The sequence below is a fragment of the Ochotona curzoniae genome, unplaced genomic scaffold (genome assembly GCF_017591425.1).
Source record: "Ochotona curzoniae isolate NIBS_2020 unplaced genomic scaffold, NIBS_Ocur_1.0 contig_832, whole genome shotgun sequence".
In the NCBI taxonomy this organism is placed as follows: Eukaryota; Metazoa; Chordata; class Mammalia; order Lagomorpha; family Ochotonidae; genus Ochotona; species Ochotona curzoniae.
The window spans coordinates 4,315,775-4,459,953 of NW_024466580.1; the positions used below are offsets into that span (position 1 = coordinate 4,315,775).

Sequence of the window (144,179 nt, forward strand, 5' to 3'; positions counted from 1 at the left end):
CTCTCCCTTGGTGCTGTACTCACAGCACACGACCAACCAGTACTGCTGAGTGCACAGGATGGGCCGAGCACCAACCTCAGCACTGATAGACAACAGTGAGCAAAAATAACACTACTACCTCCTAATCAACAAATCCTGAACTTGTTTCCCACTGCCTTCTATTATCTCAAGGTCATTTTCCTAGGCTCAAACCCTGAGTTGCCCTTTGACCTGCAACCATCCGCCTCAGACCAACCTCGCATAGCTAATGAGCTCTGAATTTGGTTAGGGCTGGCTTTCAAGTGCAATCACATATTTTCATCATCCTTTGCCTCATTCTGTGTCAAATGCCGACAGGTCTGCTGTGTCCTGTCCACTACACACTGCCAGCAGGCTGATCTTTGGAAGCCAAGGTTGCTTTGAAACCAAAGCCGAACCCTTGAGCAGACCTGCCATGCTCTGATCTGCCCTCCTGGCCCGCCATGCCGCCCACATTTCCCACTTGGACTTCCCTTCAGCCACTTTTCCAGCTTTGCACCACCCCTGTCCACTGAGAAGGCTGTCTCCTGCACGCTCGCCTCTGTGACCCGGGACAAATTCACCACTTAGAGTTGTCAGTTTGCTCCCCAAGACTAGGGTTGTGTGCCTGCCTCCCCGCAGAGTTAGCTGTGGTCAGCTTTGACCAAATCAGGGGATTCATGTCACTTTCACATAGGAAGTACATGATTCACATGCCCTTTTCTAGGATGAGACTTCTGTCCCTCTGTGACCCTGGCCGACAGAGACCTCTGCCAGTGTGCGCTGTCAGATAGCATGTGTGAGCAGTCAGTGTGTGGCTGAGAGCAGAGAGAGTTGGAAGCCATCCACTACTGCAGCCAGCCCAGGGCATCCCGGCACCCTCTGCCAGGAGATCTTCCTCTCCTCCACGCCAGCACCTGATTTGTTTGTGCCTCCTTCATGGAACTGCCAACTTGTCCTTGCTATCTCTGTGCCTTACCCTGATGTCTCTGAGCCTGCCACAAAGCATTGTCAATCTAGTAAGTACTGAGCCTAGCACAATACATTGTCACTCTAATAAATATTGATAAGAAAATAAAATCCATCACCATGTATGGTACAAAGCATTCCAGAGCTAAAGAGAAGATTAAAAAAACAATTCTCCAGGATAGTGGTGTGGCACAGTGGGCCAAACTGCTACTTAGGATGCCAAAATCCCATATTGGAATTATAGGTTCAAATTGTGGTTGGCCCACGTCTGACCCCAACTCTGCTGATGTGCCTGGAAAGGCGAGGGATGATGGCCCAAATACCCGGGCTCTTGTCACTCAGGGGAGGCCAGGGGGCAGTTCCTGTATCCTGGCCTTAGACTGCCCCAGACCTGGCTTTGCAGTCATATGGGAAGTGAACCAGTAGATGGAAGGTGTGTGTATGTGTGTGTGTGTGTGTGTGTGAGAGAGAGAGAGAGAGAGAGAGAGAGAGAGAGAGAGACATGCTTCCTTTCTAATTCATTCATTCATTCATAACTTTCAAGAAATTAAATTTCCCACTTCAGCTTGCTAATGGCAGTACATCCTTCCATTAGTGTGAATACTTGTAAGTAAGGAAGGGAGGAAGAGAGGGAAGAAGGAATGAAGGGAGGGAAGAAGGAAGGGAGGATGGGAGGAAGGAAGGAAGAAAGGAAGGGAGGGAGGGAGGGAAAAAGAGGGAAGAAGGAAGGAAGGGAGGATGGGAGGAAGGAAGGATGAAGGAAGGGAGTTAGGGAGGGAGGGAGGCAAAAGAGAGAGAAAGAACTTCCTAGAGGCCCTTTTTTCATCTTAGAGAACTAAGTGAATTCTGGCCAGCAGAAGGTACGCATGCCATCATCAGAATGCCACATACATGAAATGCATCGACGGTACACACAGATGAAAAGAGAGAGATGCTGGCTGACACACTCCCCCTCAGCCCACCAGGTCATGCCGACCTTTTCAGTGCATGCTGTGTGTGTGACAGAGGAAGACCTGCAGCCATGTGTGACCATGCCAAACCCATTTAGTTTAAACGCAAAATGATAGTATGTCAGGCAAGTTAATGTTAGGATTGCTACGCTAAGTGGGAAACCCAGAGGATACAGCCAGCTTCTCACACTCACAGGGGCCAATCTCACTGAAACCGGATCTCAACCCCAGGCCTGGTCATTTCTCTGCTGGAGGAGTGACTCACCACCAACTGGCCCAGCCTCTTCACCTGAACTGCCACGCCCCTTCCCCAGTCCATGACACAGATCCCAAAACTGTCACCACTCCTCAAAGTCCTCCTCCTCCTGCAGACCTGGGATCCTGCTGCATACATGTCTTTAGGATCCCATATAAGGGCCTCTCCAGCTGTCCCCATGTCATGGGGGTATACAAGCATGGACCTGAGCACAAACTAAACAACACTGGCCTTAGCTGGTGGCAATGTGGGAGGCAGCAGGGCTGTGTTAGTGGACCCAGTGCAAAGTCAATACTACTGGGCTCTGTTACCACAAAGACAGTGAGAGCAGGGGACAAACCCAGCCAGACCAGGCCTGCAGGCAAACTGGCATTCCTTCAATGAGAGGAAGAATGTGAAAACAGCAAGAGGTAGGGGAGGGGACAGGCTCAGACTAAGCAGAAAAAGGCAGAACGAATCAGGTGCAAAGCCAGCATCCTCCATAAATGTATTTAAATCTGCTGGATCAGGGCTAAGCCTCCTCCTGTGGTGCTGGCCTCCCTTATGGGTCCCAGTGAGAGTCGCAGCTGCTCCACTTCTGATCCAGCTCCCTGCTAAGGACTCGAAAAAGCAGCCTTGAGTCCCCATGGGGGAGATCCGGAAGAAGCTCTAGGCTCCTATGTTCAGACTGGCATAGCCTCTGGCGTTGTGGCCATCTGGGGAGTAAACCAGCCAATGAAAGATATCTATCTCTCTGTGTGTTTCTATCCTTTTCTCTCTGTAACTATGTCTCTCAAACTAAATTTTAAAAATTCCCTGGGACAGCAAGGGTCATCTATCCACACCCTGCAGAAAGGGGCTCTGTGGTGCATGGCTCCGCCTCGCTCCTGCACAGCCCCCACCTTGGCCTGCCGCTCCGTTGGCCCACAGCCCTTTGTCATTTCACCCTAACCACCCGCTCCTTCTCTTGGTGGGATCTAGTCAGCTTAGGTATCACCTCTGTGAAACTTTTCCAAGGCATAATTAGTGTCCACTTTCTTGATTCTCCCAGAAGCCACTGCTTAACGCTGTGGGAGCTAAGACAACAGTGTCCTTTGATTTCCTACTGGATTAGAGCTTTCCAAGTGCTCTTGCAAGAATGAATGAGTGAGTGAGGAGAGACCATGAAATGGGTTTCCTCCCCTATAGCTTAGGAACAAAAGCACTTCCTCACTTAATTCTAACCCTATGAGAGGATTGAACCACATGGGTTTGGCGCCATCACCAGTGGCCACACATTTTCCCCTGTCACATACAGTGTACTAGGCAACCACCCAAGGAGGGCCTTCCCTGCAAACATTTCTAAGATCTATTTATTTATTTGAAAGTCTGAGTTGCAAAGAGAGACTTGCTCTCTCCCTCAATTGCTATAATAGAATGGGCTCAATCAGGCCAAAGCCACACGCTTCATTGGGGTCTCCTATCTAGGTGCAGAGGCCCAAGTATTTGACCATCTTCTACTGCTTTCCTAAGCCATTAGTGAGGAGCTGGTTCAAAAAGTGGAGCAGGGCCCGGCGCGGTGGCGCAAGTGGTTAAAGGTTCTCGCCTTGCACGCCCGGGGTTCCCATATGGGCGCCGGTTCTAATCCCGGCAGCCCCTCTTCCCTTCCAGCTCCCCCGGGAAGGCAGTCGAGGACGGCCCAAAGCTTTGGGAATCTGCACCCGCATGGGAGACCCGGAAGAGGCTCCTGGCTTTGGGTCGGCATAGTACCGGCCCGTTGCGCTCACTTGGGGAGTGAATCATCGGACGGAAGATCTTCCTCTCTGTCTCTCCTCTCTGTATATCCGCCTTTCCAATGAAAAAATAATAAAAATAAATCTTTAAAAAAAAAAAAAAAGTGGAGCAGTTGGGCCCGGCGCGATGGCACAGTGGTTAAGGTCCTGCCTGGCCTTGCACGCCCGGGATCCCATATGGGCTCCGGTTCTATCCCGACAGCCCCCGCTTCCCTTCCAGCTCCCTGCCTGTGGCCCGGGAAAGCAGTTGAGGACGGCCCATTTGGGACCCTGCACCCGAGTGGGAGACCCGGAAGAGGCTCCTGGCTTCGGACTGGCATAGTATCGGCCATCGGACGGAAGATCTTCCTCTCTGTCTCTCCTCTCTGTATATTCACCTTTCCAATAAAAAAATAATAAAAATAAAAATCTAAAAAAAAAAAGTGGAGCAGTTGGCACACACACTGGCACCCAAATGGTATGTCAGTATCACGGGCTTTACCCACCATGCCACAATACCAGCCCCCAAAACTGTTTTAAAGATTGCTTTGCTTGTTTGAAAAAGTGACAGAGGGACACACACACATACACACACACACATACACACTCACACACACACACGATATTGTCCAGCTGTTGATTCACTCCCTACAGACCCACCACAGATGCCCTGGGCAAGGCTAAAACCCAGAGCAAGGAACTCCACCCAGGTCTCTCACGTGTCAGCAACCCATGTACTTTGGCCAGTGTCTGCTGCCTCCCCGCTGTATTATTAGGTAGCTGGACTGCAAACTGAGGAGCTGGCACACAGTTCAGCACTCTACTCTGGAATATGGGCAGCCCAAGTGGTGGTCCGATCTATCAATCCATGATACCAAGCCACAGAAGCCTTTACTTGTGGCTCTTTCTCTTTATCTGGACTTGCAGTAAATGCCTTGCATTGTGTGTTGCATTACAATGGTTGTATGAGAGCTTTCTGGGGGTCAAACAGATCCATGGAAGATGAGATGACATGAAAGACCCACAGAAGATGGGATGAAAGATGACATACCAGAGGTGGGTGATGGGAGCAGGGTGAAGATGTGACATAAGATGCTGAAGTCTCACTTCAATCCCTAGCTCAGGCATCTGCCTCCAGCTTCCTGCTAGTAGGTGCCCAGAGGAGCAGCTGAACATGACCAGTACCTGGGTCTCTGCCACTTACGTGGGAAACCCAGATGGAGTTCCAGGCTCCTAATGGCATCCCAGTCTAGTTATGCTTGTTGCTGGCATTTGGGGAGTTAAAATAAAGCAGTTGGAAGCTCTCTCTCCTTTCTCTGCTTCTCAAATTAATCATTCTTTTTACTTACTTATTTGAAAGGCAAAGTGACAGAAAAAGAGAGAGAGAAAGAAAGAAAGAGAGAAAGAAAGAGAGAAAGAAAGAGAGAGAGAAAGAGAGAGAAAGAGAGAGAGAATCTTCCATCTGCTGGTTCACTTCCACAAAAGACTGCAAAGGCCAGTGTTAGGCCAAGGCCCTGGGGCCCTAGGGCCAGTAACTTCATCCAGGTTTCCCAGCTGAGTGGAGGGGCCCAGTCACTTACCTCGTCTCCACTGACTCTGCAGGTGCACTAGCGGAGGCTGGATGGAAAGTGCAGCAGCTGAGATCTGAACTGGCACTTCAACTGTCATTCCAAGCTTGTGGTTAACTGCTGCACCAAAACACCAGTTCCTGATAAAAACTTTAAAAGAATGACACTTTGCAGTGTGGGAGATAAATGAGTCACTCCTTTTACAAACAAGTGTGAGAATGACCCACAAGTGCCACCCCATTTGTATCACTTTGGACCAGGCCGTTTCAGTAAATGACCTTCCTTTTCCTTATCCTCCTTACTCACCAGCAACCAACACAGACAAGTCACCCACACACCAGGGCTACTCCAAAACACGTTTGGAATCTAGCTACTTTTCTCTTTTCCTATTGCCATCTGTCATTCCAAGCCTCCAGTTTCGGGCTTGTTTGTTTGTTTGTTTTTTCCATTCACTCACTCTGCCCTGGCTAATTTACTGTGATTCCCACAAAAGACAAAGTACCTGATGTCTCTGTTTCCTGCGATGCAGAGCTCTGATGGCCAGGAGCGGTAGCTGTTAGCTTCCCCAGCACACATGCAGCGATTCTGTTAACAGTGACAGAAATCCAAATGCATAAATGAAGAAGCTATGTAATTCCTCTCTATTACCACTTTACAAAGACAGAAAAAAAAAAAATCCCACAAATACTGCACGTGGCTTACAGCAGTACTGCAAGGCAACTCCTCCTCTGCAGCAACAAGAAGAGACCTCAGAATGCTGTCCGTCCCACCCACCCTGGCCTGCCATCCTTCTGCCTGCCTGGCGCCCGCCCCACACACTCCAACAATCCCTGCTCTCCAACCAATAGTGTCCCTTGACATTGACAGTGAGTTTCCTTGCTGCTCTTGTGTTTTATCATCCAGGACTGAATCTGTACATGCTAGGTCCACCTGGTTGTGTGAAATGTGGGATTTTATTTTGCTTTATCAAGAGACAGAGAGACACAGATAGATCATTCCTCCTTCTATCCACTTCCCGAATGCCGAAGCCAGGAGCTGAGAGGCCGCTTAAAGTCTCCCACGTGGGCAACAGAGACTCAGCCACTTAGTTATCACCTGTTGCCTCTCAGAGCGCATTGCAGCAGAAAGCTGGGATCAAAGCCATTGCAGGAACTTAACTTGGGCACTGATAAGGATGTAACCCTTTCCAAGTGCATCTCAACTACTGCACCAAATGTCCACCCCAGCTTGGTATCGGTTTTTTTCTTGCTTTTATTTTTTATTTTTATTTGAAAGACAGAGGTGGAGACAGATATAGGGAGAGGTATCTTTCATCTTTGGGTTAATGCTCCAAATATCTGCAACATGTGGGTCATGTGGGTGGCAGTTGTAACCTGCTGCTATCCTGTGTGTGAGCAGGAAGCCGGACTGGAAGCAGGGAAGCCAGGGTATGAATCAGGTACCCGACATGGGATGTGTCACCAAATGCCCACCCCTGTGTTGCATTAAATGTCTTAACCAGCAGATCCCCACTGCATCTTTCTTGGCTGCCTTTATAACTAGTTGACTGAAGAAATCAGGCCATTTGTTCTGTGACCTTTCTATAATCAGGACTTTCTTGATTGCACTGCTGGAGTGGACTATTCAGATGGCTTCCTGGCTCGTGCTCTGTGGTTCCTGCAAACTGGTAAACCTAGAGGAATAATTGAACGGGAAAGGTTTGCTCTGTTTGGCAAGGGAGGATTGGTTTGGAACAGCTGGTGTGCCCTTCAACACAAAACAAATATGTGATTGATTTTGTCTTATGTTCCAGGCTCCGTGCTTCAATTCCAAATTCGTTGGGGCTAATATGTGGATTATTTCTGAAGTTTCATGGAAAATGCATGTCATGTGTGATGTCAAAATTTTTTTCCAGCAAAACAAGCTTGCATATACCTTGTTATAACATATGCTAACAGAATCTAATCAGAGACAGTAAGGTTAAGGCCTCGGTTTGGAAACAACCGCAAATACAGCAGCAAGAACACTGCTAAAACTGAAGCAAGAAGAAGCATCAAACTGACAGTGAAGTTTGGGTGGGAGAATGGGAAAACCACTGATTCTTCATTAAGCTCATGGGGATAGCACCCCAAAGAAACGAACAGTTTACAAATGAGAAGATGAAGCCTGCAGAGTGAGGGGTCACCCATATTTGTGAGGAAAAAGGGTTCTTGTCTGTGTGCCCATGGAAGAAGGCTGTTGATTAACAGAGGAAACCAGAGCCGACCCCACAGACATCCCGACCACCTCAGGGGACAGCAGTCTGACTCAAAGACTTCACTGAGCAAACCCTGAGCTTGGTGGACACGGAAACTGCTGCAACCAGCTCAGCAGCAGCCTGAACAGAGCTTTCAAAGAGATGTTTGAACCAGGAAGAACAAAGTCCTACAGCATGCTCTCAAAGGACTGTAATGGCAGACGATCCACGGTTTCCTCAGCGTGATCATGCAGAAAAATACAATCAAAGCAATGGCCACCAAGGGGGACAGAGCTGGTCGAGCAGAAGCAGGCAGGAGCAGAGCAAAGGGCATGGGAACAGCGTTTGGCGAGAGTCAGAGTATTTTGTTGCGGATTTTCTGAAGCAACAGAGAACAACTGCGTCCTTTTTTTTTTTTTTTTAATTTATGTTTACTTTTATTGGAAAGGCAGATATACAGAGAGGAGGAGAGACAGAGAGGAAGGTCTTCCATTCAATGCTTCACTCCCCAAGCGGCCGCAACGACCGGGGCTGAGCCAATCTGAAGCCAAGAGGCAGGAGCTTCTTCCAGGTCTCCCACACAGGTGCAGGGTCCCAAGGTTTTGGGCCATCCTCAACTGCTTTCTCAGGCCACAAGCAGGGAGCTGGATGGGAAGTGGAGCTGCTGGGATTAGAACCGGCACCCATATGGGATCCTGGCGCATGTAAGGCGAGGAGGACTTTAACCACTACGCTATCACGCCAGGCCCAATTGCATCCGTTTGTTAGAAGAAAGTTACTCAAGGGATTGGCATCTTATATGGCTGCTCCGTTTTTGGCTTAGCTCCCTGCTGAAGCACTTGGAACAGCATTGGAGGATGGTCCAGGTCCTCAGGCAGGGCCCTGCATCCACATGGGCAATCTCTGTCTCTCCCTCTCTTTCTGTAACTCTGCCTTTCAAAATAAATAAATACATCTTTTAAAAAGGAAAAGGAAAAGTTAACCAAAGCTTTAGCAGAAAATCACCTGGGAAAGTTTTTCCAGAAAGTCCCTTTGCATCATGACAATTTCCCCTTCATTTCTCTCCTCAAACAGAGTAGGTTTCCATGGAAAATCATAAGGCATTCATCTTTCAGTACTAAATTTGGTCCCTTCTGACTTCATTCTGTTTCCTAATTTAAAAAAAATTTTTTTTTCACTCTAGAGAAGAGTACCGGGGTGCTTGGTTCAAGCCCTGGCTTCACTCCCAGTCCAGTTTCCTGGAAAGGCAGAAGGTAATGGCACAAGTACAAGAGCCCAGCCACCCACAAGCAAGTTCCTGGTTCCTGGCTTCAACCTGGCCAAACACTGGCTATTGTGAAGTGTGCACCAGCGATTACAAGATCTCGTTCTCTCTCTTCCTCAAACAAAATGAAAATAATAATTTGAATATTTAATATAACTGCAATATAACCCCCAGTTTCACAAAAGGCTGAGATTGGCATGCTGCGCCACTGGGCCCTGCCATGTAGCTGTGACATGGGAGCTGTGGATTCCTCAGGGAAGCAGGTTTGCGGATGTGTGCCAGGTGTGTGGGTTGGCTTAGAAGGCAGACTGGGCAAGGCTGAGCCAAGTTATAACACACACTGGCACACATGGGAGCCAGGACAGGCTGCAGACCATGCTGGATTAGGCTGCCACACCCATTGGCTTGCCTGAGAACTGGGAATGAGAGCAGGCTGAGCAGGGTAGGTTGCAGCGTCCACCAGCAAGAGTTGGAACTGGGGGCAGGTTGAGCCAAGGCAGGCTGCAGCATCCAATGGCAAAGGCCAGAGTGGGGAGTGGGCCATGCCAGGCTGGGTTGAAGCTATCACCAGCATGCAGCTCTATGGCTGGGAGTGGGCCTGGCCAGGAAGCTAAGGGGACCCCTGGACATCAATTCCCACTGTTGAACATAAAAACCAGAATGGGGGGGGGCAGTGGATGGAGGACTGGGCTGGACATGACTGTGGAATTCTTTAGCATGTGTGTGGGCTAGGTGTGGGTGTGTGCTGGATCGGGTTAGGCTGCAGTACCCACCTGTACTCACTAGAGCCAGAGTGGGTGTGGGACATGTTGGGCTAGATCACGGCACCTGGTAAACCACATGAGGGTCAGGTGTGGGGGTGGGCCAGGTGGGGCTGGCCTATAGCACTCACCAGTAAGAGCTAGAATGGGTATGGACTGGTCAGGCAAGGTCATTGTACATGCCAATGAGTACCATGACAGGGCATGGGCCAAATCAGGCTGGGCCAATCACTTGCCAGTATGTGCAAGATCTGTAACTGGAAGTTGGCTTGATAGAGTAGCTTGGGGAACTGCTCTGTCAGGACACAGTCCCCAATAGTGAGCATGAGAGCAAGACTGGGAACATCCCAGATCAGGCCAGGCTACAATACCCACCAGCATATCTGTGGATAAATTTTGGTGGTAGGCCAGGCTGGGCCAGTTCATAGGACACACTGGCAGGTATGAGAGTCAGGATGGGGTGCAGGACAGGCCGGGTTGAGCTACAATGCCGGCCTGTTTACGTTAAGGCCAGGACTGGGGGATAGTTCAGCTGGGTTAGGCTGTAGCACCTGCCAGCATGAGCTAGAACAAGGGGCAGGCTGAGTAGGCTGGGCAGAACTAGTCTGCAGCACCTGCCAGTAAAAGATGAGGCAAGGTGGGTTATGCCAGACTGGGATACAGCATCCACTAGCCCACACAAGACCCTGTGTGGGGGCAGGCCTGGTAGAGGGGTTGTAGGGCTTCCCTGCTGAACCACTGCTCTTGTTGATGAGTGTGAGGGCTGGGACTGGTGGCAGATCAGACTGGGCAGAGTTACAAAACCCACTGGCCTGCATGTGGCCAGCCGGGGTAAGGCCACCACATCCTCTGACACATGCATGGCAGCCAGAATAACTGTGAGCCAACCAGGATTTGCTGCAGCATCCTTTGGCAAATGCCAGGACTGTGGACAAGTCATGTCAGACTGGACCACAATACCACCTGGGAAGTACAAGATCTGGGGCTGGGAGTCTAGTAGGGAAACTGTGGGTGCTCTTCTGCTGGATTGCATCTCCTACTGGTGATGAGCATGAGAACCAGGGCTGCAGGCAGGCCTGGCTGGACAAGGTGGCAGCACTTGCTGGCACATGTGTGGGCTGGATAGTGGGGTCGGTCAGGCTGAGCTGGGCTGCAGTACCAATAGGCGTGTATGAGAGGCAGATGGAATGCAGGACAGACTAGACCAGACCTGACCAAGCTGCTGCACATATTAGCATGTGCAGGAACAAGGGCTGAGGGTGGACCTAGGGAGGGTTATTGGGGGTCACCTTGACTAGGCTACAGTGCCTGCTGGTGTGCGTGAGGGCCAAGTGTGCAGTGGGCAGAGTTAGACTGAGCTGTAGCATCTGTTGCTTTGTCTATATCATGGGGCTGGAGGGTCTGGCACTGTGGCCTAGCAGCTAAAGTCCTTGCCTTGAGCATGCCAGAATCCCATATGGGCACCGGTTCTAATCCCAGCAGCTCCACTTCCCATCCAGCTCCCCGCTTGTGGCCCGGGAAAGCAGTTGAGGATAGCCCAAAGCTTTGGGACCCTGAACCCATGTGGGAGACCCAGAAGGAGGCTCCAGGATCCTGACTTCGGATTGGCATAGCACTGGTCGTTGTGGTCACTCGGGGAGTGACTCATCAGACAGAAGATCTTCCTCTCTGTACATCTGACTTTGCAATAAAATAAATACATCTTAAAGATGCGGCTGGGGACAGAACTGACTGGGTGATTTCAACTACCAGTTTTTGTGTGTAGTCTGATGTGGGTGATGCACTGAGCCGGAACCTGCATTGACTGACTGGCACACACAGGAGTCAGGCTGGGGTCACCTCAGTCAAGGTTTCTTGGGGGACTCCCCCTCCCCCCTACCAGCTGGACCGCTGGACTCAAAATTCATACCAAAGGGAAAATCACAGGATCTGTAGTCTGACCTTGGAATGTATGTATCAGGACTGGGCCTCCTTGGTTGCTGTGACTATGCAGTGGACAGCATGCCCAGATGCACATGGGGGACATGACAGCCAGCTCACTGGCATGCAGAGGATGTTGAATATCACATCAGAAGATGCAGAGGATGGGGATTAGAACAGATTGGACAACTCTCCTGGCCAAGCTTTGATAGCAAGTATCTGGGTTAGTAAGATACACTAAGGTGGACTGTGTCAGCCAATGGACCTTGGAAAGATTTGCTCAAGCTGGGAGCAATGAAACCTACAGTGTCTCAGAACTATCAAAATCACTTAAGCAGTACCCTCAGAACATTCTTCTCCACATCAGGGATCCAAGAATGACCTTTAGTGACCGCCCCCATCCCCAGGTACTGATGTGGTTTGGTTGCTGGGAGCGCTCCCCCACCTTCTCCCCCTGCCCCCCACACCGCTCCCTGGATACAGGAAGAAAAAAAAAAAAAGGAAAGCATTTTTCTCACTCACTTTCCCCACGCCTCCACCCTTCTGAACTATGTAAACAACATAAAAAATAAAACAATTAAACAAAAAAATGGGGCCCGGCGCGGTGGCGCAAGTGGTGAAGTCCTCGCCTTGCACGCCCAGGATCCCATATGGGCGCCGGTTCTAATCCCGGCAGCCCTGCTTCCCTTCCAGCTCCCTGCCTGTGGCCTGGGAAAGCAGTCGAGGACGGCCCAAAGCTTTGGGACCCTGCACCCGCGTGGGAGACCCGGAAGAGGCTCCTGGCTTCGGACTGGCATAGTATCGGCCGTTGCGGCTCACCGGACGGAAGATCTTCCTCTCTGTCTCTCCTCTCTGTATATCTGCCTTTCCAATAAAAAATAATAAAAATAAATCTTAAAAAAAAAAAGAACAAAAAAATGTACAACAAGCTGTACTGACACAGGGACAATTCTGTCATCTTGTATCTTAGTTTGTCACTCCTTGTTTATTGAAATATTTCTATGAAGTGAACATTTCTTTTTTTCTTAAGATTTATTTGAAAGGGAGAGAGAGAGAAGCTTTATTCACTGGTTTGCTTCACAAATGGCCACAACAGCCAGGTTCAGACAAGTCCAAGTCAGGAGCCATGAACTCCATCCTTGTCTCCCACCTGAGGGACAGGGAACCAAGCACTTGCGCCATCTCCTAGCGTTTTCCCACATATACTAGCTGGAAGATGGATCTAAAGAGAAGAACAGGAATACAAAGCTGAAATCAATACAAAACGCCAGCATGGCAGGAGGCTACATAACTTGCCGTGAGGGTTCCATGAAGTGAAATTTCTCAACAACTGTTTGGTTGTCTAGTAACACTTGTACAAAAAAGAAAAGGCAGGGATTATCTCTTCTTTCATTTATTCCATTCAAATAATTAAGTTTTGCTTGCTTTTAAAAATATTTATTTATTTGAAAAGCATAGTTACAAAGAGAGGGACACACACGCACACAAACAGTCTTCCATGTCGGGGCAGGGGAGCAAAGACTTGGACCATCTTCCACTGCTTTCCCAAGTACTTTGGCAGGGAGCTGGATTGGAAGGAGAGCAGCCTAGACTTGAACTGGTGCCCGTATGGGATGTCAGTGCCACAGGCAGTAACTTAATCTTCTGCAGCACAGTATGAACCCTTGTGTTTGCTTATTTTGCTTTAATATTTATTACAAAGGTGAAAGGGTTTCAGACCCATGTAGACCTCCAATTGTAGTCCTCTGCTCCATGTAGACTTCCCATGTAGACCTCTGCCCAGCTCTGGCCCTTGTGTGCACAGGTGATGATGCAGCCTAGCAGGGGTATCTCCAGGGACCCCTTACTAGGGCCTTCTTTTAGCCCCATTCATGTGTGCTGGCTGGGTGGGGTAGTCCAGCCTAGTGTGGACTACCCTAAGCCCTGTTCTGTGGTCTGAACTAGCTTGGCCTGCTCCCAGTCCTGGATTTTGGGAATGCCAGAGGGTAGTCAGGGTGACCCCAAAGGACTCTGAACAGAGATGCCCCGCAAACACAGCTCTCAAGAGCACCAGCATGTGCTCCTTCCTAGCCGGCCCCAGTCTGGCCTCAGTCCCAGCTCTTGGTGCTGGTGGGTACAGGTGGGTGCTTTGGCCTGACCCAGGGAGGCCTTCTGGAGTCCTCCTTTTGATTCACCCTGTCTCAGCTCCCTCAATTACTTGTAAGTGCAGTGGCCTGGTCTGTGGAATGCCCCAGAAATCATTTTTGTGAATGTTAAACAAGCCCTCAGCGGTCCCCATTCCCACTTGTTCCCAGTTTCCTGGTCCCTAGCAATGTACAACCAAGCTCCCTACCCCTACCCTACCTCTCACACACACACTCATGGTGGCAGTGATGATGATGAGGTGGTTCCAATCAGCTTGCACCAATGGTGGCATGGCAGGTGCTCTGCCCCTGTACTCCAGATCTTTCTTTCTTTCTTTTTTAAAAGATGTATTTATTTTTATTGGAAATGCAGATCAGATTTATGTAGAGAAGGAGAAACAGAGAGAGAAAAATCTTCAATCTGCTGGTTCACTCCCCAAGTGGCTGCAATAGTCAGAGCTGAGCTGATCTGAAGCCAGGAGCCAGGAGCTGCTTCTGGGTATCCCACAAAGGTGCAGGGTCCTGAGGCTTTTGGCTGTCCTCTACTGCTTTCCCAGGCCACAAGCAGGGAGCTGGATGGAAAGTGAAGCAGACAGGACATGAATTGACACTCATATGAGATCCCAGCGTTTGCAGGGTGAGAATTTAGCTGTTGAGCCATCACTCTAGGTCTGTCCCCCAAGATCTTAAAAAAAAAAAAAGTAGAGAAACATGCTGGAATACTGGAATAATTAGCACAGAATTGACATTAACCAGGCCCAGAATGCTAGCCAGCTATCGGCTGCTTTTCTCCCAGCAGGATTACACTGGTCTAGGGCCAGGCAACCTAGGCAGTTGCCTACAGCTGGGGTTGTTTGCACTTGTACTATTATGAATTCTTGGATGTAAATGGATTGGATAGGCTTGGGTTCGCTGAGCTGTTCTCCTTGCTCAAGTCCCCTTCTTTGGCCAGTGAGAGCCTTTTCATTTCCACTATCAGTCTTTTCAGCTCAATATCAGCATTTCAGTCAGCTTTCTTTTTTCTTTCTGGTATAACATTGCATATTGTATTATTTTGTGCTTTTCCTGCCCACACAAGCAACTCACTGTTTCTTCAAGATAGCCTCATGTCTCTTAGTAAAAAGCAATATTTCAAGCAGTACTTGGGCTCATTAGTACCAACTGGGTGATTGATTCTGGACTTCTGGTGAGCAAAATTAAGAATTCTTGAAAGAGATAAAAAACTGATGCTATTCCTATCGATACTCCCAATTCTAATTTAGCACTACAGGGCATTAACTTATCCTGTCTTACACCACCTGGAGTTTCCTTTGTGCACACTGGGAGTCATCAGGCACAACCTTCCCATCACATTCAGGGAGTTTGTCCTTAATGGAGTTGTTGCTTACAAACACCAGCACGTTCTGCCACTTGGAAGCTCCCCGACCCTGTCCCACTCCATTCCCCCCCGCCCCCAGGAGGCTCATGGAGAATCTGGGTGGGCAAGAGAGGCAAGAAGAGGGGAAAGAGGCCCGAGCAAGGCCCCAGACCCTGCTGCCCACCCAAGGAGACCCAGCTGGCAGCTCTCTTCATGGGGAGTGCCTCCAGCAGGCCGGCCCAAAGGTCCTGCCTCACTACAAACTGGATGCATTTCGCTTACTCTGCCAGAAAGTGGACTCCCTGGGCAGTGCCTGGGCCTCTCTTGAATAGGCTCCTTGTGATCCCTCTCCTGAGGTCCTGGTTAGGTGCCTGAGCCTTACTCTGCAAGCTGAGATTCTGTTCCAGTTGATGTGGCCTTGGGCGACAGGAGTCCTGGCATTAGGAGGGCACTCAGAAGGTCCTGGGTGACCATCAGCTGGATGGGGGCAGCAGCCCTGAGATGCTGCTTTAGGAGCATGTCCTGGAGCCTTCCTGCAAGAGCATGGCCCCCCCCCCCCCCCCCAGGGATTTGCCAAGTTTTCTCTCTCTGGCCCTCGCTCTCACCCTTTCTCTTCCTCCTAACCCCAGCCCCATCCTGTCTACATTATCAACACACTAGACTTCACCCAGCCTTCCACCTGACACTTCCCAGCACCCGCTCAGCCTCCTGCCTAACCTGTGCTGTTTCCCTGGCTCTGTGTGGATTTCATCAAGTTCAAATGCTTTGGCTCATTTGCTGTGAACCACAATAACTTGGTAAGAAGCTGGCAGACAAACATACCAATAAAGAAATAAACCAAAACAAAAACTAAAAAAAGTTTGAATGCTCAAGACCACGAATTTACATGCACAATCAGCTTAAGTGTGCAGAGGGACCTCAAGATGCTGGTTGAAAAAATTAAAAGATAAGCTTATTTGGGTCCAAAGCAGTTCTGAAGTGTAAATATCTTGGAGAGGTGTTCAAAACATCATGAAAAAATACTGGGAATGGATTACAATTGTTCTTTTGTTTGTAAGCTCACTTTTATAGTCATTCATTCTGTTCTCCCATGATCCTTATGAAGCATGCTACATCTTGAGGTATTATCTTGCGCAATGCCCGTGTGATGAACAAGGGTAGAAAATCAAGTCTCCAGCACATGAAGTCAAGATAATTTCTTCAATGCTTAAAGTCATGCAAAAGGCTTCACTTGGTAATTTGCAAACTTTAAGGAATGATGAATGTGTAGCTTGAGGTTTCTTAATTAAAAGTCAAAGACAAAAAGTCATAAGCCATTGTGGACTCACTTGTCCTTGTGGACTCACTTGTCCCTGCCACAGGGTGAAGGGGGACTGGCTGAAATAATACAGAGAAATGACATGGCAGCACTGTAACCCATTCTCTCAGCCAGCCAGACTGCCGGAGAACGCAGTGGAAGAAACAAGGTCGGGTGTGAGAGGTTTGCATGAGAGCACCCACGTCCTATCACAGCTCAGTTCATGCCATACCTGCATCAGAAAACAGCCTTGCCACTGTTTCAGTGAGCCCCATGCACTGGAGGCTACACCCGGGTCGGGGAAAGGCTCATTCCCTGAGCACTTACTCCAGGCTAGGGACCAGGCCAGGGTGGCAACTCACCCCTTTCCCTTAGAGTATCATTAGCCCCATTTTTAAGATGGAGAAACTAAGACACAGAACACCTAGGTATCTCAAAGTCCTCCAACCACGATGAGGCCAAATTGGAAAGAGAATGAGCACACTGGCTTCCAAATTACAGCTGCTATTGCTTCCTGGCACTGTGGCCTAGCGGCTAAAGTCCTCGCCTTGAACGCACCAGGATCCCTTATGGGCGCCAGTTCTAATCCCAGCAGCTCCACTTCCCATCCAGCTCCCTGCTTGTGGCCTGGGAAAGCAGTTGAGGATGGCCCAAAGCCTTGGGACCCTGCACCTGTGTGGGATACCCAGAAGAAGTACCAGTGTGGGAGACCTGGAGGAAGTTCCTGGCTTCAGATTGGTGCAGCACCGGTTGTTGTGGTCACTTGGGGAGCAAATCAACGGACGAAAGATCTTCCTCTCTGTCTCTCCTCCTCTCTTGCATATCTGACTTTCCAATACAAATAAACAAATCTTGAAAAAAAATTATAGCTGTTATTATTACTGCCTCTTACATTTCACTTGTACTTTATGGAAAAGACGTCCAGAGAACTTCAGAAAGTTCCCAGGAAAGTGTAATTTAGAAGTATGAGCTTTGGGGTGAACAACTTCCACAGTAGGAGGACAATGCATGTTATGAAAAGATAATGCATGGGCCCAGCGGCGTGGCCTAGCAGCTAAAGTCCTCGCCTTGAACGCACCGGGATCCCATATGGGCACCGGTTCTAATCCCATCAGCTCCACTTCCCATCCAGCTCCCTGCCTGTGGCCCGGGAAAGCAGTCGAGGACGGCCCAAAGCTTTGGGACCCTGCACCTGTGTGGGAGACCCGCAAGAGGCTCCTGGCGTCCTGGCTTTGAATTGGCTCAGCTCTGGCCATTGCAGCCACTTGGGGAGTGAATCACCAGAAGGAAGATCTTCCTCTCTGTCTCTCCTCCTCTCTGTATATCTGACTTTCCAATAAATAAATAAATCTTTTAGAAAAAGAAAAAGATAATGCATGGGCTGCAAACTTCTTTTGCTCCACAATAACCTTAATTTTTAGGGGGTGTGTTGGGCACAGCATCTAAGAGGCTCCCTGAGATGCCAGCATCCCCTGAGCGCCAGCTGTGCTCCTCACTCCAGCCCCGTGCCAGGCAGGCCTGGGGAGGCAGTAAGTGATGACTTACTTGTATCCCTGCCACCCACAAGGGAGACCCAAGATTAAGTTCCCCGCTCCTGCTCTGACCAGGCCCAGCCCTACTACTGTGGGCATCAGGAGGGAACGAGAAGGGGAACTTCACTGGCACACAAGTGAATAAAAATGTAAACTTACCTTTTATTTAACTCCTTTTTTTCCCCCAGAAATCACTATGTACTCCCCGATCTCCAGGAGAGGGCCTGGTGCTAGCCCACACAGGAACCCTGGGCAGACAATGAGCTACAAAATGGCTCCAGTGCAGTTATTTTGATAAGAAGTTAGAACTTTAAAAAATTTAAGAGGTAACCAAGAGGACATTGTTTTCTATGCAAAAGATTCATTTTGTGGCACAGTATAGAGCTCTTGAACTTGAAAGATCTTACACCACTCCTAACTCCATTGTCACTACTTTTACCTACTGGTCTCTTCCCATGTCTAGTATTGACCCACTGAGAGGGTAAAAGCAGGTGAGAGCAAGGGGATTTTTTTTTTAAGATTTATTTTTAATGCAAACTCAGATATACAGAGAGGAGAGACAGGAAGATCTTCCTTCTGGTGATTCACTCCCCAAGTGGCTGCAATGGCCAGAGCTGAGCCAATTCAAAGCCAGGACGCCAGGAGCCTCTTGCGGGTCTCCCACACAGGTGCAGGGTTCCAAGGCTTTGGGTCATCCTTGACTGCTTTCCGAGGTCACAAGCAGAGAGCTGGATGGGAAGCGGAGCTGCTGGGATTAGAACTGGTGCCTATATGGGATCCTTGTGCGTTCAAGGCAAGGACTTTAGCCGCCAAGCTACTGCGCCGGGCGAGCAAGGGGATTTTTATTGAGTAGTTTTATTGAGGTATAACTGATGTACAATAAACTGCATACATTGAAAGTGTCCAAACTGACCAGTTTGGCATAGGCACTTGCCAAATCTTCGCAGCAAGAACTTTCGGTTTCAAGGCACTAAACACAGTATTGTACCAATGTGACCGTAGAGCCAGGCTTTTTAATTGCTCCAGTCCAAAGTGTTAAATAATTAAAAAATGAAGACACAGGAAGCACAGTTCCACGTCACCTGCCATGACAGAGCCTAAACAACTAACAGCTATCAGCGAATGCAGTGTCCTGGGCCAGAAAAAGAACATAGGCAAGAACCTAGGACATTACAATGAACTACGGGTTTTAGACAAGGACAAGATCAAGTTAAAGCAATCACTTTGCTAGCACTAAAACTGGAATTCACCTTACTACACTCAAAAGGCTGTTGTATCTTTACTATTTGGAAAAGTTAATTCAACTAATTTAAGGTGTCCAAATGTTTTATGATAGGCATGGTTTTTTAAATAAATTCTATAGTTAGAACAGTATATACACCTACCATAGATGACATATAATTGTGCATATGCCACATAGTTATGACTTTTTTTATGACTTATTTGAAAGGCAGAGTTGGGCCCGGCGCGGTGGCGCAAGTGGTTAAGTCCTCGCCTAGCACGCCCGGGATCCCATATGGGCACCGGTTCTAATCCCGGCAGCCCCGCTTCCCTTCCAGCTCCCTGCCTGTGGCCTGGGAAAAGCAGTCGAGGACGGCCCAAAGCTTTGGGACCCTGCACCCACGTGGGAGACCCGGAAGAGGCTCCTGGCTTCGGATCGGCATAGTATCGGCCCGTTGCGCTCACTTGGGGAGTGAATCATCGGATGGAAGATCTTCCTCTCTGTCTCTCCTCTCTGTATATCCGCCTTTCCAATGAAAAATAATAAAAATAAATCTTTAAAAAAAAAAAAAAAAAAAAAAAAAAGAAAGGCAGAGTTACAGAGGGAGACACAGAGATCTTCTGTCTGTGGGTTCACTCCCCAGTAGCCACAACAGCCAGAGCCATGCCAGACGGAAGCTCAGGAACCAGCAGTGTCTCAGGATCTCGTGTGGGTGTGAGGAACATTCTCCACTACTTTCCCTGGCACATTAGCAGGCAGCTGGGTTGGAAGCGGAGCAGCTGGGACTTGAATCAGTCCCAGCATTGCAGATGGCTTGACCCAACAGGCCACAGCAGCAGCCCCAATGGGATGTCTTCTTGAGGCGGGCACAGTGGGTCAGTCTGCGGTTGCAATCCAACCCCTTGCTCATGCACCCCAGGAAGCAGCAGATGTGGCCGAAGCAGACTTGAATCCCTGCCACCCATGCGGGACACCCAGAGGAGTACAGCTGGGTCCAGTGTTGACTGCTGTAGGCATAGGGCAGTGAATGGATGAAAGGATGGATGCCTGATTTCCCTCTCTGTCAACTTTGCCTCTCAAATCAGGAAAAAAAAGTATTAAAAAATGTGTTGTGAGCGGATGCCACTGCTCCGGCATTGACTGCAGTTTAGGTTTAGCTGAACATGACTTGCCTTTGTCGCAAAGCTGTGTGAGCCTCGTTCATTTCCCAAGTTTGAAAGCACCTGGGACTAGTCCCATTCCCTGGACAACCAGGTGGCTCCGCACAGGGCCACACTCACCAAGCCTGTGATTGTGAGGGTTTGTGAAACTAAGTACCACCAGCGGACCAGACACCGCCTAAGTCGTGGGAAGGAATAGGGCTACACACCCCTCCCCATGTTCTAGGACCAGGGACCCAGACTTCAGCCCTGTTGCTGAACAATGGCCTGTGACTCACACCTGTGTTCCAAGTGTGAAATGAAGGAGTGAGTCATTAGGTCCCTGCTAGTTCCTTCTTTCCAGTTTGTTCAGGCTGGTCACTTCTCCGCAGACAGTCACCCTTCTGAGAAAAGATCCCAGCCCGCTCAAACCTTCGGGGCTCCTTGACCACCATCAGCATCTCCTAAAGTGGGGCTATCAGGGGTCACAGCACCTGAAACCAGGGCATACCCCCAGGGTCCCAAGATCGGTGCAGATCTCAGAGGCCAGGCTCTGATCTGCACCTGTGAACACACAAGCAGGCAGGAAGACCTTCGCCCCAAGTTGGGGCTGTCGGCAGAGTAAGCCTGAGGCTGACTGATGGTGGTGCAGGCAGGGCTGCATTCCCCAGAGGTCAAGGCTGAGTCACTGGGCAGAAACCAGGAGGTAAGCTTCTCCCAGGACCCAGGAGGAGGATGTGCCACTAGGGAGCCGAGTGGAGCCGGTCTAGGGAGAGGCTGAGGGGCAGTTCCGACCCGTGGGTGTTTCCTTACCAAATTCAAACACTTGATGTTTATGTGGCTTCCTGCAAGACCAGAACACCCATGCTGTTTCCCGTAGTGGCTAAGATGATCAGGTGAGGAACTGCACGTTAAGGAGTGACCAGAAGGCAGGTCTGCTAACTTGGACTTGGATCATGAAGGTGTGACTCACTACTCACAGCTAACAGGTTGGCGGGGGGGGGGGGGGGGGGGGTACGGGAACACCACTTTACAGCAGTCTGATAGGAAATGGCTTCAGAAACTTCCTTCATTTCTTCTTTCTGGCAACTTCTCTGGCAGCAATTTGAGGTGCCAATGTAGGCAGAGGAGGCACGCTGGCCAGCAGGCTCACCCCAAGTTGCTTCCTGGCTGGGGACCAAAAAAGCACTCAGTAGGCTAGAGCGGACACATGACCTTATCTACTCCACCTACTTAAACTGTGTCAGACACACACTAGGGTAGGTGACCTGAGCCCCAACTTTACTCTCCCATGCATTAAAGAGATCATAGGTGGCCTCCACACCCACCTAGCAAGGCTCTGCGCCAGCACCCTCCCCTGCCAATGTGGAGACCCAGAAATGGGGGCTGCAAACAGTTCTCTCAAAATCCAGCTGTAAGGCTGGGATCTCGTTTCCAGCATCAGTAAGAAAGGATGCACATGCATTACTATCGGAAGCCTCAATTTGCCAGGTCAGTGTTCTGGCACACTTCTAATTTTATACTTTTGAAATAAAGAACGGTGTTCAAGTGCAAGAGTCAAGACTTGAGCAGGCTGATGTCCTTGGCCAGCTGGGAAGGCCCTGCTAGGAGGAAGATGCCTGCTCCCAAACGGTGGGTGGTGCGCAACCATCGGCACGGGCCAAAAGGTCAATCAGAGGCGGAGCTCAGTGGCAGTTAAAGTCTTTATTGATGTGTTTAAACTGTACATTCTCCACAGATCATATTCGGGAGTTTGTAGGTGAAATTTAATCTGTGCATAGTGGGAACAGACATGATGGGATCAAAAGGAAAAAAAAGTCACAGGGAAACCAAAAAATACACCACGGGTTACCAGAACCTTCAGATTAAAAAGAGTTGTGAACATCAACATCAACTATACAAGCTGCACAAAGACTCGTGTGAAGGAAACAAAAACCCCTGGGGCTTTCTGCAGCGTCTGGAACACACCCCTCCCACGGCACACAGCCTCCCCACACCGTCTCCAGCTGTCCGCCCCCTGCTCCCAGTGGACAGCAGGGAGGCCAGTGACAGTGGAGGGCCAGGGCAGGTGCTCTTGGTGGGAAACATCCAAAGGTGAGAGAACACACGTTTGGACAGACGGGCGGGGAGGGGAGAGTGAGAAGCTCCAGGCAGTGGAATACACACTTGTGTTTGCTTCTGTGGAAGAACGGGATTTGGAAGGAAAGCTGTGGTGGGTCCCTGCTGTCTGTGGCCTTCAGCCTCTGTGGCCCCACGGCGGTTCAGCTGGTCCTTGAACCCACTCTGGGCAGCCATAATGGTCTGTTTCAGGGACGGTCACAGGTCCCTGCCACACGCGGCTTTCAGACAGTTCATTCTGAAAAGCAGGCACTGCCTTCTTTTTGTTTTCTTTCCCCAGTCACAACAGGGACAGTGAAAGAGCCTAGCACGGTGGATTTATACAATGTAACTGGAACAAACAGTCTGCATATACAGTCTACAAACAAAAATCAACAGTTTCCATTTATATAGAGTGCGGGTGTAAGACGATACAACAGAAGTGGGGTTGCTTCTGATTAATTTAAAAAGAAAACTGCATCAGTCAAATATCTGCAATAGATAGATCTTTTCATTTCACGTAAGGTTTATATATCATATATTGTTATATTAACATTTGTCACTCCGTTAAAAGAATGGAATTGCAGTTCTACAGTAGTACACTTCCTGGTCTCAGTGACGCAGGGGATCAGGGTATCAGCTGACCCCACTGGCAGCAGCTGCTGGTCCTCTTCTGCTCACCTGCACCCCCATCCGACCAGGGGGTGACATGCCTCCCGTCACTTAAATCTGCATCTGCTCCAGGTACTTGTAGGTTGGGTTTTCATAACCATGATTTTGCATCTTGTTCAGGTGACGCTCTTCTGGGGTCAGCATGGGGTCCACCTGGGAGGACAAAGACCAGGGCTTACTGCAGCGGAGTAGCCGACACCCGCACAGCACAGGCCCGCCCGAGCTGCTGGGTTCCAGACAAGAAACAGCCCAGCAGCCCACTCCTGGTGGTGTCTACAGGAGGAGAAGAAAGAAGGCGATCCCAGGGAGTACAAGTCTGAAGTTGGAGTCCTGAGGACTCCGACTGCATAGGGGAAGAAGATAACGCACTGGCCTTCCTGGCGCCCAAGGAGAAGCATGTCAGTCTCTGATCTGCTCAGAAGCAAGCCGCCTGCTCAGTTCTCCACTATGATGCAGGGACGGCTGCTGGGTGGTCTAGGGTCTTTTCCAGCTCTGAAATTCTACACTAGGCCAGTTGCCAGCAGGAGAATAAAATCAAGTAAACTATGATACTTATCCGAAATGATTTCCATGAACATATTATAATCTTTATCTTAAGTCAGGAGACCGAACGTTCCCACCAACTAAAAACTGAGTGGCGGCCGAGTTCAACAGATGCACAGACTAAGGGACAGAGACGCTTGCTGGCATCTTTCTAAATTGCGTAAGTTTGCTGAGAAAGTGTCAGATAGGGAGTTAGGCTGCCCCTTGGGTATCTGTGTCAGGGCAATGGTTTGAGTCCTGGCTGTTTGCTTCTGAACCACCTTTCTGCCAATGCATCTAGGAAGGCAGTGGACACTCCTAATTTTGGCCTGATCTGGCCCAGCTTTTGTGGGCATTTATGTGGGACGTGAACCAAGATCTGGCTCCTCCTCTGCCTTTCAAATAAGTGTATCTTACCACCCCTGCCCCCCACCAAAAAAAAAAAAAGGCAGAGCTGGGGTGGATGGGGTGGAGCATGTGGCAGAGCAGTTAAGATGCTGCTCGGGATGCCTGCATCCATTTGCTCTGAGCCTCAGCCGTGCTCCCAAGCCTGGCCCCCTGCTGCTGTCCACCCTGGCTGTGGTGGGTATACAGCAGGTGACAGCACAGGCATCTGGGTCCCTGCCATCTTGGAGCCCCGCACTGTACTCCGGCCTGCCAGGTTCGGCTGCTGCAGACACTTGGTGTGTGAACCAACAGATGGGAGATCTCCAGGTAAGAGGAAAATGAATATACGAAACGGATCAATCAATAAAGGCAACTGTCCCCTGGGGAAATAAAAGCAACAGTAACAGCAGGCCTGGATTCTCACATATCTAAGATGCCTAAAGGAAAGGAGACACCCAGGAAAACAATCTGAGACCAAGAAATGCCCTCTGGACCAGAAAATGTTCCAAGCACTTTCACATTCTCTGTCAAGGCCCAAATTAACATTGAAGGTTGGCAGCAGCCCCACTGTAATGGGATCAACCTAATTTAGTTGTGGCTGACTTCCAAAACGTGGCCTTAATAATCCAGTGAGAAATTACATTGATGAGAGCAGCATGTCCATTACTCGGGCAGTTAAGACACTTGTATTTTATACACTTTCCACCGTCACCACCACCCCTGGGGCCAGTCCAGTAACAAGGTGCAAAGCCTCACTAGCTCAGGATTAAGCCAATAAGAAAGCTCAGTTGCTCACCTCCACAATCCCGTGGCTGATGGTGCCATACTGTCTCTTTCGTAGCATCACCAGGCTAATGACGATGACCGTGGCAATGGCCACTGCAATGACCAGCAGCCCAATGAGAGCACTGCTGCTCAGACTGAAGTCCTCCCGCAGAGGTCCCGTGGACTCCTACAGTAACAGAGCAGACATGGAATGGAGTCCTGGCGGACGCATGGCAACCATGACACGGTAACTCAAGGAGGGCCACGTGCTCTGACACTGGGTCTCTGAAACCCAAGGCAGCACTGAAATGCTACCTTGCTGGTGGGTATGACCCACGGGGGAACCCTCATTTTTCCCAATCTCCATGTTGATTTTTACCTTTAGCTTTCCTGGACAGGAAGCATATAATAGCAGGCACCTTGCCTACCTTTTACAAGAATTGAAAATAAAGTGAACCAGTTCAGGGGGAAAAAAAAAGTTGGTCTTATATTCTTAAGATTATGAAACTAAACACATACCGGCTCTTCCTCCAGGCCTCCAACCCTCTCAGCATTGAAAATCATTTCCTTAACATCGAGAGTCTCATCGATGACCTGAAACAGCCACCACAAAAACAGCAGTAACCAGCGAGCAGGTCAGGGGGGAAATTCAGCATCCGCAGCACTGCTTCCTTCCTGTTCCTCCCACCGACTAGGGGAGGAAAGCAGACACCCGTTGGATGTCCACTAACCAACTGAATCTTCCAAATCCCACCCAACAAACCTCTAAATGAGGGGCAAGTGCAGAGGCAAAAATCACTGAAAAGCAGTTGATCCTACAGAATTTCCACCTGTGTTTTCTTGTGGGTAACTTGTGGAGAAACATTTTAGGACGAATTACCAAGAAAGCACAATTAAATACCGAATTCAATTTAAAAATAGAAAATGCTAGGAGAACAAATGGGAGAATAACCTGAAATCAATTAAAAATCTACTTTAAATTTCTTAAATTTTTACTCCATTGAAAACAGCCTCTAATGCTTTATGCATATCTCCCTAAACATATTTTCCTTGTTAAGCCACTGATGAAACAAGAGATCACGATTTCTCCCACCCACTGGCTTAACAAGGCAATGAATCTTCCCTCTGTCTTCACCAAACGGAAGTGACACAAGGACACTCACTCTAGTGACTCTCAGAAGTAAAATGGACTCACCATATGTTCCTCCACTTTATTCTTACTGTTAATCACTTTCTCTTCTGCACCAATCAGTGCCCCGTCCTTCTCTCCCACTCCAGAGCCTGTGTGGAGAAAAAGTTCAGCTCAGTGTCCAAGGATGGCTGACACGCCACCTTCACAGAAGCAGCAAACTCCCCCCAGCTCCAGGTGTCCCCAGGTGGAGGATGCACTGCGCCTCTCTAAGGATGAATGACAAGCGCTGTCAGACAACTGATGGGGAGAATGGAGGAGACAGTGCTTACCTGCCTCCAGCTGGAAAGAATGGAATGCAAGGCCTTAGTGACAATGTTTATTGCAGGCTACACAGCAGAGGAGGCCACGGGCATTCCAGCACGTCTGGCTCTTGCCCGTGTCAGCACTGAGCACCTACAACCCCACACCTGTTCCACCAGCAGCATCTGGTTCCTCCTGCGTGGAAGAACCCTCCACAGCAGTAATTGGCACATCTGCCTCAAGCTTGATAGTTTATCCCACAGGCAATTCTCTGCCTCAAATTTCCTTCCCCATTTCAATCACTTCATGTTGTCCTGAGGCGTAGCTCCTTGTGCGAGCTGCCTGCCTTCTGTCTGTCCTGGTAGGCTGCAGCCCCCTCGGTGCCTGGTCACACAGTAAACAGTTATGAAAGAATGCACAGGCAGACGTGTTCATCAGCAGGGACAACGCTAACACCACGGTGGAGGGCACCTTTCTCTGAGTAAAACAACAACAGCAAGTCTCCGCTTGCCAAGGTCAGATGTGACCTGAGCCAACGTCACCAGTGCGTGGCACTCAAATGATGGATCCAAATACGCACGATGACTGGGCCCAACAGAGATGGAGAAAGGAGGACTATGAGGGAACAGCTGTCTGTATTTTTAGCTTCAATGCATGTGATTCCTAATACCATAGTTTTTTTTTTTAATTTATTAATAGAAAAAAGACAGTTTTATATACAAGTCTATAATCTCCATCCTTTATTTAGGGGCCAACCCGATCCCATGCTGGGTAATTACATATGAGTTAAAGACCAATGCTGGTACACACCAAGCCCAGCTGCCACTGGGCTTATCAGGCACACATTGGCACTGGGTTGTTCCACAGCCAACAACTCCAGCTCCATGTAGGCTTGTTCATAACATGGAATATTTAGTAACAGGTACTAGCGTTGCTGAACATCAAACTAGCTAATGCATAAATTTACTCTAATGTGGCCAAAAATGATGCAAGTTCTTTCCAAGTCTTCACTGAAAATGCCAATGAAACAGCAATATTGTACTCCAACTACGTGTACACAGGAAACTGGAAGGGGCTGCCTCAATTAGAAGACCAATCTATCCTAATTTTGAACTTCCTCCTTTCTCTTTCAAAAAAATTTTAAAGGTCACAGAGGCAGAATTTTACCTGAAAATTAACATAGCACCGAAATAACTAATTTAAAGACCTATGACCTGTCCAGACTGTTCTAATACTTTTTTTTTAAAGTTGTATAGTCTACATATATTAACACTGAACAAAATCACTCTGGGTTTACAGAGTGTATAATGCTGCAGTGAGCATTTGGCCTGACCCCAAGGTTCAGGGCCAGCTCCAACTCCTGTTTCCAGCTATTTGCCAGCACGGACACTGAGATGCAAGTAAGTGATAACCCAAGAAAATCGGGTTCCTGTCACACACGCGGGGGACCCAGGATTGTATTCTGACTCCTGACTCTTGCTCAACCAGACACCTGGTGAGAAAACCAGCAGACAGGAGCCCTCCATGTCAAATAAATAAATAATCATAAATAAAATAAACAAGCAAGTGTCTTCAAGAATACAAGTTAATGGCTAAACTATCCCAACTTAGAAGGCAAAAATCCAGCTCAACTCTGCAACTGCTCTTTATCTGTAACATCTAGATGTGCTAAGAGGAACGTGAGCACAGCCAACTCCAAGGAGACACCTAAGTAAAACACAATGAACCACTGACACAGAAGTGATTCTGCAGGACATTCAAATCACAGAATTGTATTCTGGCAACAAGCTGTGGCGGAATAATCCAGAAAACCAAATTCTTGCCCAGGAAACAGTGACTGGTCTATCCACCAGTAGTCTGGTAAAGCCACAGGGGTGGGTTATAAAATACAGTCAGAACACAAAGTAACTGAACTGAAGACCACTGTAGCAGCTGGACTGCCCAAATACCTGAGGCATTTGCAGCCAATACCACAGAAATCGCTGGGAGACACAACTGGGCTCTAAACCTTGTTCCTCTACCTCTTAAACTCATGATCTAGACTAAGCCGGGTGCTCTCAGAGATGATGCAGGCACAGCATTTGGCCTCCTGCCTTCACCAATGGCACCTGCTTTTGGAATCCTGGAGACTCCCTGCATCCACTCATCTCATTCACCACCTTCTACTGTTCTGGGGAACGTTACAACTCAAGGGACAAGAGACAACTGGAACAGACAGAGGGCAAAGGGAGCCAAATGGAAAGGGAGAAGCTATTAAGTAGGAACACCACAAGAAAAGGAAAAGGCTAAAGACTGACTCCACATGACTGTAAATTAAACATATTTCTATCTATGCCAGCAATGTATAATCAGGTTGTTTCAAGTGGATATACTTTAGAAACCTGCTCAGCTTACAGCAGTGTATGACAGCATCTATTTTAGTAACTGTGCATTCTCTGGGCATCTCAGAAGGAAAGTTTAGGATAGCCACAGAGTGAGCAATGGCACTGCAACTGGACTGATTGCTGGGCAGTCAAGTCAGCATGTCAGCAACACGGAGGGAGGGCGACTCTGGCTCTACTCACAGCCACGGCTAAAGAGATGAGGCAGACAAAATAAGGTGAGGCATGAAACAAAAAATGAAACTTCCAACACACTGGGGAAGTGAAAAGCAATGAAGGTCTTACAGGGAACATCTGTGACAAACCAACCTTTCTTCACTGGGTGGTACAACTCCGGCTGAGGGTCTAGCAGAAAGAAAAACAATAAAGAAAACAAAACAGTACAAAAGGAGATTAAGAAAGAAAATGGTTTCTTTCAAAATCCCTATCTATATTATGTGAATGCTTTTTTGTCCTTAAAAAAGACATGCCTGAAATATCCCACAGACAAGCCAGCAGTAAGATCCACAGCCAATCACTGGAAGGTATCTTTGGTAAGAAATGAAAAAGGAGTACGTCTGTCTCAGACCTTTTCAGGGAAATTTTGGAAGATGTCCAGTGTTTTTAGTTTAGCCCACAAAACTACTCCTCTTAGAAAATAGCAGAAACTTGTAGTTCATATTGATTGCGGCTCGCTGTAAAAGGCATAAGGCCCTCTTAGAGATGAGCTCTGTTTGAGATGCCCTGATCTCAAACACACATGGAATTGTCCAACCTTGGCCATCCTGCAGTCTCGTGGAAGTCTGGAATTGGGAAGGGCAAGTAGTTGGGTGTCAGCCGCTTTCTCTGGTCTTCTTCCTGAAGTGCACGGGGTATAGACTCTGAGAAAGCAAGTCTACAAGACAGAAACTCTGTGGGCTTTGTAGGCTTAGAGGATATGTACTGTGCTTCCCCTGCTCCCTGCCCCACTCCTCCAAAGCTAGCACCTTCCTCAGCTCTGTTTCAGGGCTGCATGCAGTCAGACGTAGGCGATGAGTCCTATAATGACTGCAGGACGGCACCATCTGAGTTCAAACCTACAAGCAACACGGCCCAGGGAAGTAACTCCACGTCTCTAAACCTCAGGATCCCCACAATCAGATGCTTCAAGTGCCTATCTTAAAGGGTTATCTGAGCATCTGTGAGCTCATCCACGTACAAGGCTCAGCTAGAGCTGGCTATGCCAAGGACTCTGGAGGTGAGCTACTCTGACCACTGCTGTGATCAGCAGCACCCGCAGCCTAGGAGACCTGATAATCCACACAGGTCTCAGCAGTCTGTTTCCGGTGCAGATTCACAGCTTTTGGAGGTAAGTTCAGAAGCCGAGAAGCAGCAAGGGAACAGAGGAAGGCAGTCCTGACAGAGACTCAGGACACACACCTTCTCACGCCACCGTATGTCAGAGATATGACCCTGAGCCAGTCATGTCACCTGCTCCGTGTTCCCACCACCTACTTCCCAAGACCATTAGAGCAAGGGCTATACCACGAGGGTACTATTCAAACTGCAAAGTGATCAGCATGCAAAGGGTATCACACAACTGAAGAACAGTGGGCTTAAAGCAACTGTCCACAAAGAGGGACAATAAATCCTAACTTCCTGGTGACACCAACTACCTCCTAGCAGGTGCTGGATGCTTCTACACAACTGGTGTCTGATGGACCCCACCTCCCTTCCCTCAGCTCGCACCTGGACACACTCAACTCCAGCAGGTGTCATAAGGGGGAATTGCACGTTTTCATTTCATGTTCTCCCATCGCACTGACAAGAACAAGACGGGCAGTCATACACACCTTCGTTCTCAGGCAAGGCTGGGAAGGGATGGAAAGGGTAGAATGGTGGAACCTCCTCGCTCTCCTCCGAGCTCACCCGGACGTCCACGGGGCTCTCTGAGATGGAGGCAGTGAACTGGTCCATGTGCGCTCGCTGTTCCTGAAGGAGCTCATCTGACAAAAGACAGCAGGGGATTGCCACGGCAGCTTTCAGAAAGATGCGCATGCCTCAAAAGGGGTCAGTACTCATCATCTGGGGGTGTGAGCTCTGGTGAGAGGGTGGCCCGAAACCACCAAACTCTCTGACTCCCCAAACTTCACAACTATCCCACACCTCAAGGGCCTCTTTCAATGCTAGTTATTTTTTCTATATATATTTAAGGAGCACAATGTAATGTCATGATATCAGCATCTATTGTGAAATGATTATTAAGGTCATGCAGATGAATACAACCATTACCTTCCACGCTTTTTCCTATTGACTGGAGCACCTAAAATCCAGCCCTAGCAAGCTGTCAGTATCCAAATTCAACAGCACCAACTGTTCCCCCTGCTGTAGATCCTGCCTCCAGATTACTCCTCCAACAAAACTGCAACTCTATGTCCTGTCTCCCTGATCCCACCCTGGCTCCACCGGGGTCCTGTGCCTACTGCCTGCCTTCTGCATCAGTCTCCAGTCAGACTACCCTAGACTTCCATTTTATGCCCAAAAACAGTGAGTGTTGTTTCTGCACACAGAAAAGGAAATTTTGATTCTGTTTCCCATCTCAGGATATGCTGGTACCACCAACTTCACCACCACCTCAGCTGCTCCCAACGCAACCCTGAATGCACCCTGGATACTACATGCCCCTTCAAGCCCCCTACAATGTGCTTTAGCAGACATGGCTCCCAGCTCCATTGTAATCCTCGCTGTGCACACCCATCATCATCACTCTCCTGGATTGTTTACACTGCTTTCTGTCTGGTTACGATGTTAGTCAAAACACAGATGCTAAGTGACTTAAAATTTTTTTTTCAGTTCATGTTCTTCTTAAAAGAATGTTCTTGGCACTAACAAGAATACTGCAGCAAGCAAAAGCTTCTACCTGCAGTGACAACACTCCATACGGGCACCAGTTTGAATCCCAGCTGCTTCACTTCCAATCTGGCTCTCTGCTAACACTCCTGGGAGAGCAAAAGAGGATGGCCCAAGTGCTTGGGCCCCTGCACCTACATCAGAGACCTGGAAAAAGTTCCTGGATTTAAATCAGCTCAGCTCTGGTCATTGCAACAGTCTGGGATGGGTAGTGAATGGGGATGGAAGGCCCATTTCTCCCTGTCTCTGTAATACTGACTTTCAAATATATGAGATCTTTTTAAAAAGTTCTAGACCTAATCACTCCCCAACTTAGAGCCCTTTAGCAGCCTCGCGTTACTCCAGAATGAACTTCAAGCTCCCCAATTTCATGGCCCCTTCACCATATTCTCGCCACATCAACCGGCTCAAATGTGTCACTTGTTTTCACTCTAGGTCTTCTGAACAGCAGTTTCCATCCAGCTAGGTGTGTGCTTCCCTGGATGTGTAAGTGGCTCCCACTTAGCATTCAGAACCAGGTTGTCACCTCCCAGGGGCAGACCCCTCTCTGAATGTACCAGGGACTGCAGCAGATCCTGTGTGCAGGTACATCATTTTACTCTGTGACTCTGAGGTGCACAGCAGACATGGTAGTATTCAGTGAATAAATCAGAAAGATCAAGACTGGGAGAGGAGCTAGGAATTTGTGTAAACAGGATGTCTTGAAATACACCAGCAATTGGAGGGATGGGGTGTTAACAGGAAACTTCCCCACCCCTTGCAATTTCACACTCTAAATTTTCCCCTGGCTAATAGAGTGAATGAAGGTCAATGAAACTCAAGGCTCTGTGGCTCATGGCCAGTACACCTGTCCTTCCTTATTCTTGACCTTGTCAAGCTCCTGTGGTGTGCTAATGCCCAACTTCACCAGTTTGACCTCCAATTCTGCCTGGTCATCACCCTTGGCCTATGCAAGAAGACCCACCTGACCCAGTCAGTACCCACCAATTTCCTCTTGAATTTCTTGGGCCACGTAAGGGACTTTGTAGAGAAGAGAGAGGCTCTGGTTCCTCCTTTCTTCAATAACATGGAGATGGGTCATCACCTGGAAGCAGAGTTAGGGCACAGAGGTCCTGTCACCAGAAATGGCCAGGCCAGAGGAATTTGCAGACTTGTTTGGAAAGACTAATTCAAAAGGAATATTCCGTACAGCATTCAGCAAGGCAGCTGCCTGGAGGAAGTGTCTCATTTCCCAAGTCACATTCACTGACTACCTAAGTGTACAGGCATGTCCTAAGTGAACACAGGAGCACCAAGCAGAGAATTCAGGTCCACTAGCCTGTTATAGAACATTTATTGTAATGAAATAGAAAGAACTCTTAATTTGTACAAAGCTGGACAATAAAAGAAGGCTTTGCTCAGCGGAGGAGTTAATTTTTGCCACTTGTGAGATTAAAGGGGTAAGAAGACAAGTCTCTGGCTAAGAGATAGACTTGGGGTGAAAGAGGACCGCAGTGAAGCAAGTGCTTAAAATCAGGCTAGATTCAAGAACAGGACTAATTTATTCCTGCTGGTAAACTGGTCTCTGGAAAGTTCGGCATACGAAAATATTCAATCTGAAGGGGTCACTGTTCATATCAAGATTACCTTTTTCAACATGAACGCTCCAAGGCTGCTCACCACTACCACAACCAAGAAAGCCAGTGAAAGGCAGCTCTTTATTTTTTAGAGACTTTCAGAGTAGCAGCAAAAGGAGATCTGGGTTAATATCACATTTATGACATAGCAAGGCAACTGTGTTGCTCATATACATACACAGTAAAGCTGCAGTTACTGAGCGTTTCCTAAAGAGGGTGCTCTAAGCCAGTGGATTAATTATGTGAGCCTGAAGCCATTTAACATGAAGGATCAAAATGGAAAAAAAAAAAAGTTAAATGGAAAGATGCTTTTATTACAGATTGATGTCTTTCTGACCTTTAAAAGCCAGGATGAAAGCAATTTAATTTTATATTTGCCATTCTGTCAATCAAGCAAATTGATGGGAAAATGCAAGAATGAGGGCCTTGGAGGGGGAAAAAAAAAAAAAAAAAAAAAAAACCACGCAAATGGAACTGCAATGCACCACTCACAGTCCCAGCACGTGTTGATACTGTTATATTTCCCCGGATGAATTAAAGGGCCATTTGAGAAAGGATGGTTCGTGTAGCCACAGGGGGACAAGAACCACAGGATACAATATTAGCAATTAGGATAGTGAACATCCAAGCTATCCCAAGCCATCCTGAGGGGTAAAAGCACCTTATTACTGGTATCCAGGCAACCGCACATGGCACAAATTAAAGGCTGAACACGCTCAGGATTTTCTCATGTTTAAATAACAGAATAGAGAACAGGCAAAAAGCTACTGTACTTCAGCAGCCAAGCTTCGGCAGAGCTGGGCTTCCCTTCCGGTCCCAGCACACACCACACATGCATGCTGGCAGGGAGAATGGCAGCCACTGGTGCTGCCAGGGGACACTGCCACAGTGGCTCCTTGCAGTCAGCATAGCACTCTCTCCTTGAAAAATCGAATGAGTATCTGACTTTACATCACAAAGCCTTCTAGGAAAACAAGTAGGCTGAGTTTAAAAGGAAGCCAACAGCCCGGTAGGCATGTTAATTTTCTATGAGCAGAATAAAGTAAAACTCAAAATATGGACAACTCTAAAACGAGAAAGAAAAACTCCAGAGATGATTGTGCATTCAAGCTGGACTCAACATGGAAAAAAAAAACATTCAGAAATATAGGAGAGGTATCTAAACAAAAATCATAAGGCATCAAACTAGGAGACCAATTTTTAAGATCATATACATTTACCTATAAGAGGATTTCAAATAGTAACTCTGACCATTCCTTAATTAAAAATAAACTGACATAAAAACCAATTTAGAATTAGATTTCTTCAATATAATCAATCATTTTAGGAAACTTAAGTACATAATTACTTAATATAAAAAAGCATGGAGGGGCCAGCACTGTGGTATAGGCTAAGGTATAGTGTGCGATTCCTTTGGCTTCCCACACTGGTGTGCTGGTTTGAGTACCTGCTGTTCCACCCTAATGCAGCTCCCTGCTATTGCACGTGGACCCCTGCCACTCAGGTGGGATACCCAGAGTTCCTGGCTTAGCCTCGGCTCTTGTGACCACTTTGGAAGTAGAGGATGGAAGATCTACATTTCCCTCTGACACACTGCCTTTCAAATAAATAATTAAATCTTTAAAAATAAGTATGGAAGGATCCAGTGTGATGACTCAATTGGCTAATCCTCCCCTTACAAGCACCGGGACCCCCATATGGATTTCAGTTTGTGTCCTGGCTGCTCCACTTCTCTTTCAGCTCCCTGCTTGTGGCCTAAGAAAGCAGTAGAGAATGGCCCAAAGCCTTGGGACCCTGCACCTGCATGGGAGAGCCAGAACAAGCTCCTGACTCCTGGCTTGAGATCAGCTCAGCTCTGGTCATTGCAGCCACTTGGGGAGTGCACTAAAGGATGGATTTCTTTCTGTCTTTTCTTTTTTCTGTGAATTTGCCCCTCCAATAAAAATAAATAAACCTAAAAAAATATGGAAAAGACATTTGCAAAGTAAGCACCTCTGCAATAATCAATTCATATACCAAACACTTTTGGAAATCAAATCTCATCTTCTAAGGATGAATAGTAAGCATCAGTAGCCATTCTGCTCCACTGCAGCCATGGCAGTAACTCTCTGGGAATACACTGTGTAGGATACCTGTGATTTCATCTGGGCAGCCTTTTCTGGGTCAACAGCCAACACATGCTGGTAATGACGGATGGTGTGTAGCCGATCTTTGTTCTCAGCACGGACATATCGCCGCAAGGCGTGGAGAATGCGATATGGCTGCAGGACAAAACAGACGTCTTAGTCTCCAGACAATAGAAAATTGAAAACAGGCAGGAAAAGCAAAGCTGCAGCAGGTCACGGTGTGGGCATCTGGCAGAGGAGTTCAGGCCCTGCTTGGCATTCTGGTATCCTGTATTAGATGGCTGGATTTATGCTCCCCATTTGCAGCTTTCTGGAAGGTATCAGCAGATGTCACTGCCAGCCCCATCAGGACCAGGACTGAATGCCTGCATCTGGGGAGTGAACCAGCACATGGGAAACATGTGTCTGGCTTTCTTTGTCTTTCAAATAAATTCTTAAAAAAAAAGAAAAAAGAAAAAGAAAAAGAAGAAATAACCTAAAGCTTAAACACAAGAATGAAGGACGGAGCCTTAAACTTTTTTTTAGATTATCAAGTAACGAGAAACTAGTTTTCCAAGTAAAGTAACAACATCTATGTTCCAGTTACACTGACTACTTGATGCTTCCTGGCCTATAGCCCACTGATCAGTCCTGCTTCCCAGCTCAGGGCTCTGACACCCCCGTTCCAAGCCAGGCAGTCCCCTGCATCACCCAAAGAAGGCACTGGATACAGTCCTCTTTCCAGTGTCTCCCAATGGCAGGTTACAGCTCAGGCACAGAAAAGCTTGCAAACACACAAAAGGTTCAACGTAAGTTACTTTAATGCTTTTATTTATAATCTTACTTCAGAATGTAACTGGTTCAAAAGCCTCCACTCATAGAACGTACAGATCATTCTTTGAATGGCTACCACTGAAAAGCCAATAATTGGATGATTACTAAACAATACACTGTGATTATGTTTTTCTAGCATGAAAGACTTTGATCTCACAAATGGTCTAGGAAGGCAGAAAGCAATACGCTGCTAGGCTCGGAGATGTGGCTACCAGAAATAATACCTTCTTCCTTTAACTTTAGCTTTGCCAGAACTTGTCATAAGGTCACACATTGTTCCACACGTGGGCCATGCGATGACTCACCCGCGGGGGGTCGGACTGCAGGGCAGCCAGGTAATTCTCCAGAGCCATCCGCCGCCGATCATTCAGCATGGCTTCCACTCGCGCCAGGTGCGTTTCTACCAGCTGCTGCTTCTCACTCGCTGCTTCCTTCTCCAAAGCTTTAACCATGGCTTGGAAGTGCTAGGCAAGGCAGGGAGAGCAATATAACTACCTGTGGCACCAGGAAGAATTTAAAGAAGCAACCCTAGGCCTGAAGCTTCTCCTTGGCCCAGCGTTTCTAAGTCAGCAAGACTCAGAGAAGCGCCACGAGGCCACAATCACAGAATACATTCCTTCCCATCGGGACAACTGCTCCCTAACCTACAGCAAGCAAGCTCAGCTGCGGCAGTAGAAAGACTCCTTAGTAGTTCTGTAACCGAAGGTATGCAGCAAGCCCGAAACCTGGCCTCTCCACATGGGTTACAAGAAAAAGAACACTGCCCATTTCCCACGTGGCAAGCGGCTGATTTTAGGAGCCACGTTTTGAACCTCACCAGGAATATGGTGGGCGATGCTGAATCACTAATTTCAAAGTCACGAAGGACAAGCTATCTGTGAAGTGCCTGCCCAGCTTCACGGCAAGGGTGTAATCAGGCTGCTGAACTAAGTTTCTTTGCTTCAGCCTCACTAGTTTATATAGGCAATAAAACCCAATTTTCTTTGAGTAAAAAAAACCACAACCTTCCATTTACAAGTGTCAGCATCCTAAGAAAAACTGCAGTTGTGATTTAAAATGGAAAACCAAGTGCATTTTTCGTATTATCATCCCTATCTTTAACAACACTGTCCTGTAGGAAGGGAAATGCTGTTCATCATTCTGACAAACTGAGAAATGAACTTGCATCAGAGATCTCTTCTGTTTTCTGTTTTTTGGACTTGCTAGCCTACAAAGACAAAATGATTCAGTCCTGTTGTAAGTCACAGCTTAAGAATGAGGACAAGAGACGACTTGAGTCAAGTAAGCAGAATTAACAGACAGCAGCTGAGCTAAGGTCCTTCCAGGTCAATGGGGTGTGTTAGTAACTTGGTTTCATCTTCCACAGGTGAGTGACAGCAGAGATGACAAAGACAACAGGCCAGTGACAGTCCCATTGTTCCAAGGCCCTCACTTCCTGGAGCCGGGCTCTGGCCACTGAGCTGACCGTGCTGCCCCTGGAGCAGGCTCTTACCTGAATCAGAGTCTGCCTCTCTGCTTTGGGAAGGTTCTTGGCTTGAAGCTCTGCCTCCTCCCATTCTTTCTTCACCTAGAACAAAGTTCAGAAACCATTAGGGAACCATCTTGAGCTATTCCCTCCATTTTCTAACAACACTGCCAGACACTGAATCTAACCCCAGAACCTGCGCAAAGGAAGATCATTGTATAACCTCAATGAACTACTCAAGGTTAATACTGTCTCAAAAGGTTCTAGGCCTCACCAAGCCTCTCAACTCCATGGTCTTCCTGCCTGCTTGTTTCAAACTCTGTGCCTTAGTCTCCTTCAAAAAAAAAAAAAAAAGAAAAGAAAAAAGAAAAAGAAAAAGAGCTTTGTAGCGTAAAGTACAGCTGCTATCTATGATCCCAGAATTCCATATGAGCTGCTCCATTTTTGATCCAGCCCCTTACTAATCGCCTGGGAAAAGCAAGGGAAGATGGTCCAGGTGTGTGGGACCCTGCTATCCACATGAAATATCCAGATGAAGACCCAGCTTTGGCCTGCTCAGAGCCGGATCCTGTGGCCAGATGGAGAGTGAAGTAGTGGATAGAAAATCTCTAAGCTCTACTGCTCTTTCTGGAAATCTTTTAATATAAACATTTAGAAGACTGACTTGGACAAAATAACAAGCATCTCCCAAAAGATAAGCCTGATGCTGGTGGCAGCTAGGGCCCCAACACTAGAAATTTTCCTTCAAACCCAAATCTAGGAGACACACACACTGTAACGCGCAGGCTACTCTTTACGGAAAGGCAACAGAATCTGGCTACAATGGATTAATAGATGTTTCCTCTAATATATTTTTATTGTTAACTTTTTATGGCAAATGATATTTTATAAGTCTATTTGTGGCAATGATGTGAAGTTTACTTCTTTAAAATCATAAAAAAGTACAGAAAAATTGGGGACAAGATGATGGCAAAGAACAGTAACCAGTGTGTAACCAAGTGCCCCAAGCTCTTGAGAGCCACTGCATTCGCACAAAACGCGGGGAGGGCATGACACTTCAGGGAGATGGTGTCACTTCTTCAGCTGTCAAAGCCATGCTGCCCAACGCCAGCTACCATAAAGACAAGGGAAATGCCAAGGCTTACCCTGTCCATTCGATTGCGGTGCCGAATTTCCAGCTGTTCCTTAGCCTTCTGGAAGCGAGCATGCTCGTTATCATCTGCAGAGGTCTCGAAATACACATCCACATCATTGGTTGGCAGAGGAGTTGGGGGAACTGAAACGAATTGCACAGGGAGACGTTGCTGAGGGCTGGGCACACTGTTAAAGCTATACTGTGCCACAGGAAGAAAACCATGCTTGGGATCTGCAGATGGGTTCAGTTTATCTTGCAGGACTATGAAAGTGCTGCCATCTGCCAAGACTTCACTTGCTTAGATCACAGTGGCCATCTTCCTGACCTAATATCCATCTGGCATGTCATCATGCTAACATAATGATTTACTGACAGCTCCAGCATCAGCAGCATCTGAAAGCATTCCACTTACGCAGAAAAAGCTATTGCCTGTTTTATATCTTCTCTTTGGTGTTTAAAACCTGAAAACTTCAAGAAATAGCTAACTTATTGCTTAGTACAGACACTGTATGAACAGGCACCAGGGCCAAAGTCAGGCATTGCAGAAGTGTTTCCACAAGCACTCTAATAAAGCTCCATTCCGGTCCTCCTTTCCAGTTTATCTTGAGATCTGATTCACTTTGGGAAACAGGTTTAACTAAATGTCCTTTGTATACGGCTGACTGGTGAAAGTCAAAATCCCTTTAGCTATGTCTCTGAGTTTTAGCACCAGTATCAGCAAACAGGGCCAACTAACTAACTAACTGACAAAGCACCTTCTGCTGAAGGGAGGACACCTTTCATCAACTTTCCCAGTTGTCCCCCACAGCACAAGGGCATCAGAAGAGGCACCCTGCCCTGCAGATCTAGAGGACAGAGCTCAGTGTCCCAAGGGAAAGCGCCAAGGTGAGTGGCTTACCCCATCAACCTCTTAAGATAGCCACAGAAACACAGTCGACTCCCTGGAGAGGAAGAACGTGTAACTTGCTTAGTGCATCAGAACACACGTTTGGAAGCTAAATTCAAAAATTCAACTAATTTTAAATTCAGAAACAAACTTAATTCCAAGACTGCAGAATATTCATAATTAAAACAGCCGTATAACTGACAACTGAAGCTGCAAATTTTCTAGTTACAGGTTTTCTGCCAGAAGCATATTTTCTTTGGCTCTGGTATTTAATTAATCTCTGAAGTTCGGGAAGGGAGAACCCCAGGCCCTGAAGTCCAATTGCCTCAGCGGACACCATTGAGGACACAGGCCACAGGTGTGAACTCACAAACACTGCAGACAGAGCTGCTTTGGGCCATCGCCTGGCCATCCAAACACATCAGAACACACACTGCGTCTATTCTCCTGGCAACAAAGTGCATGTGTGGGGGCTGTGGGGAAAACATACTCCTTCAGACTGGTTTGGAAGACAGGAGGGCACAGGCCAGACCACACACTTCTGTCTGCTGGAAACGACAGGCCCACAAAGCCAGCACTGACCAGCTGCTGACCTCAAAGAGGGAAATCAGTGTGACCACCACAACACCTGATGCTTCCAGATCCCTAGAGTCCTGCAGCCAGCGAGCCCCACAGCTCAGGAACACACTGCTTCTCCAGGGGCAAACCTCGCGCAGCCTGCAAGAAAAGGGAGCTGTGTACACCTCCCACAGCACCACCTATCTGACCTTTTGGCTCGGGCTGCCACCTCCATGCTCACAGGATCTCTGAACTCAAACAAGGATTTCTTGATGCTTACTTTGAGTCATTTCACACAGTAACAAATACCACAGTAGTTTCCCTCTGAGTCCTGAATGAACAAAATCCATTTACTAAATTCCCTAAGGGCTTACTTCATGTTACTCCTTTAATTGTGTGAAACAGAACTAGCCTTTCCACTGCACAGCATCGGGAGTGGATACACTCACAGTGTACCATATTAAGATAAAAAAAAAAAAATCCTTTGGAAGACGGGAGAATGGCAATACAGACATTCAGCAAAAATCAAACACACATCAAAAGCCAAAAACCTTCACCGTATATACAAGGAACGGGCAAAAACTCATTATTCTGATGAATTTCAAGTTAGGATCCAAGGAAAACCATATGACTGTGGATTTTCCCCAACACAGGGGCTAGGTATGAAGGGTGAAAGAGGCAAGGAAGGGGTCCTTCAAAGGTACAAAGGAGAAGTTCTTCTTCAGTCGATTTCTAATGTAAACCTGATGGAGCTGAGGGAGTTTGAGACCAAACAACATGCAAACTCAGTCCTGCACTTCCTGCGTGTCTGCGTGACCTGGCATCACCAAGACATTGCAGGAAAGGAGGCTGCTGCTCCCAGGCCCCAGAGCTGTCTCCCTGGAGTGCGCAAGGCAGACTATCTGAATAGTCTAGATTACAACAGGCTACTGCTTTCGCTACTTTTGATAGCAGGACTCCTGTTGGGAGACACGCACCAGAGGAGTCGGCGATAAGACAGTTCAAAGGCAAGAACGAGAGGCAAAGCCAGGACCCAAGCGAGTACAGAACTTGCAGCTATTTCGCTTATCCGCTGAGGCCTTTCAACTAGAGCCTGCCTTTCTTACGGACACGGATGCACCCTGGAGGCTTGCAGACTCCAAGCGCAGATGACAAAGAACAAGCCCCCAGCTATGCTGCCCCATACCAACAAGGCAGCACAGCACCACCACCAGGACGCACGGTGAGCACGGGACACGGGGGACTGAGCTGACAACCGCCGACAGGAAAGCAGAACCTAGATCTAGGAAGCACAAAGATGAGGGGAGAAATGACCAACAGCGAACACCTGAGTCGGTGGGAACACGACACAGATGTGGTCACGAGGACGGCCAGGACAGACAGAACGCTGGACAGGACAGCGCTGCTGCGCAGGGCCAGTGCAAGGCGGGACTTACTCATCGCTTTACACACAGCCATACAATAATCCTCAGACTCAAAATTGTTCCTGTTGCCGCCGCAGCCGCCATATATAAAGCGCACGCACTTTCCCTTGGAGAGGTCGAAGTACCAACGAGGCATCACGGCCCGGCAGGGCCCCGTCATGGCCTCCTGGGAGCAGACAGCTGTGTGAAAACGGTCAGAGTGTCAGCAGGACAGAGGCAGTCGCTTCAAATGCTTCACAGTGCTTGGGCCAGCTGGGGGCAGGACTGGCCCGGCCTACTCAGCTCACCAGTACGTCAGGCATTCAGAGCACACAGCCTACTTTCCAGGTAAGGCACACATTTAGGAACGGAGACATTCTGCACTGCGCGGAGTCGAAATCACTACACACGATGACCTAGAGGAATGCCTTGTCTCACACACAGCTGTGTAAGGTTCATGTGTTTCTCTGTGTAGGGGGAGATATTGCCTATTTTGGTGGTTTCAAGGAGCTGAGGAGACAATGTGGATGGCAGGCCACTGGAAGTGGCAGGTGACATTATGCTAAACACTGAAGCATAGGCAAAGCGAGTGTGCTTTATTTTGTTTTTCAAAGTGGATTAGAAACTGCTAGAGCCTAAGTAATTTCTCACATTTAATTGGTCTGAAATAGACACAAACAGCAGGCTGTGTTTAAATGGCTCTGGACTACCGCAAGTTCTTGTTTTTTAAATCAGATAGATGAAAAATCTGGTATTCACCAATATACTGCTGGTAGGTCAGAAGACACCTTAGTGATAAATTGGGACCACCAGGGCAGTCTACAGATTGGTACACAAAGGCAAAGCGGGCAGGTTACTTCCACTGCAGGAGCCAGGACGTGGACAGCAGTGAGGAGGAGAGCGCTTAGAGAATGTTAGGCTTGCAAGGTGAAAGACCCGTGCTGAGAGGGACGCTGGGCCGGCCTCTGCACTCCAGCCCCTGGTTCCTTCCCTAAATGCAGACTTCTGCCCAGCTGATTCTGGCTGTGCCCTATCTTGCCTTCTCCAAGGGTGGTGTCACCGCTGCACTGGAGTCACATCCTTCAGTGCAGAGATGCCACTTGCCTTCTGTGACTTACCTGTAGGGAATGCAATCCAAACATCTAGGAAAATAAAAACTACATGGTTACCTTTAACGTCATGAGTGATCTCCTTTTCAGAAATGGGGCCTTCACTGCCGGGCTCAGTTGGGGTGTCCTCATTGTAGTCATCTCCCTTAAAGTTGTCATAATAGTAATCCCGGTCCTCCACCACTTCCTCTCCTTCCTCATCATCATCCTCATCCTCATCCTCCTCTTCCACAGCAGCTTCTGTGAAGTCTTCTAAATCTGCTTCAGTAGGAAATTCACTAAAGGTCACAATAAAAACAAGGAAGGTTAACATCAATTCCCAGGCACAAAGCACAACATACTTCCCTTCCCTCTTCTGAAACACAAAGACAGACAGGAAATACGCTCAGTTCACATTAACTGTGTGCTGGAGGCCAGCCCAGCTTCATCAGCAAAGGGGAGAGTTAATGACCACAGATTGCGTGAATCTGCAATCACCCGGCCCAGAATGACAGGCAGGCCAAAGTCACAAGTCCTCCTGGGATTCACTGGGGCCAGGGTGAAGCATCAGCCAAACCATCTGCAGCCTAGCGAGGGGATGCCCACTTGATCCAGCTAACAGAACATTTCAGAGCTCAGGACAAAAGTTCACCTTTTATAGATTTCATAGTCTTCCTCCTCCTCTTCCTCTTCCTCCTCCTCCTCTTCCTCCTTTTCTTTTGTTGGAGGGCAGCACACATATTCAGTGCCGTGGAACTGGTCCACCCCACAGGGAAGCAGCATGCCATAGCTATATAAGGTCATTCCCTGAGTCAGACACGCCTGCAAGGAACCCAGACACCGTCTCAGCACACAGTCCACAGTGAATCCAGCACTCCCCATACCGGGCTTCAGCCCAAAGCAACCCTCCTTACATCACTGGCGAACAGTTCCTCACACAGACAAATTTTCTGTCAGACAGAAAGTGGTGAGGCTATTTTAAGAGTTACATATCTTAGTTAGCTTACAATGGGAAAAATTATCTGAATCAGAAAATTTCAAAAGCTTAAACTGGGGAGAAGATGAAGAAAAGGGGAACTTGTAGTAATTATCAACCCCAGTTGAAGGTGGCCAACACTAGTTCATATTCATCACTGGTACAGACATTAACCTAGAATTTAACCAGACCAAGACTACTGCCCAGAAACCCAACCAGCCTTATACAGCAATGACAACAAAGGGTCTTCTTCACCACCACAATCATGAGGTGTCACCACTCCTCTCTGAGTGCAAGCCCAGATCTTTCTGCAGGCAGCTACTTCTCTGTTTTCAATCTTTAAAGTCTTAAGAACTTATTTGAAAGACAAAGTGACAATCTATTGGTTCACTCCCAAAATGGCCACAATCACAAGAGCTGGGCCAGGCCAAAGCCAGAATCCAGAAGCTCCACCTGGTTCTCCCATACGGGTGGCAGAGACCCAAGAACACAAGCTACCACCTGTGACTCTCCCAGGGAGCTGATCTGCAAGTGAAGCAGCCATTTAGATACAGCAGCAGCTTAACTGCGTGTGTCATGAGGCCAGCTTACTGCTCTGGCTACTTCTGCATGGTCCTTGGAGCTCGAGCTGCTTCCAGTATGCAATGTCCTTGCCACAGCCTTAATTCCAGGTGCTGGACTGCCACATACTCAGGATCCCTACAAAAAACACTTCCCAAGTATTTTTCACACAGAAAAGTGACTGTAAATTTTTAAGACAGAGAGGAAACACACAAATTAAAAACGCATGTTGATTCTGATGACAAGTGTTGCCCTTTCTCTTCAACAGACGCGACACTTGACATTCTCCCACTGTTTCCTTACCTCCTTGACCACGGAGTGCCAGTGCTGATGGTTCTCGCATACCTCCAGTCGCTCTTTGTGGAAAAACTGGCACTTTTCTGGAACTAGCAGAACGTCACTTACAAATTCACCCACTGGGGAGGAAAAACAAACCACTCCGTCAGAAGCAAATCTGACCACGATTCAAGGTGACAATGACCCTCACTGTAGACTATCATGACCAGTTGAGCAGTTGTAAGAACTCAACATCCCTTCAGAGTTAAGATGCCAGGAAATGGCCTGTTTCCCTGACCACGACCCCTCACATTCTCATTTCAGAACTACAGCAACACATGACAGGAATACAACCAGAACCCCCACTCATGACCACCTCAAATTTCCCACAACCTCACATGGACACCACAGCTGGCCCTTTTCTTCCCCATCTCTCCCTGCACGTGTTTTGACAACAAAATACCTAGGTATTCGTAAATCTTTCTTTAGATAAGGCACCATCATAAATAACTGATGCAGGTAGGAATCATCAATTACAAAACTGTCTTTCATTTGGGAAACTCTGGCAAAAACTACTACCTTAATCAAGCGATCAACCTAACATCATCAATAATGGACAAACTAGCACATATGTTATCACCTGCATGGTATTTCTGTCTAAAATAAATCCAAATTCAGGCATATTCTGTCAAACAGATAATGTGGACTATTAAAACAATATCATTGTCTTCGATTATATTGTTATTATATAGGGGAATGCCCCTAATCTCAGGAAATACAAGCTGAAGTTTAGAATTGAAGTTAAGTCCCAACTGACTTGCCAATAGTTTAGAGACCACAGACTATCTTCCCGTCCTCTCACCCTTCCCTGAGACAAACCCGGCAAGACTAGAGAATCTAGGGAAAGAAGGTAAAAGCAAACATTCTCAAAAATAAAAAGGTGGGATCAAACTACACATTGCTATTATTCACAAGGGAAAAAAATGTATCTGATCTGCTTCCAAGTAATCAGGGGTTAGGGTGAGTGGGAGTTGAGCCAGAGATAAAAGAAAGGCTTTTAAGTTAGTGATTGTTATACACCCAGGCAACAGCTACACGACAACTATTAGCACCTTGAGAGGCTTGTAATGTTTCATAATAAAGTTTAAAATGTGGGTCTACACTGGACTGTCACCCACACTCTGATTCAGCAGAATCCAGTAAGACTTGACAGTTGACTGAACACACGTCCCAAGGGAATCTTGATGCACAGTCAAATGCCACATGAGGTCTCAGAGTAAGAATACAGGCAAAGTGTGCCTAGCTCAGAGACATGTGCAGTGATAAGGGAAACAGAAGCATACAGGATACTTCTAAAGCTTTTTTTTTTTTTGCCTCTTAAAGATTTGTTTGAAAGGTAGAGTGACGCAGAGAGACACCAGTCTTCAGTCCACTTGTTCACTCTGCAAATGTACAGCCAGGACTGAGCCAGCCAAAACCAGAAGACAGGAGCCCAGAGCTCCACTCAGCTATACAGGTCTCCCACATGGGACACCTGCTGCTGCTTTTCCAGGAACAACAGCAGGGAGATGGATCAAAAGCGGAGCAGCTGGGACTCCCAACTTGCACTTGCATAGAATCCTGCCACACTACACCAAAATGCTTCCTTCTCTTGAGAATTTTTTACAAGAAGGAAAAGTACAGGGCAGTAACGTGACCTGAACAAGGTCCGAGGACTCAGCCAGTTCTCCACAGAAGTCAGTCCCAATCACCAAGTGGCAGGAGGAAGCTGCTCAGCAGGGAGATGTGTTCCTCACTTGAGCCCAACACAGCAATGGAAAGGTAGCTTAGACACAGTTCTGCCCCTGAGGATCCAAAGGGTTCTATTCAAACCTTTCCAACAACCTGGACTTACAGTCAATGTTTAAAATCAACAAAAGCTGCCTGGTAAACTAGCATCTGCCACAACTGGGAAAAGCAACTCTGACAACTTAATCATCCACTCATTCTTTAGTGTCATTATTACCCATGAAGTAGGCAATTTTTACATTTGTTAATTGATGATAAAAAGCATACATTTAGGGCACAACATATATACAACTAACACACCAGGGTTCAATCTTAGCACTATCCTTCATGAATCAGGCAGGATCCTCAGTCATATTCTATACCTTGGGTTCCTTATCTGGCTGTATTTAATGATCTACTGAATATGACATATGAGAAGCTAGGGACAGAAATGCATAAATGTGTATTACCTCTTTACTGTTCATGTTAATAGCTCATTAGTCTTCAGTAACTAGTTTTACAAACTGTATAACCACGATTACAAATCAATCTATAATGAACAACACCCAATGAACTTTAATTTGTAAAATTTCATATTTTGTACAATTCTAACATAGTAAAGAATTTAAATAGCAATTTCACTAATGGGGTATGTATTCTGTAAGGATATTAAAATTAAAAAAAAACAGAATATCACGGAACAGGTTAAAATTAATTATTTAAATGTATGTATAAAATACACCTTTTAAAAATTCTAGAATGCTATAAAGTGGAAAGGCCAGGTACAGAGCCCCATTCAAGTGCCTAAAGACAGAAGTAAATCATTCACAGACAACATTTGCAAGTGGCCAAAGCACAGAAACACACTTGAGAATGACACAGGAACAATGGGATGGTGTTTACCTCCAAGGCAAACATTTTACCCTCATTAAACAGAAGTTGAAGCACTGAAAAATTTAAAATCTGGATGGTGAGTTCATAAGTGCCCATCATATTACATTTCAACTTTTTAAGATGCCTGAAACATTTTAGGACTCAAATAAAATTTAAAATCAAAACATCTTTTGTAAATGCCAGAAATGATAAATGAAATGATTCATTACTATTATCATGCTAAAACATAATGCCACCAATTCACTCCCTGATTGAATCAATCTGACCTCTGCAGAAACAGAAAGGATTAACACCATTAAAGGTGGAAATAAATCAAGATCTCGAAAACTAAAAAACTTTGATTCAACAATTCTTAACCTAAAAATATGCCCTAAGGAAATTAACAAAATCTATCTATTAACAGTTATTATTAACACCAAAAAACAGGAATGAACCAAAAGGCTAGCCCCATGGCTTAGCATGCTAAGCCTTTGCCCAATGAACCAGCATCTCACATGGGTACTGGCTCTCAAGTTCCAGCTGCTCCACTGCTGAGCCAGCTCCCTGCTAAGCAATGCTCCTGGGAAAGCAGCAGACCATGGCTCAAGTGCTTAGGCACCTGCACCTTGAGAGAGACCTGAAAGAAGCTGCTGGCCCTTGGTTCATTCAACTCTGGTCACTGCAACCATTTGGGGAGTGAATCAGAGGATAGAAGATGCTCTCTTTCTCCTCTCTGTTTAACTCTCCCTTTCAAATAAAAAAAAATCTTTTTAAAAAAGCATCTAATTCCATTTAGGTAAAAAAAATTTTTTTAAGTACACACATTTCCATGTGTCCAAAGATAAAGTCTATTCTCTATGCACACTAATGTTAATCACGACTGACTAAGTGCAGAAGCTGGGAAATGATTGTTTTTGCTCTCTATTCCCACTGCAAACTTCTTTCTAAAAAGTAAACTGAAAGAGGAAACACATTACAATCCCAGCATCCGTTCTATCATTTCACTACTACCTTTGGCCCTTGCTACAACTGTTTATCAGAAGCTCCTACAGGGAAAAAATTAGTCCAGGCAAAAGACTATCACTCTCACAGAACAATGAAAATGGCTTGGTCTCATTTTAATCACACACAAAAACCAAGTGTTGCACTGATCAAGGCACAGGGCAACAGAGTGAAATCTAACCTACAAGATTTCATTTCCGCTAAGTTATTTTCTCCAGCTTCTGTTCACTTCCTGTGTGTTTAAAAAGTATGGTTACATAACCAAGAGATTCGCCGATAAAACATTAAACCACATATTTTACAATCACACCATCTCTTCCAGGTTTTCAGAATTGCTGAAATTCCTTTCAGGATAACAAAGGCTGTTACATACTCGGGGCAGCCCTGCCACCAACACCCGTATGTATAAATAAACCTGCTCCTAAAGCATTTGCCAGCTGCAAAAGGGAAAACACTGCAGTCAGAGGATCTGGGAGCTGTTACCAGGTGAGAACTGCTGTCTGCCCCCGGCATCTGTGAGGTCAAGAAGGCTCTGAGAAGATGTGGAACAGAAACATCCACCTGCACGGGCTCCATTCTGGAAACCAGGATGAACTGTGGCTGAGCTACTGTGAATTCAGAGACCAGGAGACCTGAAGGGTGTAGTAGCAGTGCAAGTTGCTCTAACATATGGAGATACAATTGTTGGAGACGTTTCCAAAGTCCCTGAGACTAACTTCTGCTTTAAAGTAAATACTAGAGGGCCCAGGGCAATAGCATAGCAGTTAAAGTCATCGCCTTAAACGTGCCGGGATCCCTCCCATATGGGCGCAAGTTCTAATCCCAGCGGCCCTGCTTCCCATCCAGCTCCCTGCTTGTGGCCTGGGAAGGTAGTCCCAAAGCTTTGAGACCTTGCACCCACATGGGAGACTGGGAAGAAGCTCCTGGCTCCTGATCGGCTCAGCTCCAGCCGTTGCGGTCGCTTGGGGAGTGAACCATTGGACAGAAGATCTTCCTCTCTGTCCATCTCCTCCTCTTTCCAATAAAATAATATTGGAAATTATATTATCCAATATATTTGTAAAAATAAATATATCTTTTTTTAAAGTAGATACTAGAATAGTTTTCTGGATAGTTTTCACATCTATCTGAATCTCCAATGAAAATAAACCAGCCACAGGTTCACTAAGTCATTGTCTTTTAGTACTACTAGAACCACTTCTACCACTTCTACATAATCTCAGAGATGATTAAAATCTTCCCCCTTTCTCAAACAACTGCAATCTTGATGCTCCACCCACTTCTCTGTCCTAACTTGAGTCACTATCTAACTATATAAAACTTTTATAACTAATCAAGAGGCAATCAGTGTAGTAATAAGCTGTAATGGCTTATCTTGAGGAGGGGAGAAAATGAACTGCTGCATCTCATCCAATAAACTAAAACTAGTTTAAAAAGAATCACAGTTCTAAAACTTAAAAAAATGTGACCGTGATGGGCAATGAAGCATGCATCAGAATAGGCAGAGCTGAGCAATGTGGGGAACACAGACATACACAAACTACAACAGCAGACTCGATGCAAACACTGTGCATCCTATCGTGCAACTCTCAAGTTACCTGCAAGAATGGGAGCAGGACTTCACTCCTGCCCTCAAGCTAACAGCCACACAGAAACCGTACCTGACGACACAGCTAAGATCCATGGGACAGCCACGCACGCCAACTGACAGGAGAGACAGCCCATCAACAACATCTGGCCTGTCCTCTGGGTTTAACAGCAAGAGCCCACGGAGTCCCACAGCTGAAGCCAGCCACATTACAACAGCTCTTTAACATATGCCATTCATCCTAAAGTACATGAGGGGGACTTCTGGTCGATCCAGTGCATAGGGCTCTCACTTTTTACTATCAATTTTTATTACAGTCAATATGCTTCAAGTGTTGTGTATGGTTACATAGCTAAGGGAATAAACTATAAAACATTAAACTGTACACACTCAAAGGACTAAATTATACAGTACATAAACTGTATCTCAACAACTTTTAAGAAGTAGAGACTGATTTATTTACAAGGGACATGGAGCAAGTAAATATATAGATGGATGAAAGCAGGACTGGAGTTGCCATCATCAGGTCCCTGTTTTTAATGCCTACACACAGACTGAAAACTGAGTATGTCATGTTACAGAAACATCCTGGTGGCATTCAGCACACCTAGTGCCACATCTTGGTCATCTGGGGAGTGAACCAGTGGATGGAAAATCTTTGTTTCTTCTTTTTTTAATGATTTATTTATTTTTACTGGAAAGCCAGATATACAGAGAGGAAGAGAAACAAAAAAACATCTTCCATCTACGATTCACTCACAAGTGACTGCAATGGATAAAGCTGAGCCAATCCGAAAGCAGGAGCAAGGAACTTCTGGGTCTCTCACACAGGGTGCAGGATCCCAAGGCTTTGGGCCGTCTTGACTGCTTTCCCACACCACAAGCAGAGAGCTGGGAGGAAGTGGAGCAGCCGAGACTTGAACCAGCACACATCTGGGATTCTGGTGCTTGCAAGGCGTGCACTTTAGCCACTAGGCTACTGTACTGCGCCAGGCTCTATATTTTCTTCTCTCTGTAAATCTGCCTTTCCAATAAAAATAAACACTCCAATAAAAAGGATGAATATAGGGTCAGGCATGGTGGCCTAGCAGTTAAAAATCCTCTCCTTGAATGCACCAGGATCCCATATGGGCACCAGTTCTAATCCTGGTAGCCCCACTTTGCATCCAGCTCCAGGCCTGTGGCCTGCGAAAGCAATTGAGGATGGCCCAAAGCCTTGGGACCCTGCACCTGTGTGGGAGACCAGAGGAGGCTCTTGGCTCCTGGCTTTGGATTGGCACAGCTACAGCCATTGTGATCACTTGGGGAGTGACTCATCAAACAAAAGATCTTCCTCTCTGTCTCTCCTCCTTTCTGTATATCTGACTTTTCAATTAAAAAATAATAAAATAAATTTTTTTTTAAAAAGCAAGCACTTTCTTCCCTTAAACAAAAAATGAAGTTATCACCACTAATGAAACTGACATCATATAATTCCCAGTACGATGTAATGAGAACATTTCTGCGAAAGTTCCCTCTCAACTCTGTAAACCAAAAGAACACTGAACAACTCATATGTAAGGCATTCTACAAAGCAACTAGCTTCTCCATTAAAAGTGTCAAGGTCATGAAAGACAAGGAAACACTAAATTCAACATGTGATCTTCTATTAGAAGCTGGATGCTACTAATACAACAGGTATCATTTGAACAAGGTCTGTAGACTAGGTATTATGTAAGTTAGTGACTTTGGCAATTGTACTATGGTTATATAGTAGCTTAAAAATACTGTAATATTAAGGCATTAACATATCATGTCTGCAACATATTATCAAATGATTGAGAATACAACCAAAAATCCAGTAGGGACAGTTAGGGGAATGAGAAATAAGATCCTCTTTGTAGTATTTTTATAAATTGCACCATTTTGTAATTTCAAGTTATCCTTCATGAAACAGTTACCACATTTCTAAAAGGGTTACTAACATGCTTTCCAAGGAGTCTAAAAAAAGAGAATGATGCTGTTTATTAACCAATGTCAGTGCTACCTGAAGGAATGCCAATGACAAAGCAGTGGAGATGTTAATGTCTTCTTAAATGATAAGGGAGAACTAGCAGTGTGTTGTGCCTACTTTCTCTTTGAAACTCCAGGCACCCAGTCCCTCACCATTCTAAGTTCAGGCAACTGTATTTATTTAAAAGTTTCAATGGACAGATCCGCATGGATGATGATGTAACCAGGCTACCTGTCTGAATTAAGTAACACTAAAGACTGCTCAATGTTTTTAAGATTCTACAGTGCAGGGCCTTGCGGCATGGCCTAGTGGCCTTGAATGCACTGGGATCCCAAATGGGCGCCGGTTCTAATCCCGGCAGCTCCACTTCCCATCCAGCTCCCTGCTTGTGGCCTGGGAAAGCAGTCGAGGACAGCCCAAGACTTTGGGATCCTGCGCCCGTGTGGGAGAGCCAGAAGCAGCTCCTGGCTCCTGGCTTCGGATCGGCACAACACCGGCAGTTGAGCTTACTTGGGAAGTGAATCATCGGACAAAAGATCTTTCTCTCTATCTCTCCTCCTCCCAGTATATCTGACTTTGTAATAAAAATAAAATAAATCTTAAAAAAAAAAAAAGATTCTACAGTACAAAGAAGGTACTGACCGATTTATGATCAAACTGTCTTTTGACATGTAGTTAATGAGAATTACAACTCCACTGCTTGGAGTCGTTTGGAGCCATTTGAAACAATAAAGCAATAAAATAAATGCCCCGTTGAAGGTCAATTGTAAATAGAAAATACTATTTTTATTTTCTATATTCTAGGTGGTAAGAGGATAAATAAAACTAAAACAGTGTGCCTGATTTCAAGGTATTTACAATGTAGATGGTGAAGCAGCCATCAACAGATAGTCTTGCTACAGTAAAACCACTGTGATGCCATGAGCAAGGAGTATTATGGACACCTGAGTGTCTGGACCAGAGAAAAGACTGCTTTTAAGGCAAGCATTCCACAAAGTGAGTCTTAAGAGAAAAAGCTCCCAAGAAAAGTAGGTGGAAGAATACTTTCACGATGCAGTTAACTGCTACATGATTCAGATGTTAATTCTTCCTATTATTTGGCTGTTGTTCCTTGCTATGCATTCCATCTTGCCACTGTCAACAACTTAGGGAGGATTTTAGTGAAGGCAGGGAGGAGGATGAATTAACTGATCAACTCAGATACAGAACTGCTGAAGATATTTACATTCATCCTGTCACAGAAACATGAGCTGTTTTGCCCTTTCCAGCATCAGTAGCCTTTCTGCTCCCAATTCACCAGCCCACAGATATGTGACTATCATCCAGAAACCTATGTCAGTAAATGGTTCTGACTCATACATTCAATAGGCAGCTGAAACAACAACTTGCATCAGGGTAATAATTAGCTGTGCTTAGGTTGGCTTCAAATGTTGACACCAGCAACAGGTGTAAAGGCCTCTTTGCCAGCCCCAAATCCTTCAGAAGGGGCAGGTCCCACAGTGCCTGTCCCTGGAACCCCAGACTGCCAAAAGGGTATCCTAAGTTGCGTCTCCTTCACCAGTGGTGCAGATGCATACAGGAAGACTCTTCTTTCATGACACTTCACTGTCATCCCTGTAATGTGCTCAGCTCAGATGGTGACCAGCAGGGTGGAGCGCCCTTGCCAGGGGAGACAGAAGCACAATGGAAGAGGCACAGATAGTAATCACTGAAAGGAAGTTGGCCAGTAAATATCCAGAAGACAAATCCCCAATAAACCCATGTAGCACTCAGGTTTCTAACAGATGAAGATGATTCACTATCAGCTCAGAGATAATCAAATTCACAAATGGAGGCCAGGGAGGCCTACTTCATGCCAAGTGACCAGGAGCACTCACCCAGACACTTGAATGGTATAACAATGTGAGTCTTGCATGGCTTCTTGTCCTTTCGGCACCAATTGTCAATACTGACCGGCTGGTTTGCTTCCATCACATTTGTGATCTGCAGCTCTGGATACATCTATTAGGGAACAGAACACACAAAATAAACTACCCTGCAAACGGACATTCTCTTGCAAGTAAAGGTTAAATACTCAAATTCACTTAGTCTCCACTTCATCCTACCAAATCTCAAGCTCTGCCCCACTCTGTCTGCTACAACTGAAGTCATCTAGTATAAAGATGATGTAACTACCAGGTTTGATTAAATATTCTTTTTTTTTTTTAAAAGAACTTATATTTAAGATTTAAGGCAAACAAAACCAGCAAGCCTTCAGGCTCTTCCCGCCCAATCCATTAGACGTCAAGCGCATGTATAGATTCACATTAGTTGCCAACTGAAACATTTACAAACAAGTCAACGGGAATGTCAATGAAATCACACAACAAGGCCTCACCTCTGGCCCTACATGCTAGTCTTAGTCAGGCGTTAAGACATCTTATATCCTCTTCTATTTCATCTAAAAGGTAAAATGAATCAGACCTAAGAGGAAAACCGGCAGCTCTGCATCCCTGGCTTCAACCAACCACAGGGTGAACATATTCGGGAAAGGAAAACATTCTTGAATATATACACATTTGTTTTTTCTTGGCATTATTCCTAACAACTAAACATTATTCCAGTGACAACTATTTGCATAGCATTTACATGGCATTAGGTATTGTAAGTAAGCCAGGGTATATTCAAGTATACATGAGGATGTGCATAGGTTATATATAAATTCTACATTATTTAGATAAGGACTTCAAGCACTCAGATTTTGGTACCCATTGGGAATCCTGGACTCAATCCCAAATGCATACTGACAACCACATTCCTTACTAAAAGTGAGAGAGCTCACAGAACATGCAAGCAAAGCCTTTCAGAAGCTTAGTCACAACACACATTCAGAAACAAAGGCCTGTGCCCCAGAAACCAGCATCCTGGTCTTAAGCCAAAAGAGAAAGACGACAGAGCATCTATTACCAGCATATTTAACTCTGACCCAGGTTCTCACTTCCTCTCAACCTCTTACCTCTTGACAGTACTGAAGAACTTCTTCTTTTCTTCCTAAGCAGCTCTTGGTGCCTGTTGGATCAGGCTCCCACTTCCCAGTCTGAATGTTCACATGCATGTTTAACTTCCCACAAAACATCGCAATTTGAGGCTCGGCAACAGCAAATCCAGTTCCAGCATTGGCTGCCAGAGCCTGCAGAGAAAAGAGAAATTCCAAATTTATTTCCAAAAAAAGAAAAAAAAGCTGGCAGAAAGGCAAATATGCAGTGGTTTGTGACAATATTAAATCTTTCAAAGATCTTCATTATTTACGGATTTTAGCTTCATAAACCAATCCTTCTCACAGGAGCTGGGTCAGAATAAAAAAATCAGCTTCAGATATACAAGACCAAAGTGAACAGTCATGAGAAACCACAATTTCCCAGGTTGGATACCTAAAATCTTGTGAACCTATAGCCTGAATGCAGCCTGCTCGTCTATAAGCAAATTTCTTTTCACTTCTTCACAAACCAAGTAATGGAAGAACAGCTAAAAATTACAATGACCTCACTTTAATTTGTTTGCACAACAAGAACTTATCAAGGATGAGTAAAGTGCTGACCCCTGGAATTCACAGACTAATGGAGGAGTCACCACACACACACACACACGCATCACATTCCCAGCCAGCCTGGTGCTTGGCATAGTGGCTTGATTGGTTATGGGATATATGAGTGCCAATTTGCATCTCGGCTGCTCTATTTCCCATCCAGTTCCCTGACTTGTACCCTGGAAATTCAGTAGGGGATAGGCCAAAGCCTTGAAACCCTGCACAGACGTGAGATCTGGAAGAAGTTCCTGGCTCTAGATCAACTCAGCTCTGGCTATTGTGGCCACTGGGGGAGTGAACCCGTGGATGGAAAATATTTCTCTATCTCTCCTTCTCTCTCTAAATCTGATCTACCTTTCCAATCAAAATAAATCTCTAAAAAACAAGAAATATTGTCTGGCCCAGGATTCAGTCAAGAAGCCACCAGGAAAGTTTCCTGGCAAGTGACATGGGGTAGAACTTTGAGAGCACAGGGTCATCAGAGAGGCAGCAGGGAGGCATGTAGTCACATCTCTAGGGAGTCTCATGAAGAGTGGGGCTGTATCTTCATTCGTGCAAGCATGGGGAAATCTTTAGCATCACGCTGTTATTTTCAAAATGCAGCTCTGAGGCCTTTTCTGACTGTAGAGAGAAAAAAAGATGGAAAGGAACCAAGCACGTAGGCAAGTAAAGAGCTCAGGAAGCTGGCTGCACAGCCCAGGACATGCGTGGTGGGAGCTTGGCCTAACCTGCTGAGGTGGAGCTTCAGAGATCGCAGTCCAACGGGCAAGGCTCGGGGACACGTCAGACGGGGAGAACGAGGAGGACAACAAGCAGGGACCATTCACACACAGAACACTAAAAAGGCTTTCGTGGATAATCTTGGCTCATGCCATGAAAGATAATCAGCTGCACCATACTATCCAGTCTTTTTAATGAGCAGTATCCTCTCTTCTCATCCTCCCACCCCCCCTTTTCCCTCTCTGGCAAACACATCTTGACAGTGATTTTTGACAGGGATTTTGGGTGGGAAACAGCGGTCAGGCAAAACACTAAAGTTACTGCAAAGTACAGCATACCAGAACACACTGGCACACCTGTATCTAGCACTATGCCTCTGTTAACAGCTGCAATTCCATGTTGGGACACACTGGAATTTCATAGTCTTCCCTAGTGGGAAAGTTCTTCCACACTTAAGAAAAACTTTTAAACATTTATTATTAGGGCCAACGTAGTGGCATAGCAAACTAACGCTCCACCTGTAGTGCCCGCATCCCAAAAGAGCATTGATTTGCGTCTTGACTGCTCCACTTCTGATCCAGTCCTCCCTGCTAATGGCCTGGGAAAGCAGCAGAGAGTGGTCTAAGTCCTTGAGCCTCTGCACCCAAGTGGGAGATCCAGTAGAAGCTCCTGGGTTTCAGACCAGCTCAGCTCTGGTTTGTGGTGGCCATTTAGGCAGTGAAACAGCAGACAGAAGATCTGCCACTCCCTCTCTTGGTAATTTTTTCAAGTAAAATAAATCATAGATTTATTTATTTGAAATAATTGCAAAGGAAGGAGGAGATTTTCTGTTTGGTTCATTCCCCAGGCAAGTATAGGGACAGGCTAAAACCTGGAGTTTCATCTGAGTTTCCCGCCCAGGAGTAGGAGCCCACACACCTGGGATACCTTCCTCTTTCCTCTGCTTTTACCTGATGCACTAGCACGGAACTGGATCAGAAGAGGGACAGCCAGAACACAAACTGGGATCCCACACACAATTCTGGAATGGTAGGTAGCACCCACTATGCCACATGCTGACCTGAATCCACAATAAATACTTAAAACAGCTTTTAAAAACATGTGGGTGAGGGTCAGATTATATTCTCGGTAACATTTTTAATATGCTAACAAGGAAAGGTAGTTCTGAGTTTCATAATATATGCACAATGTGTGCTAGTCTGGGCAACTTTCATTTGTGCTGATGAACTAAACAAACACATGTACAGCTCCTGATCAGAAACTTCATTTGATTTTGAGATACATTATTACCTTTTTCCAGGACAAATTTATCAGCATACATATGCTTTGCTTAGTAGTGTATTAAAATTAAATTATTTTCTAGTAGTACAAAAAGAAGGACAAACATTTGTTTGATAGCTGGGAGAAATTCAATTTGGAAACAAAATGTTGCCAAGAGCTACCACCGTTGGAGGTTGGCACTGTGGTGCAGTAAGTTAAACCTTGGCACTGGCACCTCATACAAGTATCAGTTCAAGTCCTGGCTGCTCCACTTCTGACCCAGCTCCATGCAAAGGGCCTGTGAAAAGCAACAAAATATGGACAGGAGCCAGGGCCGATGCCAATCACGTGTGAGACCTAGAAGCAGCTCCCGACACCAGCTCGACTCGGTGTTTGCTGTTGGAGCCATCCAATAGTCCTGGGCCATCCAACAGCAAGGACTGCGGAATGAACCATCAGAGTCAAGATCTCTTTCTCTCCCTCCTCCTCTACCCCGATCTCTGCCAGCAATTTGGCATAACAGCTTAAGCCACTGCCTGTAATGTTGGCATTCCATACGAGCCTTGGCTACTTCACTTCCCATCCAGCTCCCTGTGAGGATAACTAAAGACAGTCCAATTGCTTGGACCCCAACACCCACGTGGGAGACTGGAAGGAGCTCTGAGGTCTTGGCACCTCCTAGCACAGTCCCGGCTATTGTGACCGTCTGAGCAGTAAACCAGGGGATGGAAGATTTCTTTCTCTCACTCCCTCTCTGTGTACCTCTATCTTGTGAATAAATAGATCTTAATTTTGTTTGTAACTTTCAACTAAATAAATCTTTGAAAAACAAGACGACAACAACAAAAAGTGCCTTCTACTTCAAGAGTCCAGATAGAGATACATGAAGAAAATTCAGGAAGATGTGTAAATAAGCGGGTAACTTACAAGGCTCCTGCTTCCTAAATCTAGAGCAAATAAATCACCGCAGAAAAGTCAGCAGGATTCCTGAACAATGTTTCTCAAGTTCTCTTATGGCCTTGCATATTTTAACATTACAGCAGCTATTAAACAGGACCTGAGGTGTGCGCTTCTAATCTTTCTATATGGCATTTATCCCCTTAAGTTCCAAAAATGCAAACAACCAAGAGAATGTCAGCTGGTTATGTGAGCTCATCCAAGCCACAGCCCGGGGCATTCAATTTGAGTGCAGGCAGCCCTTTCTCGGCACCAAAGACTGCGTTCCACACATTACGCGGCAGGGGTGTTGACGCAAAGACCGCAGGAGTTCCAAGTGTTTGCATGTTCAGTTTACAGGTCAACCACCAAGGTCGATGCACCCGTGGTAAGTGCATTTGATTTCTGAGCCGAGATGGTCACCATTCCCTTCCCTAAAGAGATTCTCAAATACCATAGGTTAAAGCAACAGGAAGAGGCTGCACAGCAGCAACAGATACATCAGTTGCCACACAGAAAAAGTGGAGCAACTGGAACCAATCCAGACAGCTAATATGCTGCAGCGATTCACTTCTGAGTTCAGAAAGATTAATCCTTGTGGTCATAGGAGACTCTCAAGAAGATATCATCTGAAACATAAAAAGCCTCCGCGGACCATGTCTAGGAACCAACTAATCAAACATGCCCAACCCTACCTGGAGCACTAGGTCATTTTTTCTATAATGTTTCCACTTCTCTGCTTTGAAAATGCTCTTATTTAATGTGCTCTCCATTTTCTTAAGCATGGACTGTGCCTTGATCCATCACATCAACATATCAATCAATCTTTCCTAATCTAACATGTTACAAATGGGATTTCGCTGCCAAGTCAGCACTTCTGGTATCCTGTGGACCTGGAATCCTCCAGGAAAATTTATGCCCCATGTGTTGGCACTTAAGCCAGTCCTCGTGATCTATGCATACTGCAGCGCTTTTAAGGCTTTGAAAACAAATTGCATCAATTGCTTTCCTACCCGAGTGCTTCCACTTTACTTAATAATTCATCCTTAATAAGAAATTCCATTTTATTAATTTGGCTTGGGGGAAAAGAGTTTAGCTATCCAAGGACAGAAATTCAACTTGGTAAAAAGTGCTTCTAGTAACCTGGTTGAAAACTTAAAATAGCTTAGAGTATGAACATGTAAAATATAAGTAAATTTAAATGAGAGCCTATTTTGACAAATCAGGACATTCAATCATCACCACAAGAGATGCAATTCATGAGGCCATCTAAGCCCCTCCCTCTCCCACAGCACCAAGGCATTCCCCACTGGCAAAGCAGATATGGAAGCCTCTTCTTTCCTCCACAGTTACTGCCTGAAAATACAAGCTGGCCCCAGGGTGTGTGGGAGCACCTGCAATAGAAGGGACATCCTCTCGAGAGCAGGGTCATACCCTACTGCTGAGAAATCACACTTCCTCAGATGGGAAGGCAAGGCTTCACACACACACACACACACACACACACACACACACACACACACACACACACACACACACACACACACACACACACACACACACACACACACACACACACACACACACACACACGGCAAGGCTTCTCTCTCTCTTACCACACACCAGGCAAGGCTTCTCGCGCGCGCGCACACACACACACTCACTTACTCTCTCCCCCTCCCTCCCTTCCTCCCTCTCTCTCTCTCTCCCTCTCACACACACACACACACTCACTCTCTCTCTCTCTCAAGCTTCACCTGGGAAAGGTGAGTTCACATACCCCAGTTCTAATCACTGACTGACCCGGCAAACCTTTGGTAACATCTGGTAACGTGCATGCTAGTGACTCTTACTCAATGACCTTTTTTCAGAAAGTCAGCAAAATGGTACTCCTTCAAACGATTCAAAAAGCCTACATACTACTTTTATCCCTGTTCAAGGGCTGAATGGTACTTCATGACTCAAAGTGATTTAAGTCTGAACAAACCATCACCAAAGATTAACTAAATAAAGCAGAAAAAATTCTATTCTTAGCATTCTCCAGGTTATCTCCACTATGAGCTACTCCTCATCAGACAGGTTGACCTCACAGCCACTGGACACTGAAGAACACTAATGAGCAAGGAGTGAGAGCTGCACATTCAGACTAAGCAATAATGACAGGGGAATGCAGTGTGGGCAGCAGGGTACAGGAGCAGAAAAGGCCACCAGTGGGAAAACCACACCTTATTTGAACAAGGTCTGTAAGCAGTACCAAGCCCATGCAAGTCTCCTAACTCTGGTAACAATGTTATCGGTTATAGAAAACGTGAACAATAAAGGAAGTGGGGGTAAAGACAGAGAGAAAATCTCTATAGTATTTTAACATTTTTAAGATTAAGTCTAAAATTAGTTTTTTTTTTTAAATTCTATTTTCACATATTTAATCATCTGAAAGTCAGAGGCACACAGAGATCTCCCATCCACTGGATTACTCCCAGACTGCCTTCAACAGCCAGGGCTGGGCCGGGCCAAAGTCCAGCGCTCAATCCCACGCACGTGGCAGGGACCCAACCACTGCAGCATTACTAGCTGCCTCCCAACCTGAGCATTAACCAAAAGCCGGAAATCAGAGCAGAACTGGGACTGAATCCCAGCACTCAGATGGGAAGCAGCGTTTTATCTGCTTTACCAAAATACACCCAAAGTGTCCTTGTTTTTAGTCCTGTTCATTACCTGCCTGCATTTTACCTGGAGAGCATGGTTTCAATTTTAAGAGAATAATCAGTTTTTTTTTTAAATAGAAGAAAAGCACTTTCAGATAGGATACTAACTATAACCACAGCAAACTCAATATCTAGAAAGCATATTATTTATTTCAAATATTTGCACGCACACCCTAATGTGGTAAGGCTGCAAGTATGTTCATGTGTTAGCTTATCCCTGTGGACTGCAGCCTATTACGATTCTGACTCAGTATATCACAGAAAGAATCCCCTTCATTACTGTCAGAGTGGCTATCACCTGGAACCTGTATTTTTTTTTCAGCAGTACAGAAGTAAAGATTTGAATTTTTAAAAATCCATGATTCATATTTCAATCCACTATTACATAAAATAGCAGAATTCCTGTTAACCATCTTTTGGTTTTAGCAGAATGAGACAACCTGTTCTTAAAAGTGATAATCTGCATTACAGTAATTAAAAATTCTTGGCCTCTTTTTTACATTTGAACTTAATTCTAATTAAAATCTAGTGAAACTAGATGGAGGAAAAACCTCCAAGTGTGAAGGGCCATCATTCTTACATTGACATATACCAGCTGTTAGGCACTATTTTCATAGGCAGTAATTTATACAAATAACCCTTGCTTTTATTACAGCTTTAAATATTAAAGTGAGGTACTGCTTCCAAGATTGAAAGTGGTTGAGACTGTCTCAAGGATTTTTATAGTAACATGGCAATTTGTCCATCTGGATTATAATAAGGATCCAAGTAGCATGATTTACAAAGGCCTTTCAGTAAAGTTTTTCTGAGAGCTGAAAGACTTTATAAAGGAAATTACTGAATACACAAATTCATACAACATTCTTATGCAAAAACAAAAGCTGTACAAGTTTAGGAATGTAAACCTCTCAAGTGGCCAGGTTCTTCACTGTTCCCCGTGTTTCTCTCCTGTTGGCCACTATGAAATAAACTCCTGGGCTACTCATGGTCACTCCTTGGGGGAAGTGTGAGAGGTGGGAACCAAGAGGAGAGCTCAAAGACAAAAAGTTTTCACAAAGCATGCATAGATTCCAGCCCCATCACTCACCAACTGTGCCACCTAACCTCCCTAGGCCTGTCTCCTATAACATATAAAAACAAGGGCTGCCACTGTGGCACAAAAGGTTAAGCTGCTCCTTGCACCCCATATCAGGGTACCAGTCTGAGCCCTGGCTACCCCACTTCCTCCCAGCTCTCTGCAAATCCACATGGAAATGCAGCACAGGATGGTCCCTGTCTCCCATGTGGGAGATCAGGATGGAGTTTCTGGGTTCTGATACTGGCCAGGTTCACACCAGCTCGTGCAGCCATGTAGGGAGTGAATCAGCAGATGGAAGACATCACTCTCATCTCAATGATGAACTCTGTCACTCCATCTTTTCTTTTTATTAAATTGGAAAGGCAGACATACAGAGATGAAGATCTTCTGTCTGATGATTCTCTGTCCAAGCGGCCACAATGGCCGAAGCTGCGCTGATCCAAAGCTGCACTGATCCAAAGCCAGGAGCCTCTTCCAGGTCTCCCATGTGGGTGCAGGGTCCCAAGGCTTCGGGCAGCCTGCAACTGCTTTCCCAGGCCACAAGGAGGGAGCTGCATGGGAAGCTGGGCCACCGAGATTAGAACCTGTGCTTATGTGGGATCTTGGCACATGCAAGACGAGGACTTTAGTCGCTAGGCTACTGCACCAGGCCCCACCCTTTTAAAAAATATAAATTTCTTGTATTTGTTTTTGATGATGTTTACACTGTTGATCAGAGTAGGAAGGATCAAGGGTTAGGAAAAAGCGGGTGTGGTCACTGCAAATTTTCATCATTCCACCTTTTTAATACATAAATTCTTTCAAAAACTTTTAGTTTTGATAATGTTTACACAGTTGATCAGGGTGGGAAGGATTGAGGATTGGGGAAAGTGAGTTGAATTAGACTATTGTTTCCATATTTTCGTTCTTCTTCCTGTATCTGGGGGAAGGAGGGAGATGGGGGAACCACACCCAGCCTCCCAGCAGCGTCACTGCCCCAGGATGGGGAACGGCCACCAGATGTCATCACGGTCCCTGATGTAGAGCATGCTCTGAGGGTTCTGCGCAAGTGGTTTTGATAATTCTGAAATGCTGTCGATCATCCATCCAAGGATGAGAAAATCCCTCCAAGGACCGCTGGTTGACATAGTCCACATCAGAGTCTGCATCTGCCTAGAAACTTGCTGTCAACCCTTGGCTGGGGCAGTTGACCATTTTGTTCTGTGTTCCTTCCTGTTACGGTACCAGACGTCCTATGCAGGCACCAATGACTACCATATCCTCCGTGTGCATCTGAGCTTGCTGTCCACTGCTCTAAGCCACAGAGGAGACCTAGGTCTGACACATGCACCCCATGGCCAGACCAAAGATGCTGAGATTCTCCCCATGGCTGGAGTTCTGAGTCCGGTGGTTCATTTGGGGGACTCCCAGACCTGGTTTTTGTGTGTGCTTGCCAGCATGCAGTCTGGCTCAGTGTGTCACCCACATCAGCCTACACACACACGCTGGTAGTTACAACTGCTGGCTCAGTAGTGTCTCCAGCCCTATCTCTTAATAACCCAATGGATGCTGTGACCCAGCGCAACCCTGCTGACTACAGACTCTGCCCTTATTTACACCGGTAAGAACTACAGCTTAGTTGAAATGACCCACAATAATCCCCACCAGGCCCTCCCCCAGCCCTGTCTCCCGTGCTTGCCAGCAACGTTCAGCAGACTGGTCTAGTTGGTCCCACATCCCATTCAGCTCTCATACACATCAATGGGCGCTGGAGCCTAGTTCAACCCAAGCGACCCTACAATCCAGCCCACACTCATGCTAGCAGGTGACCGTCTAGCCATGTCCGCCTGTCTAGCCAGGCCCTCCCCTCGCCTTGGTTCTCACTTGCCAACATACATTAGTTTTTTTAAAAAAAGCTGATAAACACAGAGTGCCATTTTGAGATTTTAAATGAGTTAATACATGAAGTGTTTGTAACAGTGCCTGTCACAAAGAAGGAATCTGTCAAGCAATAGTATCTACTATCAGGCTTTAAATTCCTTTTATAATAAACAGGGCTGGTACCAGACCAACCCCTCTCAGGCCTGTTGTGGGGATTAGATTAAGATAACATGCAAGAGCACTGCACACAATGCCTGCTGCAGAGCAAGCACTCAGATGTTAGCATTATTGCCATCAGACTGGCTCCTGAAGATTTAATTCTCTCCAACTGCAATTATACAGGGCTGGGACTTAAAACCATGGGGACACAAGGGAAGAGCACATTAAATCCCCACGTGACTTGCCATCGCTGGCAAATCCAAGCTGGCATGAAACAAGTTTAAAAGACTGTGCAGTCCTTCCTGCACAGTCCTGGGTATGCAAAAGGCAAGCTGCATTAATACTCCATATTTTGCTTTATAGTAATTCAGTCACCAAATGTTCACACAAACAATACAGCCATTATTTAAAAGAAAGAGAAGGCTGAGCATTGCAGTTTAACAAGTTAGGCTGACACTTAGCATGCAAGTCATCCCTGGCTGTTTTGGCTCCAATGGAGTTTCCCACTAGCAGATAAGGGTTCAAATACTTGGGGCACAGCTGGAACTTCTGGGCTGCTGGCTTTGGCCTCAACCAACCTAACCTTGGTTCCTGCAAGGATTTGGGGAGGAGTGAACCAAAAGGATGGAAGATTTTCTTTCCCAATATGATGAAAAATGATAAGAATTAAAGTTGTTGGGACTTCTTGCTTCTTGGCTCTGGCCCAGACTTAGCGTTTGCTCAGAAGTGAGATCAAGATGGAACTGTAGGCCTGGCATCCTAAATGGAGCAGTCGCAAGTGGCCCTACCTCTGTCCAGCTCCCTATGAATGCACATGGGAAAGCAGTGGAAGATGATTCAAGTGACTGGGCCCCTGCACCCACACGGCAGACCCAGAAGAAGCTGCAGATTCCTGGCTACTGGCTTCCGTCTGGCTCAGCTCCAAGGCATTGCAGCCATTTGAAGAATGAATCTGCAAGGGGAAGGTATCTTTCTCTGTCTCTCCCTCTTGCTGTCTATAACTCCGCATTTCAAAAAAGATACATCTTTCTGTGATAGACAAGGCAAGGTCTCAAACCCCTACTGAGCCGTGTGTGAGCCATACGTAGGTATGGACAAACCATGGCTGGGCTGGAACATCCAACAGCAACAACCAGATTGGGTGGAAGGCCAGTCAGGAAAAGCCACAGTTCCTGCTATGACAGGAGGTGGACTGAGTAGGGTTGGCTCATGGACCCACTGGTAAGCGTGTAACCTGGCATTGGGAGAGGTTCTGATGGAGGAGCCTGGGCAACTCCTCTGACAGGACACAGACCCGACAGGTCAGCGCAAGAAACATGATAGGAAACAGCCCAGAAAAAGCCATGGAAAGCTACCCACTGGCATACACTTGGCAGACGTGGGGGCAAGACCAGGCTGAATCTGTCCACGTCATCCACTGGCAAATCCAGGCACCAGTGTGGGTTGACCCAGGTTCGGTCGCAACAAAGACTAGTGCACAATATGGAATGCCGAGGTGAGGTTGCCTGTACCGGAGGGGACCGCAGCGTCCAACCAGCCTGAGAACAAGAAAGGAAGTAGGCAGAGCCAGCAGGGGAATAAGGGAGGGTTCCTTTGCAGGATAGCTACTTCCGCAGGAGAGCATGGGCTGGGATGGGGGCAGACCCGACTAGGCAGAGCTACCACACCTGTGTGCCTCATGTGGACTAGATCAGGGAAAAGCCGGGCTCGGCGGATTATTCCTACTGGTGCAAACAGAATTAAAGTGGGCGAGGTTTGGTTGGGCAGCATCAACTGGAATCTGGGAGTGGGAGAGGCCTGGGAGGGAAATAGTGGGCTCATCCCTCTTGGGTTACCACTTCCACGGGAGGACATAAAACTAAACAGTGGCTGGGGTGGAATGGGGTGTGGGACAGACTGGATTACTGCTACACTTACTGGCAAACCAGGGTAGGGGGTGGGCCTGGTTGGGGTTATTGTGGGTCGCTCCAACCTAGGCTACAGCTCCCACTGGCTTAGGTGAGGGCCAAATATGTGCGGGGCAGAACCAGGCTGGACCGCAACACCCATTGGTTCCAGTGGAAGTCGGGAGTGAAAACAGAACCAACCCAGCAATTACAACCACCAGCTGATTGGAGCGATGGACGGTGCCTGGCCCTGTACTTGTTAGCACATACAAGAAGTTTCTTTGGAGATCTTCCTAATCTAAATGCTGGACTCAGAACCCTAACGAAGAAAAGAGAGAAGACAGAACAGGTCAACCAACCATCTCAGCTATGATGGACTATGTCAATCAGTGGATTTTTCAAAGACCTCATAGTGCTTGGAGTGGCAAGATTGACAGCGATTCATAACTGTTGCAATATCAAAACCACTCGAGCAAGAACCTCAGAGCATGCCCTACACCCTGGACTTGGGGAGGGTGGGAAATTGGGTGGGCCTTCTCCCTTAATACCCCCCTTTTAAACATGAAGGTAACAATATGGAAAACATACTAGTATTATCCACTTTCCTGTAGCCCTTGAACCTTCTTACTCTAACTAAGTATGTAAAGAATGTCAAAATAAATTTTATTAAAAAAAAAAAAGATACATCTTTCAAGAAAAAACAAAGGTGAAATTAGTTACTAGGAAGGTATTTATGCAACCAAGAGAGTACTATGTGGAATATCTTTCTAATTTGTTTTCTTGATGAATATTACTTCTATTTGTTACATAAACTCACAGGAATTTCTGACCTTTGTTTTCATTTCTGTACAAATCCGGTGTTATCCAAAGTTTAGTTACAATAAATGAAGACACTCAGAATATTAACTGGTTCCTACTACAACGGTAAGTCTACTTTCCTAGAGTTCCTAGGGCCTCAGAGAGCCTGGAAACAAAGCTTTCTCACAGAATTAGAACTCATTACAACTCTAAAGCAAGGCAGTCGTATTTCACATCCTGTAATACATGGCAGCTGCGGAAGTCAGCAAGCCTGGCGGTTTGAGTAATATAAGGTGATGTTCATGGTGTGAACCTGGGCTTATCCCTTGAACTTACCTGCCCATATTACTCAGGAAGTTACTTATTAAGAGTGTGCTAAACAGAACATGCAGACACGGGGGAACGTATAAGAGATGTGTTTCCCAAACCTTAAATGGGTGAAATGATTTCAAGTAATAAACACCTAGAAGCACTTCTGATTAAATATTAATAATGAAATAGGCTCATTCTAAACCCATCTTATTGATCCACAGATGACGGAAACAATACAAATGATGGAAATATTCAAGCTCAAACCTGGCAGCACACTCAAAAAACATAAGCATCTTTCTGGATGATGTGATCCTCCGAGATATTTGATTTGTATATGTACTAAGTCATACTCAATATAAATCAGGTAATTTTAAGCATACTGAATGCTTCATATATTTGTCATAAGCTACATTTCTTTAAAAAATATGTTTTAAGATGGGAGCCCAGCATAGTAGCCTAATGGCTAAAGCCCTCACCTTAGACATGCTGGGATCCCATGTAGGTACCATACCAGTTCTAACCCCAGCAACCCCACTTCCCTTCCAGCTTCTTGCCTGTGGCCTGGGAAAGCAGTCGAGGATGGCCCAAAGACGTGGGACCCTGCACCTGCATGGGAGACCTGGAAGAGGTGCCTGGCTCCTGGCTTCAAATCAGCATTGCTCTGGCCATTTCGGTCACTTGGGCAGAGAATCAGTGGATAGAGGATCTTCTCCTGTCCCTCTTCCTCTCTGTATATCTCACTTTCCAACAAAAATAATTAAATATTTAAAAAAAAAAAGACTTATAGAGAGAAAGAGGGAGAGACAGAGAAAGAAAGATCCCTCATTTGTTGGTTCACTCCCCAAATGGCCACAACCGCCAGTGCTGAGTTAATCTGAAACCAGGAGCTTCTGGGTTTCCCATGTGTGTAAAGGGGGCCCAAGTACTTGGGTCATCCTCTACTGCTTTTCCAGGCCATACTAGGGAGCTAGAATGTCTAGAATGTAAGTGGAACAGCTGATACCCTGATGAGATGTTGGTCCCTCAGGCAGAGGATTAGCCAGCTATGCCACCATGCCAGCCTCTGTCTCTCCTCCTCTCTGTTTATCTGACTTTGCTATAAAAGCCAGATGCCAAACTTAATGCAATATTATTTTACTTTTAATGTCTATTACTACTGCAACAGCTGGCACAGGTACTATGGCACCTGCAATCCACATGAGAGGGTCGGTTTGAGTTCTAACTACTCCACTTTCGATCCAGCTTCTTGCTAACACTCCTGGGAGGCGGCTGATAGTGGCTCAAGTGTTTGGGCCTGTCACCCACGTGAAAGACCCAGATGGGGTTCTGGGCTCCTGACTGTCCTGGTAGTTTGGGGAAGTTAGCCAGCCAGTAAGACTTCTTTTTCTGCTTTTCAAAAATAAAATAAATCTTAAACTAAAAACAACAAGCAAACAAAAAGAAAATGGTGGGAGCTGGCATTGTGCTGCAGTAGCTTGGGCCACTATCTCAAAACGTCAGCATCCCATATCATGTCCCAGCTGCTCCACTTCCAATCGAGCTCCCTGCCAAGTACGCCCGGGAAAGCAGCAACAGATCGCCCCTGCCACTCATGGGGGAGGTCTAAGTGCAGTTTCAGTCCCTGGCTTCAATGTGGCCCAGCCCTGACCTTTGTGGTCATTTGCGGAAGAACTGTCTCCTTTCCTAGCATACTGAGAAATGAAGATATGTTGTAGTATGCATCTCTAATCTTGAATAAGATGGACTCCCAATGAAACTGTTAAGTGTATCTTGACACTAGGATGCTGGACTTTCTACCGTTGTCCATACTTACAATGTCACAATACACTTCAATAGCAGAATGGTTTTCTTGTGACTGCTGCTGAAGGACTATGCTATCGTAATAATATGGAGGAAAAACAGTGGTCAGGAAGGGGGATAGGGAGCATGGAAGCGAAAGCCCCTGAGCCTAGGAAAATAAAAATCGAAAAGATTAAAACAGAACTCTCTGTCTCAGTCTGTCAAATAAAATGATAAAAACTGTGAAAGTAACAGAAACACAGAAGTACTCCACTCCCTCCAAGTTCAAAGCAAGCCTAAAGACATCATTTCCTATGATTTATGCAGCTTTTAAATTAAAAGTAAATAGGGACTGTGTTATCAGCTCCCACCAGATCTACTTATAGACAATAATTCTTCCCATCTTGGATGCATGCCCACCTACATTACTGTAATTATCAGCAATTTCTAAAATAAAATAAAGCGCTAGCATGAACCACTGGCCAGAATGTTTACTGCTTGCTGCAGTAGCCATTAGTTTGCTCAGGTTCAAACCAACTAACTAGTAAATAAATGCATGGGAGACAGCTGGAAAGCAACACGCCAATAAAAAAGGTGAATGAGGGGTCCAGCCCAATAAAAAAGGATGAATAAGCGACCCGGCGCAGTAGCCTAGTGGCTAAAGTCCTTGCCTTGCATGAGCTGGGATCCCACACAGGTGCTGGTTCTAGTCCCAGCAGCCCTATTTCCCTTCCAGCTCCCTACTTGTGGCCTGGGACAGCAGTTGAGGACAGCCCAAAGCCTTGGAACCCTGCACCAGTGTGGGAGACCCAGAAGATGCTCTGGGCTCCTGGCTTTGGATCAGCGCAGCTCCAGCCACTGAGGACACTCGGGGAGTCAATCAATGGAGAGAAGAACTTCCTCTCTGTACATCTTACCTTCCAATAAAAATAATTTTTTTCCTAAAAGAAAAGGGATGACTAGGAAGGATGTAAACTTGCATACAAACACACATGAACACAACCCCGGAAGAATGCCTGCCCTCCAGGAGCCAGGCTCCAGCCCAAGTCTGAACACACCAATTGGGGAGACAGACTCACCCAACCGGTTAAGACACCCAGGTCTCCGAAAAAGGAAAACAAGCACAATGGCAAGTTTTTCTTACTTTTCAAAATGTTTTATCTTTAATCAATACACAACCACTTGTACTCATGAGGTGCGGCATAACATTCCAGTACGTGGTTTTAAAAATTGTGCTAAGTGACTCCACACACAGTTTGAAAAGCCACAAAACACGAGGGTACAACCATATATGAGCTCTTCACACAACCTCGGCAGTTCCTGACAGAGATCTCAGACCTTGCACCTGCTAGAGCCTCCACATTCCTAAACAGCCCTTCTATTCAGTACAAAGACTCCTCGATGACCACACCTTACTCCCCGACTCATCAATCTGCCCCCTCGACTTACACTATCACAACACAAACATGCCCGTGACTACAGTTCCTTTCTTGGACCCCACTTTGCCCTCAGAGTGAACAACTCAACGTTTTCCTGCGCTCTGACTGTGAAGATCATCATGCTCCCTTCCATGCGGTTAGTGCTCTAGGTGATGCACCTGTTTCTTTCCCGTCTTGCAGATGCCCCTCTTCTGGCCCTCCACTGGATCTGGACCAATTATGCTTCTGGCCTGAGCACAGCTGTCATCTGTCCTGAAAATTCCTTCCAGCGTTCTCAGATTTCCTTCCTCATGACTTACTTCCTGTTTTAGGGAGCCATGGTTCCCCGTTGCTTCCTGAGAAAGGATGTACAAATCGTAAACTTCAAACATGACAAACCTCTAAAAATGCTTTAAAACGTACGCTTCGTATGGATAACCTGTGCAGGAATAAACTAGGCTAGACAAAATTTACCCTCAAAATTTCAAGTCTTCTGTTTCTAGCACCATTGCTGGCACTTTTAAAGCCAATTTATGTCTAACCCTTTCTGTGGATGTGATTTTTTTTTATATATACAAAAATAAACTCTTAAAATCTTTCCAATTTCTGGCGTTTGGGGATTTCCAACAAAATGAGCTGTGCTGGGGCAGCGGGGGGAAGAGAGGGTCAGCTGTCAGCATTCACTAGTCTAAGTGCTCAGCAGGCCACATCAGCCTGGACACAGCCCAGTGTTCCCATTGTTCAGAGATTCTCACATGAATCGCACGTGGATCTCCTAAATTGATCCTCTATATCTTTCTTTCCTCCCTTGTAGTTTCTTCTTGGTCTCTCCTGTAGGATTTCTAATGGATTCTATTACCACTTCTCTAACTTCCAAGAGTTCTTGTTCTCTGAATGTCTCTTGGATTTCAAAATGTTATTTCATAGATGCCATGCCCTCTCTTGCTCAAGGTAAACATTAAGAATTCATCTGAGGTTGTCTATCCCCTGCACTGTTTCAAACCTGCTTCTCTGTTTTTGTTCTCCATCCCATCCGAGGCTTTCCTGGGTGATCCTAAGCTATCTGATTCCTATTTAAGATAGGAAGACTACAAGACTGCCTAGACATTTTCTGTTCGAGGGAAGGACTTGTCAAGCATGGAAGGGTATTTGGAGGTTAACTGCTCACGCACAGTTTCAACAATGCCTCTGTTTCTGTTACCCTTTTTTGCCTTCCAATCCCTCCTCTTAGTTCTGCTCTACAAGTCAGTTTGATTTTAGTTGGCTCCTAGTTAAACCTCCCCTTGCAAATGCCAGCATCCCATTTGGGTGACCATGTCTATGCTCTACTTCCCATCCACCTTGTAGCCTGTGAAAGCAGTGGAGAATGGCCCAAAGACTTGGGCACCTATATCCACACGGGAGACCCAGAGACAGATCCTGGCTTTGGATCGGCTCAGCTCTGGCCATGTGGCCATCTGAGGAGTGAACCAGTGAATGAGAGGATCTTCATCTCTCTGTGAAACAAAAACAAAAATGAACTGTTGCTCCAATGGAAACAAACTTTAGGAAGGAAGGGAGGGAGGGAGGGAGGGAGGGAGGGAAAGAAAGAATGGAGAAACAGAAGAACAGAAGACTAGGTATTCTCTCCACTGGTTCATACTCCCCCAAAATCCTCCAACAACTAGGGTTGCAAAAAGTTAAGAGTCAGGAGTTAGAAACTCAAACCTAGTCTCCCAAATGAGTATCTGAGACTCAAATACTGGAGCTGCCCAAGATGCACATTAGCAGGAAGTTGCAGTCAGAAGTGGAGCTACTATAAACTCAGGCACTACACTGGAAGCTTAGTGTCCCAAACCAGGAGCATGGATGGAGTTTTTTTCCTTCCTTCCTTTTTTTTTTTTTTAATTTTCCATCCAGTCATTCCAAAAGTCAGAGTTAAACAGAGAGAGAGAAACAGAGCAATGTTTTAATCTGATTTTAATCTGTCCTGAATACCATCCTATTGTTTAGAAAACAACACTAGCAAACATTTTCAATGACTTGTATCAATTCACAAGATTAAATTCTAAAATCATAGCCCAGCAGGGTATTTTGTTAATGTAAAAGCTAATCAAGCCTCAATCATTTTCCTAATAGATGGTAGGGGTTTGGGTAGGGAAGAGATGCTACAAAGGGCAAAATATTAGCATAGTAACTGTTGCAAGAGAGATCATGCTGGACCCAAGTGTTAGGAGTGTTTATTTCCCAAGCTTGGTCACAGCAGCTCCCCTATGCTGGGAGAGCCACTGCCTTGAGCAGGGAAAAGTCAGGGTTTTTAAGTTCTCATCCTCCAATCAGATTGAGAGCCAAGCAGTACAAAGTTTCCAATTGCAGGAGGCAGAGAGGGTTACCAGAGCCCAGAGTTTTCCTGTAGTTAATTAACCTAATCTAGTACAATAGGAGGCAGGATGGGCCACGTGCACAGGGCTTCTAGAGTAATTTCTGAGGTGTCAGTAGTTCTCAATGGTGCGGAAGGCAGGAGGGGCAGGTGTGCTTTTCCGCCTTCAACGAACTTGAATGGCTCAGAGGAGGTAGGAAGGGTAGGGTGCAACCTCCATTTCTGTGCCCAGTCCACTGTCAATTAACTTGACAAGCACTGTGACCCATCAATGGCTGCACCCTGTCACAGCAACCAGCAGAAACTCTCTTCAAATAAAGGTGCGACACGACAGAATCTAACCAATGAAACAAGTCTGTTATGAAATACGAATTTTTAGTCTACCTGGGTAATAAAAATCTACTTCAAGAGATCAGATCAACTTTCCCTTTTCCTTTATCATTAAAGGCGAAAACTTAACTTCATACCCGTAACAGGGAACAGAAGCACATGGAAGGATCAGACAGAAACAGCAACACACACTTTCACTGACATAGCAGTGTTTCACCAACTAGAAGGGGTCTTTGTTGCCTCAGCTCTACTTATTCCAAACCTGGAGAGGAATTTTTACACTGAAACTCCTAATATTTTGTAAATAGATTTGTTAACTTTGCCACTTAAAATACTACAAAGTTCAGCATGGAAGGACCAACTAAAACACAACAAAAGGCCACATTCTATGGGCAGACTGTAGGTTTCCAATCTCAATAGGTCATGTATGTACTGATAACCCCGTAAAGGAGGCTGGTAGTTATTCTGAAAGACTAAATTCACCAAATATCTACTACCCAAAAGTCAGAGTACTAACAAAATAACTGTATTTTGTTGCAATAAGTAGACTTCTGGCGCAGTTCAACGACCAGCTCCAATGACCAGCTCCAATGCCGGAGTCCACACTCCTGGAGGCAGTGTGGGGCTCCAGTATTTGGCTTCTGGCCACTCACAAGGGAAACCTGAATTGAGTGTCTGACCCCGGCTTTCCCCTCATGGCAGACATCCAGGGAGTGAAACCAGCAGATGGGAGCAAGCAAGCACACTCCATCTGGCAAATAAACAAACTGAAATATTAACTATGAGCAGGTCAGGACTTAACCACTGCTTCTAACATTCACATTCCCGTGTAGAAGTGTTCATACTGCAGATATAGCCTCTGCTATTGTGCCTGGCACTTAAGACCCTGCCACCCAATACGGAGACCTGCAGGTAGTGCCAGGCTCCTAGTTTCAGGCTGGCCATAGCTGCCTACTGTGGGCATTTGGGGAATGAACCAGCTGATGGAAGATATCGCTCTGTCACTTTTTCAAATAAATATATAGACCTTAAAAAAAAAAATCAAGATGCTCACTCCTGTGTCAGTGTATCCAGGCTCCACGCCCTCTTACTGATGCAGATCCTAGAAGCTAGAAGCAGCGTTGATGATTCAAATGGCTGGGTTCCTGACACGCATGCAGATCTAGATTGAGTTTTCAGCTCCCAGTATCAGGGCCACCCAGTCCCAACTCTCAAGGGACTGAACCAATGGACTGTGGGTTTACTATCGGTCTCTTGCTATTTCTTTGTCCTTTTCTGTCTCTCAAATAAGTAAATAAATATTTAAATGTTGTTAAGATCTCAAAATGCAAAAGTTCTAACTGAAAAGATAAGGATAAGATAAGATTATTAGGCAATGATTTTTCAAGGTATCAAACAAGCAAACTGTACTGCATCAAATTAAAGAAAGTTTTGCATAGCAAAGAAAACAATTAATACAATGAAAAAGCAACTCAAAGAATGAGAAAATATTTCAGCCCTGTATCTGATAAGGAATACTTGAAATATTACAAGAATCCCTTACAGCTCAAAAGCAAGACAAATACATATATACATCCAAGATGTTCAACATCACCAATCAGAGGGAAACACAAAAACAAAATTACAATGAGATACCTTCTCACAACCACTATAATGTCTATAGCTTTTATTTATCTACTTATTTGAAGGCAGAGTGTCAAGGGGGACAGAGGGAGGGAGATCAATCAATCCTCATCTTCTAATTCACTCCCCAAACGGGCACAACAACTAGGCCAAAGCCAAGAGCCACGAACTCTGAGGGTCCCACATGGGTGGCAGGAGCCCAAACTCTCCAATTATGGCACAAAACACTTCCCTGGCACATGAGCAGGAAGCCAGATAGGAAGTGGAGTTGCCTGGATTTGATTCAGCACTCTGAGACGCTGGCATCAGAAGTAGCACCTTAATCTACTGCACCACAACCCCAGACCCATAATTTTTTTTTTAAAGTTTTAAAAGATGGGACTGGTTGTGGTGTAGCACACTGTAGCCTTCACCTACAGTGCCGGCATCCCATATGAAGGCCCCTGGCTGCTCCGCTTCTAATTCAACTCCCTGCTAACATGCCTGGGAAGGCAGCACAAATGTCCCAGCCTTAAAACTGATGTAAATTCTACCATATGAAGGACACATGCTGACACTGACAGGTTCATTTACAATGGATATCCAAAATAGTAGAATTCACAGAAGCAGAGAGACTAACGTTGCCAGGAGCATGCGTATGGCAGGAAAGAGGAGTTACTGTTCAACAGGCATAAAACTTATAAAACTTCCTTTATACAAGACAAGTAAGTCTAGAGAACTGCTAACATCATACCTGTAAGTCATGATAGTGCATTTGATACTTAGAGTTTTTCATCACACTAGCAGCACACTGACAACTTTGTTATATTTGTCAACCACATGTGGATGAAGATTCACTATTTTTTTTTCCTTTTTTGTTCTTTTTTTCTCCCCATGGTGGACTGTACTCAAAGGGATGCATAATGGAGGTGTAGTGGAAATTAGAATGTTCACAGGTGGAAACAGAAAGAAGCATGTCCTCATGCACGCAGTACAAGGATGGACTCAGCAATATGGCTAACAATCTCCTACACTGTTGGGAGACACCTCAGTGGCAGCATAATGCACTTGTGAAAATTCACCAAAAAACATCCATTGTAAGCCTGGAGGGCAGAACAGTGGGGAGGGGAAAGAGAGACCACAGTGCCTATTAAATGGTGCCATAAAACAATTTTTAAAAAGTATTTATTTTTATTAGAAAGGCAGATTTACAGGGAGAAGAAGAGAGATAGAGAAAATGTTCTTCTATCCTCTAGTTTACTCTCCAAGTGGCCACACGGCTGGAGCTGAGCTGATCTGAAGCCAGCAGCCTGGAGCTTCTTCTTCCGGGTCTCACACACGGGTACAGGGTCCCAATGCTTTGACAACCATCATCCTCTACAGCTTTCCCAGGCCACAGGCAGGGAGCTAATAGGGAAGTGGAGCAACCGGGATACCAAACAATGACCACATGGAATCCCAATGCATGCAAGGGGAGGATTTAGCCACTAGGCTACCATGCAGGACCCAACTTAAAAGTTTTAAAGGGTAGATCTCACATTAAGTTCTCTTACCAGAAGCTTAAAAATGTAATAGCTAAAATGGAAACTTAATGTTAGATTTTATAATATACACACAAGAGAAATCTTTGAATCTGGAGTTGCTCAAATGAGAAAATTTCTCTATCTTGTGGTTGACATAATCTAAATTTTCTGGAATCAGGCCCTACAAACTGGTTTAAAAAAATAGATAAGACAGATTATAACTATACCACAAGATTGGAGAAGTGCTGACTCATTTTCCCAACAAAAGCTTGTTCACCTATCTTTGGAACTACACAGCACTTTCAGCTATGATGTTAGTCCTTCTGTGTTAAGGTCTGATTGTTGGTAATGATGGCTATGAGCCACCTGCTACCGATAAACTCTCTGGTTTTAAGCAAGTTTCGCCATGAAGTTCTTTGAGCCCTGGATGTAGGCAACTGCCTAGGCTGCCTTGTACCTAAGCAAGTGTTACACTGTTGGAAGAAAAGCAGTCAATAGCTGACTGACTTCCTGGGTCTGGTTAATGCCAACTCTGTATTAACTATACCAGTGTACCAGCACAGTTGCCCATTATATTAAAAAAAAAAATTGGGGGGAGCTAGCGGGCAGAGCACCTGCCAAGCCAACATGGGTGCATGCTGGCTGGCCGGTGGTACCCTACCACCACCATGGACACACGAGTTGGGGGAGTGTAGGGGTGGGGGTGGGTGGCACATAGCCCGGGACCAGGAGAATGGGGATAATGGAATAGGGGCCACTGAGGACTTCCTTGACAAGTATAAGACAATTTCTAAGGGCTTCCACAACCAGGTCATTGCATCAGGTAAGTGAAGGAAATGGGACAGCGGTGAATTAGATGGAGGAATCCAGAGGACACCCCCTCGCCCCAAGTCAGGCCAACAAACCCACAAGTGCACACAAGAGCTGGGTCTGGGGACAGACTGGACTAAGCAGGGTCGCAAAACCCGCTGGTGCATGTGAGAGCTGGGAATGGGGATGGGGCAGAGCACGGTTAGGCCTCTGCACCTGTCAATACATGTTGAGAACGAGGGCTGGGGGAGGGCCTGGAAAGGTTCTTTGGGGTTGCGCCAACTTGGGCACAGTATCCATGGGTGTGAGAGAAAGTTGGGCTGGGGGAGGGTTAGGATGAGCTAGGCTACAGCATTCAACAGACTGGGTGACAATCAGGACTGGGACTGGAATGGCCAGGCAGATACATACCCCACATGTGGGCTGACGAAGGGTGCAGGCTGGGCCTGGCTCTGCACCAGACAGCATATACAACAGCCAGGTCTCAGGACACTGCAGGTGAGGTTTCCTCTCAAACAGACCACTGCACTAGATCCCCAATTTCAGGGAAAATGACCTAGAAATGTAGTCTTGACCCCAGAGTACATGGTGTAGACTGGATCATCTCAACCGCTGAATCCTGTGCAATAAAGACCATACCAGATACACATCAAAGACAAGCCAGCTCATCTATACCAACAGAAGACTTTGGAGTCCCTCTTCAAAGGATGGAAAGAAAGACAGAATGAACAACATTCCAGGCCAGGTTTTAGAGCAAGCACCTAGGCTTGTGGACATGAACAACCAACAGATCTCAGACGGAATTCCTCATCTCTAGTGTAACAAAGCTGACAATTTCTCAGAAAAATCATGACCACTCAGGGAACATCCTTGGAACAGTCTTGCCCACATTGGAGTCTTTAATGCAATATCAAATGACCATTTCTATCCCCTGGTGCTGATGTAGTCTGACAGCAAAGATCTGTCACCCTATTCACTCCCCGAACAACAGACACAGAAGGGAAAAAGAAACATTTATCTCATTCGCCATTCCCTCTCACCCTGACCCTTTCCATCCTAATTGGAGGCACAAATGGGTCTTGTAAACCCCTCATCTTTGCAATAAATATTAAGATAAAATGTTTAAAATATGTCAATTGGGAATATATTTAAAAATTTTTGGGCCCGGTGCGGTGGCGCAAGTGGTTAAGGTCCTCGCCTTGCATGCCCAGGATCCCATATGGGCGCTGGTTCTAGTCCCGGCAGCCCCGCTTCCCTTCCAGCTCCCTGCCTGTAGCCCGGGAAAGCAGTTGAGGACGGCCCAAAGCTTTGGGACCCTGCACCCGCGTGGGAGACCCAGAAGAGTCTCCTGGCTTCAGATCGGCATAGCATCGGCCGTTGCGCTCACTTGAGGAGTGAAACATTGGACGGAAGATCTTCCTCTCTCTCTCTCCTCTCTGTATATCCGCCTTTCCAATAAAAAAATAATAATAATAAATAAATAAATAAATAAATTTTTAAGCTATTGCCCTAAATGTGGTTTATCCTTAGTGAAAAATCAGACATGCACATATCAACTAACAAGGAATCAAGTCAGCTACAGACAGCAATCCCCTAGTTCCACACATAATAAATTTGTAAAAGCTATAGGCAACTTACAAAGAAACATGTTATTTGGGGATTCTGTTACTAGCACACTAACAATTTGTCAAGGTGCCCGGCGCCATGGCCTAGCAGTTAAAGTCCTCGCGTTGAACACACTGGCATCCCATATGGGCACTGGTTTTAATTCTGGCAGCTCCACTTCCCATCCAGCTCCCTGCTTGTGGCCTGGGAAAGCAGTCGAGGACAGGACGGCCCAATGCTTTGGGACCCTGCACCCGTGTGGAAGACCTGGAGGAAGTTCCTGGCTCCTGGCTTCGGATCGACACAGCATTGGCCGTTGTGCTCACTTGGGGAGTGAATCATCGGACGGAAAATCTTCCTTTCTATCTCTCCTCCTCTCTGTATATCTGACTTTGTAATAAAAATAAAATCTTAATTTTTTTTTTCAAACCTTAATGACTTTTCAGTGTTTTAGAAAAGAAAATACTAAATATCTAGTTGCAAAGGGCCCGGCGGTGTGGCCTAGCGGCTAAAATCCTCATCTTGAATGCACCGGTTCTAATCCCTGCAGCCCTGCTTCCCACCCAGCTCCCTACCTGTAGCCTGGGAAAGCAGTCGAGGACAGCCCAAAGCCTTGGGACCCTGCACCCATGTAGGAGACCTAGAAAAGCTGCTGGCTCCTGGCTTCGGACTGGCTCAGCTCCAGCAGTTGCGTTCACTTGAGCAGTGAACCATCGGATGGAGGATCTTCCTCTTTGTCTCTCCTCCTCTCTGTATATCCGCCTTTCTAATAAAAATAAATAAATCTTTAAAAAAAAAAAAAGGAAACTAATATCTTCAAACTCCAGTTAGAAGCAAATGAAAAATAGTCTCTAGAACATAACATTCAGCTAGACATCAAACTAATCCATAGGCATCTGTATAAATAATAAAAAATTATTTCACAAACAAGGAAACAAAACAACCTGAATTAAAACCAGCAGAAAAAGAAAATATGAAGATTCACAGCAAACCCAAATATGAAAATTACTAAGGCAAAGATGATGATGATGATGATGATTGGAGGAGAGACAGAGTTCTTCCATCCGCTGATTCCTCCCTAAAAGGTCAAAATCATAGCAGCTGAACTGGTCCAAAGCCTGGAGCTTCTTCCAGGTCTCCCACGTGGGTGCAGCAGCCCAAGGACAAGGGCCATTCTCTGCTATTTTCGCAGGCCAAAAGCAGGAAGTTGGATCAGAAATGGAGCAGTTGGCACCCATAGGGGATGCCAGAAAGATTTGTAAAATGTATTGTTATGTATTCATGTGAGAGAAAGAGGATGAGAAAGAAGACGCTTCCATTATTTCTGAGTTCTCTTCCCCAAACCCAGGAACGGGCAGGGCTGAAGCCAGGACACACTTGCAAGCAGTAACCCTATTACTTACGTCCCCACCACTCCCTCTCAGGGTCTGCCTTAGCAGGAAGCTGGCATTAGAAGCCAGAGCCATGTATCAAACTCATCACAGATGGGACACAAGCATTTTAATCAGAGTTTCAGCTGGCATATGCCCACCAGACATGGATTCTTTATTCTTCATGTTCAACAATACAGCACATCGAGAATTCCAACTGTGATCTAGAGAATGAAAATAACCAATATTACATTAGGAAATTGATAACTGCAACAACTGGGAACTTGCTGGCCCTATTACCAGCAGGAAGGATCGCACAAAGTAATCAAATGAGGCAAGGAGACAGGCTACAGTGACAATGTGTAAGATGGCTGCTTCTGCAGTGCCAGGTAGAAAGATTCAAGCAGAAGTCATAAAAACGTACATCTCAGGAAAGAGGTTAAATTCAAACATTTCTGTATTGTCCAATAAAGGGAAAAAATACAAAGTGTAAGACACTAATAAATGTGAGACACATAAATCTCTGTGTTAACCATAATTTGGGTATGTTCCAAGTGTTAAAAGGGAGAATCACTAGTTTTTCAAAAAGATTTGTTTTTTATTGTAAAGTCAGATATACAGAGAAGGAGAGACAAAGATCTTCCATCCACTAGTACACTCCCCAAGTGCTGCATGGCCAGAGCTGAGCCAATTTCATCTGAAGCCAGAAGCCTCGAGCCTCCATGGGGGTGCAGGGTCCTAAGGCTTTGGGCCATTCTCCACTTTTTTCCCAAGCCACAAGCAGGGAGCTGGATGGGAAGTGGAGCTGCCAGGACATAAACTGGAACCCATATGAAATCCCAGGAAATGCAAGGCAAAGACTTCAGCCACAAGGCTACCATGCCAGGCCCATAAACAGTAATTCTAAGAATTAAAAAAAAAAAAAATCCCACAAAACTGGCTGAACAAAAACACTATATAATAAAGTAGATGAAAATACAAGCATGACAGTAGTCACATTAAATGCAAATTGACTAAATATTTCCAATAGACAAATATTGCACTTTTTTAAAAAAAATAAATACATAAATATGGAAATACTAGACAAAGTGTTGAGAAAAGTAAAGACATTATTTAGGATAAAGAAAGAAGTTATAATTCTTAAAGGTTGACTTCTTCAGGGAGAGACAGCAAATCTAAATTTTTATACTATCTAAATTTTATAATATAGCCTCATTAAAATAATCAAGCAAAAATTGTCCAAAAGAAGGAAGCTAACGGGAAGTGCTAAACGCTGCTTTCCCAGTAACTAACAGAACGTTGAGACATCATCATCAGAACCAATAGAACAATACAAGCAACTGCATAATACACATCCCAGGTACAAAATGAAAATTTACCATAAACTTGGAAATAAGCAGGTTCTAACAACGTCAAAAAAAAAAAACCACTAATTCTTAGATCACAAGGTAATTAAGGTTAAAATAACAAACAAAAACCAAGAAACTTCCACATTACTTGGAAATTAAGAACTGTGCATTTACGTAAACAGTGGGTCAAAACCGCAGGATCACAATAGAAAATGAATGACAATGAAAATATTGCATCCAGAAACGTTACAATTACAGTTCCAAATGTGAAAAGCAAAATAAAGCTAATATGTCCTCTGGATAGGAAAAGCTTTCTCAAACAGGACACAAAGAACACCTAGCATAATTTTAAACAAAGGAAAAAACTGAAAAGGCAGTGCTGTTTGGAACTTCAAAGGACATCACTGGCAGTGAAAAGGCAAGCCACAGAGAAGCGCATACTCTGAATATCGTCAAACTGGAAACTCAAGTCAAGACAGACTGTGGCTTACTCAACACAATGGAATGCTACACAGCAAAGAAAATGAACTGCTACACTCGATGCAAATAATGCTCAGAGTCCATGTACACAGAACTGAAAAACTACATAGTGTTCCTGGGGAAACATGTCGGCAGGAGAATGACCAAAAGGACCAGACATGGTCACCCCAAGTCAGGGTAACAGGTTACTCATGCAGAGAGACAAGATGCTGCCAGTGTTGATGCTGGCCACACAGGTGCTTGCTTTATGAAACTATTTTTAAATTTTAAAAAGCTCAAAAATATTTTCAAATGCTTATTTATTTTACTTGAAACTCAGAGACAGAGGGAGCGACAGAGAGATCCTCCATCTGCTGGCTCCTCCCCCAAATGGCTGCAACAGGCACTCAGGTTGGTACGAAGCTAGAAGCCAGGAGCTTGTTGGGTCAGAGGCCCCAAGCTTTGAGCCATCTGCTGCTTTCCCAGGCCATTAGCTGGGAGCTGGATTCCAAGTGGAGCAGCCAGGACTCAAACTGGGGCTTATACAGGATGCTGGCGCTATAGGCACAGGATTAGTCTGCAACGTCATTGAACCAGCTCCTCAAAAATATTTTTAAAGTCAGAGCAAGTATGGGTTTTCAACGTTAGAAACAGCTGGTATCTCCAAGAGTATGAGGTTATCCTTAATGTTAGCTCAAAACCCTTGACCTTTTTAAAATGACACTTTATTTCAGAATAGCTTTAAATTTACAAAGCAGGAAGTATAAGATAGTAATGCAGAGAGCTTTCATATATTCCTCTTTTCATTCCCCTATTTATGTCTCATACTAGCAATTTTTTAACCAAAACTGCTGTTACGCTTCCCACCCCTCCCAGCCTCCAGCAACCAACATTCTGTACTCACACTTCAGTGTTCTAACTTCAGCTCCCTCATACACCTTCTAAAGTCAACATAACACAAGGATACTCGAGAAGTTTGCAGACCTGAAAGATCGTTTATTCTGGCATCAAAACAAAACATCTTGAAACCTATGCATAGTTCCTTCATAATATACATTGCCCTTGATTTTCTGTAGACTTTCATATGCATGTATTTCATAATTTTCTGCACCAAATTAATTTTTCATAAACTTTTACAGTGTCCACATATGCTTAAGTAATACTGCCTTGACAAATACTTACTACAACTTTAACTAAGAGCCTGAGTTGGGGCCAGTGCGGTGGCAACAGACTAATCCTTCATCCTCCATCTTGAAGTTCTGGTATGCCATTTGGGCACCGATTCTTGTCCCAGCTACTCCACTTCCAATCCAGCTTCCCTGCTCAGAGACTGGGAAAGCAGCTGAAAATGGCCCAAGTCCTTGGGCCCCTGCACCCACAAGGGAGACCAAGAAGAACTTCCTGGCTCTGGATCTGTTCCAGAGCCACATCCATTTGAAGGAGTGAACCAGCAGATGGAAGATGGCTCTTACTCTGTCTCTCCTTCTCTGTGTAGATCTACCTTTCAAATAAAAATAAGACCAAGTGTGTTGGCTCAGTGCTTAAGTCCTCATCTTGCACACACCAGGATCCCATATGGATGCCGGTTTGTGTCCTAGCTACTCCATTTCCCAACTAGTTCCCTGCTTGTGGCCTGGGAAAGCAGCAGAGGATGGCCCAATGCCTGGGGACCTTGCACCAGCATGGGAGACCTGGAAGAAGCTCCTGGTTGCTGGATCAGCTTAGCTCTGGCTGCTGTGACCATTTGGGGAGTAAGCCAGAGGACAGATGATTTTTCTCTGTCTCTCTCTCTATTGATCTGCCTTTCCAATAAAAGTAAATAAATCTTAATAATAATAATAATAGTACACCTTTTAAACAAAAAAGTAAGAGTCAGTACAAGTTTCATGAAAACATGAATGGGAGTACTGAATTTCCATCTCAAGATAACTGTTACTTCTGGAACATGCAAATGAGACCTTTATTTGTAATATTCTGTATCTGCAGCATGTGTGTTTTTAAGGCTGACGCAAACATTGGAAGTGTTGAGATTACATAAATGAAGTGTTGCATGTATGTTTTACATATTTAGTCAAGGTGTGTTGGAAATTATAATCAAAGAGGATAAAACAAATCAAGCCCCAGCAGCACATCTCATCAGGTCATGTGCTATTTCAGCCCTCCAGAGACCAAAGCCTCAAGTACGGTCAGGCGCCACGGGAGGAGGGACGGCACTGGAGGAGGGACGCTTTGGCCAACTGTAGATCACAGCTGCAACAGCAGTGCCACGCAATTGTAACACCCAGCGGCACTGCAACTGTGTCCCACTTTGTCTAACCACATTCTCTGACGTCCACACTAAACTGCCTGAGGACGTTTCTCAAACACATCCTACTGTTACATGACCTGACTCTTTTTTTGTGAAAATATTTATGTTCTATACCGCAACTAACTCCCCATCTTCTAGTCTAAGCTACAAATCTCCCTTACAGTTCATTCATGTTTGCCACAGTTCATGGCAAATTTCATTTTTCTCCCTTGCAGCCACTCTGCTGCAGATGGCATCATCCCTCAGGATCCGATAGCCACACCGAGAGGTCTCTCCCCATGGCAACTTAACCAGCCAGCCGGTAACCCACGAGTCACCCAGGTACGAAGACTTCACTTCTTCCTTTCGGCAAGCTCAGCTATGACGTCTGACCTGGAGAAGAGCAGTGTAGTAGACCTTGCGAAGTCGCTAGTGAAGAACCTAGGCGTTTTCTGCCTTTTGTGATTCTGCCTTAATGGCTTGGCTGGGGGCTGTGTGAACCTCAGGCCTGATAGTCTACGTGACACCTGGCAGGACACCTGGCAGGTCACGTAGGCAGACCACTCCTCAAGAAGGAGGTACCTGGTGTTTGATAAGATTCATAGCCCAATAGCTTATCAATTTGTACTTTTTAAAAGTTGCTTGTTTCAAACCCACCAACAGAAGCCTGCTAAGTCATGACTGTATAATTAATAGCCTGAAATGTATAAGAACTGGGGGGCTTGTGCTCTCAGGCGCTTCCCTTGGCTCTTCTGGCTCGCGCTTCTTTTGTCCTCCTTGTGGATCCTTGCAGCCTTGGCTGTGGCTGCCTCTCCCCCGCCCAGCCATGCTGGGCTGGGGGAGGTCGCTGGGTTACCTAGGCTAACCTGAATAAACCACCTTTTTGCCTCAGCACCGACTTCAGACTTGATGATTATCTGGGGGTTTCAAAAAAACCGGCACAACACTAGCACTTGGAACCATCTTTTCCAGACAGACCTGACCCAACACTCCATCCGCTGTTCCTCCTGCCACCAGCTCCCAAGGAGCCTAAGCCTTGCTAGGGGAACCCTCACCCTGCCAAGGCTTCCAGTGGCTAGGGCATCGGACAGTTCTGTCCAGCAACGCCAGGCACCTTGTGCCTTGGCTATGGAGAAGGGCCTCTCCTTCCTCCGCACACTGCTGTATCTGTCTAAGCTGGTCCTCTGCATCTGCAGCAGCCACTTTACACCCATGAGTAGGCAGCCCCGAGACAAGCAGCTTGCAAAGCTGTGGCGCCCCATTCCCCAGGCTGACCACAACCTTCTCACCATTACATTGATCAGAGGCCACTGATCACAAGTCTGGCACTGGTAGCCTTCCTCTTTCAAGTAACCTCTTACCTCCAACTTTCTTAACTTTCTGGCCAGAATACAAAGATGAAACATGTTTATTACTAAAGAGAGCTTGCACATTGTGTAATAGGCAAAAGTTGTAAGTTTTTAAAATAAAAAACACACAGGCAATGTCCTGTGTAAATAAATACTTAAAAGAGTCACACTTAAAGAGTCTGGTATCTTACTGACCCATGATAAGTTTTTAATTCATATGAAATCAACTCCTGGGCTCCATACCACAGCTTAGTAGTTGCAGTCCTTGCCTCGCATGCGCTGGGATCCTACATGGGTGCCTGTTTGTGTCCCAACTGCTCCACTTTCCTTCCCATTCTCTGTGTACGGCCTGGGAGAGCAGTAGAGGATGGCCCAAAGCCTTGGGACCCTGCAGCCATTTGAGAGACCTGGAAGAAGCTCCTAAGTGCCTGGCTTCGGATCACCATTGTGACCACTCGGGGAGTGAACCAGCAGATGAAAGATCTGTCTCTTTTTCTCTCTGTAAATCCGACTTTCCCACAAAAATAAAAATAAATCTTAAAAGAAATCGGCTCCTTTTAAAGAAAATAATCCTATCAAGCTTTTCGGTGGTGGTAACAGACAAAAACACTGTGGCACCTGCAACACCAGGATCCCATACAAACGCTGGTTTGAGTCCCAGGTGCTCCATCTCCAATTCAGCTCCTTGCTAGCGCACCAGGGAAAGCAGGACAAGGTGTCCTAAGGGCTTGCGTTCCAGCCACCCACGTCAGAGTCTCAGATGCAGCTTCTGGCTTCAACTTGGTCCAGTCCCAACCACTATGACCATCTGGGGGAGTGAACCAGCAGATGGAAGAACCCTATTTTAGGCTTCTGCCTTTCAAATGAACAAATCTTAAAACACACACACAACAAAAACCCTGCAACCCAAAGGGGAACAAGAAACATCCTGCCAGGGAGGAAAAACAAAGTAGATTTGGAAATGACTGACAGATTCATTCCCTGTCTGGTCAAGCTGTTTGACCCCCAACATCATTTCCGGTGGGAATAAGAAACCTACATTCCACCAGCCTGTGGGGGGTATATGCAGATAACATCCTACCAGCACATCAGATCACCTGGGAAGCTTTAAAAACTGAAAATCCCAGATGTACCAGACAGACCCCGGGGAGGGGAGGGGCCATGGAAGCACATCCTGGGGAGGAAAAGGCTCTGGCCACGTTTGCCCTTCCTAATGCATTGTTCAGGATCTGCCACATAGAACACTAGTAAGACGTATAACAAAAAGCTAGCTTTCCAATCTTTATATTCCAAAAATGTTCAAAAACGACTTAAATTAAGAACACAAAAGACTTCACGATGCTTATCTAAGAAAAATCACCTTAACAAAATTATCAATTCTACCTGATACAAAGTATCAGAACCCTTTTCTATCTGAATGCACCTACATGGTTTACTTTCCAATACACGCCATAAATCAAGGCACAATCTACTAAATTTAATTAAGCCTTAAGGTAATCTAGTTTATCTCACAAAAAAACAACCCAAGAAAATTAAATTGCAGGCAATTTAGGATTCTCCCAACTAGCCCCTCTATAGCAACTACAATTTCTGTATAAAGATTGACTTCTACTGCTTGTCACATAGAAAATATTATCTTCTTTTCACGGTCCATTGTAGGACTATTTAAAGAGTAATTGCTACACATCAGCTTCAGCACGTAGTACGTGCTATTTTAATAAAACTTAGGTACATACTAAACATTTTGGAAGTGTGTTTACAGTGAGGTTTCCTTGGATGATACAACTTCAGGACACGTTTCATTTACTATTGTTTGTTCTCTACAATGGCTATGCTCCACTTATATACATAAAAGAAAACACAAAAGCTTGAGACTTTAGTAAGGGTAAACGACAAAGAATTTGGACAAAGTCGCGATGATTTCCCAAAGTCAAACAGTATCAGATGCGAATCCTACAATTGGGGAAAACAATTAACCTTTCACCTACCGCTGCCAATAGTTTAAAAGCTCTTTGGCATAAAAATCAACCGCAATTTCGACTGATAAAAGACATTACGCAATCAACTGACAAACTGGAATACAGACAATTTTTAACTCAAGCATTGAGTACATGTTAGATTTCTTTAAGCTGATGAAGTAAGGGAATGTCTCGGGTTCTTAGGAAATAACTCTCAAGTTCACTGGGAGCAAAAGGGATCAGTCTACTGCGCATTTGCAAGCACTTCAGCAAAATACCCTCAGAAACGGATAAAGCTTAGCAGGGGCAATATTAACAATCTGGGCAAAGGGCACAAGAATTGTCATTACAACTGTCGTAGTTTTTGAGCTTGACTATTCCTACACAACAACAAAAAAAAGTTAACTGAATAAAGTAACAAAAGATTAACATCTTTAAAAGTGCCTTGACAAAACAAGATCACTCTAGCTCAACTTCAAAGCAAGGGAAAATATGGGGAAAATATGGAAACATTCAAAATTGATGCTATAAAAGCGTATGTATAATCAACTTCAAGCAAGCCTTCAAATCAACACTACCCAACAGGAACAGAATGCGAGTCACACGTTGCATTCAATTTTCTAGCAGCCACCCTTCAAAGAAGCAGAGGGACATTAGTGTTAGGACACTGTACCTGGCCGAATGTCTGAAATCCTGCCACCGCAAGGGCAGCATTATAAAAATCAACATATTACAAGTATATCCATACAAATCTTCAAGAGGTCGGTGTGAGGTGTACACTAACAGTACACCTCAATTGAGAAGCTAAATTTTCAGAGGAAATCTTTGATTCGCATTTAGATTCCATAAATGTACAATTAAAAAAGGGACATTCACACAACCAAGTTGTTTTATGATTAAAAGACTTCTAAATATTCAATCAGTTTTTAAATGCAAATTTCAAAAACGTAAGATGGAAAACTCATTTCTCAGTCAAACTGCAAGCTTAACACGTTCACAGGGCACAGTCCAGCTTGCAATGGAAAACAGCCAATGCCTAACCCAAAAGACGGAACTGACTGAGAAAACAATTCACTAAGCTTAGCAAGGTTTTTTTTTTTTTTAGCACACTTACAAAGAAACAGAGATGGATTCGCCAACAGAAGTATTACCAAAGCATCTCTCCAAAGCCGTTAGAAGCCCCCACACTGCCTTTTAGAAGTGCACACGCACAGCCTTCTCTCCTGCCTGGTTGTCGCGTTTTAACTGGGGGCTGGGTTTCCTCTTACTTTCACGCGTGGCGGAATGAACTCCAGCTCTGGCCAACGACACCCACCCAACCAACAACCGACCCCGCAGGGTCTGGGAATTTCACAGCACACGTCGGGCCGTCTGATTGCCAGAACGCGCACACACTGACAACTTGTCTGGGATTTAAGGGAGGAAGTGACCTTAACAGAGGTGGGGGCGTTTAACAGGTGTAAGAGATTAATTTAGTCAACAGCAAGCAACACTAAAAATTCGCCAATCACTAACTCCATGCCAGCGTGCCAGGCAACTTGATCCGGGATTTGGCCAGAAGCCCTCTGGCTAATCTCAATCAGGGCCTACCCAAAGACATCCCGATTTAGGCCATTCTCATCTACATTGAGGCTTCTGTGGCACTCGACAGCAAATAAACCAAATCAAATTCAACACAGAAAGAGAACTGTAACAACTTGACTGAACGCAAAACAAAAAGCTTAAATGAGCATTTATTAGGTGTGGACAAAAATAGAGCGACAAGGAACAGAAGTTACCATAAAAGCATTTAAAAACCATTTTGTGGATAGGCGGAATTCCTACTTTGTCTTCAGCTCCTGTGCTCAACGTGATGGCTGACCATCAAATGTCACCCCCATCCCATCCTGTCTTCTCCGGCGACAGCAGCACAGAAGCTTCTGCTTCAATCTTAGAGAAAACCCTCTTCGCCGCTGAAGAAGCCTTTCTTAGCAACTCGGGGCCTGAAGAAATCTTCAACAATCAGGAACAATGGCCCCCTACACCTTGCTGCACCAGGTAGGTCTCACCGTTGGCAGAAAACCCGTTTTTTCCTCCTAGCCCACACACCCAACTTGTTTTCAAAGCCACCCCTTACCAGGATCACGGATCAAAAGCCTGTGTACCTAACCAGTAACTTTCTATTGAACGCTGAAGTCCTTTTTTCCTCTTCAGGCAGGGGTCAGTAAGCTTTAAGAAGGATGAATACGACATTTTCAGTCGCGCCCTCAGAGCGGTTTTTCCCCCCCTCTGCTTAGTAAGATGTATTTGACCCAGAGAACCAACTAAACATCCTGCAGCAGCGAATGCCTACTTCCTTCGGCTTTTTCCTAGTTAGTAAGCGCTCAGTCAATGCCTATTCATTCAATCAAACCCAGTCTCGGCTTTGTGATTAGCTAAGTACTCAGAAACCCCAACTGTAGTGCCTTGAAAAAAAAACAAACAACAAAAAAACAGCGAACGGAGATAAGAAATTAACTACGTCAAAGACACACATTCCGGTTCCACAGCTCAAGCACTATTTGGAGACGGGAATAAAAATAAAGCTCACAGCAGCCCTACCTCCTCGCCTCCTGCAGCGACCTGAACTCCCGCCAAGCACCCCGGGGGCCAGGCCACGCACCCACCTGGCCGCACCAGGATGCGCGTGGGGCTCCCTGGGGACCCGACCACGGAGATCCCGCCGCCGAAAGTACGATTTAAGGGAGTTCCTACAACGCATTCTAACTCGCCAGAAATCCCCGAAAAAAAAAAAAAAACACAAAAAAACCACAGGTCATGCGCACTCCAGAGGGCTTTTCCTCTACTTTTCTTCTGCTGGGGGTGGGGTGGGGGGGAGCCGTATTTAAGAATCCTTGTCCGATGCCTGCAGAGCGAGCGCCAGTGGCAGGCAGCAGGCTCCCCGCGTGGGCGCGTTCCCACCCGGCTCGGAGCCGCATCCCCAAAGGCAAGGGCACCTGGTCGTCCGAGGCTGCGCCCGCCGCCGCACCAGACAGCCAAAGGGGGGTGTCTCCATGCGGCCGCCCCCCAACACACACACACTCTTCACACCCCCCGGAGCCGCACCGAGGTCCGAGCCGCGGGGCCGCAGAGCGCACGGCTGAGTCTCGCTTTGTCCCCGGGGGAGAGGGCAAGGCGAGCGGCAGGTCGGCGCGGGGTCCCCGGGGGATGTGGCGGCGCCGCGCGGGAGGAGAGCTGAGGTTGGCTCGCCGCCCCCCGCAGCCCCGACGCCTTTCATTTGGCCTCTGCGGCGGCGGCGGGGGAGGCAGTCCGACCTCCAGCGCTAAGTACTGCGCCAAGCAGGGCGGAGGAGGACGCGCCAGCCCCGTCGCAGCGCCGGAACCCCCGAGCCGCGCCCCCCAGCCCGGCTGCCCGCCTGAAGGCCGCGCTCCACCGGGGAGCCAGAGACACGGCGCTCGGGCGCGCTCGCCCGGTCCCTACCTCGATGTAGCCGGCCAGTGCCGCGGCGGGCGCCGTGAGTGCGAGCAGCAGCAGGACGAGGAGCTTGCCCCTGGCCGCGGCGGTGCCGGTGGCCGCCATCCCTCGTCGCGTTGCTCTCGCGCTAAAGCTCGCAAGCTGAAAACGCACGGACAGGTCTGCTGACCCCACCACCACCCAGAAGCATCTGAAGCCCGTTCGCCGCCGCCCCGGGGGTTTTACACCAACCGGAACTGACTTCAACCAGCCACGCCTCCTTCTGCGGAGTCCAATGCCAGCTCGCAGAACCCTTCAGGGCATCGCCCCTTGTTGAGCCCACAGCCAATGAAGGCATGGAACAGCCCGCACCGGGCCCGCCCCCGGCCGCCTTGCGCCGGCCCCGGGTGAGGACCCTGAGGTCCGGAGGCGCGCGGCTGTGCGCGGGGTGGGTCGGGGGGCGCGACTCGGCGGGGGTGGCACTGGCTCCGGCCTGGTGCCACCCCGCGCGCCTCTCCTCCCTGCGTTGGCCTGGGTGCGCCTGCGGCCTCCCAATGCGAGCACGCGCTCCCCCGCCTCTGCGGGATATTTTTTGTAGGATTCTTGCGGGTACCGCCCTCTTTTCGGTTCTGGAAACGGTTTTGGTCGGAACAGGATGACGCGTCGGGGGTGCGGGGTTCCGAAGGTCGCGTCTCCCCAACACCACCAACCAAGGCCGGAGAGTGAGGGAAGGACTAAGCCGGGACAGCCCTCGGCGTCCTGCGAGCCCCTCGCAGGGCGCGCCCCTCACCCGCGCTCCGCCCGCAGCCCCGCCGGTGCGCTCTCGGCCGCGATTCCAGGCTGCCGACCTCTGGTCCCTGTAGGCCTCAGCCCGGCGTTGCCTTGCCCGTGGCGCCCGCAGGCCAGGGCCAGCTGCCTCGGGAGGCCAGCGGGCGAGGACCACACTGGCCTCAAACACCAGGGCGTTTAGGGAGGATCGCGTTTCTTTCGCATCAGCAGCAGGAGCCCGGCTTTCCTCTGCCTCCTTCCTCCACTGCATACCCGCGGCTCTGGAAAAGCCTTGGGCTGTCCCGTGTCACAGCTGGCACCGCGAGGTTTGCTCTGCCAGTTTTGTTTCCTCTTGGGGATCTCTCATGTATGTTCCATCTCCTGCAGAAACCCACTCCCAGGAGACTGGCAAACAGGGAAGGACGAGGTCCACAGAGCGGACAGAGCTCTCCCCGACCGAATTCTGCACTGCTCCCTCCTGCCTTCCCAGCTCCCCGTGGCCACGCTGGCTCAGCCCTGTTCCCCTAACACAACAGGCGCCCTTCGGTGGTGGAGCCTTTCCTGACTCTTCCTGAACCTGCAAGCTCCTCTCCAATGTCTGGCGACTGGGATATCATTTTATGCACGCCTGGAGAGTCACGGGACTGCCTTTCTGGCTTCCAGGAGCCTTCAGAAAGTTCAGGGGGAAATCAAATCGTGCATACACTAAAAAAAGGAAAATTTGCACCAACATGAACTTCCAGTTTCATTTTTCCACAAGCTTTCTGAAGCACCGTTCTATTTCCATGCCTCTCTTGAACCGCTGACAGGACGTGGGAATGTCACATCGCAGTGCCCTCGGCCGGGAAACCTTGACCAATCAGTGACCAGTGTTACTGTACAGCTATCCTGGGTGCTGGTTCCGGTTCTGGGACTGCCAAGAATATAGCTGTTCTCACGGACTGAATAATGTCTGTTGTGGCTGTGTGAGGAAGGGCAAGTTCCTTCACCTCCTGAGACGTTTTTCTGCTCTGTCAAGGGTGGATGTTAAAATCTGTGATTCAGTGAAATATGAAAAGCACCACAGCGAAGAGCATGAAAAACCTTATATGCTGGAGGCAGGAGGAAGATATAGTGCACCTTATGAATACAGTACTGTGGCGTGGCCGGTAAAGCTGCTGCATTTCCAATCCAGCTCCCTCGGACAGGCAGTAGAAAGAACGTGTGCCCCTGGATACCCGAATGGAGTTCCAGGATCCTGGTTTTAGCCTGGCCCCGCCATTGTAGCGATGTGGGAAGTGAAATCAGCAGATGGAAACTATCTCTGTCTCTATCATCCTGCCTTTCACATAAATATGTAAACTTAAAGTTGCAGAGTCTATGAAAGTAGGGTCAAGTGACTGTGTAAGCTCCAGCTCTGTTGTGAAACCATGAGTGAGGCCCTCCTGGGTGTTTCCTCACCCTTAAAATCAGGAACTTAAACTGGGAGAACTCTAAATTTCTGAGAATCGAAATGTTACAGAAAAGCAAGTGAAATGTTTTGAGTTGAGAGCAGGGACCTGGCTCTCCATGCCTGAAGGATTCTGTAGCCTTGATGAAGATCTAACACGGTATGGGATGAGGAAAATTTGGAAAAGGCTTTACAGGGTCTTCAAGTACAATTAAATTCTGAAAAAAAAAAAAAAAAAACCATGGGCCCGGTGCAGTGGCGCAAGTGGTTAAAGGTCCTCGCCTTGCACGCCCGGGATCCCATATGGGCGCCGGCTCTATCCCGGCAGCCCCACTTCCCTTCCAGCTCCCTGCCTGTGGCCTGGGAAAGCAGTCGAGGCGGCCCAAAGCTTTGGGAACCTGCACCCGCGTGTCGGATACCTGGAAGAGGCTCCTGGCTTTGGATCGGCATAGTGTCGACCCGTTGCGCTCACTTGGGGAGTGAATTATCGGACGGAAGATCTTCCTCTCTGTCTCTCCTCTCTGTACATCCGCCTTTCCAATAACAAAATAATTCCAATAACAAAATAATAAAAATAAATCTTTAAAAAAAAAAAAAAAACTATTTGCATTTCAGCTCACCAAGGGATCACCAATACAAGTGGATTGCCATGCTCATCAGTGTTCTGGATGTTAAAATGCTATTTTATTGCATGACACTGTCAAGGGTATGTCTTCCAATTGTTGGTAATTTTTCAAGCCAGCTGCGTTCCTGCTGGTAACATGCAGGGTTGAGTGCTATGCTTTTCACACATGTGCATACACTTTTTGCACACTGTGCATTCGTGCATACAAAGCCGAGGGCCCTGGGGCCATCATGTGGTGCAGGAGCCTGCATCTCTACCTGAGGTGCTGACATCCCATATTCAAGCTCAGGTTCAATTCAAGTCCCACCTCTTACACTTCCAGACTTGCTTCCTGCCAATACACCTGGGAAAGGAATACAAAATGACTCAAGTGTTTTTGGGTTTGTACCAAGCACATGGGAGACATGAATGGAGTTCCAGACTTCTGATCTTTGCCTGACACAGTCCTTTGTAGCCCTTTGGGAAGTTAAAAGAAAAAGTCTCTCTTTGTGTCTCTGATTCTCTTTCTCTCTTTCTGTCTCTCCTTCTCTCTTTCAGTCTGCCTTTCAAATAAACAAATCTGTTTTAAAAGAGTACATTTGTTTGTTGGGGAAAAAAGAGCAGTTTGCTTCTTTTTTTCTTTTTTAAGATTTATTTTACTTTCATTGGAAAGTCAGATATACAGAGAGGAGAAGAGACAGCAAGGAAGATCTTCCATCTCTTGTTTCACTCCCCAAATGGTACATCAGCCAGAGCTGCATTGATCTGAAGCCAGGAGGCTGGAGCCTTTTCCAGGTCTCCCAGGTGGGTGCAGGGTCCCAAGGCTTTGGGCTGTCCTCATCTGCTTTCACAAGCCATAAGCAGGGAGCTGATTGGGAAATGGAGCTGCTGGACTTAGAACCGACGCCCATATGGGATCCTGGCACATGTGAGGCAAGAACTTTAGCTGCTAGACTACTGCACCAGGCCCCAAAAGAGTAGTTTATATGTTTCACTGTGTATGAACACAAACCGCATCCTCTTGTTTGTGGGGTAATCATTTATCCAACACCTTTTGGAGATTAGGTAAGCTGGGTTTGGATAATTGCTTCCAGATCAAGATGCAATGAGGACATCTTATATAAGATAAACTCTTAAACACCATTCTCAGAAATACTAAATCCAAAAGGCAGGAGACATCTAAGGGATCAGTACCTGGGACTGCCCGCATTTGCAGTATCTGCATCCTTGGATTTAATCAACCATGCACCAAAATATTCTTTAAAGAAAAAAAAAGACAAATGCACATATACAAACATTTTTCTTGCCAGAATTCTCTTCAAATGCAACATAATAACAATTTACACAGCATTTACATTGGATTGCATGTTGTACATAATCTAGAGATGATCTGAAATGTTCAGAAAATGTGTGTAGGTTATATGGGAACACTACACTATTCTGTACAAGACACTTGAGCACCAGTAGATTTTGGTACCTGCCAGGTGCCTGTGTACTCAGTACTGCACGTACTGAGAGACAACTGTGTTTTATTTTTTTAAAGCTCTCCAAGGAGAACTGTGTAATCCACAAGAATTCCTTGGAGACTTTTGAGCACAACTGCTGTAAAATAGTGGTTGCTCAATTTTTGTCTATTTTTAAAACTATTCATTTGTTAAAAATGTTTATCTCTTTTTTGAGGCAGGTGTTTGGCTCAGTGGTGAAGTTGCCACTTGGAAAGCCTGTATATGATCCAACTTCCTTGTAATGTACATCCAGAGAGGTAGCAGGTGTACTTGGGTCCCTGCCACGCTTATGAGAGACCCACAGAGAATTCTGGGCTCCTGGCTTCTGTCCAACCCAGACGTGGTTGTTATATGCATTTGGAAAATAAACCAGTATATAGATATATCCTTTTATCTCTACTTACTTCTCTGTTGCTTATCTTTCAAATAAAGTAAAATTAAAATTTTAAATTATTATTTTTTTAAAGATCTGTTTATTCATTTATTTATTGGAAAGGCAGATATACAGAGAGGAGGAGAGACAGAGAAGAAAAACTTCCGTCTGATGATTCACTCCCCAAGTGGCTGCAGCGGCCAGTGCTGCGCCAATTCAAAGCCAGGAGCCAGGAACTTCTTTCCGGGTCTCCCACGTGGGTGCAGGGTCCCAAGGCTTTGGGTCGTCCTCAACTGCTTTCCCAGGCCACAAGCAGGGAGCTGGATGGGAAGTGGAGCTGCCGGGATTAGAACTAGCACCCATATGGGATCCCCATGCTTTTAAGGCGAGGACCTTAACCATTATGCATTCGCGCTGGGCCCAAAATTTTTAATTATTTTAAAACTTTTAGCTATTATTTAACTCATACAATAAAATCATATTTACATAGTATTGTATAGTATTTTGATATATGTGTTGCTGTGTTTTTACATATGGATTTGGATGTTAAATGTCACCTAAAGGCCGATATATTAAAAGTTAAGTGCCCAAAATATGTTAATAGTGCTAAGCTTGTGGTAACTTAATCCAATGCACAGTATTTGAAGATGGGACTTTTGGGAGGCAGTTGGAAGGACTGGATATTTACAACAGAACCCCCATGATTCTACTCCAGGTAGCTTAATAAGAGACCAAGTAGACACACCTGCTCCCTTGTTCTCTGACATTCTGGGCTATCTGTGGATTTTTCCTGCAAGAATACCTGCAACGGTTGATCAACCAATGGGGCCACCCATTAGACTGCGAACTTCCAAGACCATGTGCCAAAATAAATCTTTTCCCTTTGCAAGAAGCCTTCTCATGCTTTGCATTACAGACCAAAAAAAAAAAAAACTGATGTACCTATGTATACATTCTATGATGTTCCAATGAAGGTGAAAATATGCATATCCTCAAATGTTCATCATGAGCTCTGAAGAAAGCATTCCAGATTCTACACAGGCTAGCACAATGGTTGTGCTTGACAGGCATTCAAAAAAATGTTTGCTGAATGAGTGTGCCTAAGTGAACCATACACTCGGAAAGAAAAGATAAAATGGGTGCATCCACGGTGCAGTAGTGGGTGGAAAGTCATAAATGACTCAAGAAAGGAAGCTTTTAAGAGCTTGCAGAGGAGGAAGTTGGTTACATCGAAGTGAGGACATCAGGCAAGGATCATTAAGGATGCCATATCTGAATTTCCTGGGAATATATGCAAGGTGTACATATGCGATGTCTGCAGAAAACAGCGAGTGTGGAAGGATTAATGCAAGCTAAACACAGCAGTGGGAAGGTACAAGGAAAGTAAGAGGAATGTGGGCATTGTACTTAACTGAAGCCCAGGGTTTATAACACATGGTTAATGTGGGATGATTTTCATGAAAAAGTCATGGAAATCTGCTGACAACATAATCAGAAGGCAGACTGGTAGTGCAATGGGTTAATCCACTGTTTGGAACACCCACATCCCATAATGAAGTGCTGGTTTGAGTCCGGTTATTCTGTTTCCAATCCAGTTTCCTCCTGCTACTGTGCCTGGGAGGGGTAGCAGGTGATGGCCTAGTACTTGGGTTCCTTGTGGAAGACTTAGCTACAGTTCCTGACTCCTGGCTTCAGTCTGCCTAATCTCAGAAGAAGGAAGATCTCTCTCTCTGTCTCTCTCTCTGTCTCTGTCTCTCTCTCTCTCTCTCTCTCACACACACACACTGCCTTCCAAATAAATAAATACATCTCTAAAACAATATAATCAGAATTGACTTTTAGGCAGCAATGAGTGACAGCTCTGTGAGGAATGGAGCAGAGCCTGCAGGCAGGGAGGCAGATGGGAGCCTACCACAAGCTTAGGGAAAGTTAATGTGATGAACTAAAACAGATATATTGAGGCTGGAGAGGAAACGGAAAATCAGTGGTCTTGGCCAGTCACTGCTTTGGGGAGTCTGTGGGATGGAGTATTGGAGATGTGGAGACAAGTAAAAATTATTGCCAAGTGTCCTAAACTGGTGTCTGGGACAATATGGTGATGATTATGCCATTGGCAGAAGTAGGGGACCTGCAGTGACTACGGGGATGGGAGGAAACTGAGATGCGAAATACCAGCTGAGTCTCCAGTGTGAGGTGTGCAGCAGTTACTTGGGGAAAAAGCTCAGAGCTTTGGGGAGTAACCTATTCTAGGGTTATTAACTGAACCCAGGAAATAACCAATAAGAACTTCAGTAGGAGAGAAGGAAAACTGAAGTATTACTATTTTTTCATTAACCAGTGCTCACCACCGTATCATACAGTTAAAACGCAGAAAAGGCCAAGTAGTAAGATAGCCACCACTGAACTTAGTCATCGATCATTCTTTATAAAGATAAAAGTTACTTTCAGGAGGAAAATTTTTTAAATTTAAAAAAAATCGATTTTCATTCTATGTGAAGGAATGAAGGAGAGAAAGGTTCTGCCTGTTGGCTTACTCCCTAAATTCTGCAACAACCAAGGGTGGTCCAGGCTGGAGCTAGGAGGCTAGAACTCCATCCAGGTCTCCCCTTTGGATGGCAGGGACCCAAGTACTCGAGCCATCCCCTGCTGTCTTCCAGGATATGCAGGAAGTTGGCACAAATCCAAGAAGCCAAGACTTGAACCAAGCACTTACATATGGGATGCAGAATCTCAAGCAGCATCTTAACCACTGTACCAAAAACCAAAGGTTGTAAGTGCCTTTTGATGGAGAGCAAGTAAGTACAATGGTCTCTTCCTAGTTGTTCCCTGTTGAAAGAGTAAATGAACGGATAGAGAAACTTTTCTGGGGATATGGGTAGAGCTCATTGTTGTTGCTGTTTTTGTCAATGTTAAGAAGGCACTGGTGTCAAGAAAGAAACTAAGAATACAGTTGAAGCTTCCAAGATGAATATTATCTGCATTTCATAGATGAAAAAATATGAGACTCAGACAGAATAAGTAGCTTATCAATAACCAAAACCTGAATCAACAAATTAGGAAAATGAAGCCTAGGGTTTTTTTTTTTTTAAGATTTATTTATTTTTATTGGAAAGCTAGATATACAGAGAGGAGGAGAGAGAGGAAGATCTTCCATTGGATGATTCACTCCCCAACTGAGCACAATGGCTGGTGCTGAGCCAATCTGGAGCCAGAAGCCAGGAACCTCTTCCAGGTCTCCCAAGTGAGTGCAGGGTCCCAAAGCATTATGCCATTGACTGCTTTCCCAGGCCACAAGCAGGGAGCTGGATGGGAAGCAGGGCCGCCGGGATTAGAACCGGCGCCTATATGGGATCCCGGCACGTTCAAGGCGAGGTTTTTAGCTGCTAGCCTAGCTTTTCTAAGAAGCATGGTCTTTTGATCACACAATACTGACTCACCACCAGATAACAGAAAATATTAGTATAACTCCCTCGGTTTGTGACACAAAATCGCTTGCCATTCTTTTTGCTTGCATTTTAATGAACCTTTGCGACATTCCTTAAAGTTTGTAGTACTAAACAGAGAAGTCATTATAAAAACGTGATTCAGGGTGGCAGGCCATTGGCACAAGAGTTAAGATGCCTCTCTACAGGAGGCTGGCACTGTGGTGCAGCGGGTGAAGCAGCTACTTGTACCACCGGCATCCCATTGGGTGCTGGCTCCAGTCCTAACTCTCCACTTCTAATCCAGCTTCCTGGTAACACAGCTGGGACAACAGTGGAGGATGCCTCAAGCATTTGGACTCTGATGAAGCTCCTGGTTCCTGGCTTCCGCACGGCCCAGCCTTATCTCTTGTAGTCATTTAAGGAGTGAATTTCTTTCTGGGTCTCACCTTCTCTCTCTGCCTTGAATAAATAAATGAATCTTTGGTAGAATGCCGATTCCTAGGGTGGCTGCATCCCCTATCAGAGTGCCAGCAGTCCTGACTCCGGTTCTGACTCCACTTTTGGCTAATGATTACCCTAGGAGGTGGTGATTGACGGTCCCAGTAATTGGCTCCCTGCCTCCCACACGGAAGGCTCAGCCGTGGCTACTGCAGACATTTGGTGGGTGAACGGGTAGATGGAAGACCTCTCCTTCTCTCTGTCTCTTTGTTGTTCAAATTGATAAAAAGGAAATTAAAATCCAAACATGACTCGAGCAGAGTCACCGAGTTACCTAGCTGTCTCGGCGTTTTTTGCTGATTAGCACACTTCCCAGCTATGTTCCGTCTGCCATCGAAGCTGAGCAGGTGGAATCCCATCTCAGGGAAGCAGTGCAGTTGCTTGAAGCAGAACAGGTTTAAACATCCATGATGTACACCTGTACCAAATGAACAGGCAATAAGATTTAAAATTTGAGTTTATGAGAACTTTCTTGACCTCCTATGGTCTTTTATACTAAAACAGGGATCTGATTTTCTTGAACAAGTACGCAAAATACTAAATATTTAAAAACAATATACAGCTCCCACATGCAATGCCAAACCTGGGTCTAGACAGAGGGAGCTGTATATGGCTCTCGAATATGCATGTCAGTATCTTTGTTTTCAAATATGAATTTAGACATATAAAATATTGAATTAACTGATTATAATTTGGAACTGTAGGCCTGTGTGAAATCAAATGCTTGGAAAAAAGAAAACTTTGTTTTTATTTTAGATATTGGAAAGGCAGAATTACTGAAAGAAGAAGAAAAAAAATCTTCCATCTGCTGGTTTAACTCCCTCCCCCCCCCCCCCCCCCGCAGTGGCCACAAGCATCAGAACTGAACCCAGGAGCTAGGAACTCCTGAGTCTTCTGAGTCTTCCATGTTGGTGTGGGTCCCAAGGACTTGAGCCCTCCTCTGCTTTCCCAGGCCATAAGCAGGGAGCTGGATGGGAAGTGGAGCAGCCAGGACATGAACCGGTGCCCACATGCAATGCTGGCACTTGCATACAAGGGTTAGCTAGTTGAGCCATGGCACCAGCCCCAGATAAAGAGAACTTTTAAGCACATTATGAATATTCTCAGTTTTGCAAATCAGAAAACAGGTTTGCAGACGTGATGCACACTGGTTTTACAAAGTCCAAAACACAGACAAGCATAGGTTCCTGCTTAAGATGGTAGGGTCTTGGGCCTGGCGGCGTGGCCTAGCGGTTTAAGTCTTCGCCCTGAAGGCGCCCAGTTCCCAATATGGGCGCCAGTTCTAATCCCAGCAGCTCCACTTCCCATCCAGCTCCCTGCTTGTGGCCTGGGAAAGCAGTTGAGGACGGCCCAAAGACTTGGGACCCTGCACCCATGTGGGAGACCCAGAAGTTGTTCCTGGCTCCTGGCTTTGAATTGGCATAGCATCGGCCTTTGCGCTCACTTGGGGAGTGAATCATCGAACGGAAGATCTTCCTCTCTGTCTCTCCTCCTCTCTGTATATCTGCCTTTCCAATAAAAATAAATAAATCTTTAAAAAAAAGGAAAAGATGGTAGGGTCTTTTCACATCACCAGGGATGTGAAAGCTACTGGAGCAAGACAAGCCCTGGTGCTGGATTTTCCTTAGCTTTGCAGAAAAAGCTGCCTCTGGCAGCGGATCATTTTTGGAGAAGCTCTGACAGTATGTAGCACTCCCAATACAGCTTCCTTCATCTGTTGTTATTCTTGAGTCTGATCTGAAAGAAGCCATTTCATTCATTGTACTTTAGTTGGTTTGTTCCACTTCAATACTGGGACCATGGTTTCAGCTACCTGTAACATGTGATGCCGTATTTTTTCAGGGTTCTTGCTTGGTCAATTTTTGAATTATTTCTTCTGCTTTCAGTGCAGGAAATATACAATGATGATGATGATGATAAACCTCTGTGCTGAGAATTGCCTCCACTGAAAATTTGTATTGTTGGTGGTTTCTATACAGTACATGCTTCTCAGAAAACCTGGTGTGCAACTATTTATCTTGAGACATCCAAAATCAAGAATTTGAGGTGTTTGGGTCATCTTTCTGTCCTGGAAGAAACCTTTTCTATGACAATGGAATTGAAAGATGAGGAAATGCACAACATTATTGAATAGAATTTTTGTTTTTTTGGTGAGCTAGTCTTTATCACAGATTTGAATACAGCTTTCTAACCCATTCTGCCAGCCCACACTTCTTTCTTTTAAGATTTACTTCTTTATCTTAAAGGTAAGTGACAGAGAGAGAGAGAGGAAGAAGATCTTTTATCTGCAAATGTCTACAACAGCCAGAGTTATGTCAGGCAAAAACCAGGAGCCTTTGAATTCCCTCCTAGTCTCCCACGTGGGTGGCAGGGACTCAAGTACTAGAGCGAGCATCTGCGCAGGAGTTGGATTAGAAGCAGAGCAGCTGGCATGTCAAACAGCTGCTTCACCAACTGTGCCACTAAGCTGGACACCACAAGACTTTTCCTTGCTGCACAGGACTCATCTCCTTATTGATTTTACTTGTGTCATTGTTTCCAGACATCCTTATCATCCTTGTATCTCTGAGTAGATCTTAGCCATCAGCCTTGAAAATTAGGAATTCAAAACTAAGCACAACAAGATTCAGACTCCAACTCTGGCCACAATGTAGTTTTATATAAGAAAATAGAGTTAACCTTGTATTTTCTTTTTAACCAACCACTGTACTTTGCATGCTATAAACACATTATACAAAAAATAGGCTCCAGAAAAACATGTCCTTTTTCTGGACAGCATATATTTTATTTTTTTTTCAGTTTATTTATTTATTTATTTATTTTTATATTGTTGCTTACATTGTATTATGTAGTATACAGTTTTATAGGTGCTGGGGATTCCCCCACCCCTCCCATACCCCTCCCCCCATGGTGGATTCCTCCACCTTGTTGCATAACCATAGTTCAAGTTCAGTTGAGATTCATTGCTTGCAAACACAGACAGCATATATTTTAGTAACAATGTAACCAGCATTTTGTGACCAGGCATTTATACCAAAACCATACAGAAATTCACTCAGTGGTATTTATTTAGCGTCTGCTATGATCCATGGACTTTGCTTGGGGTATGAAGGTAATTAAGATTATCTTCTCTATCTGTTTAATAAAGACAGGTCTGAGTTCAAAGTTTATAAGAGCTACGATAACAAGGAAAGCTTCCCAAAGGAGAAAATGTTTTAGTTTGAAAAGATGTAAATTACCTTGACAAAGAAAAGTGGCTCTTGCTAGCAAGTGTCCAGCCAAGTAGAGGCACCTGTCTAAATATCAACATGGAAGCATGCAATAGCTTAATATCATATAGGAATGTTAATGGACAAATCAGGACTATAGCAGTAAATCCAGTGAGAATGCAAGGAGAGCCTGCATTTGAGCAAGGGAATAAGAAATGTGAGTGATCTTAATAAACAAAAATAACAACAGAAAAGAAATATGAGTGATCTTGAGGTTATACACTGCCCCGTAAGAAGTACACTCCATGAGAGTGTTATACACTCCATAAGAAGTAAGGAAGGGGACAAATAACATACTCAAACAGGTTCAGAGTTGGAATACTAGGTATTAACTTCTTTAAAACTCAGTGTTCCCTTTGTGAAACAGGAGGAGAGATAACCCTTTTAGATGCAATGTCATAAAGACGAACAAATCCGTATACATGTTTAGCTCAGCTTCTAATGAGGGTTCAGAACAGCAGGTAACCGTGCTGGTCATCAGTGGTGGTAGATGTCTATTGAGCGGCAGAGAGAATATGACAATAGGAACTCCTACCTGTGTGCTTTTCAACTTCCAATTCCTTCTGGTTCTTCTTATCTCATTTCTTATTTAAAAAAAAAAAAAAGCTCACTTGTTTCATTTGAACGACGCCAAACTAGGAAAATAATACAAAATGAGAAAAAAACCATGGAAAACTGTTCATTAAAAATACAATGCACACTGCATAGGTAAAGGAATTTTAATGATCCACTTTGAAGCAGATGGAAAGAAAACAAAGCAGCAAATTATTTTGGGAAGATTACAGGATTATAAGTAGTGGTAGTATTGTTTTTACCACATTTCTGTGTTCTCAAATTTTCTGTAATGAAAATGTGTTGCTTTTGAAATGAAGGGAAGTAATGGCCCACTTTACTCTTGATTTTGTTTGTCTTATTTATAATTATTCATTAAAAGCAGGCAGGATAGTCATTACCATCTCTATTTAAATATTTTTAAATTTTCAAATTATCATATAATGTTTATGAGGAGCAGATTTATAAATCTGTATATGTATATAATGCATAATGATCAAATAAGGGTGATTAGCACACCTCTTATCATTTCTATGAGTTGGGCACCTTCAATACTTCCCTAGTTATTTTTTTTAAGATTTATTTTTTTATTTTTATCGTAAAGTCAGATATACAGAGAAGAAGAAAGACAGAAAGAAAGATCTTCCGTCTAATGATTCACTCCCCAAGTGAGCACAAAGGCCAGTGCTGCGCCAATCTGAAGCCAGGAGCCAGGAACTTCTTCCGGGTCTCCCACACGGGTGCAGGGTCCCAACTACACTCGACTGCTTTCCCAGGCCACAAGCAGGAAGCTGGATGGGAAGTGGAGCTGCTGGGATTAGAACCGGTGTCCATAAGGGATCCTGACACGTTCAAGGTGAGGACTTTAGCTGCTAGGCCACATCACCGGGCCCTATTATTTTATTTTTATCGCAAAGTCAAATATACAGAGAGGAGAAAGAGAGACAGAAAGGAAGATCTTCAGTTCGATGATTCACTCCCCAAGTGAGTACAATGACCGGTGCTGTGCTGATCTGAAGCCAGGAGCCCAGATCTTCCTCCAGGTCTCCCACGCGAGTACAGGGTCTCAAGGCTTTGGGCCGTCCCCGACTGCTTTCCCAGGCCAGAAGCAGGGAGCTAGATGGGAAGCAGGGCCACTAGGACATGAACTGGCGCCCATATGGGATCCTGGCACATTCAAGGCGATGACCTTAGCCATTAGACCACAGCGCCGGGCCCTCCCTGCTTATTTTAAAACGTATACAAAATAGGAGACAATCAGATGTTTTTCTGACTCTCTTCTCTCTGTAATCTATCTTTCCAATAAAAATAGATAAATCTTAAAAAAAAAAAAAAAAGAGGGAGAGGACTGGCATGATGGCTCAGCTGGTTAATCCCAGATCTCTAAGCTCTGGCATCCCATAGGAGCAGTTCTTGTCCTGGCTTCTTGCTTCCCATTTAGCTCCCTGCTTGTGGCCTGGGAAAGCAGTTGAGGATGGCCCAAAGTCTTGGGACCCTGCACCCACATGGGAGACTGGAAGAAGCTCCTGGCTCGCAGCTTCAGATCAGCTTAGCTCCAGCTGTTGTGGCCATTTGGGGACTGAACTAGTGGATGGAAGATCTCTCTCTCACTTTCTCTATCTTTCCTTTTCTCTGAAAATCTGCCTTTCTAATAAAAATCTGCCTTTTCTAATAAAAATAAATACATCTTAAAAACAAAACAAAATGGGAGACAACTGCTGTGGACAGCAGTCTATTACCTCTGTTTAATAATACTGCCACCTCTATCAATAACAATAACCATAACCAAAACCAACAATTCTTTCATGGGGCCTGGCTCCATGGCTTAGCAGCTAAAGTACTCGCCTTGAAAGTGCTGGTATCCCATGTGGGTGCCAATTCTAATCCCGGAAGCCGGAAGCCTTGCTTCCCATCCAGCTCCCTGCTTGTGTCCTGGGAGAACAGTGAAGGACGGCCCAAAGCCTTGGTTCCCTGCACCCGCGTGGGAGACTCTGAAGAGCTCTTGGCTCCTGGCTTGGGAGATCTGTAGGAAGATCTGGGCTCCTTGCTTCAGATCAGCACAGCACCGGTCATTGTACTCACTTGGGGAGTGAATCATTGGACGGAAGATCTTCCTTTCTGTCTCTCTTCCTCCTCTCTGTATATCTGACTTTGTAATAAGAATAAATAAATCTTTAAAAAAGTTCTTTCATGTCAGTCACCATCTTAAGTGTCTCAGCAGGTGTCAAATTATTTAGAATGAATCAGCATTATAAACAGATCTTGTCTCTTTAGGATATGTATGACTGTAAAATGATAGAAATGTCTACTCAAATCAATTTTTCAAACTTAGTGTTAATTGACTTACCCCACTGGAAGGGTGAACAGCAAACAGGTAAAGATGACACACAGTTCCAATCAGGACTTTAGTTCCTGACTCTAGTTTTCTTGGTCCTTGTGATGTGGCTGCCTCATTTGCAGGCTGACAGGGACTTGCCAGTGACAGCTTCGGGGTCCTATCCTACATCTGCACAGGAAATTGTCTGGCACAAAAGACAATGTCTGCCCAGCTTTTTAAACAAGATTTCCACTCCCTCTGAACAACTGAAATTATGTACCCATTGTTGAATCAATATCAAGGGAATGCAATGTGAGAAGAGGATAAAAACAAAATGTTGTAAGCTAAGGAATTGGAAGTGGGGACATTGTAGGAGAGGGCTGCATAACTGAATTGAAGTGCAACATAATTTTTCTTTTTTAGGTTTCTTTAATGACTAACTTACCTATCTGAAAAGCAGAGTGGCTGAGATCTTTGAACCATTGGTTCATTCCCTATGTTATGGAGTGTAGCCAGTGATAGCCGCACCCATTGACAGTGGGCAAATTAAATTTGGGTGTGTCCCCTACGCTCTGTCCTGAAGGTGGGTCTGAACAGCAATGGAATTCCATCCTCAACCACTCCCCCCACATCCTAATTTAGCCAGAATATTGGATGCAGATAAATCCAATTAGTCTAGATGTTTTTAGGTACAAGGCCAGTTTCTGTTCCTGCCCATCCCAACAAGCACTACTCAGCTCCTTAGCCCACAATACTTAGGTATGCGTTTCTACCCACCTGTGACTCACCTATCAACTGAGAGGGGATGGTATTGCATTGTTGTGTAACCACTTCCTTCACATGCCCCTTTAAAAGGTTGTGAAGCAGGGGCTCTCTGTCTCTTTCTGGTCAGGTGCTTCTGTTACTCTGGCACTTTGACTGTTGGCTGACCCAGGACATGTGATCCCCTGAACATGGTCCCTGTGTACTGCTTAAATGGGACAGTGGATATATTAACATTGTTTCTGGTTTGTGTACTATCAGGAGATATTAACATTGTTTCTGGTTTGTGTACTATCAGGAGTTCCAGGAGAGGTGAGGCCTAGCAGTGATGGAATGTGGGCAGAGAAGCCAGGGAAAGGTGAATGTCTGCAGCTTTGGAAGTGTGTCTAAGGTTACTCATTGCATGTCTCTTAGGATAACTTATATTGCTGTGACATAGGTCTTCAGCTTAATGGATAGACTTAAACATAATGACCATTTGTTCCTCTTTGGATTGTGTTTGCTTGGATTATGATTGGTTGGATTGCCATATGGACTTGTGATTTGCTATTTCTAGTATACTCTATTATCACCAAGCTTGGTTAATAAAGACTCCGTAATAAACACATATCTGGTGTGATCTCGCTCGCACCCCGCAACACCTAAATTGCTGCATAATCTGGGCTGGGCCTGACAGAAACTGCTTTTCCAGATGTATTAGCAGGGGATTGGCTAGGAAACAGAGTGGATGGGATTGATGCAGTTATTAAACATGGGTTGCTGGTGTCACAAACTGTAGCTAAACCCGTTGCACCACAACACCAACCCAGGAAGAAGGCACTGTGGAAAGAATGCTAGGTAGAAAACAGAAAATGTTTACTTTTCTATTTTTAAATATTCAGTTTTAATTTGGATCTTACTCCCAGATCAACAGCAGGTTTTCTCTTTTCCTTCTTCACAAATGTCCTTTCTGGTTTCCCCAGTCCTGACTTTCTATTTGCTGTTCTCTGCTCCACAGAATGTAAACGGATTAAGTAAACTCCATGAACTCTCTCAGCTTTAAATTACTTTCCAATTAGAAATACATTTAAAAACTTTGAGTTGCAGGGAAGATGCAGAACAAGTCAGTGTTTCATAGTCTCCTTTGGCTTATATTGACAGCGTTTGTTGCTTTCATTAAAAAGCATTAGAGGGAGCAGGCATCTAGCCTAGCAGTCAGAATGTCCACATTTCACATCGGAGTAATCAGGGTTCATTTCCCAGCTCTGGCATCTGACTTCAGCTTCCTGACAACGCAGACTGCGGGAGGCAACCAGGATGGTTCAGGCCACTGAGTTTCTGCCACACACATTGGAAGCTTGGATTATGTTCCCACCAGGCAGCTCTTAGTGCATTTGGGGAGAATGAGTCAACAAAAGGGTGTTCTGTATAGTTCTCATAAATAGAGGGAGAAGGAGAAAGAGAGAGAGAGAGAAGAGCCAGCTTCTTAGGGCATCCAGGATAAGGAAGGTGGGGAGACCCCAGGATCTAGCACTGTTGTACTTCTAAAATAAAAACAATGAACATATAGTTGACACATTTGAGGTGTATAATTTAAGCCTTTTCGTACAGAGTTGTGCAGTGATCACTACCCTCCACATTAGAACATTTTCATCACACCAAAAAGGAGTGCTGTGCCCCTTGGCAGTCATTCCACAACTTCCTCCAACCCCAACCCTAGTCATGGGTGAGCACTAATCCACTCTGTGTTTATAGTTGTGCCATTTCTTGACATTTCATACAATCAGACTTCCAGAATATATGGTCTTTGTAGCTGGCTTCTTTCATTAAGCATAATATTTTCAAGGTCCAACCATGTTGCAATACATATCAGTATCAATTTCTTTTTCCTGCCAAATACTGTCACATATGATTTATCTGGTTGGCAGCAGCAGCTGAGGGATGTTTGGATTGTTCCCACTTTCTGGCTAGTAAAACCAATGTTTTTTGTGAATATTCGTGCATTCTTTGCTGCATACACACATGGCTTTACTTCCCTGTGTGCATCCCACAAGTGGAATTGCTGGATCACATGGTTAGTCCTCTGTTTTACAAGTCAGAAAACCTACTACTACTACCTGGAAGAGATTGCTACTTAGAGCTCAAAGAATCGATCAACTAATAATGGAATTGTCAGTTTCAGGAGACCGAAGTTACTTATCCAGGACACTTAGGGAATATCCTTTCCAAGGGCAAGGTATCAAAGCACCTGATTGTAATTGCTGCATTTAATTTCATCCTCATCAGCAAGTCTGAGGCTCTACAATTCCGTAGATCTAGGTGGAAACAATGGGATATGAGCCCAAGTCGGTTTCTCTCCAGACAGTCTCTCTTCACCACAAGACTAGACAAGTCCTGCTCAACACCACCAAATATTTACTGTCCATTGGTTGGAAAGAATTACTTCCACAGATGGCTGCTTGAAGAAGAATGTGCCCATTCTCAGCAACTCTGCTCTCCAACGGTGAGCGTCTCCAACCCCGGGTCCCACGCCGGCTCACTCTCTCCTGATTTCTTCTTGCACATGATCACATTTTCTGGCACACCTCCTTAAAAGCACAGTCAGCAGCAATCAAAGCAGTCCCTGGATGCCTGCCCTACAGGGACGTTTGATGATGTCTGTACTATTTTGAGATAAAAAGAGGTCTGCTTCGAGCCGTCCAGAAACATCTCCTAACATCAGCTCTTAAATCCCTCACTACATTTTACATCATGAAGGCTGCTGCAGATTTGAATTACTTCCAGATCTGCTCCAGTGAGCTGTGTTTCCCTTCTGTTTGGGGAACTGCGGAGTGCAGGAGGCATTCGTCACAATGTGATGACAAACACCATTATCACAGCCAAGCTGCTCCAGATCTTTTCAGGAAAAAGCAGAGCTATTGCCTCTGCACCTTGCTGTTGCTTACATGATCGTTTTACCAACATGGTGAAATATCACAGGATGATGACTCATCTTGAGACTTTCTGTTGAATTTGTGAGGCAGTTATTTGTTAGCTCTGTGATCAAATAGCCTTTGTATCCATTGAGACATGTGCTAACTGGTTTTCTGTTACTATAACAAAATACCTGAGGTTGGGTGACTTAATGAAAAAAAGCAGGTTTATTTAGCCAACAGCTGTGGAGGTTCAAGGTCACAATTTGGTTACTTTGAAAAACCCAGGGAGAAGAAGGGGTCTCAATTGCAGGTGTGTATGCAATTTAAGGGCACAAGGGGAGCCAAGCAGCCAGAGTGAGAAAAGGCACTCCTTAACACCTGGCCCCACAGGAACTTCCTTAATCCCTTCTGAGGACTGTGCCCCAGTAATCCAGCTACCAACTCCCACCACCCTGCCTCCACCTAAACCTCCTACTTCTTCTCATGTCACCATCCTGGGGACCAAGTCTCTAGCACACAACCTCTTGGTGGACAAACTCTAACAGAAGCCATAGTTTAAAAAAAAAATCTAGAGATAAAACTGAAGAGCAGAAAGTTTGCTTTCAAAGGAGAAGACCTTAAGGGGCTGGTATTGTGGTATAGTGAGTTGGGCTGCTGCCTGCAGCACTGTCATCCCCCACAAACAGTATGCTAGTCCCTGCTCTCAGCTTCGTATATCTGGCTTCCTGCTGATGTGCCTGGGAAGGGAGCAGATGATGGCCTAAGTCCACACGGACACCCGTCCACATGGGACAGCACCCTCCTAGCTTTGGCTGGCTTGGCCCTAGCCATTGTGCAGCAGATAAAGGATCTCTTTCTGTGTATCATTTTGCCTTTCAAGTAAATACATCTTTTAAAATAAGCAAAGGAGAAGATTTCGAGAGGCAGACAGGAATGAATATTGATACAGGTAATTAAAAATGCATATCTCTTTCTTGAAGCACTGAGACGTGACTACATGGTCAGCCTTTTAGGTCTGACAGAAGCATTTTCCACTGAAGTGCACAGAGAATTGTGAAGGTAAGCTATTAAGGCACCTGGATCAAGAACTGACAGGTTAGGTAAGGATTAGAGAAAATGAATATCCCAAGACCAATTAAGCATCACAGAATAAAAGATAACACTGGTTGCAAGTCATAAGTACTGATGTATAGGGCAATAACCTTCGCTGGCAAGGAGTGATTCTCACAGTGAATTTTTTTTAATCTTTTGCACTTGGCTGTTGCCCTAGACAGATTGAGGTTGAAGCTTTCAGGATCTGTGAGATTGAATTTACAGTGACAAAGGAGGTGGTGCAGGCAGAGCCAAGCATTTCTTCCTGAAAAAAAGGTAAACAACTTTCATCTGATTTTTTCCCTCTGCATTTCAGTTTGCTCAGTTCCCTACAAAGATTTTTGGGTGTTCAATTCTGAGTGTTGTTTTCTATCATTCAGCTGTGTGATGTGTCAATTCTGATTAAAGTTAAGAAGATTCTGATGGAAACCAAAGATGAGCTCTCAACCAACCGCTTACTTGATTTGTTGCCCAAAGACCTTTGTCTTTGTTTCTCAAACTGCTAACCCTCTGTTGAGCCATTCCCTTGAGGAAATACAAAAATAGATTTCTTTTCTCTTAAATTCATGTTGTTCCTGCTTGAGTAATTCTGGCAAAAGGACATTTAGGAGGGAAAAAAAGCAAGAAAGGATCTTGGTGAGACAAGCAGCTACTGTGAAAGTTTAAGGTTTTTTTTTTATTATTATTTAAGGTCCACTTTTACATTTATTTATGTATCTCTGAGAGAGGGAGACAGAAAGGGAGACCTCCCAACCACTGGTTCACTGAATACTTATGAGGACATTAACATACTAAACATATAGGTATATTTCCATTAAAAAAAAGAGAGGACTAAAATGGATAACTGTTGCACAAAGAAAGAAGGCTAAAAGTAAACAGCACTAAAATAACTGGAAATCATGGTGTGCAGGTAGTTGATTTTCTTCAGCAACATTAGCAATATTATTTTTAATAAATTTCATGCTTAAAATCACTTATAGGCCATCTAAAATGGTTTATGATTCTGACAGATAGGAGTTGCATGAACAAAAAGAGAAAAGCAATCTTGCTCTTTTTTTTAATAAAAGATTTATTTTATTTTCATTACAAAGTCAGATATACAGAGAGGAGGAGAGACAGCAAGGAAGATCTTCCGTCCAATGATTCACTCCCCAAGTGACTGCAATGGCCAGTGCTGCACCAATCTGAAGCCGGGAAGCCAGGAGCCTCTTCCGGGTCTCCCACGCGGGTGCAGGTTCCCAAAGCTTTGGGCCATCCTTGACTGCTTTCCCAGGCCACAAGCAGGGAGCTGGATGGGAAGCGAGGCTTCCAAGATTAGAACCGACACCCATATGGGATCCTGGGGGTGCATTCAAGGTGAGAACTTTAGCTGCTAAGCCATGGAGCCGCCGGGCCAGCAATCTTGCTCTTTTCAACTCCAGGAAGATTATTCTTAGAATATTGTATACAATTTTGGTTTCCCTAATTGAAGAAAGATGTACTAAAAAAAAAAATCAACCAAAACGTGCAGAGGCTGGAAAATAAGCCATATGGAATTTATCCTACGGATATATGAACAGGAAATAATGAATGCGTGAGTTTATTCACTATGAGAAGAAAAATGAAATTAAAATGTTTATTTTGGTACAAAAAAAATTGTTTAAATCCATACATTGAGCCAACATTGTAGAACACCACAAATAGCTGCCATCTGCAATTCCAGCGTCCCATATGGGTACTTGGTTGAGTCCTGACTATTCTACTTCCCCTCCAGCTGCCTGCTAATGGCCTGGGCAAAACAACAGAAGATGGCCCAAGTACTTGGGTCTCCGCCACCCACATGGCTCAGTCCTGGCCATCGCAGCCACGTGGGGAGTAAACCAATGAACGGAAGATCTCTCTATCTCTCCCTTTCTCTCTGAAATCCTAAATAAATAAGTAAATCTTTTTCTAAAAGGCAGAAATCTGGAGCTGGTACAATGACTCAACTGACTAATCCTCTGCCTGCAAGTGCCGACATCGCATATGGATGCCAGTTTGTATCCTGGCTGCTCTACTTCCCATCTGCTCCCTGCTTATGGTCTGGGAAAGCAGTAGAGGATGGCCCAAAGTCTTGGAACCCTGCACCCACACAAGAGATCCAGAACAAACTCCTGATTCCTGGTTTCAGACCAGCTCAGCTGTGGTCATTATGGCCATTTGGGATGTGAGCCAGTGGATGGGAGATCTTTCTCTCTGTCTCTCCTCTCTGTAAATCTACCTTTCCAATAAAAATAAATAAACAAAAATTTTTTAAAAAAATCAGAAATCAGGGCCCAGCACTTTAGCCTAGTGGCTAAAGTCCTCAACTTGCACTCCCAGGAGCCCATATGGGCACTGGTTCTAATCCAGGTAGTCCCACTTTCCATCTAGCTCTCTGCTTTTGGCCTGGGAAATCAGTGGAGGATGGCGCAAATCCTTGAGACCCTGCACCTGCGTGGGAGACCTGGAGATCTTCCTTTCTCTCTCTCTCTCTCTGTAAATCTGACTTTCTAATAAAAAATAAATCTTTAACACAAAAACCAAATGAATTGTGCCACAATGCAGTCCACTCATGATTCAAAGACACAGCCCTAATTCATCAAAGAAACAATTTGTATTTATTTTTTAACACAAAGTGACAAAAAACTAGTTCATGAAAGAATAATAGAATTCACTAACCCTTGGACTTCATAGCAGTGACAGAGCACTTTAGAGCTGCAAACTGCTTTCACACATACTCATATAAACTCCTGTGATGCAGCTTTAGAAAAACGTGGCATATAGGACAAAACTTTCTACCTTCATTTTACAAGTGAGAGGTGTAAATAAAGAGAAGACGAGCACTTGCTGGTCTCTGGAACTCAATAGCTCACACTGGGCCTAGCTTGAGCGGTGAGAGACATGTGATCATTAGAGCCTTCCCAAGTCACTGCACTGCAGAGAGGAACGCCCTGGGGAGTCACCTGCTTCTGCTTTTTGTTCTACTTCTTTCTCAATTTTCTTTCATTCTGGTCCGAAGATGTAGCTGAATTTTTTATTTATCTTGCTTCTTCATAGCAAAAGGCATATAAAAAAAATTTGGTACCTCCTAGGCACTCAATCTTAGGTCAAATAAAACCTTTTGTATTTTCTGATTTAAAATGAGATAGGGTAGGGGGAAAGTGTGAAGAAAGCTCCCATCCCTGACTCACTCCCCAGATGTCCACAGTAGCTGGAGGCAAAGCTGGAACCTCAATGCCTGTCTCCCACAACAGCGGCAGGAACTGATTGCTGGAGTCAGAACTGCTGCCTCCCACGGCCTGCAGGAAACAGGGCAGCAGAAGGAGCCGGGAATTGAACCCAGAGACTCTGACACAGGATGTAGACATCTAAAGGGCAGCTTCACCATGAGGCCAAATCTTCAATTGTAATGTGCGGTAAGAATCACAAAAGTATTCACATGAAGATTCCTGGAGCTTTTCTCTGAAGATCTGGACTCACTGGATCTTAAATGAGGCTTAAGAAATAGCCTTTCTCATAAGTCTGTGACTATTTGTGCACAAACCACCAAAGCATTACATGAGTGATATCAAGGAGCTGGCCAGTATTGTGGTACAGTGTTTAAGGAGCCACATGGGATATCGACATCTTAGGTTGGAGTGCCAGGGTTCAAGGTTCATCCACATTTCTGATGCAGCTATGCGCACCTGAGAGGCAGCAAGTGAGGGCCTAAGTATTTGGGTCTCTGCCACACATATGGGTGACCCTGATTTGGTGCCTGTCTCACTGCTGGAAGAAAAGCAGCCAGTAGCTTGTGGGCATTCTGGACCTGGTTAATGCCAAATTGTGTTAACTATACCAGTGTGCCAGCATAGTTGCTTATTCTTTCCAATGCTATGTGGGGAAAGTAGGGAATGCTGGGTAAGGACACACCACTTCTGCCCCCAGGTAGTTGGGATGGTTAGAGGGGCAGGAGAGGAGTGAGAGGGGGAGGAGGCTGCAGCTTGCGCAGGGAAGATCTGGGTATGTGTTGAAGTGGAAGAAGCATGCGTCACAGGAAAGGAATGACTTCTGGGGTCTTCCACAGACGGGCCACATAACTAACAGGTACATGAGGGAACTGAGACAGAGTGGTTTAGAAAACTTGAGGGCATGTCTAGGTCAGGCCAAGGCACCTGCACCTATGAGACACCTGGCTGGGCTAAATAGCATTGTCAGTGGCCTATTGGTGCACGCCAAAGCTAGGGGGCATGCCAGGCTGGATTAGGCTGCAGTGCCCACCTACCAGAACAGGGGTGGGGGACACCCCATGCTGGGCTGTAGTACCCACCAGAACGCAAAAGAATTAGATGTGGGGGCAGATTCTGCAGGGGGCATGTGGGCTCACCTCTGCAGGACTACAGCACATGCAGTTTGCGCCGAGAGCTGGGGGTGTTGATGGGCGAAGCCAAGCTGCACCACAGAATTCACCTGACAGGAACCCACCTGACATGGGAGCTGGGACTGGGAGGAGACTGGGCATGACCAGACTGCAGCACCTTCTAGGTGAGAGAGAAACAGAATGGGTACAGGCCAGCCAGGTTAGGCAGTAACACCAGCTGGCAAGTGTCAAAACTGGCCATGAGTCATGGCACCCCCTGGCAGGTGCAAGATCTGGGACTGGAAGCATGCCTTTCAGGGAAACTCTGGGCAGTCCCCTGCTAGGCTGTACTATCACTGGTAAGCACAAGAATTAGGGCTTGGGCAGGCCAGCCTGGATAAGAGGGTGACATCTGTTGGCATACATGAGGGCTGGGGGTACCCAAGAGTCAAGTCTGAGATCATCCCCAGACGAGGGTTCTTGGAGGACTCCCCAACTGGATTGCTGGACTCAGATCCCAGCCATAGGGAAAAAAAAATCACAGGATGTGTGGTCCGATCTTGGAGTGCATGTTTCAGCACTGGGCCTCCTCAGTTGCTGATGCCTGTGTAGTGGACAGCAGCATGTCCAGATATGCACAGGGAACAGCTGGCTAGCTAGCTCATCTAGGCCAGCAGGGTAGACTGACTGCTTCAGCAAGAAAGGAAAGTAGAACAGGTTGGACAGTTCTCCTTGCCAAGCTTTATAGCATGTTCCTGGATTTGTGGGTGCATTAAAATGGACCTTGTCAATCAATATACTTAGGAAAAATTTACTCAACTCTGGAGTAATGAAAGCAACCACTTCTCTGAACTATCAAACCCACTAAAAGAACACTTTTGGAACACTCTTCCCCACCTTGGAGTCTCTAAGGTGTTGTCAAATGACCTTCCCCCTGCCCAGGGGCTGATGTAGTTTGACATCAGGAACATAGGAAAAACAAAACAAAAACCTGAAACGTGAGTCTCACCTCCCTCCCTCCATATCTGACCCTCCCCATCCTAATCAGAGACTCACATGGACATGTATCCCTCTCAATTATGTAAATATTAAAACGAAAACAAAACTAGAAAAACCATGAAAGTAATAACAAAAAGCAATTTTAAAAATGAATAATATGTATTAAAAAATGAACATTCTTAAACTTCATGGAAAATGGAACTAAAATAAGCATTTAGTTTTTAAAAATGTGATTCATGCATAGTTTTTCCATAACTCAATTTCCATGATCCTTTTAAAGACCGTTTGTGTGCATGGCTTCCAAAATATTTTGCAACAAAAGAAATACATTTTCATTTCATCTTTCTACAAACTGTGTGCAACAACAAACAAAATTTTTTGTAACCAGTACTACTGTAAGGCTGATTAAATCAGTCTTCTCCGATCCTGTTTTTCAGGCTCATTATTGTTAATACAAAGAGGCCAAGAGCAGGAGCTGGGAGCGTGATTAGCCCCTGGGGAGTGAGGAGAAGCCAGCGACACAGACACCCTGCTAGTATTTATTTGCCTCGCATCCAGAAGAAGACATACAATTAAAATTCAACAAATCAGATTTATATCCTTGACCACTTAAAACTCTGAAAGTATGAGAATAAGTGTTTCTTGGAGGATGGGAGCTAGAACAACTGCCTATTTGCTTCCAAGGAGATGTTTAAGTGTTGACCTTGCCTATTAAAGGCTTAAGTGGTTTGAGATTTGGTCACCTAGTGACTGCCTTTTCCCTCTGCAGAGCCTCAGCCATTAGAGACCGGGTGCAGTGACTTCCAGTTCCCTAGCTCCAGCCGTGGACCAGAGACAAACAACAGCTTGGTGGAGATGCGGTCTCCCGACTTGAGCCTGCTGATCATTCTGAGGGCTCAGGCAATGAACCATCAGATGGGGGTTTTCTCTCTGTCTCTCTGCCTCTCAAATAAAAATGGCAAGGGCAGACATTGCAGTGTGGGAGTTAAGCCACTGCTATGATGCCAGCACTGCATGTTGCAGTGCCTCTTTAAGTCCCAACTCCTCGGTTTCCAATTCGGCTTCCTGCTAATACATTCTGGGACAGTCATTTTGGCTTGAGTGCTTGGGCCCCCGCCCCAACTAACTTGGGAGATCTAGATGGAATTTCTGGCTCCAGCCCATGACCTCACCCAGCCCTGGTTGTTGTGAACATTTTGAAGAGTAAACCAGTATAGGGGAGCTGTCTTTCTTTCTCTTTCTACCGCTATCTCTTTCACCCTGCCATTCAAATACATAAATACATCTTTTTAAAAAAGAGTAAATTGTAGAGGCCTCGCCATGGATGAATCTTATTTACAAACCCTCACACTCACTGGAGGCTTGCTGGGCTGCTTCCCTGGGTTTGACCCAACATTCACCTTCCTTCAACTTGCCTCTCCACGGTAGAATATTTTATGAAAGCTACTTTAAAATTATTTAAAATGGTTTAATGTCTACCTAAAGCACACATTTGTCATGTGCTGAAGGCTTTTATAGTTTTACATAACTTATGGAGTGTTTCTAACTTTGTATTTATGATCCAAGGCAATTATTGCAATGGACATGCTTTTATTAATTGAAATAATAAATACTTTATAGGTATTCTAATAAAAACTGGTGATTTAAAGCTTAAATGTTTATAGAGTTATTCTAGAACAGCCACAGAGCTCATTTTTTGTGAAAGCTAAATGGAATAATCCAGAGAGAGAATGAAGCCAGTGAAAAATTAAGTCACGGTACCCTAGGTGAGGTCATAGAAACAGTGGAGAGAATGGGAAGAGAAGCCTCAGGGTCTTGGAAAGATGTACTCTTCGAAAAATTTCCCTTGATCCAAAGGTTAGCAAGTGATGGACTTATATTCTTACCCAACCTTTTAGGACAGCGCATGTGCTGTAAAGTAGAGCTCACTCGGAGCTGCATGCCTGATTGGCCTGGCGAGGACCTTAGTGCCTATTGGTCAGTTTCATGCTCCTTAGTCTCTTTATCTAGTAATTGCTCATTAGTTTCTCCAAAAAAGAAAGATAAGTGATCCTCCATTTACTATGGGGTTAGTTACACTTTTGCATAAACCCATCCCAAGTAAAAAAATACCATAAGTTAAAAATGCATTTAAGAGTAGGTATTTAGTTTAACAGTCACTCCCGTGTTCCGTATTAGAATACCTGGGGTCCAGATTCAAAATTTAGAGTACAGTTTCAATGTATACCACTGTAAAGTTGAAAAATCCTTAGTTGAGAATCATCCGTAGCTAAATCCAACTGCTGAACATTAAGCTAAGAAGTTTGATTCTCTACTATACCTGCCTTAAATCCTTAAATTCTTTCACAAATAAATACAACAAGAAGGCTAAGACCGGTGAATCTGTTTCTGCCTTTTGCAAAGATCTCACAAAGCTGAAAGAAGTGAATCAGGATAGAACTGAGTGGCTGACCTGTAGTTTTTTGGGAAAACTGGGCAGGCCCTGATAAGCTATGGCTTCACCCCTTCTGTATTACTGTAATCTTCTCATCCAGAGGTGCACCTGCAGTTTTCCAGGCCTAGGAAGATAACAGGTGTAGGAAATGGTTTCAGACCACCTGTGTGCAGTAGTGCTTGCTGACGTATTCTGTGTCTATTACTTGCACTATATCCGCTATGCTAGCCATCTGGGACTCAGAGCACAGTTAGTGTGACTGAGGATTGAATTAGAAACTGTTTTAGTTTGAATGAATTTCAGCTTAAATAGCCACAGGTAGCTACTGTATTAGACAGTACTCTTCTAGATGCTAAGGTGACCTGTCAAGATATTAGAAACTAAATCTAAATATCTTCACTGACTCAGTACAGAAATCTCAGCCTTAACCAACCCCTGACTTTGATCCAAAACAAAAGAGGTAGACAGTTGAAAAGTGAAAGGATGATGAGAGAAAAATTGCTGTTATCTGTTACTGACATGGGAGAACACACATAATTCTAAATAAAGTAGATAAAAAAGAAAACGGTAGGGGCCCGGCTGTGTGGCGTGACAGCGGCTAAAGTCCTTGCCTTGAACGCGCCCCCAGGATCCCATATGGGCGCCAGTTCTAATCCCGGCAGCCCCACTTCCCATCCAGCTCCTGCCTGTGGTCTGGAAAAGCAGTAGAGGACGGCCCAAATCCTTGGGACCCTGCACCCAATGTGGGAGACCCAGAAGAAGTTCTGGCTTCAGATAGGCATAGCACCAGCCATTGCGCTCACTTGGGGAGTGAGTCATCGGATGGAGAATCTTCCTCTTTGTCTCTCCTCCTTTCTATGTATCTGACTTTTCAATAAAAATTAAATAAATCTTTAGAAAAAAAAAAACTGTAGCTGTTTGCCTAAACATTTGGTATCCATGTCATACCAATGAACTTCGATTATTCTCCCTAAACTGAATGGAGTGAATTGGCAAATGAATTTGGCATTATGTAACACAGTAGAATAACAATGAAAAACCAACACCAGGCAGGCCTAAGGGGATGTGGATTAAATTAAATATTTACACTCTACATAGCAGATCTTTTGTAAAGGGCAAGTTTAGAAGGAGAAGCTTCAATAATAGAAGGGGGTGCTCACGGTTTTGTTTGTGTAAGATCTGCTATTTGACACCCAGGCTAAAGGCAATCCAACTCAGCTGCCAGCAGGCAACTTGAAGGTCACTACCACTATTCTCTGATTGTTTTTGAAAGCATTTGTATTGATAAATGAATTAAAAAGATGGGAGATGTATAACCCCCAAATGTTAATAGTTGTTATTTCTGTGGCTTCAGTTGGGCTGTTGTTACTACTGCCTTTATCCCTTTCTGTTTTCTCCAGATTTTCAGCTTGAAGCTGAAACATTTTTCAAGAACAATTTTCTTTCAACGCAGCAAAGCACAGAGCACAGTAAACATGTGTGTCCCTATGACCAGATTGAGCAATTGTTTACAATTTGTTATACACGCATTGACTATTTGTAAAATTATAGTATTATTTCTTTGAAAGGCTGAGAGACAGCCAGACTTTTAATGAAAAATATCATATACCTATTTATTTATTTGAAAGACTGAGAGACAGCTAGAAAGAATTTTTTTTTCTTAATTTAAATTTGGGCCTGGCACGGTAACCTAGCGGTTAAAGTTCTCACATTGTATGCGCCAGAATCCCAATTGGGGGCTGGTTTGTGTTCTAATCCTGGCAGCCCTGCTTCCCATCCAGCTCCCTGCTTGTGGCCTGAGAAAGCAGTCAAGGACGGCCCAAAGCCTAGGGATCCTGCACCCGTGTGGGCAACCCAGAAGAAGCTCCTGGCTTGCAACTTTGGATCAACTCAGCTCCAGCTGTTGCAGCCACTTGGGGAGTGAGCCTATGGATGAAAGATCTTCTGTCTCTCCTCTGTGTATATCTGACTTTCCAATAAAAATAAATAAATCTTTAAAATTTTTTCTTAAATTTATTTGAAAGGCAGAGTTACAGAGAGGAAGAGAAAGGTTCTACTGGTTTGCTCCCCCAGATAGCTGCAATGGCCGGAGCTGAGCTGATCTGAAGTCATGAGCCAGAAGCTCTTTGGGGTCTCCCATGTGAGTTCATGGTCCCAAAGCTTTGGGTCACCCTCTGCTGCTTTCCCATGCCAGAAGCAGGAAGCTGGATCAGAAGTGGAGTAGCTGGGACATGAACTAGTACCCATATAGGATGCTGGTGCTTGCAGGTAGAGGATTAACCAATTGAGCCATAGTGCTGGCCTCATTCAAGTTCCAATTTCTCATTGGTATTATGGTGAGGCCTTCAGCGGGTCCAACATGAGGCTCTTGGCTGGCCTACTCTAATTCCTATGGGTCCCATGTAGGTCAGGCCTGCCACCAAACTTCAAGGCACCCACAAAAACTTTCCCCAATGTGTACTCGAGTCCACACTCTACTGACTGTGGACAGCAGCTTCCTTCTTTCTTTCTTTCTTACTTTCTTACTTTCTTTCTTTAAAGATTTATTTTATTTCAAAGTCAGATATACAGAGAGGAGGAGAGACAGAGAGGAAGATTCTCCGTCCGATGATTCACTCCCCAAGTGACTGCAATGGCCGGTGCTGTGCCGATTCAGAGCCAGGAGCCAGGACTTCCTCCAGTTTTCCTACGTGGTTGCAGGATCCCAAGGCTTTGGGCCATCCTAAGCCACAAGCAGGGAGCTGGATGTGAAGTGGAGCTGCTGGGATTAGAATAGGCACCCATATGGGATCCTAGGGGCGCGTTCAAGGCGAGGACTTTAGCCACTAGGCCACCGCACCAGGTCCAGCAGCTCCTTTCTTAAAATCCCCACGCCTTGGTGATTCACTGAAGCCCCTCCCCGTCATGGGGCAGGTAGCTCTCCTCAATGGCCCAGCTGTCTGAGTAAGTCAGGACCCCAATGCCCTTTTTACAGCTCATCTTGTAGATAGTGAAAAAGTAGCAGAACAGGCCCAACCACCTGCTGAGAAGCCCTAGGAAGGAGTCTGCTCTCAGTTGTTTTTCACTATGGACCAAGGCAGGGGGGAGCCTTGGATGCCGGTTGCCAGTTGTAACATCAAAGAAATTCTTGCTAGGAGCCAGTTTGTCTAAGCCACCCCCCTAACCCACCAGTTTCCTTTTGGAGCCTGGTTAGACCAGCCCATACACTACAAAGCAAGATCACTCAAAGTTCCCTGTGTTCATTTTTGCAGTGTGTTCTGTTTATGACAAATGTCACAGGCTTTCCATTCACCACAATGATTTACAAGTTCATTTATAAGATTTATAGGAAAATAAATTGGTTGAAATATAATACTAGGTTAACACTTGTTCAGATGAGAAGTGGATATGGAAAAAAGGTGATAGTGATATTGGGAGGGCCGAAGTTCCTGAAAACTGTGTGATTGGATGTAACAAATTTAAAATATTGCTGATTTATTAAATGAGTCTTACTAAATACTGATCAATTATGCCTATTACAAATCAAGAGTATTCTTAAAAAGCAGGTCTTAGGAAATATTTTTTTTATGCTGTAATTTTTCACTGTTTTTAAATTTATAATTCAGTAATCTAAAAAATAAGTTTTTTGGGGTGGGCGGCGGTGTGGTAGTCTGGCAGCTAAAATCCTTGCCTTGCATGTGTCAGGATCCCATATGGGTGCCGGTTTGTGTCCCGGCAGTCCCACTTCCTTTCCAGCTCCCTGCTTTTGGCCTGGAAAAGCAGTTGAGGACAGCCCAAAGCCTTGGGGCCCTGCACCCATGTGGGAGACACGGAGGAGGCTTTGGGCTCCTGGCTTCAGATCGGCATAGCACCAACTATTGCAGCCACATGGGGAGTGAATAAACAGACAGAAAATCTTCCCCTCTGTCTCTCTTCCTCTCAACGTGATTGACTATCTTAAGTTCTTACTTAATGCTCCTAAAAATAACTTGAATGATGGAAAGAAGACAAATAGTTAACAGTATAATATAGTAAGGTAATAAAGAAGACTGTGTCAGTCCCCCCCCCAAAAATTCTGCCTTTCCAATAAAAATAAAATAAATCTTTAAAAAAAGAAATTAAAAAATAGCTTTTTGAAAGATAGAACTCTCATTTTCTGGTTCACTCCTCAGGTGGTTCACTCAAGGACTGAGGCAGAAGTCCTGGCCTGACTGGGTCAAGCCAGGAGCCAGAAATGCAGTTCAAGTTTCCTACATGAGTGGAACAGACTAAACCACTTCAGTCCTCAACTGCTGCCTCTCTGTGCATTTGCAGGAACCTGGAATCAGACGGGAGCCATGATTCTAACCCAGGCAGTCTGCCATGGGATGCCAGCCAAACACCCATTTTTTTTAAGACTCTGAATAAATCTATGATTGTGTATCCATAACAACAAAGCAATTTTAGAATATTCCCATCACCCTAAAAAGATGCCTCCTTCGCATCCTTTTCCTCCAGTCCCAGGCAACCCTAATCAACTTTTCACTGTAGAGCCTTGCCTTTTTTCATGCAAATAGACTCACACAAAAACGTGAACTTTTCTGGTTTGTTTCACTTAGCATGTTTTTGTGGTTTGTCACAAATAATGCTTCTGTACACTTTCACATGCAAATCTTCATGTAAACATAGTTTCTTTCTTTGTGGGTAGATACCTTAGGAGTAAGTTATAACATTCTCCATAAATATATGTTTAACTTTTTGAGACATTGCCTAAGAGTGCTTTCCAAAGTGACACCATTTTACATTTCTGCCAGCAAACTAGGAGTATGCCAAGTTTTGTACAACTGTTATTTTGAAAATGTATGTGTCGTTACACTTGCCCACTCTTTTACATGTGAGAAATGTGTGGCTGCAAGAGGTTTCCTAACTGGCAGGTCTTTCAGCCTTCACAAAGGCAGTATTCAGTGCTATCTTTTTGCCAATCTGGAGAGCTTGGGCTGGATTCTTGCTCTGTTTAGCAGGAATGGGGATGGTGCTATAATAGTTCTGCCTTGGGCTCCCTCTGGAGTGAGCAGGTGCAGCAGGTGAATATGGAGCGTGAGGCAGCGGAAGGAAGATCTGTGTAGTCTTGGCCCCACCTGTCGCAGGACACCAAGCCCTGGATATGATTTAGATGACTCACCTGAAAATTTAGAATGAGACTTCAATGCAGCCTCACAAGTGAGACAGCTGGGGTGCAATCAAGACTCGCCAGCACTGTGGGCATTGACCAAGTCTTCTAACCGCTTGGCTGGCCACAGTGCCAAGAGATTTCTGCTTTCCTCTCGCCTCTGAGTCAGCAAGTAGTTACTGAAATCACGTCTGCTAACAAGTCCAGGCTGCTGGCGACTGCATTGTTCCCCTGGCCTTGTTCTGTAGGGGCAGCCAAAGCACAAGCAGCAGGCAGTATGAATGGGTTCTATAAAGACAAGGGAAATGACACAGTCCAATTGAAACGATCTAGCGAAAATGATGGTTTTGAGTCATCTATCTCTTCGACATGATTTTAATAAAAACCACCTTCTCAGATTCATGCCTTCTTACACCATGGTCTCCAAGGGCACTACGTTAGGGTAAACAAGTATGGAGTTTGGCATTTTCACTTATTCATCCTTAACTGCAGGAGCCACCTGCCTGTTGGGCTTCTGTTTCGTGCAGTGGGTAGTGTGATGCCTTGTAACATCAGACCTTCCTGTCACACCTGCACTGGTGCTATCAGTTGGTACTCATATCTTCTCCATCCAGGCCACTTCCCACATGGCTGTCAAATTATCTTTCTGATGCACACGTTTTGTTATTCAAGGAGAAATGATGACATTTTAGTATTTAATTAGATTGATGCATAACACTACCTATATAACTAGGTACCCAACTGTCTGTGTTTGTGAAAGATGCCTACTGATGTATAGGATGGCCAAAAATAAAAGAAAAAGAATATTTTAAAGCTACCAAATGCTTAAAGCAAAATCTGTGTTGCTTGGCTTATTATAAAAGACTATTTGTAACCTGGTTCAGCAACTTGCAGCTAATTTGTCACTATTCTCCTCCTCTCTCTGCTCTGTCTAAAAGGGTCATTAACTCAGTCTTCTGATATTGTCCAGCATCTGCCATAGGCCTGACGAGGAAACAAATGGTCAGTACTTCTTGGGAGGAACAGGTGTTTGGTGATTCAAGGCACTCCTTGGGATGCCTGCTCCCTGTATCAGAGTCCTAATTTGAGTCCTGTCTAGTTCGTTTCCAGTGTTACTTCCTCATAATGTACACCCTGGGGAGAAACAGTGATGACTAAAGTACTTGGGTCCCTGCCACCCTCATGGGAGGGCCAGATGGAGTTCCAGGTTCCTGCTTTGGCCTGATTTAGCACTGTCTGTTGTCAGCAGTTGACAGAGGAACAATCTGATGCAAGGTCTCTCTTTTTGTCTTGTTCAAGTTAATTAGCTAATTAACTAAGTTTAAAATATTGCCTGGTCGATTTCTAGTTGCTTTGATCTTTCTTGGGTTATTACTAATTCTGGAAGTCTTCAAAGGCAACTTGTAATAATTCCTAGCACTTTCTTCCTAGCAGTGGAGCCATAAGAATGTTAAATAACTGTCTATTTTTATTCCCTTCAGCGTGGAATCACAGATTAATTCAACCTACCTCTTGAATTTCTTAAAGGTCAGATCCTTACTTTCAGTTTGTGGAGTACCTATCTCTTAAGGAATAAATTAATAAAGAAATAGCAATGGAGGGTTAATTTTTCTAGCATTGGAAAATTTTAGTAAGATACAATGTGGAAGGCTTAAATGCTCTTTAAAACTTGAACTGCTAATTATTTTCATAAGAAAATAATCAAGTAAATCAATAATTAAAGGGAAGAAAACACAAATAAAAAGCCTCCATGAGATAGAAACTATTTACATACTACAAATTACTTGGAGGTTGGGCTTAGTGTGATAGTCTAGTGACCAAATCCTTGCCTTGCATGCACTGGGATCCCATATGGGTGCCAGTTCATATACTAGCTGCTCCACTTCCCATCCAGCTCCCTGCCTGTGGCCTGGGAAGCAGTAGAGGACGGCCCAAGACCTTGAGATTGTGTATCTGCATAGGAGACCCAGAAGAAGCTCCTGGCTTCTAGCTTTGGATCAGCTCAGCTTCAGACATAGTGGCCACCTGGGGAGTGAACTAGTGAACGAATCTTTCTCTGTGTCTCTCCTTCTCTCTTTCCAATAAAAAAAAAAATAATAAATCTTTAGAAAAATGATTTGGAGGTCAACATTTAAACATTCTGTCAATGCTATTCTGGGAAATGGATGAATCAAAACTACTAAGAGAATTATAAAATCTAGCCAACTATAGATTAGCAAATACATTTTTGTAAATTTTATGCCATGTTAATGATTTTACAATCACATTGTCCTATTCCATTACGTATACGACCTCCCCAAATATTAAGTTGACCTAACTGAATTATCTATCAAATCCTTTAATTATATAGGTGTAGGCATTACTTAAAACCTAAACTGTCGGGGCCAGAACTGTGCTGCAGAGAGTTAAGCTACTGCATGCAATTCAGATCCCATTTCAGAGTGCCAGTTCAAGTCCTGGCTGCCAGGCTTCTGAACCAGCTCCTCATTCAGGCACCTGGGAGATTGTTGAGCCCCTGACACCTCTGGGAGTGGACTTCCTGGCTCTTGGTTTCAGCCTGGTCCAGTCCTAGTTTTCACCATAATTTGGGAGTAAACCAGTAGTTAAAATACCTCTTTCTTTCTCATGCTGTCTGTCTCTCTGACACTCTGGCTTTCAAATGAATAAATAAAGAAATAACTCCACAAAAAAAAAAAAAAAAAAAAAAAGGCCACCATAGACATTGTAAAAAAAAAAAAAAAAGAAAAAAAAATTTGCAGTAAGTTTTATACCAGTTGTTCAGAAACTAATGGTATTAAACCCTGTCTGGAGTAGTGTTTCTAGACAAAAAATAGATCATAAAAGAGGTAATGCATGCAATACTTTTTAAATTTTTGTGTTCTTTTGGTAATTTCACTTCTGAGTCCACAGCACTTCGAGAATAACTATATGATGAAAGTAAATATGTATAATTGGCAGAAATATATTTGTGAGAACATTATTATTTTTTTAAGATTTATTTATTTTTATTGGAAAGTCAGATCTAAGAGAGAAGGAGAAACGGCGAGGAAGATCTTTCATCTGCTGGTTCACCCTCCAAGTGGTCACAATGGCTGGAGCTGAGCCAATAGGCAGCTAGGAGTCAGGAGCTTCATCTGAGTGTCCCACGTGGGTACACTGTTCCAAGGTTTTGGGCCATCCTTGACTGCTTTCCCAGGCCACAGGCAGGGAGCTGAATGGGAAGTATAGAAGCTGGGATATGAACCACTGCCCATATGGAATCCCAGCACATGCAAGGTGAAAAAGTTAGCCACTATGCTGCCTACCGGGCCCTAAAACATTATTTATGCTTGCATACCACCTAGAAATTACATTTGTTTGGTGAAACAAATGTTGATTACAACATGAACAACTGCCATAAATACAATGTTGAGATAGAAATAAAAACAAGTGTCCTGGAGCCGTAGCCTAGTAGTTAGGGTCCTTGCCTTGCATGTGAGCACTAGTTCATGTCCTGGCTGCTCCCCTTCCCTTCTGGATTCCTGCTTGTATCCTTGGAAAGCAATGGAGGACAACCCGATGCCTTGGGACCCTGCGCCTGCATTTGGCACTGGGAGGAGACTCCTAGCACCTGGGTTCGGATTGGCTGGGCTCTGGCCATGTGGCTGCACTAGGGATGGATTGGCAGATGGAGAATCTTTCTCTCTGTATCTCCTTTCTGTGGATCTGACTTTCCAACAAACAAACAAATACATCTTTTTTTTAAAAAAAAGAAATTAAAGTAAGTTGTAGAATAGGTTCTGTGTGAAGCTATATGCAGTTCAAAACATGCAGATCATATTACATGTTAAGTAGAAATATATACATATGTGGTAAAGCATAAACAAATGCACAGCTGGGGTTAACATTGTGGTGTAGTGTAGTTATGCCTCTGCCTGTGGTGCTGGCATCCCATGTAGGCACCAGTTCGAGTCCTGGCTTTTCCACTTCCTTTCCAGCTCCCTGCTAAAGCACCTGGGAAAGCAGGGAGAATGGCCCACATTCTTGAATCCCTGCACTTAATGTGAGAGACCAAGAAAAAGTTCGAGTCCTGGCTTTGTATGGGCTCAGCCACAGCCTTTCTAACCATTTATGGATTGAACCAACCAACGTATAACTCTGCCTTTCAAAATAAATAAACTTTTAAAAGAAGAAAAAGAAATGCATGAGCTGAAGCAACTTCCACTTTCAGGAAGTGAATCCATGTATTACAGGGAGGGAGTTACAAACAAGGACGATAACACAGCCAGTAACACTTGCATTGATAATGCTTCATTTTTTAAGCTCTGTGAAAATATATGGGTATACATTCTGTTATTCTTCATGTTGTGTACCTCTTAAATGTTTCATAACAAATTTAAAGTGTTTTGTAGCTATAAAAAAATTCCTGGGAAAGCCAGTGTAATTAGATGAAAAATATTTGCATTTTAACAATAAGTTAGATATAAATGACATAGCCAAAACAACAACATTCCTGGGAAAGTCACCCAAAAATCCTTGCATGAAATATTCTCGGAGTGGAGTGTATGGCATGTTGGTTAAGACCGGGATGGGGGCCTGAGGCTGCTCGCGTGAGCACCCAGCCACACGGGAGGAGAGGGTGTGGGAGCGTCTTCGTTAACCTTGGTCCTAAGGGCCAAAGGTGCCAACGACACTGGGTACAACCCTTGGGCAGCCACTGGCACATTTTGGGCACTTCAGGCTGTGGATTTGCAGGGATATCGGGGGATCACACAGGTGAGGGAGAGTGATGGGCTATGGATTCATGCCCATGAGAGGAATTACTGCTGAGGGACAGTCTTGGAAAAGAACACTGTATGTGTAAGTGAGGAATGACTCCAGAAGGACTCCCAACAACAAATCCACTATATTTGCAGGTGAGAGAGAAGACTGTGATCTGGTGGTTGAAGGGGGAGACCAGAAGACCTGTATGAGTCAAACTCATGTACCAACCCATATGAAAATTCTGAGCTGGGCTTGTTAGCATGGAGCATTGCTCACCACCACATGCCAGCCCACACGAAAGCTAGGGCTGGGAGCCTGCCTGGCAGTTCAAGACCCTAATACCTGATAGAGGGTGTTGGGACAGTGGATTGGTCACATTAGGCTAGGACATGACACTAACCAACATGCAAGAGAACCAGGTTTAGAAGTAGATTCTCTGAGGAATATGTGGGCCCATCCCTATGGAATTACAAAGCCCATTGGATAGCTTAAGAGTTGGGATGGTGATGGGCTGAGCTAGGCGTGACCATGGAACTCAATGACACCAGTACTGGGCTAGGGACACATTAGGTGGGGTAGGTCTGCCCTCTGTCTTGGCCTTTGCAAGAGCTGGTGGATGCTGTAATCCAACCCACCCCACACCCTTTTCTTGGGTACACCTGTGGGTGCTGCAGCCAGAACACCCTGGCCTGTTTTCAACCTCAGTACCTATTCGTGTTGGAGGGTTCCAACATCATTCCTAGCTCAGCCCTCTACTGCCTCCAGTCCAGTTCTTAAGCAAACCAGCAGGGGGGTGAGCCCACATATCTTCCACTGAATCTGCCCCCAGACCTGGTGTTCTTGCATGCTGCTCCATGTCATGGTCCAGCCTAACATTACCTGTCCCCTGCTATGACACTCACTGGGGGAGCACTGTGATCATATCCTGCCAGCTAGGCCCCTAGCCCTAGCTTTCGTGTGCACCAGTGTCACCACCTCAGTTTTTGTCTTTACGGGGCAGTGGAATTCTTGGACAAAGTGCCTGGGATTATGAAATCTCTTCCCAGAAGAAATGTACATAAAATCTTGAACATAATATTTTGTAAATAAATAGATAGAGAGGAATTCATAGCCTCAAGGTTAAAAGCTAGGGTCATGCTATCTTTTCTTTTCTTTTTTTTTTTAAAGATTTATTTTCATTATATTTTTATTGGAAAGGCGGATGTACAGAGAGGAGAGACAGAGAGGAAGATCTTCCGTCCGATGATTCACTCCCCAAGTGAGCGCAAAGGCCGATGCTATGCCGATCTGAAGCCAGGAGCCTCTTCTGGGTCTCCCACGCGGGTGCAGGGTCCCAAAGCTTTGGGCCATCCTCGACTGCTTTCCCGGGCCACGGGCAGGGAGCTGGATGGGAAGCGGGGCTGCCGGGATAGAACCAGCGCCCATATGGGATCCTGGGTGTTCGAGGCGAGGACCTTGACCACTGCGCCACCGTGCCGGGCCCCATGCTATCTTTTCAAATCTTTTTTTTTTAAATAAAGATTTATTTATTTTGACAGAGAGGAAGATCTTCCATCCAATGATTCACTCCCCAAGTGACCACAACGGCCAGTGCTGTGCTGATCCAGAGCCAGGAGCCAGGAACTTCCTCCTGGTCTCCCACACTGGTGCAGGATCCCAAGGCTTTGGGCCGTCCTCAACTGCTTTCCCAGAGCACAAGCAGAGAGCTGGAAGGGAAGTGGAGCTGCCATGATTAGAACCTGTGCCCATATGGGATCCTGGGGGTGTGTTTAAGGTGAGGATTTTAGCTGCCGCTAGGCCACGGCACCGGGCCCATATCTTTTCAAATCTTGATAGTGCTTTTGTTTACTTATTAAAATTATTTTTAATTTTTAAATTTTTACTTAAAAGTCAGATATACAGAGGAAGAGAGACACAGAGGAATATCTTCTGTCTGCTGATTCATTCCCCAACTGACCACAGTGGCTGATGTTTACGCTGATCCAAAGCCTGGAGTCGAGAGCTTCTTCTGGGTCTCCCACATGAGTACAGGCTCCCAAGGCTTTGGGCCATCCTTGACTGCTTTCCCAGGCCACAAGCAGGGAACTGGATGGAAAGCGGGGCTGCTGGGTTAGAACCAGCGCCCATATGGGATCCTGGATGCATGCAAGATGAGGACTTTAGCCACTAGGTTACCACACCGGGCCCTATTTATTTCTGAAAGACTTATTTATTATTTTTGAAAATTAACAGTTATAGAGAAAAAAAGAGAGAGAGAGAATTTCCACCGGGTGATTCAAATGGCCGCAATGGCTAGGATGTTGCCAAGAGCCTGGAGCTTCAAACAGGTCTTCCACATTGTGCAGGTACCCAACACTTGGACCATGTTTCACTACATTTTCTAAGCTATTAGTCGAGAGCTGGATATGAAGGGGAGCAGCCGGGACAGGAACCAGTGCCTCTATGAATGTATACCACAGCAGATGCTGCTAAGCAGACTGCATATGCATGGCCCGAATGACTAGCTCATGAATATAGCATGAGTCACTGAGGTGTTCACAGGCAGGATGTGCCTTTTATGTGAAGAAACAAGCAACACAAACATTTTTTTCCAGAATCCTAGTCACTGGCAATGATTCATTTAAGTGTTAATGATGATGAATGTTTCTTCCTAGTGACGAACGTTTAAAAATTTAAAGCTAAAAAAAATGTTGCTTGTGTATTAGGGACCCAGCATTGCAAATGAAGCCTCTGCCCGTGGCACCAGCATCCCATATAGTAACTGGCTCTTGAGTCTCAGCTGCTCTACTTCTGAGCCAGCTCCCTGTACAAGTCCTTGGGACCCTGCCCCCCCGACTCCCCCCCTCCGCCCCCCCCGTAGAGACCTGGAAGAAGCTCCTGCGTCCTGGGGTTCTGACCAACTCCAGCCATTTGCAGCTATTTGGAGGGACTGAACCTGTGGATGGAAGATCTCTCTCTAACTTTGCCTTTCAAATGAAAATAAATAAATCTGTCTTGGCTACAAAGCAAAGCAATTGGGTGTCAGCTCAAAAGTTGAAGAGAAGAGTTCTGGGGAATGAGTCTTGTTCAGTGCTCAGGCTTTCTGCTGGCTATTTCAATACTATAAGGAACATGGGTAAGGAAATATTTACATTCCATGGCCACAGTTGCAGAGCAAATAAAAACCACTGCCAAGGAGGAGAAAAGACCTCACATTTACATCTAAGCAGCACTTGTCTTGTGATATTTGCTGAAAAGGAGCAAGAGTCTGGAGCCATTTAAAATTCAAATGTGAAGTATTGTGATCATAAAGGTATAATACAGCTTCTCCCATCAATTCTTATTGTCTCCTGCTTTGAGTAACCAGAGAAATGTATTACAACAGAGGAGCATTCTTACTTAAGCCAATAGCATGGAGTTTCCCTCAGGTGTTAAAATCCTGCATCCTTTGCTTTAGCAGAAGTATTGCTGTCTTTTCATTTAATTGCTGTACATGCTAGAAACGTCTGATGATTTTGCATCTGATTTGCATCAACAGTATCTGTTTTTAAGGATTACCCAGAAACATTCAGGACAACGTTTTGGTGGGGTTTAGGCTTTGCTTCATGAGGCTTAGGAGTTTTTTTCTTTTGTTTTGTTTTTAATTTCCCCATTGCCTATCTTTTGTTCAGCAGAAGATTCACTGGGACTGGTATTGTGGCATAGCAGGTAAAGTGTCTGTCTGTGATAAGCAGTAGAAGCTGGCCCCGGTATTTGGGGAGAGACCTGGAAGAAGCTCCTGGCTTCAGCCTGGCTTAGCCCTTGGTCACTGTAGCCACCTGGGGAAATGTAGCCGCAGATGGAAGTTCTTTCTCTCTGTCTCTCTGACTTTTAAATAAATAAATGTTTGAAAATTAAAAAGATTCACCTTGCTTTGTCATTTAGTCAGCTACTATATCTACAATCTCATTCAGAACAAATGGGATATTTTAAAATAAAGATTTATTTATTTTTATTACAAAGTCAGATATGCAGAGAGGAGAGACAGGGAGGAAGATCTTCCATCCAATGATTCACTCCCCAAGTGACCACAATGGCCAGTGCTGTGAAGACCCAGAGCCAGGAGCCAGGAACTTCCTCCAGGTCTCCCACGCAGGTGCAGGGTCCCAAGGCTTTGGGCCGTCCTCGACTGCTTTCCCAGGCCACAAGCAGGGAGCTGGATGGGAAGTGGAGATGCCGGGATTAGAACCGGCACCCATGTGGGATCCTGGCGTTCAAGGTGAGAACTTTAACCGCTAGGCCATGGCGCCGGGCCCTGGGATTATTTTTACAAAAAGACTCAACAAACTCCACAGCACCATATAAAATAAGGATTTTATTCAGAAAAGAAATATCCTGGCTTTCAGCGAATTTTTTTTTAAAAAGATTTATATATTTTTATTGGAAAGGCAGACGTACAGAAAGAAGGAGAGACAGATGGTAAGATCTTCCCTGTGCTGGTTCACTCCTCAAGTGGTTGCAATGACTGGAGTTGAGCTGATCTGAAGCCAGGAACCAGGAGCTTCTTCTAGATCTCACATGTGGGTACACGGTCCTAAGGCTTTGATTCATCCTCTACCACTTTCCCAGCCCACCAGCAGGAAGCTGGAAGGGAAGTAGAGCAGCCAGGATACAAACCTGCACCCATAAGGGATCCAGAAGCATTTTTTAAGGCAAGGATTTAGCCACTGAGCCATCATACCGGACCCTGCAGTAAAATTTTCAAAAATAATAAAATTATGCGTCTGGCCTGATGGCTCAGCGGCTAAAAATGCCTTGCAAATGGCAGGATCCCATATGGGCACTGGTTCACCTCCTGGCTACTCCATTTCTCTTTCAGCTCCTTGCTTATGGCCTGGGAAAGCAGTAGAGGATGGCCCAAAACCTTAGGACTCTGGGAGACCTGGAAGAAGTTCCTGGCTCCTGGCTTTGGATTAGCTCAGCTTTGGCTGTTGTGGCCATTTGGGGAGTGAGCCAGCAAACAGAAAATGTTTCATTCTGTCCTTCTTTCTGTGAATTTATCGTTCCAATAAAAAATAAATAAATCTTAAAAAAAACAATAAAAGATGAAATTATTATGTTTATTTTATCTGAAAGGCAAATACAGAGAGAGAGAGAGAGAGAGAGAGAGAGAAATCTTCCATTTCCTGGATCATTTCCCAAAAGCCTACAACAGCCAGAGGTGGGCCAGGCCACAGCCAGGAGCCCAGAATCAATCTGAGCATCAAAGTGGGTGACAGAAAACCAAGTGCTTGTGCCATCACCTGCTGCCTCCCAGGGTCACATGGGCAAGAAGCTGGATTGGAAGCGTGGAGTAAGCAGAACTCCACCCGGGCACTCCAAAAGTCAGTTTGGTCATCCCAAACAGTGACCCATCTGCTGCACCAAATGCCTCCTTTCTCAGCGAGTTATTAAAATTAAGATGATAGTAAGCCAAAAGAAGTTTACATATTTCTTCAGTGAGAATTCTTAGAAGGCATTCTCTTTCACGTTTTCTGTGAGCTGTCATTTGAGAATCAAGTGGCTTGGATCTGAGCCTACTCTACTGAAGCATTTGGAATTCTTTTTCCATTTTGCTCTTCAGGACTGTGTTTTTCCTCTGGGTTGTAAGGAACATAAACAAATCACTGCTCAGCATCTCTTCATTTCTCTTCCATTCCCATCAGGTTCTGTTGTATCTGCCACTGTCCTAGGGGAGAAAGTTGGGAAAGGCCACAATCTGTTTAAACAATCTATTTTTTAAAATAATGTATTTATTTAGACCTATTTAAACAGAAAGAGGACGAGACAGTGATTCATCTACTGGTTTGTTTTCCAATTTGGCTGCGAAGGCCAGTGCTGGGTGAGGCTAAAGCCAGGAGTCTACAGGATATCCAGGTCTCCCGCATGGGTGTGGGGGCATTGCCCACTATATGGGTCCATCCTCTGGTGCTTTTCCCAGGCCATTAGATGGATTAGAAGTGGAGCCTCTGGGACTGGAACCAGTGCCAAATGGAATGCTGGTGCTGCAGGAGACAGCATAACTCGCTAAGCCACAGTGTCAGGCCCTATTTATTTATTTATTTATTTATTTATTTATAAAGATTTATTTTATTTTTATTGGAAAGGCAGATATACAGAGAGGAGAGACAGAGAGGAAGACCTTCCGTCTGATGATTTACTCCCCAAGTGAGTGCAATGGCTGATGCTATGCCGATCCAAAGCCAGGAGCCTCTTCCGGGTCTCCCACGTGGGTGCAGGGTCCCAAAGCTTTGGGCCATCCTTGACTGCTTTCCCGGGCCACAAGCAGGGAGCTGGATGGGAAGCGGGGCCACCAGGATTAAAACCAGTGCCCATATGGGATCCTGGGCGTGCAAGGCGAGGACCTAACCACTGCGCCATCGCGCCGGGCCCTTTAATAATTGCTCCTTTATTGGTTATTATCATGTAATGTTTTGATATACATATCCATTTTGTTTTATTTTTCAAGATTTATTATTGTTATTATTTTATTTGAAATACAGAGGGAGAAGGAGAGACAGAGAGAGAAAGAGATAGTCCATCTACTGGCTTACAGCCCAAATGGCCAAAATGGCCAGAGCTAAGGTGATACAAAGCCAGAAGCTTTTTCTGTGTCTCTCACATAGGTACAGGGACCCAAGAACTTGAGCCATCCTCCACTGCTCCCAGGCCATTAGCAGGGAGTTGGATCAGAACTAGAGTATTGCTGGGGTCCATGTGATGGGTGTGGAAGACAGGAAAGTGTGAAGAGAACCGTTCCATTGCAGGCAGGGCTGCAAGGAACTTCCTGCTCTATGGCAGGGCCCAGTGGATGTCTCTACAACCTCTTGAATGCATCTCCGCCTCCCTTTGCATGGACACCAGACAAACCCACTGAGAATTCTATAATCTATTTAGGCATTGTCTGCCTCTGAGGAGTTAATGTTTATTACCAATGTGAGCTTGGAAGTTGATGTTGCTGATTCTGTTTTAGCCAAAGGGCCTTTTATTATTGCTGTCTCTGCCCCCATTGACCATATGCTAATCAAGGATGTTCTTCCCCAGGTGTAGTGGGAATCTATTCTTGCCTCTTTCTTTGATCTTTAGGTCCTTATGTGATGCATTTCCTCCCTTAACTGAGTCAATGAGGATTGTAGTAGAATGTGTAACTGATTAATATAACTTCCTGACCTCAGGATTAGCAAGGCTGATATCCTGCCTCAAGGTGAAACAATTGGTAGAACTATCCTTAGGAATGCCCGCTTGACTAGGCGTGAAGTCTGTGCCAGCCTTAGTGAAGGTTTTTGTATAAATAAAGCAGACAGCTTTATTGCATTGTCCAAAATGATCTTGGAATTGTTGTGGTCAGTTTCGTCTCTCTTTGCGCCTCATCCACGCACCCTTCACAAGTACCGAATTCAGCTGGAGCTGGACTCAGGCAGAGTATCCAGGATACAAAGCAGTGTGCATATGAGACGGTGATGCAATAGGCAGAAGTTTACAGGCAGGTGCCTACTGTGTCAGGGCAGCTGCCCCAATACGTGTATACAGTTTATAGTGTCCAACAAAGCAAATGTATCTAGATCCTCAAACATCTAACATTTCTTTAAAGCAAAAACTCTCAAAATATTTTCTACTAGAGTTTTCCTAGAGAGTGACATCTTGGGGCCAGTGCTGTGGCTTAGCACGATGAGCCACTGCCTGCAAAGCCAATGTAGGACATATAAGCTGCAGTTAAGGTCCCAGTTGCTCCACATCTGATCCAGCTCCCTGCAAATGTGCCTGGGGAAGCAGCAGATGCTAGGCAAGAGCTTGCACCCCAGTCATGTGAGAGGCTCAGTCCTGACTGCCTCAGCCATCTGGGAAGTGCACCCGTGGATGCAAATTCATTCTCTTGGCTGTTGAAAAAGTGAATCCCTTCAAAATAGAAAAAGAAAACATAAATATTTAGCATATTATTTTTGTTACCTCACAGTGTAACAGAGCACCAGGAATACTTACTCCTATTGAGCTCAGAAAAAGAAAAAAAATCAACCTTTTTCTGTCATTCCTGCTCCCTACATCCCCCAGGCTATTATAACCATCAGTATACTTCTAGTTTCCATGAGGTCAATTTCTTTTAGATTCTGCATATGAGCAGGCTTGTGTGATGTTTGTCTTTCAAGGTTTGGCTTACTTCACTTAGCATACAATCTTTCGTCTATTCATGTTGTTATGAAGAACACGGTCGTATCCTTTGCAGGGGTGGATAATATTCCATTGTGTGTTGCACTACATTTTCCTTATTTGTCTGTCACTTAGGTTGTTTGCATTTGTTGCCTATTGCGAACACTGCTGCAATAAACAGGGGAGGGCAGATGACTCATGCACAGTCATTTCATTTTCAATGGATGGATACACAACAGTGAGATTGTTGAATTATATGGCAGCTTTACTTTTACTTTTTTAAAGAGCTGCTAGTACAATTACATTTATCACTTTAAAAATGAGGGGCCCAGCGCAATAGCATAGTGTTTAAAGTCCTTGCCTTGAACGCGCTGGGATCCCATATGGGTGCCGGTTCTAATCCTGGCAGCCCTGCTTCCCATCTAGCTCCCTGCTTCCCATCCAGCTCCCTGCTTGTGGCCTGGGAAAGCAGTCCAGGACAAATCAAAGCTTTGGGACCCTGCACCCACTTGGGAGACTTGGAAGAGCTTCAGGCTCCTGGATTCGGATTGGCGCAGTGCCAGCCCTTGCAGCCACTTGGGGAGTGAACCATCAGACGGAAGATCTTCCTTTCTGTCTTTCCTACTCTCTGTATATCTGCCTTTCCAATAAAAATCAATATCATTAGACTATCTATACTATCAAAGCAGTTTACAGATTTTATGCAATCCCCAGCAAATACCAAAGATATTTTTCACAAAACTAGAAAAACACTATAAAAGTTTGTATAGAGCGGCAGGTGTGGTTGTTCAGTGGGTTAAACTGCTATTTATTATGGAACATGGCATCCCACATTAGAATGCCAGCTCATGGGTTTTGTTGATTTCCTTTTAAATACTTTGCAATTAGTGTGTAACAGTGCAGGGTTTTATTGTTTTTTTGTTTTGTTTTGTTTCTTTGTACATTGACTTAGTATCCTGAAACTTTGCTGAATTTGTTTATTTTTAAATTTTTTTTAAGATTTATTTGTTTTATTGGAAAGGCAGATGTACAGAGAGAGAGGAGGAGAGACAGAGAGGAAGATCTTCCGTTTGATGATTCACTCCCAAAGTGAGCGCAACGGCCGGTGCTGCGCTGATCCAAAGCCAGGAACCAGCAACTTCCTCCAGGTCTCCCATGTGGGTGCAGGGTCCCTAGGCTTTGGGCCGTCCTCAATTGCTTTCCCAGGCCACAGGCAGGGAGCTGGATCGGAAGTGGAGCTGCTGTGATTAGAACCGGCACCCATATGGAATCCTGGGGGTACATTCATGGCGAGGACCTTAACCGTTACACTATTGCACCGGGCCTGAATTTGTTTATTAATTCTAATGTTTTGGTGGAATATGAGGGAGTTTTATATGTAAGACAACGTCATCTGCAAGCAGTAACAGTTTGACTTCTGAATTTAAAAAAATACCTATTGGCTATTTTTTTGAAAGATAGAGTTATAGAAAGAGAGGGAGAGATTTCAAGAGAGAGATAGGGAGCAAACAAGAGAGAACTTTCAATTGGTAGGTCATTTCCTGAATACCTGCTCTTTGATTGTGCTTTAAAGCAGATATGTGAGGGATGAGCACTGGCCAGCGTGTTAAGATGATGCTGGGGCTGCCCATGTTGGAGTGCTTGGTTCAAGTCCTGGCTCCAATGCCAATCTCAGCTTCTTGCTGACACACAACCTGAGAGGAAGCAGCTTATGGCTCAAGTACTTGGATCTCTGCCACCCAAGTGGGATACTTGAATTGAGTTCTTCCCTTCTGAATTTAGCTTGCCTTGTCCCTGCTGTATTTAGAAAGTGAACTGGCTGGTGGAAGATCTTGTATGTCTTTCCACCTTGAAAATAACATTAACTGACAAAAATTAAAAATGAACTGAAGTGCTGATCTCAAAACCCCAACCATGAAGAGATTATGTTAGCCAGTGGATTCTGAATAGATTTCATCGCGATTGGCACCAATTCAGAACTGTTGAACTATCAAAACGGCTTAAGCAGGACCCTCGGAGCATGCCCCACATCGGGGACCTGGGATGGGTGGGAGGCTGTATGGGGCTGCTCCCGTTGTTTCTACCCTGACCCCAGATACAGGGGGAAAAATGATGATATTAGTGTGGAAACAATGGTGTTACCTACTTTCGTATAGCCCTTGACCCTTTGTACCTTAGTCAACTAAGATTATAAAATAAAATAAAATAAAATAAAATAAAATAAAATAAAATAAAATAAAATAAAACAAATAACAAACTGACAAAAGTAAAAATAAGTAGATGTATTAAATATTCTTCTTCCATTTGATCATAATATTTTTTAAACACTCACAAGGAATGAACAATTTTTTGAATATTTGCTAAAAGATTTATTTATTTGAAAGTCTCATTGACAGAACAAATGAGGAAAGGACAGATGTGGAGAGAGAGATCTTCTATCTACTGGTTCACTCCCCAGACAGCCACAACAGCTGGGGCTAGGCTTTACTGGGGCCCCCTATGGGGACGCAGCGGCTCCAGTACTTGGGCTTTCTTCTGAAGCTTTCTCCAAGCATTAGCAGGGAACAGGACTGAAAGTACACTGGGACACTAATCGTTACCCAAATAGAATACCAGTGTTGCAATGTGGTGGCTTCATCCACTATGCCACCATGCCAGCCTTTATATTTTAGGTTTTAATCTATATATTTATATTCACATGGGGTTTTTATAAACAGAAATATGATCATTGTGAGTATTTTTTGTTATTGTTTTTTCATATTTTGATCTTTTCCCATTTATTTGAGCCCCCTTTGGTACTCTTTTCCTCTTCTAAATCTTTGCCTGCATCAATCTTCAATCCACACATCCAGGAAACTGGCTGATATACTTTCTCCATTCTCAACTCTATGTGCCATATACACACATGTACACACATCTATTGTAGTCCCCTCTTGTGCAATGCATTGTAAGACCTCCAGCGGAGGCTTGTAATTTGGATAGCATAGAATCCTATGTACTGGGCCCAGCGGTGTGGCCTAGCAGCTGAAGTCCTCGCCTTGAACGCACCCCCAGGATCCCATATGGCCCCCAGTTCTAATCCTAGCAGCTCCACTTCCCATTCAGTTCCCTGCTTGTGGCCTGGGAAAGCAGTCAAGGATGGCCCAAAGCCTTGGGACCCTGCACCTGCATGGGAGACCTGGAAGAGGCTCCTGGCTCCTGGGTTTGGATCAGCGCAGCACTGGCCTTTGCGCTCACTTGGGGAGTGAATCATTGGATGGAAGATCTTCCTCTCTGTCTCTCCTCCTCTCTGTATATCTGACTTTGTAATGAAAATAAGTAAATATTTAAAAAAAAAGAATCCTATGTACTTTGGGATTTTCCAATTTATAAATTAAGCATAGTAAGAGATTAACAATGATGAATCAGAACAACTATAACAATATACTGTATACATATACTCTCTTCTTTCACTTAATGGCTTCCTGGGTTATCTGGTTACTATTGCAGAACCTTTGTGCTTATTTTACTTAATAATGATCCCTAAGGGCAAGGATTGTTTTGTGGGTTTAGAGGATATGGCAAAGAGAAGCTATAAAGCAATTCCCTTACGTGATGAAAGCTCTCTCCTTACAGGGAAAAAAAAAAAACACATCATATGCTGAGGTTGCTTACAATCTATGATAAGGAAAATCCTCTGGGTTGGACTAGGCTGTAGCACTAGGCTATTCACATGAGAGCCGGGGGCGGGGAAGGGACAGGACTGGTACATGTGTTAGCTGTTGCAGGAGACTGATCATGACCCTGTACTAACTGGCACACACAAGAGTCAAGTCTGAGAACTTTCCAGGCAAGGTTTCTTGGGGTACTCCTCAATTAGACCTCTGGACTCAATCCATAGCTTCAGGGAGAATAAGGACATGTGGTCCAATCTTGGAGCACATGTTGCAGGAATGGATCACCTCAGTTGCTGGCGCCTGCACAACAGAGAACATACACAGACGCACATGAAAAACAAAACAGCCAGCTTATCTAAGCTAAACATGAATAGCAGAACAGGTTGAACAACTTTCCTGGCCAGGCCTTTTGCAGCATGGACCTAGGTCTGTGGATACACTGTTATAAACCTGATCAGACAATAGACCTCAGAAAGATTTTTTCACCCCTGGCACAATGAAGCTGATGATTTCTCCGAACTATCAAGACCACTCAAGTAACACCCTCTGAACATTATTCTTTACATTGAGATCTCTTATGCAACATCAAAATACTGTCTCCAGGGCCCAGCGTGGTAGCCTGGTGGGCTAAAGTCCTCGCCTTGTATACACTGGAACTCCATATGGGTGCTGGTTCTAGTCCCGACTGCTCCACTTCTCATCCAGCTCCCTGCTTGTGGCCTGGGAAAGCAGTTGAGGACGGCCCAAAACCTTGGCCCTGCACCCACATGGGAGACCCAGAATAACCTCCTGGCTCCTGGCTTCTGATCTACTCAGCTTCAGTCCTTGCCGCTGCCTGGGGAGTGAATCTGCAGATGGAAGATCTTTCTGTCTCTCCTCTCTGTATGTCTGACTTAGCAATAAAAATAAATAAATTTTCAAAAACAATACTGTCTTTCCCTCCTCCCCATGCCATGGATACAGGAGGAAAAAAAAGTAAAATTCATCTCACCTACCTTCCTCTACAGCTCAACCCTCTCCGCCTTAATCAGAGGCCCCACATGGCTATGCAACCCTCTCAAGCTATGTAATCACTATTAGAAGCAAAATTATACACACAAAAACAGAAAGAAAATCTTGTGAAGACGTGAAGAAAGAAAAGGCCTTTCGAACTGATTTTGGTACCCAGTTGATCACCATGACTTAAAGGCAGAGAGACAAAACCAAGGCCACATGGAATCTTCAGGCAGGGTGTTGTGTTGTTTTGCCCCCGTCATTTTGTGAAACTACCATGTCACAATGGAGAGGTCATTTATACGTGTCAATACGGTTATTCCATCAAGTACTAGCTTAAGGGTTGCTATGAAGGTGCTTTGTATATGTGATTACTGCCTATAACTACTTGACTTTAGGACCAAGGAGATTGCTCTGAGCAATCTAATGGGCCTCATCCAGTCAGTGTGAGAATGAGCAGATTAAGGGAAAGAGGAAGAAACCCCTTCTGTGGAGAGTGGCTTCCACTGGATAGCCTAGTTTCAGCTGCCTGTCCTGATGGTCTGCCCTGCAGGAGCTCTGGCAGCCAGCCACCAATAATCCCTTCCTGTATCTCCTACCAATCTGTCTCTCTAGTGAAGCCCTAATTCATAGAACAAATTTTATTTATTGTCTTTTTATGTCCACAATGTATTTTGGAAATCACTCTGGGCTCAAGGGTATAGCTAGGTCTAATTTTCCTTAATTCTTAGGATGTACTATCATTTTCTGAATCTGTTTCCAGATTCACCCTATCTTGGAAAGTGCTGTATTTAGCATTTTAGCCTATTGGTGCTTCTCTTACTTCTAGAGACAGTCCCAGAAAGGGAACTATTGAGTCAAGCTGGTGAAAGATGGGAGAGCAATGAAAGGAAAGGCTTCTCCTTGCTTCCTCTGAGTGCTTTCTGGATGAGCTGAAAGTAAACAGATAATAAAAGCACACAAATTCGTGGAATGTTTACAGGGCACCACCACAGGAGTGTTACCAAGCTGCCTAACAAGGTTCAGATATTTGCACTCTTAGGGGAGAAGGCATTGAGGAACGTGACACTTTTTGAAGTTTTAACTTTCTATTCGGTGAACGCTCAGATGGGCCAGTAGGTGATTCTCTTTGGGAACGGAATGGGCCTTGAGTTGGACACCAGCGCATGACAACCTTACAGCTATGGCGCATTCTTTACCCCTCTGCAGGTATGTGTTCAGGAATCAAAGGCAATTGCATTCTTGACAGGTCCAGGCTAGACAGATAAGGGAGTGTCAGATCACTGTTTGTTTTTATTCTATTGATGTTGCCTCCCATACAAAGAACATTGGCTGCAAATTGAGAGAAGCCGTCCATACATTTTACATTCACATGTGTATTGCCCGCGTGGGTTCTCCTGAGTCTCCTAAGTAATGCCATTTGGCAGGAAGTCTTCCCGCCCTTCTTCCATACAGTGATGGGTTATCTCTCCCATGTGGACATGTAATACTCATTGAGGTATAGCTTGTGTATTCATTACACTCAATAGGCTTTTCCTCAACTTCGAATTTTCTCACACCCAATCATATTTGATTTGTCTTTGAGAGCTTTTTCCACTGTCTGCCTCACATTCATAGGGTTTATCTCCAGGAGGACTTCTCTGGTGTCTAATAAGCCTTCATTCTGAATAAAAGCTTTTATCTACTTATCACATTCATAAGATTTCTTTTTTTTTTTTGTAAGGATTATCTAATGAATAATGAAGTTTGTCTTTTGGCTGAAGATTTTCCACATTCCTTGCATTCATAGAATTTCTTTCAGGGTGAAAGCTCTGATTGTTAGTGGGGAATTGCTTCCAGCTAGAGACTTCCCCATTGAGTACATTAGGGGGTTCGTTATTGTATGAATTTCCTTATGCTCTGTGAGATTGTATTTTCTCGTGAAAGCTTTCTTACTCTCCCGATCTGCCTAGAGTTTCTCTGCAGTGTGCCTTCCCTGGTGTCTAATGAAACTTTATGTTTGAACAGAAGTCTTCCCACATTCACAAGGTTTCTTCCTAGAATGAAGAGTATGAAGTTTCCTATTACAGCTGAAGGCTTTTTCATATTTTTCATTTTATAATGTCTCCTGTACATGCTTCTTATATACAGAGAGATTCAAAAGAATATTTGAGGATGAGTAGAGAATTCTCACTACATTAAGAACCTACTTATTTTTTCTCTCCAATGGGTATTTTTCTCAATGTCTATGGGATGTTGCTTTAGCCTAAAGGTGTTTCCACACTCATTATATTTAAAATTTCTTTACAGTGTGATTTTTTTTTAATGCTGAAGGAGATTTTGTCTGAATGCCCTGTTATACTCCTTACACTGTACATTTTTCCACATCAATTCTTGGATATCTGTTGACATTAGATCACTAAAAGTAGGGCCCGGTGGCGTGGCCTAGCGGCTAGAGTCCTCGCCTTGAACTTGTCGGGATCCCATATGGGTGCCAATTCTAATCCTGGCAGCCCTGCCTCCCACCCAGCTCCTTGCTTGTGGCCTGGGAAAGCAGTCGAGGACAGGATGGCCCAATGCTTTGGGACCCTGCACTCATGTGGGAGACCTGGAGGAGGTTCCTGGCTTCAGGTTCCTGGAGGAGGATTGGCACAGCACTGGCCGTTGTGGCCACTTGGGGAGTGAATCATCGGATGGAAGATCTTCTCTGTCTCTCCTCCTCTCTATATACCTGACTTTCTAATGAAAAATAAATAAATCTTTAAAAAAAATAGATCACTAAAAGTAGAATTTTTTTTGGAATGATTACCCTTAAATGAGAGCATGGCTCTGAGCATATACTGAACGGAACAAATCAGACTCTCACTAATTCCTTACTCAACAGCCAACCAAAGAGACCCGCGTGACCAAATGTGAGAGGGAGAAGGGTTCTGCATCAGATACGAGCCCTTTATGCTCTGACTTGATTCTACTCTGACAACTGTTTACCTGGTCAGAGTCAGATGCCCCAGGTGAGAGTTAGATGCTCAGTTGCCATGACTATTCCCCACAGACGATGGACATGGATTACAAACTTGTTTTACATGTGCTTCTGATAAACTGGAGTTTCCCAGGACACTCTCTTCAGGTGCGATTTCATTGCTAGAGCTGTTCATAGAATTAGAGAAAAACATTTGGTTTTTTTTCTGGTTTTGTTACACAGGATGCTACAGAAGATACTCATGAAGACCAGATGGAGAGAAAGGGAAAGATTTGGGGGCAGCAACAGGAAGTTGGTGTACCCCTTCCAGGTGTGTACCCTCCAGGAGTCTCCAAGTGCTCTGCCATCCAGAAGCTTTCTGAACTTCATCCTGTTGGTTTTCATGGAGGATTCATTACATAGACATGACTGATTCAACATTAGCCAATGAGTGATTAGCTCAATCTTTAATCCCTCTCCAGACATGGGAATGTACAGCTGGAAAGTTCTAACCCTGTTGGTTAGAACTGTCTTGGTTTTCCTGTGGCCAGTCTTGGTTTTCCTGTGGCCAGTCCTCATTGGTCAGCTACTCTGTATATGAGGCCCAACTTCTTTATGTTGACCCTGAAGCTAAGATCCAAATCTTTGAAAGGGAGTCATATTTTTTAGGTGTTTTGTTGAGTGGCAATATTTGATTAAAAGTACTTTTTCATACATTTTCTTACTGTTGACTCTATTTTACAGAGAAAGATGGAACTTGACTCAAAGTCCTTCATGTGGCTTTCTATCTGGTTATTACTTTTCCAGGCTTCTTCTGAACTTGACCTCCTTTCTCATTCATTTTCTATCATCCGTGACTT

The 144,179-nt window shown here is 45.2% G+C and overlaps 1 protein-coding gene across 3 annotated transcripts; it reads right to left on the bottom strand.

Annotated features, from left to right (window-relative positions):
- Positions 1-21,985: 21,985 nt before the first annotated feature.
- On the bottom strand, positions 21,986-90,648 carry APLP2 (amyloid beta precursor like protein 2). 3 transcript variants are annotated; one of them, XM_040992664.1, is made up of 18 exons: positions 90,487-90,648; positions 54,546-54,719; positions 53,428-53,551; positions 44,355-44,467; positions 43,167-43,336; positions 42,596-42,813; positions 41,460-41,627; positions 38,590-38,720; positions 37,472-37,546; positions 36,285-36,443; positions 35,173-35,301; positions 32,409-32,508; positions 30,368-30,520; positions 28,866-28,901; positions 25,939-26,024; positions 25,263-25,337; positions 24,775-24,930; positions 21,986-23,222 (listed from the first exon to the last, which is right to left on the bottom strand). In XM_040992664.1, exons 1-18 carry the CDS (start codon positions 90,583-90,585, stop codon positions 23,121-23,123), a joined length of 2,268 nt encoding a protein of 755 aa, XP_040848598.1. In that variant the 5' UTR covers positions 90,586-90,648; the 3' UTR covers positions 21,986-23,120. The 3 variants fall into 3 exon arrangements, with proteins under 3 accessions (XP_040848598.1, XP_040848599.1, XP_040848600.1); XM_040992665.1 differs by lacking the exon at positions 28,866-28,901; XM_040992666.1 differs by lacking the exons at positions 28,866-28,901; positions 41,460-41,627.
- Positions 90,649-144,179: the final 53,531 nt, after the last annotated feature.

Bases quoted from the DNA above. Each gene is read 5' to 3' on its own strand.
- APLP2 (XM_040992664.1), bottom strand. From the start codon at position 90,585: ATGGCGGCCACCGGCACCGCCGCGGCCAGGGGCAAGCTCCTCGTCCTG. The intron at 53,552-54,545 runs GTAAGAGGTTGA...GTTCCCTAATAG, and splicing joins TTCTTCAGTACTGTCAAGAG to ATGTATCCAGAGCTGCAGAT. The intron at 30,521-32,408 runs GTGGGTACTGAC...GTCTTTTGTCAG, and splicing joins AGAAATTCAAGAGGAAATTG to ATGAGCTCCTTCAGGAACAG.